The sequence below is a fragment of the Trichomycterus rosablanca genome, chromosome 1 (genome assembly GCF_030014385.1).
Source record: "Trichomycterus rosablanca isolate fTriRos1 chromosome 1, fTriRos1.hap1, whole genome shotgun sequence".
In the NCBI taxonomy this organism is placed as follows: Eukaryota; Metazoa; Chordata; class Actinopteri; order Siluriformes; family Trichomycteridae; genus Trichomycterus; species Trichomycterus rosablanca.
Window position 1 is genome coordinate 28,905,266 of NC_085988.1, and position 144,179 is coordinate 29,049,444.

Sequence of the window (144,179 nt, forward strand, 5' to 3'; positions counted from 1 at the left end):
CGTTTCTGTCATGAATGTAACCAAAGTGTGTAAAACATGACATTAAAATCCTAATAAACTAACTAACAAACATAATTACTTATGCTAGTGTTCGTCTAGTGTCTCAGTGCTGTCTTATTACAAATGTTTTGGAAATACAGCCTATCTCTTTACTCTTTTAGACCATGTAAAATGCAGTACTGATTCTACATAAAGCATTTAACTTTTTTACATAAACATGAACAGCATCATTCTCTGGACAGAAACCAATTACCCTTATGGAGAAACAGCTATGTTTCTCTGTTTGGATAGCATTAAGAGGAGGGATGTTTAGCCTCTATGAGTCATGCCAGACTATCAGAAATTAAAGACAATCCTGTGACTTCTTTAGCCTGGGCAAACATGGCAGACAGAGGCCTTAGTTGTGCAAGCCTTCAGAGCAAAGGTTAGACAAGTTAAACAGCCTCTGTGGCTGGCTCCAGAACAGCATAAACATAAATCTGTGTTTGGGTCAGTAATTCCTACACCACTGCACTGCTCATGTCCTCTTCACTATTGTCATAAGTGTAATCCACTGGTAATGTAATCCATAGCTGAGCCTGTCCAAAGCACAGAGCTTGGCTTGTATTCACAATAGTGTGCCATGGAGGGTCACCATCTTTACAACCCAAAGCAGGTGTGAGGCTTTCACCATCACTCATAGCCACAGTAAAACACTGAGTACGCTGGACAGAGCTGAAGTTATTTTGGGTTCTTGAACCAATTAGCTTACTAATGCCTAAAGCCAGCTTAATATTGTCTTATCTAGAATGGTGCAGTGTGTCACTACCTTAAAAAATAGGTGTGTGTATATACTTTATTTATGTTCTGGCAACAAAATGCTACTTAACTCCAATCATTTTTACCAGTCACCTATGTCAGTAAAATGTAAACCTTTAAATTTTGCTTGTGGAGAGATTATGTATATACTGGCAGCAATAATGCACACTGCCGAATCAAGTTATTATTAGTATACACCCAATGCTTTTGGTTATTATTTTTGACTTGTTATTATTTATTATAAACACTATACTTATTCTGGGTAGGACCCTTATTTACTCTTAGAACATCCTCAGTTCTTTATGGCATATATTCCTCAATTTGTATTCAAAATATATTCCTCATTTTTTTAAATATTTTTAGCTTGAGTTTACATGATTGCATGGCTGGACATATCGCTTTAAATGCTTTAGCTGTTATTCATGCTGCCAATCTCCTGTTCTAACACATTTCAAAGTGCTTTATTAAATTTGGATCTAGTGATCATAATGTGCTTAATATACAGTACATTCACTTTTTAGACTACTTTTCTTTTGTTACCTGGTACATTCCCATGCTGGGGGTAACCTTTATAAGATGGATACATTGTGACCAGAAGGGAATGCAAATGGCAGGACCAATTATCAAATGCTGTGGCATTGGTAATACCATTCCCTACACCAGTACATACCACCACAAGCCTGAACTATTGATGCAAGGAAGGTCCAAAAGTATGAGGTTTACTCTGAATTAATACCCTACCATCTGTTTTTCACAGCAGAATTTCCAGATTGATCAGACCAGGCAACAATTCTCCAACCCTCATGTGTCCAGTGTGAACATATACCCACTGTAGCTTTAATTTTTTGTTCTTGGCTGATGGCAGTGTAACCTGATGAGGTATTTTGCTGTTGACCATTCACCTCAAGGATTGATGTGTTGCTTTTCTGCTTACTATGATTGTAAAAAGTGGTTATTAACATGACTGTAGCCACCCTGTCCACTGACTTATTAGAAGTTTTTTTGTTTGTCCCCATTCTGATCTTTGATGTAAACAATACTTAAAGTGACACATCTGTATAAGTGCATGCACTGAGATATTCTAAGGTTAGAATATCTTATGTTGATATTGCCTTTGATTAAATAAAAGTATAAGCAAATCATTGTGGTCTGTTTTTACTACTGTGCCAATTTTTTAGAACAAGGTTTGTACATTACACTAATTGATAGTGTATTAATAATTCTACATACTAATCAAAAAGAAATATGCAGTTTATGACAATCAAAATGATAAATGTTCTGTTTTCAAGCACCTCTTTACACTCATCAGGTAAATACAAATGTATCTGCATTTTGGCCACAGTAGGTTAATAATTGTGAGTTTGGGTAATGTTAACTAAATAATTGAGAAAGTTAAATAATATAAAGTATAAAATAATATTATAAAAACTAAGAATGCTCAGGTGATGAAGCTGTAAATTACACTAGTGATCTGGCAAAACCAGAGCCACTGCATCCCTTAAAAGTAGAGATTTAGAGTAACATCCTATATATTATGATATACTGTCCATAATTGTAGGCTGTGTTAGATCTTTATCTACATTTCCTCATATATGACATCATTTAGAAAATATGCCAGAAAGTGCAGACATGAAACACACTGCTGTTCAAAAACTCTAAAATGACTGTAAAGGAGACTGGTTAAAATGCTAGAAATCTTTAGACAGCTGCACCCAGAGACACACTCCAGCTCAGCCAAAGACAAAACATGGACAAAAGGCAGGTGGTGGTCTATAGGGAGGTCTATGGCAAGCCTCCCAAATGTACTACAAACTTTGTCACTCTGTTCTCTAGGAAAACACAATTGTGCATACCACAACACACAAACAAATATGGACACACACATTCAAAAACATTTTGTATAACAGTTCTTCTAGTTTATTCAAGTTGAACGATGTAACCTAAATTTACTGAAAACAAGTAATCAAAGCTGATTTTAGTGGACTGTGCATGCAATTTGTTACACTTACATAAATCCGAACAAGGTGATTATAAACGTGTCCAAAGGAGCAAAGGTCAAGTCAAGGGTGCAGGTCCCGGTGACCTGGGGCTGACCATAAGCTGGGTGTTCTCCTTTCTTCCCTCCCAGCCCAACGGGCCCCTGGGGGCTTACCAGTCCTTCGTGTCCATCATCCAGCCCAAAAAGAGTGAGGAGACATGGGCCATGTCTGAAACAAGAGAGGGTTTGGCTGGGTAATGGTTGAAGAAACTGCAGCATCTGAAAAACATGTGATACAGAAAAACATGCTTTTTTTTCGGAGTGGAGTGTGGGGTGACAATTTGATGCTTTAAAGAGTCACTGGGTTATAATACCCATCACTTCATAAGCAGTGATAACAAGGTAAAGGCTAAGAAACAAAGCTGTCTGAATGAACAGCATATTTACAATGCTCTGCAACTCAAAGTTATGACCTAAGTACACTTTTTGTTGCATATGAAATTTTTGCCAATTATAGCTTGGAAGACTTTAGCTGCTTTAACAGCTAGTCACAGTTGTCTGATTATCCTCTTTATAAAGCATAATTTATTTTAATAAGATACATTTCTGGACTGCAATCAGTTGAAATTGCAGTAAGAAGCAGTGACAAACTGTGTTAAGTGACAAAGTTTTTCTCCGGATTTTCTGAATCTTTTCACAATATTATTTACGTGACGTAGATTCAATCAAATAAAGAAAAGTTGTTTATACTAACAAAACATAATTAGGTTGGTCAGCCAAAACATCTTTTCTCTGGAAAGATTCAAGAGAAGAATTTAAATATTGCTTGTTTTTTCATGTTACAAAATGTCCCATTTTTCCTAGTAATAAAGTTTGTATAACATCTAGTAAAATGTTTATGCTTTTTTTCCCATTATTTAAATTCAAAAATTGTAAATTTTTATACACCTGATAGTAAAATACATTATCAAAAGGCTTTCTCATGAAATAAGATAGGGGCATGTTATGGAGAAATGTTTTCATTTTATTTTCATTTTTTACCACTGTTTTATCCTGGTCAGAGTTGCTGTGGGTCTGGAAAGAACAAAAAAAAAACCCTTCAAAACAATTACAACAGGGCAGTTGTAGCTTAGTGGTTAAGGTATTGAACTAGTAATCTGAAGGTTGCTGGTTTAAGCCGCACCACTGGCAGGTTGCCACTGTTGGGCCCTTGAGCAAGGCATTTAACCCTCAATTGCATAGATTGTATATTGTCACAACTGTGAGTCGCTTTGGATAAAATGACTGCTAAATGCCGAAAAGGTAAATGTAAAACAATTTCAATTTGCATGATTCATCTGTGTCTAACTGAAGATTCTTACTGAAGACTCCTCTTCAACAAGTACAATACTAAAGGGTCAAGTTAGAATTTGCCAAAAAGCACGTTAATAAACTACAGTCTTTCTGGGAGAACGTGCAAAATTGTAGCTGTTTGGTAAGCTTTAAAACATGGAGGAGGTTCAGTAGTGTTTTGGGGTTGCTTTGCTGCCTCAGATATTAAGTGAGTTTAACCTGTGCAGGGCACAATTAAGACAGAAGGCATTTTGGCATTTTTGGAACTGAACCTTGAGTCAGAAATCTGTGCCTTAGATTAGATTAGATTAGATTCAACTTTATTGTCATTACACATGTACAAGTACAAGGCAACGAAATGCAGTTTAGCATCTAACCAGAAGTGCAATAAGCAGCAAGTGCAGGATAAACGGTATCTACGATATACTTTATTTACAGGATATGGGCAGTGGTATGAACAAGATATACAGGTGAATATATTATTGAATGTACTATAAACCAGATATATAGCTAAAGACAAAATATGCAGATTAAGGTGCAGATTAAGGTGCTATGCAGATTAAATTGATACAGATTTAAGGTGCTATGGACATAATAGAGGAATGTACAGTGTATCACAAAAGTGAGTACACCCCTCACATTTCTGCAGATATTTAAGAATATCTTTTCATGGGACAACACTGACAAAATGACACTTTGACACAATGAAAAGTAGTCTGTGTGCAGCTTATATAACAGTGTAAATTTATTCATCCCTCAAAATAACTCAATATACAGCCATTAATGTCTAAACCACCGGCAACAAAAGTGAGTACACCCCTTGGTGAAAGTTCCTGAAGTGTCAATATTTTGTGTGGCCACCATTATTTCCCAGAACTGCCTTAACTCTCCTGGGCATGGAGTTTACCAGAGCTTCACAGGTTCCCACTGGAATGCTTTTCCACTCCTCCATGACGACATCACGGAGCTGGCGGATATTCGAGACTTTGCGCTTCTCCACCTTCCGCTTGAGGATGCCCCAAAGATGTTCGATTGGGTTTAGGTCTGGAGACATGCTTGGCCAGTCCATCACCTTTACCCTCAGCCTCTTCAATAAAGCAGTGGTCGTCTTAGAGGTGTGTTTGGGGTCATTATCATGCTGGAACACTGCCCTGCGACCCAGTTTCTGGAGGGAGGGGATCATGCTCTGCTTCAGTATTTCACAGTACATATTGGAGTTCATGTGTCCCTCAATGAAATGTAACTCCCCAACACCTGCTGCACTCATGCAGCCCCAGACCATGGCATTCCCACCACCATGCTTGACTGTAGGCATGACACACTTATCTTTGTACTCCTCACCTGATTGCCGCCACACATGCTTGAGACCATCTGAACCAAACAAATTAATCTTGGTCTCATCAGACCATAGAACATGGTTCCAGTAATCCATGTCCTTTGTTGACATGTCTTCAGCAAACTGTTTGTGGGCTTTCTTGTGTAGAGACTTCAGAAGAGGCTTCCTTCTGGGGTGACAGCCATGCAGACCAATTTGATGTAGTGTGCGGCGTATGGTCTGAGCACTGACAGGCTGACCCCCCACCTTTTCAATCTCTGCAGCAATGCTGACAGCACTCCTGCGCCTATCTTTCAAAGACAGCAGTTGGATGTGACGCTGAGCACGTGCACTCAGCTTCTTTGGACGACCAACGCGAGGTCTGTTCTGAGTGGACCCTGCTCTTTTAAAACGCTGGATGATCTTGACCACTGTGCTGCAGCTCAGTTTCAGGGTGTTGGCAATGTTCTTGTAGCCTTGGCCATCTTCATGTAGCGCAACAATTCGTCTTTTAAGATCCTCAGAGAGTTCTTTGCCATGAGGTGCCATGTTGGAACTTTCAGTGACCAGTATGAGAGAGTGTGAGAGCTGTACTACTAAATTGAACACACCTGCTCCCTATGCACACCTGAGACCTAGTAACACTAACAAATCACATGAAATTTTGGAGGGAAAATGACAAGCAGTGCTCAATTTGGACATTTAGGGGTGTAGTCTCTTAGGGGTGTACTCACTTTTGTTGCCGGTGGTTTAGACATTAATGGCTGTATATTGAGTTATTTTGAGGGAAGAATAAATTTACACTGTTATATAAGCTGCACACAGACTACTTTTCATTGTGTCAAAGTGTCATTTTGTCAGTGTTGTCCCATGAATAGATATACTTAAATATCTGCAGAAATGTGAGGGGTGTACTCACTTTTGTGATACACTGTATATATAAAACATAGTAAACAGATGTATGGTGTATATGGTATATATGTGTATGGTGTATACGGTGTATACTTACATGTATACTTAGTTATAGGTTATGGGTCTACTACTAGGATAATTATCTGAAACACATATCAAAAAGCACCCAAGAATGGATAAGTTAAAAATAGCAGACTATTCTGAAGTAAACTGGTATGACTCTTGATACAAATCATATAGAACACGTCTGAAAAGACCTAAAACTTGCAAGTGGAAGCAAAGTAATGCAGAAATCTTATTCAGCGTTACAAAAAAATGCTTAATGGCAATCAAATGTTGTGCTAAAAAAATATTAAGTTAGTTGCACCAATATGTTTGTCCATGCCATTTTGTGTTTACTAAAGTAACTTTAATTTAGACACATTTTGGCCACATCTGTATCTTTTAATATTTTGACGTACGTTACAAATATTTTAAGCAATTAAAAGTAAATATATTTGTATCCACGCCATTATAAAATATATTTTATGCACTTGGTTACAATGTGTTTTACAAGCACATTTTGAGAACATCTTCGGTATAACGTGTGTGAGGAACACATAGGAAATGCATCACTCTTGCGGCGGCCCGTAGCACCGGATGAACTTGAGCGGTTGAACTGGAAATAATTTCACACTTGTGTGCAGACAGTTGGATATTGTTTTATTTAAATTTTTTATTATTATTATTTTTGTATACTTTACATATTTCTGCCACTGTGCGCATAACAGTAAATACGGCTAGCGGTACGGTAAGACAGCTCCATTAATAAAGTAACGGTTCGATCTGGTCTGTTCTGGCTTCAGACATGTCTGAACCACGTAACAAGAAATTAAAAACCATTGTTCCAGTCTGTAAAACCCATTGTTCTTTAATGGGTAGTAAAGTGAAGCAAAATCTGCCTGGCATCGTGGAGGAAGGTTTATGTGGAGTTTCTACTGCGATTATGGAGTTCTCGTACCGTCTGCAAGCGCTGGTAAGAGTGCACACAGTAACCATAAACAACAAACCAGATACTCGTAGTACACATGTAGCATCCCTCTGCTCTATAGATAGTTTAACCTATATGTACTAGGTTACAAATAATCAGATGCTTTTGTTGTGAGTTTACTTTCAAGCAAGTATCGGTTTACCTGGATCTGCTGTGTTGGACAGCTTGAAGCGATCAGATGAGTGTCATTGTGATGACAGTGATTTAAATCAACAACTAATCCAAGTCCAGCCATGTGGCCCATTTTAATAGTTGCAAACCATGTCCACACATTCACATTCTATACAAAAGCAAATATACGTAATATTAAACTATACATAAATATTTAATTACATTTTTTAACAAACTAATTGACCATTTAAAATAGCATTTATCAAATGACTTTAAATGTCATCCCCATGAAAACATCTTTAACAAAAATATCAAATGATTTTAATATAAACACTAAATGTAATAATCTAAGAGCTGTATTTTTTCATAAAAACAATCCTTTTACTCATATTACCTTAAAATAATGTTTCTAATACAATATACACCAATCAGCCATAACATTAAAACCAACCCCTTGTTTCTACACACATTGTCCATTTTATCGGCTTCACTGACCATATAGAAGCACTTTTTCAATTACTGACTGTAGTCTATCTGTTTCTCTGCATGCTTTGTTAGCCTCCTTTCACTCTGTTCTTCAATGGTCAGGACTCTCCCAGGACCACTACAGAGTAGGTATTATTTGGGTGGTGGGTCATTCTTAGCACTGCAGTGACACTGACATGGTGGTGGTGTGTTAGTGTGTGTTGTGCTGGTATGAGTGGATCAGACACAGCAGCGCTGATGGAGTTTTTAAACACCTCACTCAGAATAGTCCACCAACCAAAAATATATCAAGCCAACAGTGCACCGTGGGCAGCGTCCTGTGACCACTGATAAAGGTCTAGAAGATGACCAACTCAAACAGCAGCAATAGATGAGCGATCGTCTGCAACTTTACATCTACAAGGTGGACCAACTAGGTAGGAGTGTCTAATAGAGTGGACAGTGAGTGGACACGGTTTTTAAAAACTCCAGCAGCGCTGCAGTACAACACACACTAACACACCACCACCATGTCATTGTCACTGCTATGCTAAGAATGATCCACCACCTAAATAATACCTGCTCAGTGGTGGTCCTCTGGTGGTCCTGACCATTGAAGTAAAGGGTGAAAGCAGGCAAAAAAAAGTATGCAGAGAAACAGATGGACTACAGTCAGTAATTGTAGAACTACATAGTGTTTCTATATGGTAAGGAAGTGAAGCTGATGAAATGGACAGTGAGTGTAGAAACAAGGAGGTGGTTTTAATGTTATGGCTGATTATTGTATGGACAAACACATTGTGACACACCTCCTAATCACTGAATTCAGGTGTGTAATTCAGTCCCATTGCCACAGGTGTATAAAATCAAGCACCTAGTTATGCAGACTGCCTTTACACACATTTGTGAAGAAAATGATTGTTTTAAAGAGGAAGGTTGCGAGTGCTGAGGCGCATAGTACTCTGTTAACTCAATAACTGCAGAGTTCCAAACCTTATCTGGCATTAACGTCAGCACAAAAAACTGTCTGCTGGGGGCTTTATGGTAGGGCTGGGCGATTTTCACGATTAATTCGGTTAATTCGAATGAACGTTTTCATCCGATGTTAGAATGTGACAATCGCGATTGTTTACATACTTTATATTTTAATTGAAATACCAACATGTCACGAAGCAGAAACTGACCAGACGCTCGCGGAATATATATCAGGGAAAGTTTAATATAAAAAGGGCGAAAACAGTGTACAATATCAGGTAGAGTCCAAAACCAGCGAAAACCAAAACAGTAAACGGAAGACAACAAGGATTATACACGGTAACGGTTAGATTCAGTAATAAGGACGCAAACACGATCGGCAAAACGAGACACAAACAGAAGAGTTTAATTAAGATTCACTGAATCAAACACCGCTGAACTGAATTAAAATACGGAGCCAATGAGCGCGTTGTGTACTTGTACTTTTTAGATTTTACAGCCTGTAATTTTACTTTTACTTAAGTAAGTTTTGTACTAAGAATTGTAATCCGCTACATTTTAAATCACATCCGTTACTGAGTAAAAAAATCGCGTCTGGAAAACTGCTGCAGTGAATTCTGCGAAAGGGAGTCGGATCTTTTGTCTCGGTTCCTTTTAAAGAGCCGTATGTATGTAACGACTCCCAAATGCGCGAATCGGTTCCCTTATTTTGGCTTAAAGGGCCGTTCAATAGAATCGAATCATTCTACGACACATAATAGTGGTTAATACAGTTTGAAAGTTTTATGGGACTAAAATTACACGTTACACATCCTTAAATGTTTAAAATGTTGTATCCACCCCCCAAATCACAAGAGGACAAAATCAAAGCTGAGCTGAGTGATCACTTGATGCCCCCCCAGTGTAGATACTGATACAGACTCACTCAGTGGTGGAAACAGCACAGTACAGGCTCGTGTTCCTTTTAAGAAACCTGTAAAGAACTTTGTGTAGTTTTTTTCCTAATGTAAGGAGGTTCTGCTGAACATTATTTAAAATAAAAGTTGTTTGTGAGCTATTCTTAGATATAGATAGATAAGGAAATAGATAATTTAGATCTAATTGGTTTTAATTATTGTTAATTATTGTGATATCGTTATTGTTATAAAGTTTGAGTCCCTTAAAAGGATAATTATATGTGGTGCTGTTACTATTTGTGCACTTCTGCAGCCTTTAATTACAATGCAAAAAAAGAAATTTGAGTCTTATTTTAATTGCATTATACAAGAACAAAAAAAAATCAAAATCGTAATCGACAATCGGGTATAATTTTAAAATAATCGAGATTTTTTTTTTTTTTGCAAAATCGCCCAGCCCTACTTTATGGTGTGGGTTTCCATGGCCTTATCTCACCAAGCACAATTGCAAGCATTGGATGTGTAAAGCACACCGCCACTGGACCCTGGAGCAGTGGAAATGTGTTCTGTGGAGTGTAAATCATGCTTCTATATCAGGCAGTCTGATATACAAGACTGGGTTTGGCGAATGCCAGGAGAACATTACCTGCCTGAGTGCATTGTGCCAACTGTAAAGCTTGGTGGAGGAGGGATAATGGTATGGCCCCTTAGTTACAGTGAGGGGAAATGCTGAAGCATACCATAATTTTGGGCAATTGAATGCTTTTAACATTGTGGGATATAAGATCTCTTGTTTAAACAGTTCAAATTTAAATATTATTAGCTGTATAATTTACATTTATTGTTAAACCTTTTATTAAAGGATAATGGTAAAAAATGTCTAATTAGTCATCAAATCATGTTAGTTAAAGCATAGACACTGCAAGATTTTTTTAAAGAATTTTTGAAAGTAAGTAATTTACTTACATAGAAATTGGGCCTACAATTTAATTACAATTAAGACTGAGTATGTTTTAAATGATTTGAACTACTGATTAACTGCAGGTATAATTAGTGCCAATATAAGGCCCCAATAAAGGATTGGTGGCCTAATCGCCATGGACCCTTCTTGCTATGTTTGTTTGTGCAGTTGCCCTCTTTGCACTGAGGGCATATAAACAGACATTGAGACTGTAGAGCATTTTTATGAACTAACAATCAAACAACAAAGACAATATCCATCCAACACACTAATTGTGGTAAATATTCTTTAATATTTTTCTGTTTCATATCAAGTAATACAAAATATGTATTTCACAGTCTTGGAAACAGCAACAGTAAAAAGCAAGCTTCATCGGATTTCGTTGAAAGCCTCCTGTAAGACAAATGGCATTTTCTGTTAAAAAAAACTTTTAATGGGCTTTTACATGTCAATGTGCCAAACATGGAGCTATGAAATAACCAAAGGTCATGGCTGAAACTCTTCCTGACTCCTAAAAAAGTGTAAATATCAATGCATGTTACATTATAAGAAACAAATCTCCTTAATGTGTATACTTGTGTATTTCAGGCTAAGATCTTTGATCAGGATGACCTAGCTTTGCCCCGTGTGGCAGCGTATTTACATCATGAGTCTGAGAGGGAGCAGGAACGGGCTGAAGCCATGCTTCACTACCTGTCTGAACGTGGGGGACGATACTGCAACAAAGTTATTGGGGTAACATTTCTCAGATCTCAAAAACCTCATTACAGCATGACCCGTGTTAATGCTGCTCAATTCTTTATAATGTCTTAGTTAAACACGTATTGCATAGTTGCCAAAATGGTTTCATTGTGTATTACTTAGAAACAGTTTTGCTTTTCTTAATTAACAGGGGTAGGGAAGTGTGTTTTGATAGTTATTCGGGGCTATTTTAGTGCCTACAGTTATTTCAAGAAAGACATCCTCATCATATTACCTAGGCATCCATGTCCCCCTCTCTACCTTTAAAATTTTTAGAGGGGCTCTTGGCAGGGAAGGGCAGTGGTTTTGGGGGAAGGGGTCAGTTAGAGAGTGGGCTAAAACCCCCATGGGCTTTGCAGGGATCTCTTCTGTAATGCCTGTCAGGGTATACATTTTCCCTGAGTTCCGGAAAATTGGGGAGATTAATGTGAAAGCGGAAGGACAGTGCATTAATTGTAGTTCCAGATGTATGCTATGGCACTGGTTCTGCTGCCACTTTAGCCTGGACCTTTTTTTCAACCTCCTCCTCTTCCTTAGTTTTATGACTCATGTAAAATTGAACCGGAGTAAGGCTGGTGAGGGTCCATCAGCAGCAATTTGGAACACCTTGTTATCCACTGATGCATGGAGACTGTGAGACGTGACTGTCTAAAAGAGACGGGCTATATAAATTTATTGTAAATTCTCAGTTAGTATTCTCAATTATATAGCATTACTTGATGCGGGACACCATGTAACCATGCATATGCAGCTCTGGTTGGAGCAGGACTTCACATCTGTTGAAGTTGTATCCTCTCGAGCAGTTTTTAACGTTTTTGTACAACTTTAAGATAATGTTAATTGAAACTTAAATATCAAATAGAATACATTTCCTAGCATGTTATTTCATATTTTATTTAAATAATTATTAAATCATTTTCTTATTTTTATTATGACAAAGCTATTGAGCAAGTACAAGAAAATGCGTTGCTGCTCATAGTGCTAAAATGAATGATAATCACATTGCATTTTACTTACAAGGTCACAACAAAGTGTTTTATTTCTGTTTGTAACTATATTTTTTCATAGCATTTGCATCATCTCTCTCCTGGACTTCTAGTAATGCCCTTAGTAACCCCTGGTTAGGAAACCCTGCTCTGTGGTACAAATATTAAAATATTAAAATATTTTGTTGTGGTGACAGCATGCAACCAAGTTGGCATGAACTCAAATCTGATCATCCATGCTATACCACCATGATTTTGGTGATCGCTTAGTGGTTAAGTTATTGGTCCAGTGTTCAAAAGTTTGCTGAGTCAAGCTCCACCATTGTCAAGCTGCCATTGTTGACAATTGTTATTGTTTACAAATGGTCTTCAAGTAATTGCTAAGTCTTAGACGTTTACCCACACTCTGTACATCAAATTATAGAAAGTGTTTATTTGTCATTATATTGTTTATGTTGTCATTCAGTCTTAAACATCAGTAACAGAAGAAATCAAAAATATGACATTCACTTTTCCACACAACTGTGCAAGCATGCAGTTTGAGTCACAGTATACTTTGTTGACAGCTCACTATCACCACTGAAAATGCAGCATGCTGATGTGACCATTTTTATGTTGTTATTTTTGTTGACTATACAGCAATACCAGCCTGGCCAAAAGTACATGTACAAATGTTGCTAATGCCATTCCTAAACAAGATCCAAAGAGTAATAAACAGTGGTTGTATTTTAATATATGTATATGTGTGTGTGTGTGTGTGTGTGTATGCATGCAGCGCCCAGGCACAGAGCAGGTGTGTGCTCTGCTTCCCGCTCTAGTGTTGTTGCTGGGTCAGTGGAAGGAGGAGATGAACATCATAGTGGAACTGTGTGAGTTAGCACGTGAGCATGGGGACGCTCACTCTGCAAGTGTCCTTAAGAGCCATTTCCTTCAGCCACTCGTCCCAAAAATCAAACTGCTAGGTGATCTGTTGACCAATGCTCGGAGAGTGGGCTGCACCAATAAAGGCAGTGGAGGTTATGGAGAGTATCTCATTGATCAGTTGTATGGGGAACTGACCAGTGCTTGAACTTTCAATAAGTCAAATAAATTGTTCAAATAATCCAATAAAGATCCTGACCAGCTGTACTTTTTAGAATTTGCCTTGGTAAACAGAATGCAAAACTTTCATGCAAACACTTTTTTTTGGAATTGCTTGGGAAGCACTTTTTGTGTATTTAAAATTTTCTGCACTTCTTGTTAAAATTTATTTTTAAAACAACTAAATTATTTTTTATAGTAAGTTTTTATAGTAATCGAAATATATTTTTGAATCACCACCTCTTTTCTATTTACAATTTTCACAAGACATTATTTTCCTTATCAGCTTGAGTGATTGTGCTGTAAGAATTTGCATACATTTTTAAATGTAAAGCCTGACCTTTTTAGGGACACATATACTCATAGAAGTGGTTGGGCTCATTTTCGAGCTGTTTGGGTGACCACAGTTCAATAAATTGTCATGTGTGTTGTCTTTGTGTTTTGTAGTTTTAACTGTGTACATATATTTATTTAATAAAGTGTATATAAAGTAAACATTTACTCTGTAGTTGTCTTTTATTTAAACTGTAAGCTCTAAGTTTTGCCTTAAATTAATTAAATGTGTACATCAAATGAATGTTAGTCAGTATAAATACGAAAAACTACACAATACAAAAGAAAAACTGATCATAACTTTGGCTTTTGACAGAGAAATGTAAGGAAGGCTTTCTTTTTCAGCGTGTTTAGTGTACAAACCCAGAGCCTCTTCTACAGGTTATTTGGCTCATCTTCGCCCTCTGTTGGTTAATCCCTATTAACGGCAGGGGTTATTTTTGTTAGAAACTAAATAAAGAACCTTGAGCGTTCTGTGTAAACTCAGTGAACTCCTAAATTTAGTTGATTAATGTATTACTATGAGTGAACTCCTAAATTTAGTTGATTAATGTATTACTAAACAAAGTACATGTTAAAAGTAGCCTGTATGACCTGAATGCCCTCTTAGAACGTACCCCAAAGATAGATAGATAGATAAATAAATAAATAAAATGTATGAGTATGATATACAATTTAATAAATTTAGACTACCTGGGTTTTTATAAGTGCATGTTTAACCACCAACTCAGAAGAAGAATATAATTTTTGGTTTTCCTGACAAAAGTTAAGTATCCTTCGTTGACGTTTAAATATTATACTTTTTTGTTTTTGAATTTAATGCTTTTCAAAGCTTCACAAAGAAGCAAAAACCGTAAAAGCACTAAGATTATCAAGACAAAGTGATACATTACATGTACTTGATGCAAATGTGTACATTAGTTCCACGAGTATTGATGTTAAATCAGTTAAATTACTGTGACAAGAAGGCAAACGAAATTGTGTTTATGTAATATATGGCATTTATGTGGCACATAAAAAATCTATTCTCTTCACGAAAAAAAAACCTGACGTTAAAATAAAAAAAATCATACTCTTGCTTCAGTTTTAGTTCATTGTTTATCACTTCTGTAAGAGACAATTTCAGGTTTAACATACAGAAAAAGGCAAAATGTTAAATGTTTTAGTATTTTGGTAATCAGTGCGTTTTGTAAATACAAAAAAGAGTTTGTTCTGTCCTTGGTTGAGCATTTTTCCCTCAATTGTTTGTTTAGTATTTTTTTTTTTACGTTTAATGTATTCGTACGAAAGCTTTTGTTTCATAACCTTTTTGGTTAATGTGGGGAAAATGCATTAAAATGCCTATTTCAGAGGATTGGTAACTTTTGATTGGGCACATTTATTTTAAAAACAAAGATGACCGAGGAAGACCAACAAAACTTATGTAATTTATTTAAATAATTAATGTAATTTAAAGATATGTCACTTGTAAAATAAATATGGCTAGAGAAGACCGGTAACAGCAGTTTATTTTTCTTGAGATTTGATTAACTGTAACGCAAAAAAAATAAATAAATAATGATAAAGTTATTTACAAGTAATAATAAAGTAAACTTAAAATTTAAATTCAATTTAGCATTTTTATTATAAAATAAATAAATAAATGACATCAGTTTTTTATCTTAAGATTTGGTATCTACAAAACAAGAAAAAATGTCAAAATCAAAAGATGATTTCCTCAGAAATCAGAGAGAGGTTTTAAATAAGCTTTACTCTTTTTATATAAGAAGACAATATAGTTAGGCAATTTTGGGTGCAAACATTCATAGTTTGGTTAAAATAAAACATTTCTAATGTACAACAAGTATATAACGAATTATACGTAAAGAATTAAACGTTTTAAAATTCACTGTCATCTTTGTGTTAAATTGGTGACAAATTTGGTTTTTAACTCTTAAATGAATTTATGACAGTTGTAAAATTCATTGTTTTTACAGTCATTAGCTCTTGTCCTGCAAAAATAAAAACCCGCCCATACAACCTAACACAGCGTTACTATTGGTCAAACAGTCTAATAGAAAACGCCCCTCCATGGCGAACTAGGATATAAGGTGTCCGTCACCCCTCTCAGCAACAAGTGCCTGGTAGGGTGCTCGCATTTCAGTGCGTACAAGCAACCCCAATTCTTGTCTTTAGCATTCATTTGTTTGATAAGAATATTATCAACCTGCAGAGACATTACTTCAACGGCTAAAACATTTACAGGGGCCTTAAAAATCACATAGGGCGGCACTTTTTAACGCACATATTTGAATTACATTTTGACATAGAGATGGAGCTTTCGGATATTCCCTTCCCCATCCCCACGGCCGATGATTTCTACGACGATCCCTGCTTTAACACCAACGACATGCACTTCTTTGAAGACCTGGATCCAAGGCTTGTCCACGTCGGCTTGCTTAAACAGGACGAACACAGCCACATGGAGGACGAACACATCAGGGCACCCAGTGGCCACCACCAAGCGGGCAGGTGTCTCCTGTGGGCATGCAAAGCATGCAAGAGGAAAACCACCAACGCAGACCGGCGCAAAGCTGCCACCATGAGAGAACGAAGGCGTCTGAGCAAGGTCAATGATGCTTTCGAGAACTTGAAGAGGTGCACGTCTACCAACCCGAACCAGAGGCTGCCCAAAGTGGAGATCCTGAGAAATGCCATCAGTTACATTGAGTCTCTCCAAGCCTTGCTCAGAGGTCAGGAGGACAATTACTACCCAGTTCTGGAGCAATACAGTGGTGATTCTGATGCCTCCAGTCCTAGATCCAACTGCTCAGATGGCATGGTAAGAAAATCAATCTCAATCCTTATAGCGCCTTGACCTTAGCAAAACTGGTTTTAGATTTCCTTAGCAATATGTTAATATTTTAGACTTATAGTATATTAGGTTACGCTTAGACCTTTTTAAAATAGTGACACAATTTATAGTTGCATTTAAAGGATTGTGATTATGTCGATTAACCATTAATCAAAATAGAAATTGTGTATTTTTACAGATGGATTGTAATGGTCCCCCGCGCTCATCAAACAGACGAAACAGCTATGACAGCTCGTACTTTAACGAAACTCCAAACGGTAAGTCTTGTTATAATTACGATTTTCACTTACAGTTAAAATAAAAAAGGAAACGCTTAAATGTAAAATATTCACAAAAATATAAAGGAAACACTATAAGGGGAATATTAACAATTTTCTCATTTATGCTTATTTCCAGGAGGGGACGTTCGGAGTAATAAGAACCCAGTGGTGTCCAGTTTAGACTGTCTGTCCAGTATCGTGGAGCGGATCTCTACCGAGTCACCCGCTGCCCCCTCGCTCTCAGTGCCCGAACTGTGTGAGGGAGGTGCGGCCTCTCCGCATGACACAAGCGTGCCATCTCCTATTAATCCCTGCAACCAGACCGGCCCAGCCCACGACCCCATCTACCAAGTGCTCTAAAATACAGACGAACTAAATACACATCCGCAACATTTCTGAGAATGCGAGGGACTACTTAAACCAAGCAGCATTCACGAGGACTACTTTTGCTGTCATGAAGCAAGAAAACACTAAGCTGTTGAAGTTGGAGAACGAGCTTTTTCTTTCTTTCTTTCTTTCTTTCTTTCTTTCTTTCTTTCTTTCTTTCTTTCTTTCTTTCTTTCTTTCTTTCTTTCTTTCTTTCTTTCTTTCTTTGTATGAATGTGGAAATTTTTTAATTCCATTATAACTGTGGCTTTGCAGAAGTCAGTTTCTTAACTCCGCTCATTTATATTTCAGTGTCAGCGTTAACGTGTGACCATATTTTGCCCTTTTGAAACTACTTTTTGTCACTTTTATTTTTCCTAATTATTTTCGACGAAATAACCACTTCAATTATTAAATTCAGAGGACCATTTTTTGTATATGTGTATATAAGAGTTTTGTTAAAAGCAAAAGAAACGAACAAACCTAAATGTATATTTAATACTGCCTGTTTGAAATGTTTGTTGTGTCCAGCCGTTAACTTTATATTTATACATTTTCAATGAGTGAATGTCGAATAAATAAAGATATGACTTATTTATACACGAAAATCTGTCTTGTAATTTTTTTCTCGTTATATGTGGGATTTAATAATTTAGTCAAGTTATGAGAACAAAAAATATGATTACTCGCGATTAAACCTTTTTTTAGTAAAATAAATACATTTCTTTTTATTTAAAACCGCATCTTTAAAAATATTATAGATTTTTATTAATAGGTTTTTATTATAGATTTTTTTTTCATTTGGAACACATCCATTCAAATAGGGATATCAGGATTTACGTTTCTTTTTGAGCATTTTCCAAATAGTTTCGCGTTTATTAGCGGCTTATTTGCTTTAAAATAATTCGTATGAATGCCTCATTTCGCCGTCTAAAGTGCGACAGAATGCAGTTCAAATCTACCTTAGAATTTGGTAACAAATATTTTAATGGACGTGGCAATTGATTTTTTTCTATGAAATAACGAATAAAATATCTTTTAACGAAAATGCATTCGGCTTTAAATTAGAACCTGCTTGCAGCTTTTTATTCAAATGCAGCAATTATTTCCCCACAAAAGCCTTATGTGTTGTTCTGGACTTTGTGTCTAACAGATACAGTACGTGTATACTGTATAATTATATACATTCAATCAAATATGTAAACACAGTTGAAAGTTTTTAAGCGTATTTTAACATTGGTTACCTCATTTTTATTTTTTGTTTATTTTACTTTGTCACATATTCAATTGTTTTTGCACGTCATACTTACAATACTTACAATACACGTAGCTTACATTATATCATGAATGTTATATATCCTAGTAATACTAAATAATTTTAAATAAAGTATAAAGTAACCTTCACGCATAAATTAAAAAGCCTATAATAATTAATACAAATGCAAAATGTATACAATACATGTATGACTTCAAGTAAAACTATATTATTTAAGAATATAATAAACGTATGAATGATTAAAATGTCATTTATAATTTAACATATATAAATTTTATTCTGAAATGTGAAACATCTCATATGCTTTTAACCATATTTGAACATATTTCAGGATTCTTAACTTCATCAGTATACTTCACTTATGTTCATATACTATTCTGCTAAAAAAAAAGTATTTTATTATAACATTTTATTCCTTCTTGCAATCACCTCCCACTTGTTTTTGCTCAGCTGCTGAAAACCTTAACAGTGCTTGTTCTTTTGACCGCTGTATAGATTTGATCATTTATTTTTGTATAAAGCGTAAATGCAATCCAAACACTGGAAATATGCCTTACTATCATCTATAAAAGTATTAAATATGCGAATTTATAAGTAGCATGAGTGTCCAAACATTTCTTGTTGGGGCCAGATGTAGAAAACATATGTAACGACGGGACTGTGTAATAAACAAGTACTGTATGGTTACTTGATTATTAAGTGACTAATGGTATCTTTGACAGTTGTATAAACTAAGATTTTGCTTACCAGAGACTTATTCTAATCGATAATCCATTTTTTTACGGTCATTAACTGCTTCCTAACAAACATACACACTTCCCTCTAAATCGTGGATATTCATTTTCCCAACGTGCCTGAAATCTTTCTTTGGAGATGCCATATCTATCCAGAACATTCAGAAACATTAATGTAGGTGAAAGTCTCAACTTATGGGGGGATATAGTGGTAAGCGTTTTAAACTGGTTTCATGTGATAGTGACACCCAGTGTTCAAACTAGAAGTTTCTCTTGTTTAAACCTGCTTAAAGCGGACCAACTTGCAATTTATTTTTTTAAATAGTGGTATGCAAACACCAGCGCCACCTTGTGTTAAAAAGTGCACACTGTTTACCAAAACTCGATTATATTTCGCGAGTTGTCGCAGTTAGATTAACAGTTGTATTATAATTGATTTTATTCACATGAATGTTAAAAAATTCCGTATAGTCTGTGTGTATGTTTTAAAACGCTGCAGTCAAGGAGGTTGTATGCAAGTTTTCTTTGTGTAATAAAAACATATTAGAAACATAATAACATGATAAACAAGTTCACATTTTAATAACGTGTTAAGCCATTTATATTATTTAAAATAAATGTAAACAATTTAGAAAAATCACCGTGATTAATCTATCTGAAAAAAGTAAAAAATCACACCAAATTAGGATGTTTTACACAACCAAAGACTTGAGGTTATTATGCAAATATATATTTTATGGTAAATCAATAGGAACTTAGTAATACAGAGTAACATCACAGTTTTCCTGTTAGTACAAATCGGTGGATTTGTTTTATGCAACTGAAAATAATTTTATTGACTGGAGTAAAACTCCATGTATAAATAAAAAAGCCTGTAATCATTAATCCTGCGAAATGTTTACAATAAATGTATGACCTCAAATAAAATTATATTATTCAAGAATAGAATTAGTTAAACGTATAAATGACTAAAATGTTAATTTAATTAAAACACAAATCGATCATCGAACTTGTTTTAACTCATCATCAAACTTGTCATTTATTTTATTGACCTAGATTTTGTTTAATGCAATATTCTAAAACACAAACCAGCTATGCAGGTAGCAAGATAAATCAAATGGCTGTTGAAGTTAATGTTGTTAATGTTTAATAATAAAGCTATTCTGAAAAAGTTTAATCTAGAAATGCGAAATGGAATAATTAGCTAGAAACCAAAAGTTGATTTATACTAGCCTATCTTTTTCTGAGAACTTTACTTTTCACCAATCTGTTTTTATCCTATTGTTGCATCCCACATAAAATGAAAGGTTTTTTTTCCCCCCTCTTTTTTCCACAATTTTGATCCCTCAGTCTAGTCGTGTCCAATTACCCTGATTGCGTCCTCTATACTGATTCGACCCTTCACCGCTGACTGAGGACGCCTCTCAACTGACATGCGCCCCCTCTGGTACGCACAGTCAGTACAGATTGTGCATTTTTCACCTGCACGAGTCGAGTTCATACACTTGACGGGCACTGTGCACGGAGGGCCACACCCCCATCAGCATTATTCCTCAGCCCTGTGCAGGCGTCATCAGTCAGCCAGCAGGGGCCGCAGTCGCACCAGTTATGAGGACCTATGATCCGACTTTCTTACCCCTAACAACCCTGAACAACAGCCAATCATTGTTCATACTGCCGCCCAGCCTAGTCGGAAAGGCAAAGCTGAGGTTCGATACGATGTATTCGAAACCCCAACTCTGGTGAGCTAGCGTACTTTACCGCTGCTCCACCTGAGCGGCCATAAAATGAAAGTTAAATTAATATAAATATTATGCACACACTCCCAACACTTCATACAAGATTAACGACAGTAGTCAATTTTTGTGTATTGAAGTTTAAGCTGCTAGTAGGATTTCTACATTTCCAAAGAAAATAACTGATATATTTTGTATGATGAACATGAAAAAACAACTCTTTTGACAAATGTTGAGTAACACTTTATTTACATGAAAAAATTTGAACCAAACAGCAGACCAAAACAAAAAAAGTGTGAACATGGATCTTTGGCAAACCGCAATTATTGCAGAGTCCTGCAGAGTAGCTACTTAGCAGGTCCGCGGCAAGTAAAACTACAGATAGCACTGTCACTGTAGATGATGCATGGTCAATATTTTGAGGACTCCGCTGTTTTCTTCCTCTAGCCATCACCCATGGGCTTGCTAAGTATGTTGTAAAGGGTGGCTTACTTTCTGCGACGAGCGGCAGCTCCCTTCTTGCTGCTGCAATGTGACAATTACCAGGGACAAAGTGAGACAATTTTGTTTAACAGCACATTGTCATATTGCTTTAATAACTGTGTTGTTTATTCACCTATTAATACAAACTGTTTAGATTTATGTTGCATGCACAACCACAGCAAGCATTACTTACCATTGTACATATAGTAATGCATGGAAGAGAGGTTTAACTACTAATATTATGCAAAGACATTGGCAGACACTGGCTTATCCCATTAGAGAACACACACACACACACACACACACACACAGTCGTCCAAATAAACCTGTACAACTTACAATTTGCTCAGCTCCTCCACTCTCTTGCGCAGTGTTGTAACCTGGAGGAGATTAAAGTTATGTTTACAAGTAGCTCAGTTATCTCAGAGAAAATGCTACTAAAACAGACATTTTTAAATGAACTTTTAACTTCCAGACTGATCTTTATTAACATTTGAGTTTCATTTTGGGCACTAAAATATAAAAGGCAATTGCTTGACCATGAAAGTTAAGCAATATTTGAATAACATACCTCATACTTCTGTTTCTTCAGCCTTTCCATGTGATCAAACTTCTCAGCCTCCAGAGTCTTCAGCCATTCGTACATCTCCTTGGCCTTCTCCCTAAGGCAAGAGTAATCAAATTCAAATTCTACTGTGGCAAAAGAGCGCCATCTGCTGGAGCAGACTCATATTAAAAGATGTCATTTACTTGAGCTTGTCGTCATTGAGATGGTCAATGTTGAGTGGCTTACGCCTCTCAGCCAAGATCTTTTTCTTCTTTTCTCTTTCTGTCTGTTTCTTGCCACCTCTCTTGGAGTCAGCCTAGAATATACACAAAGTTAAAATTATATTCCTCTTTAACTATCTGACTTCAAATTTATAGAGACAAATATCTGGTTGTCTTTTACGTGAAATGAGAGACAAAATCACCTTCTGCATGTAGCTGCTAAACTGGGAACCCATGCTGGTCAGGGCAGACTTTTTCTTGGCATCGTCATCAGCTTTCTTCTTAACGTCAGCTTCTTCCCTTCTCTGCCTTTCTTCCTATTCAAGTTAACAGAACTTTAGGTAGTATACTAGGCTGGAGCAATAATGCTGCATAGCGATCTATCTGCAAGTGACAAAATCAGGATTCTGGATGATACAGAAGCTTACCAGCTCTAAAGTATATTATGGAGTGAACAATTAGATTGATATATACTTTACCCCTGCAATCTGATGGGGTAATGTGCTACAGTAATGAAGGCAGGTAATTTAGTGGTTAAGGTACTGGACTGGTGATCAGAAGGTTGCTGGTTTAAGTCCCATCACTGCCAAGTTTCCACTGTTGGGCTCCTGAGCAAGGCCCATAACTCTCAACTGGTTTGTATTTGTATTTGGTCACATATATTGTATGTGAGTCATTTTGGATTTGTGTCTGCTAAATGCTGTAAATGTAATTGCTAAACATGATTTTGTTGCTGTGTCTGCATTATTTTTTATCTTTATTTGCTTTCATTAAAAGCAAAAAATATAAATATTTTGTAAACAACTGTGTTTTCCTCTGTGTTTGTGGGAGTATTTTCTGACAAGCATCCAAACTGAGTAAAGTTGTAGGTACTAGTTACCCACCTGGTAACTAATGCATAAGCTTCAACTTCAGATAAGCAAACACACAGCATATGTAATAAAAGTATTATTGTATTATTTATATATGTAATTGTGTATGTGTGAGGAAATCAGAAAAAACTGGTGGATCATACCTCACGCCTTGCCTGGCGCTCCTTCTCCCTTTCAGCCATGATCCTCTGCTGCTCTGCCCTCTCAGACCTACGCTTTTCCTGTTGAAAATATCACAATCAACCATCTTTAGACATTTAGGCTCATTGACCATTTTTCTGCACTAAAATTTGCTCCTCAGTGGCATTCACTCACAATTCTGTCCTTAAGAGCAATGAGCTCCTCCTCCTCCTTCTTTCTATGCTCAAAGTGGGCATCGATCAGTCCCTGCAGCTCCATAAGATCCTTGTTCTGACGCTTCTTCTGGATGTCCTATTAAATACACACAATAAGCTTTACCATTTGTTCAAAATCTCAATTAATGTAAATATTTAAATAATGACTTATGTTTTCTTAGTTCTTAGTTCAGTGAAATGAAAGATACTTACATCAAAGTCCACTTTGTCACCCTCAGGGATCTTGGGAGCAGAGGGCCTTTGGTGAAAGCATAAACAATATAATAACTGAAATTTAGCCAATTAATTTATATCTCTGAACAAATAGTTTTGGTTTGGTTTTTGTTTTGTTTATGACATTCTTAGTGATGGTAAATGGAAAATTAGCCACTTACTTGAATTTGGGCTTCTCCTCTGTAGATTAAAAATGAAGAGGGGACAAGTACACATTAGTGAGTTAGAAATGTGCTTATGGTAGTATATGAAGTAAACTGGTATTTTAAAACAAAACTCAAACATTGGTAGTAAACTATTTAATGTATGAGTAACTATTTCACAGAATGAGTAATTTATAAGTAATATATGTCAAAAGATTAGGATGCAAAATCCCATTTGAAACAAGCACACTTAAAGACACAAAAATTACACTAAAGACAAGAAAATATTTAAGAATTAGACCAAAACATGTTATTTTGTGTTATTTTTTTAAACATGAAATAGTCCACCCCCCCCCCCCCCCCAACATACCTTTTCAGAAGTACTGTCATAGGTTTTACAAACTTGCAATTAAAATAAAATGTGCAAAAATGCTATCTAAGAGCCAGACATTAACTTGAACCTCTCAGCTAAAACCATTACCAGCCTATGTGTGTCCATTTTGGACTAGTCCAAAATGATTTCTAGGCCTAGATTGTGGTTTCCTTCTTGAATTGAATTGCATGCCATGCAAATAAGTGGTATAGCAGGGTTAGATCACTGCGCAGTGGCTGATGGTTGTTAGCATTTTATATTCTTTCACCCTTTTCAAGTATTTCAAGTATATTATTTTACTTATGGACACACAAGTTTTAATTTACCTGTGTTTTTCAATTTTCTTTTAAATGGTGGCCAATTATAGCAGTGCGTCTTGCTCCAAAACAATATGTTTGACTGGACGGAACCTCAGTGCACAAATTCTCCAATAGAAGGAGAGTACAGGCAGTTGAAACAAGGGACAAAGACGTCCTTCCAACATTTATAGGTAGAGTACATCTGTAATCAACATACCTTCCTCTTCATAGACCTCTGCATGCAGCAAGCAATGAAAGCAAAAGCAGAATAGACACAATTAGCAAATGCAATACTGCTTTATAGCCAACAAGTTACATTTAATTTGTAAGTTGATAAAATAAAAAAGGGCTATTCAATTAGTTAGGAGCAAGGGTCAAATTACAAAAATGAGAAGATGGGCTGAAAACATCCCGCCTCAGTATTTTCTGACCCAGTGTTTTGAAGCCTTTTATCTTAATAAAGGTTATAGTAAAAGTTTAAATTAAAATGTATTTTTGGAAGCAGCATGAGTACATAAGAACAGCTAATAGGGCATGCTAGGCATTTGAGAGTGGTTGCTTCAGCTTGTGTAATTTTATATGGCTACATGCATTTTAATAATAGGCTTAACACTTGTTAATTTGCTCTATGCATATTATGCATATGATAATCTGTATTTTTTAATTATTTGGCAAAAACTAGTCCAAGAGTGGGGTCTGATTTGTCAGTTGCTAATTGAATAGCCCTGCAATAAATCATAATATGCCGTACACTGAAAAACAACACATTATCAGCCAAACATTTCTGTTACCACATTAAATCCTACATTAAATACATTTTAATGGACTAATTTTAAAAGACAGTATAAAAATAATCAGAACTACAATAAGAACTATTTTGCTGGACATTGAAAGATTTTGGCTGTAATTTGATGGCAGGTTTTAACAACATACATTTTTGTCAGTATAGGCATATACCTGCAAGGAAACAAAATGTATGCTTTAATAGGAGATCTAAATGAAAGATAAAATAAGTTTATGTTGTTTAAATTCAGCATTCTGTATTGTCTAGCTTGTCGTTTTCCATTAGCTTTTGCTTTGCAATGGACCTTAAATGAGTAATAATTTAAAAGCATAAAAAATGCTATGAAGTAAACAGCTTTTCTAATCACCCTAAGTAAGGATGAGATAAAGGGCAAAGTAAACAAAGTAACAACTACATTTGGTGATTGCTATAAAAAAATCCAAGGTCTTAGGTTTGTTATTTGCAGGTATCACTGCTAATGGAAATTTATGATGGGTGGGGATACTCCATAAAAGCTAAGCATGTGGTTACACAATAACTGGTAATGGCTTTAAATGTTGCGCGGTGTTAGCATAGATGGGGCAGCAGAACTTGATATAACACTTATAAATGAATTTAGCTCTAACTGACCAGGTAAGAAGAGGAGGTAATGCATGATTACTCAAATGTGTAAGCAGTGGGGAACAGATTGATTAGTGCACTGTGACTGGCTTGTGATGAAATGGAGCACACTGCCACTTCATGGTAAAGGGTGAGAGAATATTTCATGCCACATACCTTCTACCACAGCCTCAGATTCTAGCTCAGGTTCAGGTTCTGGCTCTGGGGCTTCTGGCTCAGGCTCAGGCTCTGGTTCATGTTCAGCCTCTGGCTCTGGTTCTGGAGCTGCCTCAGGAGCCACCTCTACATCTACTACCTCCTCAGTTAGCTCTATATATGTGCAAGGGGGTGGGGTTGGGGAAAGGACGGTTATGGTGAGAGAGGTTAGTGGAAGCAGGACAGGGTAAGCGATTATTGGGTATTACAGGAAGAGTGTGGTTAATGGTCAACTGACTGGCAGATGGGGTAGATGGGGAATGATAAGGCCACCCTAAGGTGCTATTACTGGAAATGAAGAGCATGGTGCAGAGGTAAAAACTAATGATATTGGTTGCAAAAACAGTAGAACAAAGATTATTTAGGTAAATTAATGTAGTGGAATACAGTGAAATTGTAATGATTTAATTAAATAGATAATAAATTATCTAAATAGATAATTTGGCCTGCCGGGCCTTGTGGTATGTTTGTTTTATTTTTCTTTGCAAATTATTCAGCAAAGCTTGATGAAAATAAAACACAAACATAGTTAGGCACATGAAATGTTGAAGAGAATTAGAGATGATGTTTATGAAAATAATAGTAAACGATAATAAAAGCTTTTAGTGGTTTATGAGTTCTTGAACAAAATGGATGATTCTGATGATAATAAGGTTAAATCGTGCAAGGAAATGTATACATCATTACTGGTAGCAAAATAATGTGGGCAAGTTTTGGTAAAAATAACAATATTAGAAAATTAGCAACATTTAAGAATTAGTACTGATTACAATAAAATGTCTATTTAATATATGAATTTTACCTTCATCGCCGACTTCATTTTTAATTTGGAAAAAGAAAGCAGTAGATCAGCAAAGTTATTAATAGTTCCAAACTGTGCCCAGATCAGCGATATGTGCACAGTTTGGAGTCATGCCAAGCATACACTTTCCATTCCTTTGTAGCTGAATATTTTATGATGCCCAAAGGATCATAATCAAATTCTTTATTTGTTGCCTTATCCAGCTATAAAGTATGCAAAGTGTATTCTTTTATAAAAGCTATTGCAAACATTTATTAATGTTTTAACTTTATTGGTGTGAAGTGAAATGGTTTACAGTTTAAAGATTCTTAAACTCACTTGAATTGCATCCCAATGACGGAATAGCTGCATTCTATCCACATCCATTATATTATCACAAACTAAATATATAATAGCATCTATAACATTTTATTTTGAACTTTGGAACTTAGATGAAGGGGGTCATATACTCACCCTGTTGCTCTCTGAAAAAAAAAAAAAAAAAAAATGATCAGGTCCAGTGGTATTTAGCCCAATATGTTGAATACTATTTATAGTATTAATGCATGTGTAAGAGTGACTGGTGTAATATAAAAAAGACTTACACTTCCTCTGTGTCAGACATGATGACAGTGGACTTTGTGACTACACGAGGAAAAAAGATCAGATGATTATGGCAATTCATCCTGAGGCTTTATTCAACAAAGCTCAGAAAAAAGACTTCTACTCTTACAAAGTAGCCATCACTCCTTATTGCTAACTGTTCTGCTAAGCTTGACACCGCAAGATTTTTTCACATTGGCTTGTTTAATTATTTTGTTTGCTATAGAAAGTGCTAGATTATTATTATTATTGCTATTGTTGTAATTTTACAGCCATTGCAGTAAATAATATTGTAAAACAAAATTCCAAAATTCTAATATGTTATGGATTTTAATCTAAATGAATAATACATATTCTTTTTTGGTATTAAGTAGGCAGTAATTTAACTATGGGACATTTCCTGTGTATCAGCAACTCTTTTAAACAGCTGCAAGTGCCCTCCGGACATCTTTCAGGATCTAGTTTCCCTCTTCAAGATCAAATTCTTCTGCTTGGAATAGCATCCATAAGACATACTGCATTTCCTTTTCTGGTTATGGCATACAGAGATGGTTTTGGAAGTTTCACACAACTTAAAGCTTATTCTTATATTCAGGTTTTAATAACAGGTATTTTAGGTAAAGAAACCTGAGTAAAGTCAGGTAAATTGGACCAATATGTCATACATTTTAATGCCACAGATAACCTAATTTAACAAAATTTACTTTATTAATAAAGAAATATAGGTTACGGGTGCTAAAATGATCAATTGTGCCAATGTGTATGCCATTGTTTTTGTAATTATTTAATTTTTAATATGCAAATATGCAGATTTTAAGGTACAGTGTACATAAGGTATGATGCCCCTTTCTAATATACACACACTATTAACATTTATATATTACTGACACAAATTCTTATTTATAAAGTTGTAAACACACAGACCATGTGCAGAGTCATATAGTTAAATCTGAGAAAACCACCAGTGCCTTCACAAAACATAGACCAATGCAATGTAATTGAATGAACAACAGAAGCTGATACACCAAATACATTCAGCTGCTGCATTGTACTGACATACTCCCTTAGGCATAGTGACCATAGGTCAACAGAAAACCTATTTTGTTTGTATTTCAATCACAGTAAAACATTATAGAACATAACATGCATAACAAAAACTCCTTTATTGTGTCTGACTTGCACGATGCAGTCAAAAGGAAACTTTATGCTCTATTGATGAAAATCTGCTGTAGATCCATTTGTTCTGAATTGTATTCATCAACTGAGCAATAACTCTACTTCAAAATACATGTGTTCCTGCACAGTGGCAATGCTTTTTGCACATGTATTTTCCACTGTTATACAGGTGGAGTTGGGTGCCCTGTTGTCCACTACATGCTTTCTCTCAGTCACAATCATGCACCCTGTCATCTTCTTTCTTTTCATTTAACATGATATGTGTCTGTTCTATGTCTTACCTCAGAAAAGCTGAAAAGAAGTGAGCTCCCTGGTGGCGGAGACTGGCTGTAAAGCTCTGCAAACATCCAGGGCTGATTAAGTCCTTCTGTTATAGTGATACTTGATCTGTGTAGGTCTCTCATTGGCTGAGAGGACCTAGTGGGCATGGCTAAGGAGGCCAAGTTCAGGACTTGGCCTGGGCACTGAATAAGGAGATGAAAGATTAAGGGAATGTGAAGTAGGCACAAGTTTGGAATGGGGTGCTCATCGCTATATTTGTTGTTGCATTAGGCAAGCAAAATGCAGTTCTATGTCTGAAACCGAGTAGAAGAAGCATTTAAAACATATACTGTAGGCATGATCAGGATCGCTATAGGGTTTAGCACCTGGTGTTTCCTTAAGAAGAGGGTTTACACATTGACACATGGGATCTATGCACTCACAACGGATCAAAATGAATTAGTCTTACATAACTTATTGAACAGCATACACTCTGGGATGATTTGACAGCTGCTTTACGTCATTGGTAAATAACAACACAATGTTTTTAGAATAACACATATGTGATATCAACTATATCAACTTAATCAGACAAGCTCCTTATAATCTCTAAGTTAGCAAGTTGTGTTTACAAAATTAATAACTGGACGTCATTACAACATTTTTGCTCAACACAAATAAAGCAGGTTAGTTAAACCTTAAACTCTGAATTATTACAAACAAATAGTCTAAGCAATGTTGAATACAGTTATGTCATGAACTAAAACTATTTTTACTAACTTAACCCACATCAGGAATATGTTTAGATACTCTTTTCATCTATCAAGACACAGAGCTTTAAGTAATACATCTCTTTTAGAAGTGTACATTAAGTCCTCTTATTATAACCTCTAAATTGGATTACTATAAGGCAAGTCTAGGTGGCTGAGGCATATTTTTAACAAGTTTTTAGTATATGCAACATCACAGTTTTAAATCATTCTTCCATCACACGTCATAGTTTTTATAAGAATAGTGGAACACCCAAGTTGCCTTTTGCAAACTTGACCCATGCAGCAATCGTCTTTTAAATGGCCTTTTTTTTTTTTTTGCATATGATCAGCGTGCACATAAACAAAGAATTTTGCAAGGTCTGAAGATTTTTGCTGGTCATTTGCTGTTATTCTTGGGGCCTTCAGGACTGCACATTGTGTCTTTGGTGTATTATTTGCTGGACGTCCACTCTTAGGAAGAGTGGTAACAGTACTAAATGTCCTGCACTGAAACAGGTTGTGTCTTGTTGTGAATTATCATAAAACCTAAAGCCTTAGAAATGTTTTATAGCCTACTTCAGTTGTATGCGTCCCCACAATTTTCTCTTAATGTCCGCTAAACCCTTTTGTTTGTTTTAATTGAGCATGTTATACATAACCATATATTTCTTTAGAAGAACTAAGCATAGGTTATAAACATAGTACTCATGGGGCATTATACTTACCCACAAATTCTCCCAAGGGATGTTTCACTTTGACTTGATAGTTGACTTGATAGGTTTCTTGTCAAAGGGAATGTATCATACCCATGATCATACCTCTGCAATACCAAAGCATACAAACTAATGTTTTCATTATCCTGATCATCCAGCCCTTTCGAGGCCTACAAGCATCTGCTCCTCCAATTCTGATCATACCCATGCCCACCTCAGGCCTACAAGCTTCTGTACCTGATTTTACTTTTGCTATTCTGAAGCATACATGCTCTTTCTTCCATCATCCTCATCCCAGTCCTGCCATTTAAAAGTCCCATTTCTGTCATTCTGATGATGACACTTGCCATGCTGATCACCCTTGTTCTCATGGGGTCTACAAGCTTTTTCTGCTTTTTTGTTATTCTTCTGAGGCATACAAACTCTTGCTTCTATCCTCTTTTTCTTACTACTGAATTTTCCCAAACTCAAATCTTTACTCAGGCTATTATCTTTTCCCTAGCATGATAAGTCTACAAGCTTCTTTTTCTGTCATGGCAATCATACTTTAATCCATATACAACCTTTTACCTTCTGCCACCCTGATCTATCTTTTGGCCTGAAAGCTTCTCTTCCCCACCTTCTTTAATAATCTTGAGGCCAATGTGCCTGCCATCTTCATCCAGCTCATCCTGAGATCTACAAGCTCCTGTCTTGCCATATAATTGCACTCCTGTCATCCCGAGGAACTACATGCTACAACTTATATCCTATCCTACAACTTATATCCTGTGCTACTATTTCTGAACTTGTGTTTCTGCCATCCTGATGCCCAGAAGTCACTTCTTCTGTTGTTGTTGTCTTACACCCTTTATCCTGGCTATTGCTATATGTGTCCTTCTTGCCCAGAAAGCTCCTGTTTCTGTCCTGGGACCTACTTATGTTTTTTGTAGAGTTCTTGCCAATTATAACCAAACTGTTTCATTTTACTATATTTTACTAATTATAAAAATTTATTTCAGATTGTGACTTATTTTCGTTATTGAGAATTAATATTAAATATAGAATGTAGAGTAATTAGTGTTTCTTAATGTACACTTATTAACGAGGCCTTTTCAATTATATCACTTTTTTACACTCTGTCTATGCCATCAAGTTTGCCACTTCAGGATGCAACTTGTATCACTGGCCTGCAGAGGGCCTGCAATGTTCATTTAGTCCCTGTGCCTTCTCTAGAGTTTAGTGAATTAAAAATGTAGGGGTAGTGGGGGATGTATGTAAGGTGGTCTGGCCACCTACTGCCTCGCTGACGGGCCCTCTGCACCATTACCACTCCATGCACATTCTAAGTTAAGGGCTCAGGTTTTATTTTTGGACTGCTATGGAGTCTGAGCCTTCCATTTGAAGGAAGGGATGATAGTTGAGCCTAACATGAGCTTCCAGGTCTGATACTTTAGGCTGGGAGAAGCAGGCAGCAGCCAGTCACCCCTAACTAGCAGAAATACAGGTAAAATAAATACAAACCTGATTCAGCTTTTGCTCTTTGAAAAATTGCATGCCAGTGTGCCAATGTCATTGCCACAGATGTGTTGTGATTTTGAAACCGGTACTATGGGTAATGTGTTTAGTCCCTCAAGCACATTGTGTTGTATTACAGCATGTTGCTTTAACACATTGTTGGAAGAAGGTGCATTTTTTGTGTCAACAGCTTTAAGTGCTGTATTATAATACATGCTAGAGCTTGATTAAAAGAGTAAAGTTTGAACCACTGTAGAAGTTATACTTAATGCCATTCCCAATATTTTTATGTTGTACTGTGACTATTTATTTGAGCTGCATATTGTGTTTGCATGTTTTATCTAAATAAATGATTTCTTTGTATGGATTAAAGGGGACTGTGTCTGAAGTGAGCAATCTGTTAAAACCACCTCTTGGTAAGTTATTTTGTACATTTATGATTTGTTTTTAGGTGCATTTTTGCTCAAAGGTTTTTGCTATGAACGTGTCATTGTGCAGGACCTGAATGTACTGCCTGTCTATTCTTACACTTTCCACTTTTGAACATGTGTTGGACTTTAAAATGGCTAACCTTTCAGGGCCTTAAAAGGATCACCCCTTCTCATATGTCAGGCGTCAAGCGTAGTTTCTTTGGGAGGATGGCTCTGAGGTCCTTTCAATCATTTTCGACCACCCTGTTTTTAAACTATGATTTTGGGAGTGTTTATCTTGGCTTATATTTCCTACTAAAATGCACAAGAAGACAAGAAGAGGAAAAAGCAATGACTCTATTTTGTCTTTGAATACCAACTATAAATCTGCTTAACTGTAGTCAGAGAACACATTAAAGTCAAATTTATGTGGCTTTGTTTGGGACCCTAATAACTCAATAAACTTAATAAACTCTTAATTAATTTAATCTAGTTGTATTTGCATCAGTTTAAACATGAATGAATTGGATTGAGACCTTTTAATAGAATAAGTAGTAAACGTACGGTAAGTTCTCATACATTTATAATAATAATATATGTAATAATATATACGTCTTAATAATAAGTTATTACACCCAGGTTGTAATTAATCTGAGTGCTACTAAACTCTATGACGGGACATTAAGATATGTCTCGTCTTTGCTTATGGCCTAAAATTAGGTTAACATTAGGTGGGGGTGGCTCTGTGCAGTGAGTGAAATGATTCTACCAGCCAGCAGTAAGAGAGTTCATAAAAAAGTCGAATTTATTTAAGAGAAGATCAGTACAATAGAAAAACATTACCACACACACTGTCACACACACATATACATACATACATATAAATGGCCCGAATGAAATATTGGCTTAAAGGCTAATCCTTGAAACAATATTTTTTATAAATATACAATGGTGGACTAAGTCCAGTGTTCAGCAAAAGACAGTTGAACATAACATACATGGTAAGTTAGTATAAACAAAAGAAATGTACTGTGCTAAAAAATGTATTTGCCCACTTCTTGATTGAACTACTGCATTTCTTTTATAGCAACTGGGATGTGCAACAAAATAAAAACCCTGTGTGATACTCAGGATTAATTCCACCTATGAATGCCTCAAAAGAGCTTAGAGTGGACTAGTCAAAGACTTAAATCATATTGAGATGCTAGGTTTAAGACCTGAACTGGAAAGTTCATACTCGAAGAGTGAGCCAAAATTCCACCACAGCCTGAAAGATTGATCTCCAGTTAAGTGTTTGGTTGCAGTTGGTGCTGTTAAAGGTAGCACAACCATTTAATTAAGTTTAGGCAATCATGTTTTCAATTCAGGAATTCAGGGGTAGCTGGTATTGTTTCTTCAGTTAATGAAAATATCCTTTAAAAGTGATATACATACAGTATCCAGTATGCAAAAACAGACATCAGAAAGGGGCACATACTTTTTATGGCACTGTATCAAAAATGATTTAACATAATGATGAGAGTTAAGTATATATACTATGCTATATGTTGTGAACTAAAATGGGATTGTCCATGAAATGTGCAGACAGATTAAACTCCAAAGTAAAACTAGCATAGTATTTACATAAACACAATCACATCAATGAAATAAACATATTTGCAATTTGATAGAGCTAAAATGGGTGTATCATTTTTAGTGAAACAAAGTGATGTGAACATTTGCTTCCTGACATCAGTTCATTTATACTGCATATGTGGTACAAACGATAAACAATCATACCTTATCTAAACCAACATTTGTTGTCAGAACATGTATGTAGTTACCAATTACTGAATGGCATCCATGACAGAATGTATGTTTATTTAATACAAAACCATTCTTTAACTTTGATTTTCAATAGATCCTTAGAAATCATTGTACAGGTCCCCTGAAAAAAAAAAAACAATAAAAAACATTATTAATAGTGTCTTCATTCACAGTTGTTTTAATAATGCATTTTTAAATGTTAACATTTTATTTCTGAATTAAAAACATTTCATTATTTGTTTTAAGGGGCTGACATTTTCATGGCTGTAAATATCCGCAATGTAGCCCAAGCGGGCCTGCTTTCCCAGCAGTACCCACCACCTCTACTTCCTAAACCAGGAAAGGAAAATGTCAGACTCCAGAAGTTACTTAAGAAAGCTGCCAAGAAAAAAGCTGCCTCACAAGCTTCCCAGACGCAAGTCCCGTTCCGCTCATGTCTCTCTCCAGTAACCGAAGCTAGTCCTGACCTGGAACACAGTGACCACTCAACTCCACCCAAAACACCAGAGACACCCATCTACGGAGGGACACTGCACCCACGCTTCAATGTCAGACCACTGTATCAGCATGCATCATCACCATACCCTCATCACAGAGGCATCCCAGCAATTCCACAGCCCTATGGTGCACCACACCTTGTGGCCCCACAATTCTCATACACAACTCCACCCTTTTCTGCTGGAGTATCACCAGTTCCATCTTTTTCTGCAACATCAATTAGTGAGACATCCATACCTGTTGAGATAATCAGACCTGCTGCTTTAAAACCATCAGCACAGCTCTCTCTGTCAGTTCAGAACTTAAGTAAAGTGCTGGAAACAAAAATGGAGGCAGGTCTTTTACCCACTTTTATCATCTCTAAGGCTGCAAGTCCTCAACCAACAAAACCTATGTTTGATGTGCCAAAAATGAAAAACTATACTTCTAAGACAGCAACATTAGGACCTTCTTATACATCAACAACAAGTCAAAGAAGTAGAACCCCAGTTGCTGAGATTATGAGAAGTCCAACACCAACATTTGAAGTAAGGAAGATTGTGACATCAACCACAGAAATCAGGAGGGATAAAACACCAACCAGAGAAATCAAAAGGGCCATAACACCAACATCTGAGATAAAAAGAACGGTGACACTTCTATCTGAAATCACAAGTGAAACATCCTCAGTCTCCGAAATGACAAGAGATAAAACACCCACTAGGGAAATCAAAAGAGTCATAACACCAACATCAGAAAGGGGTCTAACACCTACCTCTGAAATCAAAATAGAAACAACTCCAACCTTAGAAATAAAGACTGAAACCAGTCCAGTTGTTGAAATCAGAGGTACTACCCCAACATCTGAAATGAAAGGTCCTTCAACAGTTGAAACCGAGTCTAAAAGAGGAAGAACCCTGACAAGGGCAACATTTGAGGTATCTTCAAAAACTCATTCAGGAAGACCAAAAACTCCATCACATCATGTTTCACCAGCTAGGACACCTGTCATAGAAATTTCAAAACCTAATCCACTTTTGTTTGCTGTCTGTACAGTCTATATAGAGGGAAGAAGATCCAAAACACCAACCTCAAGTTTAGTTGGGCCTAGTGATGAAATGTCTAAAGAAGATAAAAGTATAAATCTTTATGAAGCCACACAAAATAGGGAGATTTATGTGGAATCATCTGAAACCTCAGAAGCTACACTGCCATCTGAAAAGCTCAGACAAAATGAGTTGTCAAAACCAAAGACCCCTGAGAAAGATGCTTTAATAAATACAGAAACTATTAAAATCCAAAGCCCAAAGACTCATGTACTGGAATCTCCCAAACCTGTAACTCCCAAACCTGAATATCAAGGACCCAAAACATCAAGCTCTGAGTTTTCTGAACCTACAAGTCCTATATTAGGGTATCAAAGACCAACTGTGCCTGCATTTGCAGGTCAAAGGCCTAGAACACCAACAAAAAAGACCAAATTAAAATATTATGGATTAACCCCTGCTGAATATGTTGCTTATGGGGGCATACAGAGTTACGTACCTGCTTTCGGCATCTCTAGAGCTATATCACCATCTATTGGGGAACCTACATCTGAACAAGTGTCAGAAGGATCTACTCAAAGTGTTGATGGTAAAAAAGAAGAAACAACTACTTTAAAAGAGCAGCCAGAAAGTACCAAGGCAATTCCAGGTAAAGTATCACAATTCAGCATTGCTGATACTAAAAATGGAGCTTCTGTGTCTTTGCCATCTGCTGAAGTCTCAAAGACAACAGTGTTAGCAGTTGAGGCAACACTAACATCTGTGCAAGAGATATCTCTATTAGAGGTAAAGCAAACAAAAGAAAATGATACTGTCATCCCTAAAGTTAAAATTCCAACTATTGTGGTATCTCAAGTTGACACACCACCATCAGAAGCACCAAAGACAGTAACCACAAAGTCTTTGACACAAAATGTTAGTGCTCCAACAAATGGCATGCCAAAACCAAAGACACCACCTCCTGACTCTCCAAAGGAAACCACTAAAACTGAAATTACAATAAAACCAAGATCTGTAAAAGCTATAACCCCTGACCAAAATGCAAACAATATTCCAGCAGAAACTGCAAGTACCACCAAAATAAGCAAAGTGTTAAAATCCTTAGCAGCTCCTATGACTTCAACAAAGGCAGCTGAAATTACCACAACCAAAAAGACAGAAGATATGTCTCTGGTCAAGACAAAGGTTGACAAAGTGAAAAATAGAACAGATAGTTTGGAAAATGGATCAAAGCTTATTTCACAGGAAGCTAAACCTGCAGAGGAAAAGAAGGAGGACAGCTCCCTCTCAACTTTAGAGCCTCCGCTGAAGGTGATTCAGAAAGCAAAAGGGCTAAAGTCCAAACTTAGTGGCTGGTCTCGTCTTAAGAAACACCTGGTGGTGGAGCTTGAGGAGCCCAAATTTCCAGAGACTGAAGCAGAGCTAAATAAAGATTCTGTTGACAGCACTGCTCAAAAACCCAATCAGCAGGAAGACCAAGACAAAGACAAAGACAACACTGGTGAAAATGAGGGACGTGATGCTCCTAGGGCTGCAAAAATGTGGGATGCAGTATTATTTCAAATGTTCTCAACCAAAGAGAGTATCATGCAACAGATTGAAGCCAACAAAAGTGAAGAGCAAAAGAAAGAGGAGGCTAAACAAATTGAACAAAAAGATATTCCAGCTTTTGCTCATCGCCTTCCAGTTCTCCTTTATAGTCCTCGGTTTGATGCCAGAAAACTGAGAGAGGCGGCCTCACGCCCAGTAACAAAGATTGCAACAGTTTTCGAGATGGGTCTTATAGGACGCAAAAATAAGGATGAAGAACCAAAAGACTTTAACAGGACAGCAAAAGGGTTTAGTACTTAATAATCTGAAGTGAATCTAAAGAGAGATATTGGATATTGTATTTTTCCAGTAATTCTGTATAGATCTGTTTACCACCACTGAGTAATCTTAAGGTTTTAACTAAATAGCACCTTCTAACATGCCAACTTTCCAGTTTTGTATTCATTTTTTATTATAGTTTCTGCTTTTTAAGATAAAGCTAGTGAGAGGTATTGAGGGACAGAGGTCGGATTGTATGTTCAGTAAGGGAACAGGATCAACAAGGTCAATGAAAGTTGTAGGTAGCTGGATTAGTCGGGTGGCTAAGAAGCATGGAAAGAGTAAAAAAGGTGTGTAAAAGAAAGAGTAAGAAGTGCACGCCTCTAAATCTACCACAAATCTCACATGAAACCACACAATGAGGTTTATGATGTATCCTGGTGACCAGAGCATGCTGAAAGCATGACAGGCAGCTTACATTGATTTAAAAGGGCTATGTTTAATTAAAAAAAAAAAGTTTAAATTGTTAGATAATGCTCAAGTGAATACTGACGGTCAGCCCTATGCATGGCTTATATAGTCAATCATCTTGTTATGTTAATTAATTGTCCATGTTCTAGTGTTTGTCCTTTTTGTGCATGTCTTCTAAAATCTGTCTGGGTACACATTCTTCTCTGTAGAGCTAATGAGAAGTGTAATACCCTGGATTCTAAGGTGCATTAAATGAAACATTTTATATATTTTTTGTAATAAAACATGTCATTTGGGGAAAGGGAAAGATGATTAAACCTAGCATTTTTTAACGGTGCTCTCAAAATCCGCACATTAGTGATTTTCATTCAGTCAGCACATAGATGCTTTGTACTTTTATGTTGAACAGGTTTGATTGCAAAAATACCTGCGTTTTTGGGGCATGTGGCTTAGATTTAACATCACCATCAAGGGGGTTGAATCCTGTCACTGTCTAATTTTACAATCACAGACTGTAAGCTTCCTTATCCATTTGTGTAATGATAAAAATGCTTAAAATGCTTAAAAATGCTTTAAATCTTTTAAAAACAGCTATAGGACAAATCTAGGTATAAAAAACAAAGTGTGTAAAATAAAGTAATGTTAATGTTTACAATGTGTTTAGGTCAGATATGAAATGTAAAACTAAATAACAATGAATCATAAAACAACTACATTGTTACATCTATGTTAATACTGTAATTTATATTTACTATTTTATTTATGATAATATAATTGCATATTGTTACAGACATTTTAAAGGAAAATCTATAAATCTTGCTATTAAATGTTATTAATTATAACTTATTGTCCCTAACTAAAATCCTAAATTGTATAATACATGTGTGAACATTTCCAGCATTATTTATTTAAGTCACTTAAGACTTGTCTGTGAATGTATGAAGAGTAGTTTCAACACATGAAACAATAATCTACTTTTAGAGCTTTTATGGTTTTAGAAAAGCTTGGTTTAAAATGTGTGAAGCAGTATGTGATTTGGGACGCATTTATAACTTCAATGACAGCAGTGCATTTATATTTTTAGCCACCATTGACAATCTCACCTGATTTTCCATTTGGGTAGTCGCTATATTGGTCATCATCAATGGAAACCTTTTCATATTTACCATGGCCAGTCACAACAAACTTGTAACATTTTCCAGAAGTGTTGCCCTAAAAGGAAGATTAGGTTGTAAATATAAATTAATAAAAACAGTTAAACTGTAGTAAAGATAGAGAAAACATTATGTGCTTCATGCAGTAATTAAAATATTTACCTTTCCTCCTGACCCTGAACGTCCTGTTGCTGATCCTTCTCCAATAATTTCCCACATATTCTTTTTCTGGAGCACATCTCCTGCCTTAACATCCTGGGAATAAGCAGACATATCAGTCTTAAAAACTCTTCTCTTTCACATATGCTTCCATAACTCCATGTTTGTACACAACACAGGTAGGGTGTGGGTTCTCCACCAGAGGGCAATATATACAGAAACTACTACTGGTGCCATGTCTAATCTAATCACACTTATGCCAAGTTCACACTACACGACTTTCCAAGTCGTCAGGTCGCTGTACAGTTCACACTACGCAACTGGATCTATTGTAATCAGGAGTCTTTCAAGTCAGTGTGGCTTTCACACTACACGACTGATCGGCGATAGGGGGTTTCACACGACCTATCACCAACTGGAATCACAGGCAAGCTTCTCTGGTCTCCCAAACTATGTTTTGTCACGAAAACAAACGCGAGAAGTGATGAAAGGTTTAATGATACCACGTCCAAAAATGCATGTCAACAAGTAGCAAGTGATCGAAGTTTGCGCTGATGTGCAGCTTAAAATCAAGTAGGAAAATAGGAACAGCATGGATTGTTCTATAGTGAGTTGGAGGTTAATAAATATTTTTTGCAATGCAACGTCGGTGTTATGTTTTGTAGAGAATGATAAGGTGAGAAATACTGTAATACCTGTGTGTATGCCGATGTATTCTGATATAAACTATATTATGCCCCAGTCCCACCTTTTTACAACCCCTCCCCTGCTTTTCCCCTCACCCCTTATCTTACGTTCTCAGTGGCTGTTCAACATAGCACTCATTGCCAGTTGGGCAACTCAGATGAAAATATTTGACAAGCTAGATATCTCTCTTTGAGCCGCTCATATCTAGTTGTTAAGTAGTTCACACATATCGATTGAGAGCCGAGTTTTGATCGCCGAGCAAACGCTGAGTTGTTGGCGAGCGAAAATCAGGGCAAAAATCGTGTAGTGTGAACTAGGCATTACTGTGCTAGGATTACATTTGAAAATGATTTAAACACTAGCCCTAAATCTACTAATTCTGATGAGTGAAAAGAAGAGAAAGGCTGAAACTTTTAACTATTTTACCTTGGAAAGGAAAAATAAGGAGACAGATGTAAGAAGCAGAGAATAGAAACTGGAAGCAGAAAGTATAAAATAATTTTTTTGTTTATTATTAAAGGGACACAGATACTAAAGGTATATATTTTGTATTCATTATGTATTCAAATTAAAGGTTCTGTGGGGAAATATTCATGAGCATTGTTTTATACACCTATACTTACAGATGGTCTAGAAGGCGAGTGTCTGCTGCTACCATCTGAGCTTCCTTTCACCCACTGGGTGATCAGATCTGCCACACCGACTTTTATCCCCTCAGTGTCCTAGAATATATGGAAGGTTACGATGACATTTTAATTTCAAACTGAAAACAGTAGGCGACACAGTAGTAATAAGTGGTAGCAACATGGTTCATGTCTGCAAACGTTTAGAATGTTCTTTTGATGACGACATTAATTTCTCTGGTTCTAATCAGGTTATTTGTCACCATTAAAACATTTAACAGATGGATTGGTTGCTTTAAATTACCCCTAGATTCAAATGAGTGGTTGAGATTTAAAATAAAATGGCCTGGCACCCAAATCCCACCAAAGATTTTTTTGTAGGATTCAAGGTTCTCTTCTGAGAAGTCTTGGTGGACTTAAAACATATGGAAGTATGGAATATGGAGGTATGGAATCATTGTTCTGTTTCAGCTTCAGCTTCCCCACAGAAGGCATGATGTTTTGTCCTAGGATTTCCTTATACTTGATTGAATCCATTTTGCCCACTGAAGGTTTCCAGTGCCAGAGGAAGCAAAGCAGCCCCAGAACATCACCAAGCCACTGTTATGCTTCGCTGTAGGTAAGGTTCTTTTAGTATATGCTTCATTTTTCCTCCTCCAGATATACTGCTGTTCTCACAAGAACTCAAATAAATGCCCATCAGATATCAAAATACTTTTGGGGGGAATTGATGACAGAGAGGGTAATTTTTATTTTTAAATATTGATGAATGTAGAAAAAAATTGGGCTCCAGCAGAAAGGGCACTTTTCTCATCCAGGGCAAAAGGGCAGGTGCTTGAGCACCACTAGGGGTCTATCTGTGCACGTGCCTGCTGCTGTTCCATTGGCCCAAAAGTTTTGGTTTTGTTTCATTACTCCTTATAACGGAATCCAAAAACTTTGGTGCCTTATTTATAAATATTTTAGCATTTTGGAGCCATCTTTAGGGTCAGTAGAGGTGGGCGCCTTGGAGTAAGTTCATGTAAATGTTCAGCCTTACTGTGCAAACTGAAACCTCAGTGCCTGCTGCCACCAAATCTTGCTGCAGGTTTTGACCACATGCCTTCTAAGGAATCTGATGGCAGCCAGTGATAGCCTCCTCTTTCTGCCACGTTCAGGTAGTACAGCCAGTGTTTCTTTAACTCTAAACTTGTGAACTATGCTTCCAGCTGTATATCTAGGAAGATTCAGTGCCTTTGCTTTGAATCATTTTTCTTGTTTGTGCAAAGGCAACGATCTCTTTTCTTAACTTTTTGGACAACTCTCTTGACAATTGAGTTTCAATTCAGGGTGTTGAATAATTCTAAGACTGATGTAGTCATTAAAAGTGCAATTTTGTGTTGGATTTAAATAAAACAAATGTTATATTAGTTGTGTTGAGCTATTTCAATTGTTCTTTTTTGATTAGGTTGTTGCAAACAGCTAAAAGTTGTAAATGCTGCGAATAAACCAAATTTGCAAAGATGTTTGATTGTGGAACATGCCAAACCTTGCTGCTGCACCATGCCACCATGGAAATGTGATGTCATTATTAGCCAATCATTTTTTTCCCTTTTTTAAGGAAAAGGTTACCCTGTCCAGTTACCCCAGAATCACTGAGCGCAATGCAGTAACACACCCAGGACAGTATTCCAATCCAGCTGGGTATTAGCCAATCAAACTTGAAATATATTTATGTCAAATGTGTATATTACATCATTATTTTTATATTGTATATTATATCATTTATTTTTTTGCTGATCAGATACATTCTGTTCAGATTAGGTAACTTGATGTGAGCACGACAGGGTCAAACATCCTTTGTTTAAAGCAGTGTTTGATGAAATTTAGTCACAGTATTGCTCAGTTCAGCTGAAACATGGTCCCTGGCCTTAGCTTGTGACTCATACTGCCTAAGAAGAACTGGCATTGATGAAGGACCCTTCCTGTTATGGACTGGCAGGGTAAAACTGTTCATTAGCAAAATATTAATGGAATTCCCTGTCATTAATTTTTTTTATTGTTATTAAAATTTGCATATCTTTTCTAAAACCATGAAAGTATTTGGTTTAACCATAACTTCATTACAGAATTCTGTAAGGCTAAATTGGTAGGAGAAGGTTAACACTGTTCCCCTGAGAAAGTTCAACACTGTTCCAAGTAAATGATGGCTCTCACTTTAATGGTTTCACATCTGTATTTGAATTTTTTAGAATGTGGCAACATGTGTTGCTTTTTGAGAATGACTAGCCTGCTTCACATTGTTTCACAGATTCTATTTTTAATGTTTAGATTCAACAGGTCTGGCAGTAATCATGCCTGGGTGTGGCTAGTGAAATTAAACCCAATTGTCAATGGAATTTAGATAAGTGGTTAATTTAGTAGCTAAAGGGGGCAATTGCTTTTTCACATAGGCCCAGGTAGGGCTAAAAAGCATTTTTCCATTAATTAATAAATTAAAATGAAAAAAACATATAATATAAAAAAGACAAATAAACAAAATAGAAGACATTGGGAAGGGGCAAATACTGTAGAATATTAAAATATGTAGGTTGGTGTGTGGTTGTTTTCCGACCTTTGTTGGAGTTCCTTTAGATGCGTTTTGGTTCCAGGCCTCTCCTGCCTCGAACAGATTCTTTTTGGCAACCACAGGTTCAGGAACACTAGGAATATCTACCACAGCTGGTTTGGTTGTCTTTGGTTCCTTTGAGGAGCTCTATAGAACATAATGTTTATTTAACATTAACAACACTAGATAAGCTTAGTTCTTTGTTAGATATAGTGCATGTATGCAAGGTTTAAAAATGAGGATTGGTCATTCAGTCAGCCACTAAGTGGACGTGTATCTTTTAAAAAAAACGTTCATGGATTCATGTTGTGTAAAAAACCTTTGTCGTTATATGAACACAGAGTGAAATGTAACCACCAAACAAATTCTTTAAAATGGCATGTAATAAGAACACCAGTTATTTCAATAGATTTAATGACATACACTTTTCTTATTTGCTAAGGTGCTAATGGCAAGGTGTCTTTTATGTACATTAATCATTAATCACCAACAGGCATCCATGAATAATTTCTTATAGGCTGTACTGTCAGTGCATCTTCATAGGCACTGTCAAACTGGGATCAGACTTCTTAATAAACCATTTTTATTTTTTTAAGTTAGACTGTATGGTCTTGGCATAAGTGAATGAGAACTCACTTCTATAGCATGAGTGTATTGCTCCAGTTTGTCATCAATCTTGGACAGCAGAAGTGGTGGCAGAGTCTTCTTAAAACTGTTGCTGTTTGCAAAACAAAGGTAGGGCATGTTAAAAACTGCACAGCATGTTGAAACCTTAAACCTCTCCATGTGGCTCAAAGCCCAGATCAGAATAACAGATTATATTGTCCCTTGTGGAGTTTTTTTCCCTTTGTGTTTGTGAAATGTTCCCACAACAAAATTAAATTAGCTGCAATTTTTCATTTCAAAGCAATATATCTGAGCTAATGTTAATGTTGAGCTGCACATTTGCAAAAATAAATGTTTAAAAATGCATTGTATGATATTTTTCATTTCATATGTGAAGGATATTATTAAGCGTGAGACATCTGTTTGTCATTAGTCCAACAGGCGGGTGATTACTAACTCTTGTACAGATGATGCAATGCTTTCCCACGATAAACAGCCCATTAATCTTAACACCAAGTTGTCCCACAGAGATAAGGCTACACATGGGAAGTGATGTCATCCTGCCTTTAGACATACATTACAGGGTACGACCAGACATATTTTAGTCATCTTTTGCTTAGGTGTTCAACCAATCACAGTTGTACAGACAAAAGACAGAATGACATTACCATGCCATTAAATGACATTTCCAACCAACACCACTGACTGGTGAAATCTTAATAGTAAAGTCTTTTACCTCAGCTACTGTCTTTGCAACAACTGAGAAGATTTTGTCTTAAAACTCATTATGAAAATTGGGTATTCAAAAAGTACACAGTACAGTACTGTAAAACTGGATTTTAGGGTTTTTCTCAGCTGCTTCCACTCCCACTGTTTTTTACAGGTTTTCATGGAAAATAACCCCAAGGCTGGTCGGATCCCAAATGTTTACAATGGCCTTTACAACCCTAGTAGTGCACCAAGTAGCCAATATCTTGTCATTGTTAATTCACCTTGACAGCTAGTTTTGCTAGTTCTCAAAAGGGCTAAGGGTAAAGCTGTAAATGCTACAAAACTACCTCCGGGGTTTTACTAATACTTGAAAAATAGCTGTACCATCAGATCTTGAGGACTTTTGTACTGCTGTAAAAACTATTTGAAAAGTCAGACAGACAGCAATCAGTGTAAGGATGTGATAGGACTGTCATTTTGCTGCATTTAAACCATATAACAACCATGGAAAAACTTGAATGGTGACGGTATTTAAACAAGTTTTTGTTATTATATATATTATATATAACTTCAGTGCATATCCATTCCAGGGACAGTGTAGCCTATTAGGTAGAGCTTTGGGCTATTAACTGAAAGGTTAAGAGTTTGAATCCTAGCTCTGCCATGCAGCCACTGTTGGGTCATTGAGCAAGACTCTGTTCCAGGGGTGCCGTACAATGGCTGACCCCGCTTTTAAACAAGTTTGGATATGCGAATAAAGAATTTCTTTACAGGTACACCTGTATATGTATATTTGACAAGTAAAGGCGTTCTATTTCCAAATTTACACACAGTGTTATTTTCACTTTGTAATAATAAATATACACAGACTAGTGATCACTTTTAAGCATAACCACATATGTGTTTAAAAAGTAAACTTGAAAAATGAAGAAATTACTTGGTCACTATATTGAAATTTATTTAGGTCTTTATGCAAATTGCACCAGGTTTCAGTATAGAAGATGTTACTATTGATAGTACTTATATTACTCAATGACTAACAATCATGAAGAACTTTCCAGGAATGATATTATTAAACAACACCAAAATGGAAAAAGCTACAGAACCACAGCAAACACTGTTAGTACATTGTGTTTGATAATCCACAGATGAACGGTTTATGAAACCATAAATCACTGCCAGATCGTGGGCAGGACAAAATGTGCAATTGCCTGGGGTGACAAAGCACTGGGGTCACCAGTCTCCAAATCAGAAGAATGAGTGGGATAAAGTATTTAGCAAGAGTACATTGTAACATATGTGGGGTAAGGTGGATTTAAGTTGCAACTATTTCTGAGAGGATTTACTATGATTACAGACTGTTCACTCAACAGAAGTTATACAAAACATATGTCAATCCCAGTTAATCAAAGCATAAATTACACTCTGACATCTGCATACAACATCAAAAGAAACTGCGTCTTACTGACTGCAGAGGAGAAAGTTATGACAACCACACTGAGAAAACATAACATACTAGTTATATAACCACATTTCATCACTAGTTTTCAGTTATTGGTAATGGTTCCAATGACAGTTGTCTTTGGAAAACAGGAGTTTTTCCCCCCAGCTGTAATGGGTTAAGATTTTAAATTAACTGTGTCACGTGACTATCTGAATGGTTTTGGATACAGGAGCATATTTGTTTGTAAAACAAGATCAGACAATCAAGATAAGACTTTACTCAGGTGTACATGAGAAGAGTTCACTTCTAAGATTACACCTATTTTTTGCTGTACATTCGGTTCTAGGTTACTTTTTATATTTGCTATCATTTATTTTTTGTTAAACAGTTAAAAAAGGGGTAGGGAAATAAAAAACATTGTATGAATGGGTGGCAGGCCTGATTAGAATAAGTATCTACTAAGACTAATGATTAGAATGGTAAGAAAGATGTCGAAAATGTAAAGAGGCCAGCATTCACTCAAAGGACTTTGCAGGATGACCTGTCAGTCATCTTTATTGCACCTGAATAATGTGAAGTATGTGCTAGTTAATTATTTAGTTTAAGCTTTCCATGTGCACAAATGTACCGGATTATGGGCATATTAAGCAGTATATGCTATCTTATTTATAATTTAATGATTTAACTGTACTACTTGGTAGAGTGTTTGATAAAATACTTCCATATTCTTTAAAAACAAGTATGCTCTAATGCTGACATTAACCACATGTATAGTGATACCATGCCCAATAGATATCATTGCTTTGCTTTCACTTTGCTTATATATGTTTTCATTCCACATATCATCTGTTTCTCTTATTAGGTCACATTTTTGCAGAAAACTGGTTCTAACCCTAATAGCTATGCATGCTGATAAAAAGCCTCAGACTGTTAGGAGCCTGGTCTGAATCCACCACAATATCTAACAAGCCTCCCAAGGAAACATGCACATTGTCCACATCTGGATCAGCCAACTTATAAATCACTGCTAAAAAGGTGATAAACTAACAGTATATGAAGGTGACCTAAGGCCCACAGGCATGAATGTTAATGTTTACTCCTAGACATTAGTCATTCGGATAGAATGTCTGTAGTAAATAGACAATGTTCTAATAGTCAAGCTAATTTTAGACACCCAATAAAATTCAGTAGTGTGCAAATTGCTGGCTGGTTTGCTTTGTTGGAAATGACTGGGTTAAATAAACTCACCTTTTTTTTAAAGATCGATTCAGGGACTCTGTTCTCTCTGTGATCTAAAATAGAAAAAAACAAGAGCATTTAGAGCACAAAATGCCAAGGATATGAAAAAACAAGTCAGTTACCACCATCACCAAGCTATGATTTATAAAAGCCTTGGTCTGGCCAGTAGCTAGATATGGTGTGAAATCTGGACACTGAAGAAGGCATTCAGGCTTTTGAGAACTAGTGCATCAGAAAACTGCTAAAAATCCAATGGATAAAGATAATGAACACTAAGCAAGTTCACACGATAGCCAGAACAGATGTACTAAACCAAGTTCTGCGAGTTTAATTACTTTGGGCATGTGATGAGGCACACACATGACAACATTGATGGCAGTGTTATAACAGGACTTGTGGAGGGACTCAGAAGACAAGGAAGATCAAGAATAGGCTAGATTGACAACATAACGTTATGGACTGCATTAACAAGGGCTAGTCTGCGCAAAGCAATGGCGGCATAGTGACATGACATGACGTGTGAGCAAATAAATCAACCTTGTAAAAACACCTTTTGTCAATACACAAGTGTAATATATTTAGGGATTTAACCATCTACAGTCCATTATATTATTAAAAGTTAGATAATCCAAAGAAACATCTGTGTCTAAGAGGCATTTTTGAAAACCAATATTAAATATATTAATGCTACAACTATATACACTAGTGAGGCCTGACCCTCTGTTAGCACATGCTTCAATGGAAAGTATAAGACTCAAGGAAATATATTGTACAAAGAAACTGACATGATAAATTTCACAAATGCCATTATTTGCCTTTTATAATGCCAATAACCAAGAACTTGTAAAATAAATGTATTTGTAAAGGATTCAACATATGTCCCTAAATGCTATGCTGATTACATGATGTGTAATAAATAGATTTGAGAAAATTCAAAACTAAAGCATATGTAGAGTATACAAGTGAGGAATGCATACCCAAACACACCAGTAGGAGTTTAAAGGAGTTCAATGATTATTTTGGCATTTTTGATAATGTATGCTTAATCTTAATCATAGCACAGATGTTTGTAATGTAGAAACACAATAAAGCCACATTTACACAAACACACAAACAAAGGCTAATGTTAATCACACATGATGAACGCTAATCCTAGAAAGTACTGCAATATGTTGTTGGTAGGACAAAACAAACTGCAGAAAGACCACACAGCATGAGGTTAACCGTGACTTATGCAGGCAGTATTAGACCATCATGTAAAATGAATCAGACAGAGAACACAAAGTGAACACAAGCAGTCACTCACACATCAAAGCATATCAACCTTCTACTTCACATGCATGTTATGTGTATTCAATAATGTCTACAAAGGCAGTGTAAACACTCAAAAAGTCAAATGACACACATCAACCCACAAACATGCAACTTACAAGTTTAATTAGAATATCTGGAAAAACAAATGTGCAAATTAATTCAATTTAACTATACTTAAACTTTTATACAGGTTATACTTATATGCACTTATATGCAAATATACAGTTAATACTTACTGTATATATACTGGAAGTGTGTGTGGACAAAAATATGGGACACAATTTTTTAAAATGTTGGCATACATATTTAACAGTTTAGGGAAGCTCTTTACAGATCCAGCATCGTCTATAAAACCATGAAGAAAAGCTTGATTTAAAGAAACTCCAGTGGCCTACACACAGCCCTGATCTCATCCCTACTGAAATGCTTTGGAATGAACTGGAACATCAGCAGAGGCTTTCTTGACCAACATTGGTCCCCAATCATACAAATGCTCTTTTCCGCACAAAGATTCTCACATACATACTTTAAAGTCTGGTGAGAAGCCTTCTCAGAAGAATGACTGTTATTATGTTGTCTAGCTGTTGTTTAATACCATTTGTTTTTGAAATGGGTTGTCCAACAAGCTCATGGTCAGGTGTCCAAATACTTTTGGCCATGTAGTATATACTCTCACTGAGCACTTAAACCCATGGAACACTAAGAACTCATGTATTTTATGTGCAGTTGTTAGTCATTATATTACCTACATCTACCATAATGCACTTTGTTGGTATACAATAACTGTTGGTATACTGACTGTAGTCTATATGTTGCTCTGTACACTTGAAATGAAAAGGGATGACTATAATACCCTCATTGGCCAGATGCATTTTGAGTGATGGGCCATTCTCAGCACTGCACTGACACTAACATAGTAATAAGATGGAAGTGTGTTGTTCTGGAATGAGTGTAATGTAATGTTTACACTAACTCACCTCTTTATTAGAAACCCATACCCTGTTATGTACTGTTAGATACTAGAGCTATCCTTCTCCACTCTTTTATCACTGTACACTTTGTGGTCAAAGGATTTATATTTTTGGTTGGAGCATTGCTCCATCCATTTCCAGGACTAACATGAAAATGTTTAAAAATGTCAACAACAATGCTGCATGTAATGCACTTATACCAGAACAACACACACTACCATCACATTGCATTTTTAGTGTCATTTCAGTGCTGAGAATGATCTAAAAATCATCCAAATCTCATCTTTTCTGTGGGGGTCTTGTGGTGGTCTTTTTTATTGATGGATGGGGTAGAGGAGAATGACAAATTTACATATAAACAATAGTAGCAAAGTGCTCATTGAGTGTATAATGTATAATGACAGTGTACAATAGTATATTTTAGATGAAAAGTACTATAATATACCTTGTATGTGGGACTCTTTGGACTCAGTGGGTTAAATGATTCATCTTCATCCATGGAAGACATATTCATGTTCTTAATTCTCCTTTCAGCTGCCTCCATCCTCCTCCTCTCAATATCCTCCTTCATCTGCCTCTTTTCTTCCTGCAATTCATTTCATACACCAAACCTTAAGCATGCACATAATCAGAATCAGAATCAGAATCAGAATACTTTATTGATCCCCGAGGGGAAATTTCAGATGTTACAGTTGCTCAGATTGTATATATGTATTAAGAATATTAAAAGGTAAGAATATATTAAAAAGTAAAGTAAAGTAAAAATGCTCTTAAAATAAAGTGGCAAAACGCTCTTAAAATACACTTAAAACGCTCTTAAAATAAAGTGGCAGATGCAGTGGTGACATATATTGCACTATTTATGATACAACTATCATATTGCACGTATTGTAAGGTCTATTACTTAAGTGAGGAGTTGTAAAGTTTGATGGCCACAGGTAGGAATGACCTCCTGTGGCGCTCCGTGGTGCTTTTGGGTGGAATGAGTCTTTGACTGAACGTGCTTCTGCGTCTTTCCAGTGTGTTGTACAGCGGGTGAGAGGTATTGTCCATAATGGACTTCAGCTTAGACAGCATCCTCCTCTCTGACACTGTCGTCAGCGAGTCCAGCTCCACACCCACCACATCACTGGCCTTACGGATCAGTTTGTTCAGTCTGTTGGCATCTGCCACCTTCAGCCTGCTGCCCCAGCATGCAACTGCATAAAGGATAGCACTCGCCACCACAGACTCATAAAAGATCTTTAGCATAGTCCTGCAGATGTTGAAAGACCTTAGCCGTCTTAAAAAGTAGAGACGACTTTGGCCCTTCCTGTAGAGGGTTTCCGTGTTTTTACTCCAGTCCAGTTTATTGTCTATGTACACTCCCAGGTATTTGTAGTCCTCAACAGTGTCCACACTGACCCCATTGATGGACACAGGGGTCACCGGTGCCTTTTTTCTTCTCATGTCCACAACCAGCTCTTTTGTCTTTGTCACATTAAGCTGTAGATGGTTCAGCTCGCACCATGTGACAAAGTCCTTCACCGTAGCCCTGTACTCGTCCTCATCACCCTTGCTGATACATCCAACTATCGCTGAGTCATCAGAAAATTTCTGAAGGTGGCAGGTCTCAGTCCGATAGCTGAAGTCCGTGGTGTAGAGGGTGAAGAGGAAGGGAGAGAGAACAGTTCCCTGTGGTGTTCCGGTGTTGCTGATCACTCTGTCCGACACACCGTGCTGCAGGCGCACGTACTGAGGTCTGCCGGTCAGGTAGTCTGTAATCCAGGACACGAGGGGGGTGTCCACCTGCATCGCTGTCAGCTTCTCACCCAGAAGAGCCGGATGAATTGTGTTGAATGCACTGGAGAAGTCAAAAAACATGATCCTCACCGTGCTGGCTGGCTTGTCCAGGTGAGTATAGACTCGGTCAAGCAGGTAGATGATGGCGTCCTCAACTCCCAGACGTGGCAGGTAGGCGAACTGGAGTGTGTCTAGAAGTGGCTGGACTATGGGTCGGAGCTGGTCCAGGACTAGCCTCTCCATGGTCTTCATGATGTGGGACGTCAGTGCTACTGGTCTGTAGTCCTTGACGTCACTAGGGCGCGGCGTCTTCGGAATAGGAACGATGCAGGACGTTTTCCACAACACGGGGACACGCTGGAGACTCAGGCTCATGTTGAAGACATACTGCAGGACTCCACACAGCTGGGTGGCGCAGGCTTTAAGGACCCTGGGGGGGACCCCATCGGGGCCAGCAGCCTTGTTTGTGTGGAGTCTATTAAGCTGTCTCCTCACCTGGTCAGCAGTGATGTACACAGTAGGGGAGATTTGTGATAGGGGGTTGGAGGTGTGAGCTGGGCTATCACAGGAGGGGGGTAGACAATCAAGGATTGGAGGGAGGGTGAGTGGGGTGGGCTGCAGGGGACAGATAGCAGTGGAGTCGGGACGGGGGAGGGCAGGGCCTGCAGTGTCAAACCTGTTAAAGAACAGATTTAGTTCGTTGGCCCTTTCTTCACTGCCCTCTACTTCTCTGCTGTCGTTGGACCTGAAACCAGTGATGGTCCTCATTCCACTCCAAACCTCTCTCATGTTGTTCTGCTGTAGTTTACACTCCAGCTTTCTCTTGTAATTGTCTTTACCCTCTCTGATTGTGGTCTTTAGCTTCCCCTGGATCGTTCTCACCTCCTCTTTGTCTCCAGTTCTAAATGCCCTCTTCTTGTCGTTAAGGAGGGATTTAATGTCCTTCGTTACCCATGGTTTGTTGTTTGGGTAACACTTTACAGTCCTGGTTGGGACAATGGAGTCCACACAGAAATGTATGTAGTCTGTTATGCACTCATTGAGCCCGTCGATGTCCTCTCCGTGCGGCTCACAGAGTGCCTGCCAGTCTGTGGTCTCAAAACAGTCCTGCAGTACCTCATGAGTCCCCTCTGACCATCTCCTCACTGTCCGTGTGGTCACAGGTCGGCTCTTAACAATGGGCACATAACAGGGGCTGAGATGTACACTGGAGACCAAAACATTTTGTCATGCATTTATGGACACTGTTAATTTTAAAAGTTATTTAAAACTTTTATACAGTTGCAGTATAGTGATATGTTCTGTAAAATTACCTGATAATTTGGAATTTATTGTTTCCTTAATGTTTGTGAAATTTACAGCTCAAATTAGCTCTCAAACTTGATGCTCCCTCCACCGTGCCATACATTAGGTAAAGGGCAACAGGGCAACACTACAACCCACAGCTCCAATCTTATCTTATTGAGTCAAAAAATGTACTTTTAGAAAAGCAGTTAGCCAAGCCGCTCAGGTGGCGCAGCGGTAAAAAGAAACGCGCTGCAACCAGGGCTAGATTCTGAGAGCGTGGTATCGAATCCAGCCTTGCTTTACCGGTTCGAAGCTGAGTGGCTATATGAGCAACGATTGGCCGGTTGCTCATGTGGGGGGTAGGACAAAGAACCGGATGTGGGTCTCTCTCTGTCAGAATGCGATTGCGTTCTCTGCCGGCTGATTGGAGGCGCTTACACAGAGATGGGAGAGGGTGCCCTTAGGGTGTGTCTCTCCGCATGCAACGCTAGGTGGCGCCAAACTCGTCAATGTGTGGGTGGCAAAGATGCATCTGGCTGCTGCTCGTGTTTCGGAGGGGATACGGGTTAGCTTCAATCACCTCTGTCAGGGCAGGGTTCGGCATAGACAGAGAGGAAGCACGATGCTAATTGAACAATTGGATGCGCTAAAAGGGGAGAAAAAGGGGTAAAAAAAAAAAAAAATAAAAAAATAAAAACAGTTAGCCCAATGGTTCACCAATTCTTTTGTTGAGCTTGGACTGTTTAGTGATTTAGTGCGTTTAATTGAGAAATTAATAGTACAATCAATTGTGTTTTATTAGCAGGCTGGTTATACTGGTCTGTTATAATGCTTGAATAAAGATCAGGCCAGGTACCTTATGCACAAATCTAGGTAATGTCAGAGGGTTCACAAAATTGTATTTTAATAGTATACAGTAAGGGTGGCATGATGGCTCGGTGGGTAGCACTTTCCCCTCACAGCAAGAAGGTCCTGGGTTCGATTCCCAGGCGGGGCGGTCCGGGTCCTTTCTGTCCAGAGTTTGCATGTTCTCCCCGTGCCTGTGTGGGTTTCCTCCGGGAGCTCCGGTTTCCTCCCCCAGTCCAAAAACATGCAGTCAGGTTAACTGGAGACACTGAACTGCCCTATAGGTGAATGGGTGTGTGTATGTGTGGGTGTGTGTGTGTGTGTGTGTGTGTCTGCCCTGCGATAAACTGGCACCCCATCCAGGGTGTTACTGTGTGCCTTGCACCCATTGAAAAGCCCCACGACCCTAATTGGATAAGCAGTTAAGAAAGTGAGTGAAGGAGTATACAGTAAAATGGTTGTGTTTAACTAGCCATGAAAGTATATGTATTTGTGTTGAATATATTTCTTTTACCTCCTCCTTTGCTAGGCGCTGTTGCTCCTCCTCTTCCTTCCTGTGCTCCTCTTCCTCACGGACTCTTCGACGCTCCTCCCTCTTTTTCTTCAACTCCTCCAGCTCCAACTCGGCCTCGGCCTGCCGTTGACGTAGCTGCTCCAACTCCTGACTCTCTTTCTCCTGGTGGCTCCGCCGGATCTTCTCTAGCTTCTGCTCTGTTTCTACATTGCTCACGGCCTGTTCCCTCGGCTCTGAGCTCTGCCCCATGATCCTGCTGGAAAAAAGCATGAGGAAGAGGGTTCATGAAATATCGGTCACAGCATGCTGTCATGGAAGTTCCCTGGAAGGAGTCCATGTATAATAACATGACATCAGCCTCTTTATTTAGGTGCTTTCAGGAAATAGACACAGATTTCTGTAAACTTTTTAAGGCCCTGAAGGCCTTGTATGGTTAATCATTAATTTTTTATTTCATTTTGCCCCTTTTTCTCATGATCTAGTTGTTTCTGATTCCCTATTATTTTTCCTCTGCCTCCGTTCTGGCTGAGGGAGCCACAGACTTCTAGCTAACATGTGTGCAGGCGCTTGGCGCTTCCTTTTACCAATCAGAGACAAGTTTTCACACAGAGCCAGACCGAAAGTTATGCTATGCTCTGTTTAATCCACCCCCACTTCTGTTGGCACCTTTCACATATCACAGTGGCAACAAAAATTAACCCAATATGATCTTTCCTCTCTCAGGCCAGTTGTGTCTGTAGGATGCCAAATTTTTATGCTTTTAAATGATTTTATACATTATGTTATATATTTCTTTTTGTTTTAACATTTATTTTAGGTGATTTTGTGCTTTTTTATTGTTTTTAGGGATTTTTGCCGCTCAGGTGGTGCAGCGGTAAAATACGCTAGCACACCAGAGCTGGGATTTCGAATACATGTGTTGTTCACAGGGTAGGATAAAGCCGGAGAGGGACCTAATAACTGTTGCAATAACGACCTCTGCTGGCTGGTTGATGGCATCTGCACAGAGTCGAGGAATAATGCGTTGATCAGGGTGTGGCTCTCCGTACACAAAGCTGATCAGCATATGAACACGTGCAGGTGAAAAGATGCAGTCAGCTACTGCACACGTGTCGGAGGGGGCGTGTGACAGTCTCGCTCTTCTCAATCGGTCAGCTCCAGTAGAGAGGAAGCATAATGCAATTGGGACGCGCTAAAATCAGGTCCACAGATACTCTGTTTTATTTTTCTCTGACCTCTCAAAAATGTAGTGGATACTTCAAATTTCAACTGTGAGTATCTTTAAGTGTGTGGTGCTCTGTTGTGGACCGGCACTTTGTCCAGGCCTTACAATGAAGCAGTGAGTAAATAAATAAACAAACATTTCTCCTGTAATAACTCAAAAGTCACCTTGAAGTCTTTCTCATTTTAAGCAGATGTGATGTCACTTCCTCACTAGCAGTATCCTCATTGTTGGCAGCGGGCATTTTTTCTTGCTGCAAAAAAACTTTGGATGTATACGAGACCTTCACTTCTTTTTTAATTTCTTTTACCTAGAAATGAAAACCATAAAAAACACAATAGAATTATATTGTTACATATCCAGGTTTTACAACAGATTTAAAAAACATAATTTTTGTTTTTTACCTTTTCCTCTGTGTGTGGTTTTTGCTGTTCCGTCTGCCTCTTGTTAACTGACAATACATCTTCCTTCCATTCTGTCTCTCTGTCCCTGAGATTGCTTGGCTTTTCTCCAAACACCATGTATTTCTCACTGCTCTTCTGTACTGGCCTGTATTCCTTCTCTTTTCCCACATCTCCCTTATGGTGTTGATTTAGCACAGTGGAACTAATTTTCACTCTTCGGCTTGCCCCGTTCATGGTTCTCTCCACCTCCATGTCCTCCTCTTTAGGATCATTCTCCTCCTGACGGGCCCGCCTGTCCCTCTCCACTCTTTGAGTCCAGTCACTGAATCCTTCATCTTCCTCCAGAGCACCAGAGCTTCTGGGTTTCAGCTCACTCTCATAGCTGTACACATACACATTAGCCAAAAGTGTCAGTTAAATCGAACCGTTTCAGATGTGTTGCACATTGTGAAATTTCAGTAGGGAGTAAGTATAATTTTTCAACTGTTAGAAAATCTGTCAGATTTCACAGAGGAGACTTAAGGTCTGTTATTCAAAGGCAGCAAAACAGGAGACTTTGCCAACTTTTTGTGTTGCCAAAACAAAATAGATCTCAGTGTCTCAAAGGTGTGAGTTAATAAATCTTGTGAGAATCAGACTGAGATGAAAGGAGAAAAAAGAAATCAAAGGGATCAGTAAAGAGAATGGAAAATAGAGATACTTCTGTGGGGATCATGGGGTTAGGTGGAAGATGGGGAGATGTGATTTTTTTTTTAGATTCAGATATTATATGTTTGCAGAAAAAACTCAGTCAACCAGCCTGCAAAATAGCCTAACAATAGCCCAACAGAATTTAACCTCTTTAAATTCACACATGCAAACTATTGCTATCTTTTGGTATCCTTTCCTTGTTTGTGCAGAGTATCTCTAAACGTTTTGAACAACTCCTTTGACTCTTTTGCCATATTTTTATGTAGGTAGGTATCGTAGGTAGTATTTGATGTGTTTTATCTCAAGCACACCTGATACAACTAATGAAGTCCTTGATTTACAACACCTGATTTGCAAACATGTGGTCTTATGAGCGATTCTTTTCAGGGGGTTAAATAATTCTGGGATTAAAGGTGACATTTTGTGTTGTTATACTACAACCCCAAATCAGAAAAAGTTGGGACAGTATGGACAATGCAAATAAAATAAATGCAGTGTTCCTTACATTTACTTTGACTTTTATTTGATTGCAGACAGTTTGAACCCAAGATATTTTATGTTTTATCTGCTCAACCTAATTTTATTTATTAATAAACATCCATTCCTGCATTTCAGGCCAGCAACACATTCCAAAAAAAGTTGGCTTTCATAACAAAAGTAGCATCCAGGAAGGACTCCTCCAGGAAGTCTCTGATAAGCAAAGATGGCCAAAGGATCTCCAGTTTGTCAACAAATGTGTGAGAAAATTATTGAAATATTTTAAAACAATGTACCTCAAAGAAAGATTGAAGGGGATTTGCATATTTCTCCCTCTACAGTGCATAATATCATTAAATCATTTAAGGAATAGGGAGGAATTTCAGTGCGTAAAGGCCAAGGGTGCAAGCTCAAGCCTGTGATCTTCGATCATTCAGACGGCACTGCATCAAGAACCACCACGCAACAATAACTGATATAACCACATGGGCAAGAGACTATTTTAGTAAACCGTTGTCAAGCACTACAATAGAAACTTACATGTACAAATGCCACTTTACTGTGCAAAAAAGAAGCCTTATGTTAACCATGTCCAGACTTGACTTTTGTGGGCTTGGAGGTTCATAATGTCTGCAATTAAATAAAAGTCAAAGTGAATGTAATTTTTTATTATATGCATTTTCCATGCTGTCCCACCTTTTTCTGATTTGGGGTTGTATTTGTGTTGAGCTGTTTAAATTGTTCTTGCTTGATTGGATCATTACAAATAGCTTTAGACAGTAGTTGTTTGTTAAAGTTTAGTAGATGGGGTTTCTCATCAACATAACATTAGGTGAATATAAAAAAGATCAAATTCTTCACTAAGAATAGACCCCTGTCAACAGATTTCTAATGCCAAAATGTTTCCTAACACTGTAAAAAACATGTATGTAATTCAAATAGTTTAAGATTTGGTTCTGCAATTTTAGGTGGAAAATGTTAAAATCATGCAGAGTGTAAAGGGTTAAATAGTTATTAGCCTGCTATGGGCCTTATTATACTTGCTGGGAGTCACAGTCGGTTCACAGGCATGCACATTGCACTTTTTAAACATGGTTTTACAGTGCCTTGCAAAAGTATTCAGCCCCCTTGAACTTTTCAACCTTTTGCCACATTTCAGGCTTCAAACATAACGATATGAAATTGTAATTTTTTGTGAAGAATCAACAACAAGTGGGACACAATCGTGAAGTAGAACGAAATGTATTGGATATTTTAAACTTTTTTTAGAAATAAAAAACTGAAAAGTGGGGCGTGCAATATTATTCAGCCCCTTTACTTTCAGTGCAGCAAACTCACTCCAGAAGTTCAGTGAGGATCTCTGAATGATCCAATGTTTACCTAAATGACTGATGGTGATAAATAGAATCCACCTGTGTGTAATCAAGTCTCCGTATAAATGCACCTGCTCTGTGACAGTCTCAGAGTTCTGTTTAAAGCGCAGAGAGCATCATGAAGACCAAGGAACACACCAGGCAGGTCCGAGATACTGTTGTGGAGAAGTTTAAAGCCGGATTTGGATACAAAAAGATTTCCCAAGCTTTAAACATCTCAAGGAGCACTGTGCAAGCGATCATATTGAAATGGAAGGAGTATCAGACCACTGCAAATCTACCAAGACCCGGCCGTCCCTCTAAACTTTCAGCTCAAACAAGGAGAAGACTGATCAGAGATGCAGCCAAGAGGCCCATGATCACTCTGAATGAACTGCAGAGATCTACAGCTGAGGTGGGAGACTCTGTCCATAGGACACAATCAGTCGTACACTGCACAAATCTGGCCTTTATGGAAGAGTGGCAAGAAGAAAGCCATTTCTCAAAGATATCTATAAAAAGTCACCTGGGAGACACACCAAACATGTGGAAGAAGGTGCTCTGGTCAGATGAAACCAAAATCGAACTTTTTGGCCACAATGCAAAACGTTATGTTTGGCGTAAAAGCAACACAGCTCATCACCCTGAACACACCATCCCCACTGTCAAACATGGTGGTGGCAGCATCATGGTTTGGGCCTGCTTTTCTTCAGCAGGGACAGGGAAGATGGTTAAAATTGATGGGAAGATGGATGGAGCCAAATACAGGACCATTCTGGAAGAAAACCTGTTGCAGTCTGCAAAAGACCTGAGACTGGGACGGAGATTTATCTTCCAACAAGACAATGATCCAAAACATAAAGCAAAATCTACAATGGAATGGTTCACAAATAAACGTATCCAGGTGTTAGAATGGCCAAGTCAAAGTCCAGACCTGAATCCCATCGAGAATCTGTGGAAAGAGCTGAAAACTGCTGTTCACAAACGCTCTCCATCCAACCTCACTGAGCTCGAGCTGTTTTGCAAGGAAGAATGGGCAAAAATTACTGTCTCTCGATGTGCAAAACTGATAGAGACATACCCCAAGCGACTTGCAGCTGTAATCGCAGCAAAAGGTGGCGCTACAAAGTATTAACGCAAGGGGGCTGAATAATATTGCACGCCCCACTTTTCAGTTTTTTATTTCTAAAAAAAGTTTAAAATATCCAATACATTTCGTTCCACTTCACGATTGTGTCCCACTTGTTGTTGATTCTTCACAAAAAATTACAATTTCATATCGTTATGTTTGAAGCCTGAAATGTGGCAAAAGGTTGAAAAGTTCAAGGGGGCTGAATACTTTTGCAAGGCACTGTATGTTGCAGGATTGCATAATTACTGTATGTATTAAGGTGGAAGAAGTCATGCTCGGCTTGCCTAATTGCAAGTAAATGTAAAGTTAAATGTAAAGTGAATACAGAAATATAATCACACCATAGTCACTTACTCTTTTCACTTTTTTCAATAGGAGACAGAACTAACATTTCATTTCCTTTTTTTCGGTCATGGTTAATTATGCTGTCTTAGACTTTTGGCCATGGCTGGCTATGGCACATTTAGATGCTTTGTGGCATGTAACTTTAAAGTCAAAAGTAAATTACCAGTTTCAACACTGTGTATACCTAGACAGTTAGGTAAGAGTTTTTATTTTGTAGCATGCCAAGGTACTTTTGTTCCACCACTTAGAAGCCCTAGGAGGTATTCATTAAAAAAGATTGATAAGATGGACAGCACTGCTGCTACATATAACCACTTTACAAGAGTTTAGGTCCAGTTAATGGGCAGTGAAGCATGAACAGACTCCATGGAGGGAAAAAAGTTCATAGAGCCCACATACCTTTAGTCATATGAATACAAATAATGAGTAATAAAATCATGAAGTGACGTAATTCAGTCTATAAATTAATGCCAGCCTTCAAAGGCAACCTGAAAAGCAGATGTGTTTTTGAGGTGTTGCAGTGGTTATGTCTCTTGCCACATAGCAACTAGACCTCAATAACAGACAATGCAGACAACATCTGATATGGCTTAAGATGTGATATGATACTGTCTGATATATTAAAAAAGCAAAGCACATAGTACACTGTTTATTAAGGCGTGTTAAATAAATTTATTCTATAAGTCTTGGCACATGTGGCTTTTGAAAAAAAGTAGTTTTCTGGCAAGGCTTTCTAAAAGATTTTGAAGCATTTGTGAGGTTAGACCCAGATGTTGGACAATAACTATTTCGTCCAAAGGTGTTCTGCTGGGATGGGCTCGGGGTTCTGTGCTTGAATGCTGTTACTATTATTATTAGTAGTAGTAGCAGTAGTAGTAGTGGTAGTAGAACTAGTAGTAGTGGTGGTGGTAAAGTAAAACAGCAACTTTATTATAGTTCCTTAAGGACTCAAAGCCAAGATTTCTCTATGATCAAATAATCATTAAAGGGTGCTCCTGCACAATGTGTTCTCCAATTTGAATGCTAATCTTAAAAAGCTGTCTTTTCTACTTTCGAAATCTAAGGAGTATGAGACAGGCAGACCATAATTATTTTGTTTTGGTACAGAATGAACTGTGTTGAGTGCTAGCACAGCCATGCACCTCTTTCCCAAGATGGGCCATGCTACAAATTCTTCACTGCTTTGGTAATAGTAAATAGTCTCTGGTTTCATGTCATAAAAGATTTAGTGGAAGGGATCAAAAAAAAGATGAGTACAGCAACTAAGACCATTTATAATAATGGTTTAAAACTTACAGAGACTCCTCAGTTGGTCCTGAACAATCCTGAGGAGATCCAACAGATCCAGATAGACTGTGTTCCCTCCTGAAAGACTCTCGAGCCCGGCGGCGTCGCTCCCTCTCAATTTCCTCTGCATCCTCAATGCTGCGCTGAGCCGTCACTCTGAAGGAAGAGATCATAAAACTCTTTACTTACTAAATATGCAAATCCTATATCAAGCTGACCCCAGAAACACATTGTTAATGCCAAATTCTGCTCGGATTGCAATTGAGGTCATACGTGCACCTCCTAGTCCCATTCTTATATATAGCTATGTGCATTGTACATTTTATAACTGCATGTTATTAAGAACATAATGTATGGTGTTTAAACTGTATATAGACTCAAAAGCCGTAGCCTAGTGGTTAAGGTACTGGACTAGTAATAAAAAGGTTGCTGGTTCAAGCCCCACCACTGCCTGGTTGTTGCTGTTGGGGCCTTGAGCAAGGCCCTTAACCCTCAATTGCTCAGACTGTATATTGTAACTGTAATGTAAGTCGCTTTGGATAAAGGTGTCTGCTAAATGCTGAAAATGTAAATGTAAAAGTTTATAGACATTACTTCTTATTTGTCCTTTCAACCTCACCAACTACCGAATTCCAGATGGTGAAGTATAATTCTTCACTCTAAAACAAACCTTTACTGCTCCATAGACCAATAGTGATGCACTGTATTTCACTCCCACTTTGTGGATAATAAAATCCATAAAAAAAGATAGTTGGGCTTAAACCAGCAACCTTTTACTTAGTAGTCCAGTACTCTAACCACTGGCTTACCACAAAGTCTAGCATGACGTTGTGAGAAAAAATAAGTCATGGCAACTAGTAAGCTATAAAATGGAAATACTAGGTTTGCATTTTATAAAGCAAAGTTTTCAAAAAGACCAAAAGTTCAACTGCCCTAAATTTGTATATTGAGATGACTTTATGCTTTATATTTTGCATCCGTTAAACATTCTTCGTCTTTGGTTATTATATGAGATGTTTTGAATGTTGCATGTCTGCGTGGTTTTGATTAGACATTTTGTCATAAAGTTCTTGCAACTTCCAAGTGTGAGTCACCCACAGCATCTTGTAGAGATTCTAAACTATGGTCTGTTAAGTCTGCAGGATAAGAAAATAAGCAAATGGAACTTCTGCTCCAGGGTGAAACAACACATTCACACACACACACATACATATATACACTGACCAGCCATAACATTTAAACCACCTCCTTGTTTCTACACTCACTTTCCATTTTATCAGCTCCACTTACCATATAGAAGCACTTTGTAGTCCTACAATTACTGACTGTAGTCCATCAGTTTCTAGGGTTCAATGGTCAGGACCCCCACAGGACCACCACAGAGCAGGTATTATTTAGATGGTGGATGATTCCCAGCACCACAGTGACAATGACATGGTGGTGGTGTGTTAGTGTGTATTGTGCTGCTATGAGTGGATCAGACACAGCAGCGCTGCTGGAGTTTTTAAATACCGTGTCCACTCACTGTCCACTCTATTAGACACTACTACCTAGTTGGTCCACCTTGTAGGTGTAAAGCCAGAGACGATCACTCATCTATTGCTGCTGTTTGAGTTGGTCATCTTCTAGACCTTCATCAGTGGTCACAGGACGCTGCCCATGGGGCGCTGTTGGCTGGATGTTTTTGGTTGGTGGACTATTCTCAGTCCAGCAGTGACAGTGAGGTGTTTAAAAACTCACTCAGCTCTGCTGTGTCTTATCCACTCATACCAGCACAACACACACTAACACACCACCACCATGTCAGTGTCACTGCAGTGCTGAGAATGACCCACCCCCCAAATAATATCTGTTCTGTAGTGGTCCGGGGAGAGTCCTGACCATTGACGAACAGTATGAAAGGGGGCTAACAAAGCATGCAGAGAAACAGATGAACTACAGTCAGTGGTAAGTGGAGCTGATAAAATGGACAGTAAGTGTAGAAACAAGGAGGTGGTTTTAATGTTATGGCTGATTGGTGTATATATATATATATATATATATATATATATATATATATATATATATACATATTTATATATATATATATATATATATATATACATTATTCAACATTTTCTGAAGGTAGGTTTTTGCTAGGTTTCTTCAGGGAGAGTTTTGCCATCCAATGTTGAGTCACTGCTAAGGGATTTGTCAATAGCTACCATCTGGGAACCTAGGTGTCGCATTACAATACACACTAATCTGGCTTCTGGATCACTTAGGAATGTATATAGGTCACTAATGGGCCCTTAATGCGTACCAGACCATCTTTCTACCAGAGTCACAATCTGCTTCAGTGATTTTATTGCATGCCCTATGAACATGTATTGCACAGGAGGTCTTTAAAATATTACATAAGGCTCTGAGCCAAGCCCTTATTGCATTCTTAAATGAGCTATTTTGCTGTTAAAACATGGATTGTTGCCTGCTAAACAGTTTGGCTGGCCTTGGCACTATGCTATGTCTGACCAAGGCAAAACAAGGCCTGGGGGCATTCTCACAGGAAGAGAAAGTAGTCTGGGAACTGAGGGGAAGGGGTTAAAGGGTTACAAACCAGCTGGAGTGGCACAGCAGAAACCTATTTTTCTTCTCTTTTTTCCTTCAGTCAGTTATATTTCATATAACCCAATTTGTAAGTCATAGCATGGACATGGTTAAGCAGATTTAGATTTTTTTAAAAGATACACTAGATAAATAACAGTGTGTGGATATCTGTCCATGAGCTTATTGGACATACCATCCATTTTGGAATTTCTGCCCATACATTCAAAAGAACAGTTGTAAGGTCAGGCACTTATTGGCAAAGCAAAAGTAAAAGCATTTATTGGCAATGAGTCTGGTTGAAGCAACTCAACTCAAACAAATCTGACCATATTGTATATAATTTATTTACATTCCACAAACATACAACTTAGAACCAAGTAGTTCTCTAGACAGCTTAAAAAAGATCAGCCAGATAACAGCTTGTCCTTATTTACATTGACCACATGATGTATTTATTTGCTTTATGTTGATACTCATTTATCCATAGCAACACCAATTACTATAGAATTTTACAAACTTGTTTGTTTGTTTATTAGGATTTTATTAGGATTTGGTTACATTCATGACAGGAACGGTAGTTATTCACTACACAAGGTTTATCACTTCTCAAGGTTATATCAAACAAAGTCATGGACAATTTAGTGTCTCCAATTCACCTCACTTGCATGTCTTTGGACTGTGGGAGGAAACCGGAGCACCCAGAGTAAACCCACACAGACACTGGGAGAACATGCAAACTCCACACAGAAAGGACCCACCTGGGGATCGAACTCAGGACCTTCTTGCTGTGAGGCGACAGTGCTACCCACTTAGCCACCGTGCCGCCATTTTACAGATTAGAGCACAGAATTGTGGCATTAGACATTCATAGAACTAGGCTATTTATTATCTAGGTCATCATCCACAATTTCAACCCAAAGTTTACTAGACAAAACCTTGTAATCAGTAGGTTGTGATTATTTCCCTTCTGGCACAGGCCATGTAAGTGACATCATTTATTGAGATGAGGTCATTTATCCTGCCATAATTTGTCTAGCAGCCGCAAGCTCACAAATGGCGCTTTCATTTTATACCTGTCTGCAGAACCCTTTTCATTGAACCTCACTTTGTCATTTACAAAGCAGACTCAAAGCTGAGTTTGTAGAATCAAAAACGTTTTATTCTTATGCATTTCCTTCTACTCATGAACAAAGAAAAAAAGACAAGAAGCTGATTTCCGTTCAGTATGCATCACCTTTCTCGACACTGTTGACACAGCTTTATAAGCATAATGTATCTAAGCCCAGGGGCAGAATGGAGTGGAGGAGGCTTATCATTTGCTTTCACTCTAGGGGTAGGCTTATGACTATTGCTGCATTTGCTAATTCACAGCAAAACAAGTCTGAACCTGCAGAAGAAAACAATGATTCAATAGCTGCAAAGCCAGATTGGTTGGTAGAGGTGGAAATATCAAACTGAGCTAATTCCGGTGTTGATTTAATGTGTATATGTTTTTAACCCTTTGATGCACAACCTGGGTCAAAAGTGACCCAACTGAGTTTTTATTTTCTATATCTTTGCAATAAATTAATTTCGTAATTCAAGCTTCCATGAATTTTTCAATTAACTTGTTTTTGATCATCACAAATCCTTATTTCAGTTTTATATTTTTTGCTTTTTTAATAAAAATCATTTTTGTATCACTACCCTTCTAATGCACAACATGGGTCAAAAATGACCCTTATGTATTTACTAAGGAATTTGACAGGAACTCCTGACATTTGTAAGTGTTTGTAGTCAAAAACATATCTACTGATCTTTTGAAAGACAACCAAAGATTAGGTTCTTGAATCTTGAATATGTCCAATACTATTTGCTTGCTAGCTGTTTACATATTCTAGTATATATAGCTTTTATTAGCTAAGACAGCAAATACATGAATAACTGACAAATGTGCATATGAAAATATTCTTGAATGGATGAATATGGGTCATTTTTGACCCATGTTGTGCATTAGAAGGGGTTTGCTTAGCTTGTGCATCAAAGGGTTAACAGAGCTGGGTACTGACAAAGACATCTTAATAAAACATCCTTTAAATATGCACATACATTTTGTAAATGCATTTTGCATGGATCAATCAGTGTTTTCTGATGGAACTGGGCCTGCCACAACCCTGACCAGAAAAAAAGTGTTTTAAAAATGAAATGAAATAAAATGAAAAGAAATCAGATCATCTTAAGGGAAAGCCATGCAGATAAAAGTTTATGTGAAACTCTTTACACAGAGACACTGAAGACAAGAATCAAAATCAGGATCCCAGGACCCATGTTGCTTTGTAGCACTCACTAGTGTACTATCTTAAAGTAACACTGATATTTAAATCACTGTAATAAATATTAACCCTGTTAAAAACGACATTTAAATTTGTTAACAAAGTCTATTAAATGGCAAACAGGTAAGGGTAGCTATATTTTCCAGCAAGCAGGACAGGCTTTCACAAACAGAAATACATGTTGTATAAGCACATAAGTCATCAGATAAAAACGTAAAGACATTTAAGTTAACAAAGCATAAATATTGACTGTAAATGTATGTACAACTAAGATTTACTTTGGCTTTAAGTACAACTGAATTGCTGGCATTGCACTGGGAACTGACTAAAATGAATTCCAGATCCAGGAATCTACCTTGCTTTAAGAAAAGAAAAATAAATGACAAAATGAAGGATTTATTCACTTGCTCATCATTAGTATGGTGCCGGTACATTTCTAGAGGCTCTGAGTTTAGGTTGAAGATTTAACGTATTCAGTATTTACTGCATGTAAAGTCCCATGTGGCATTTAGAAACCATGTACACTTATTTAAATGATACCCAGGATTAAGCATGACAATGATTAACTTTTCAGATTTTTTACCTGTTCAAGCTGCCTAAAGGCATAGCAATGACCCTACTTCCTGAAAAACAGATTACTAAAACACAATGTTTTCAGTAAGTTAAGCCAACCATTTTTTGGCAACTAAAAACCAGTTGTACCATCCTGTTCCTGCAGCCTTTTTTCCCCCTAAGAAACCCATGATACACACCCTCTAGAGAGAATATCTTAATACCTTCTTTATTTCCGACCTTTGATTAAACAAAAAAAGAAAAATGTTCCCTTTTCAATAGCTGAGCACACACACATCCTCTGTCTAATATGCAGAGGCGTCTAAGGTTTTGAAGGCATTAAGTGTGTAAGTAGCTGAGACAGATTATGTCATCGTACTGAGACACATTTAAGACTGAAAGAGAGTTATTGAGCAACTGAACATCTCCCTGCTGACAGTGGAAAGCATAAACTCAACAAACTCTACACACAAAAGCAGAGCGGCTTATGGAAACTCAGAGCACCACGTTCAGCATATGGGAAATCCCACTCCAATAACTCTTAATTATTGCTACAAGCTTATAATTTAACAGTTAAAAAGAGATCTTTATGACAGAGCATAAATGGTATCTTTGAGTCTGCAGCTTTTTATTACACCATTTATTTTTTCTTCAAAGACATTTCGCATGCAAAATCCTTTTAATAGAATTTGTAGCAATCACTGGTTTAGCGATGTAGACATCTGGTGTGAACATATTTTCGGGGAAAAACGTGAACTTTAACCTAAACACAGAGTGATTAAAACACTCACCTTATGCTGCAACACTGACATTGTGGTGAAACACTAACTTTACAGCACAATGTTACTCTATTACTTTAATATTTCACCAAAAATTTTGTAATATTGTAGTGTACTGTAAAAAAAAAAAAAAGAAAGAAAAAAAGTGTGATTCACTCATTTACACGTATGGGAAGTTTGGAGTGCTGGATGTGAAATGGATGTTTTACCAAGTGTAAACCCACATAGACAAAACATGCCATGCGGAAATGTACAGAAAATGTAAAAATTTCACATCCCCTGAACACTGTATTTCCATTTGTCTTAAAACACTGCACGCTGCTTTTTTTTTTTTTTAGAAATAAAACATTACATCTTATGACACAGAATATCACTTAGTATGTAATTTAATTGCAAATCACCCCAAAACAAAGGGTTGTTAGGTGTATTTTGGTGTATCATAATGTCTTTTCTTGTATATCTGTCAGTATATTTGTTGACTGCACAACACTGAAGTTCTTTTAATCTTCTTATTCTTTAACTAGGTTACACATATTTTTGAGTGCAGTCATAAATAAGTTCCTTTTGTAACTGTGGCATAATAATATGTATACATTCTAAAACATAAACTGTGTATGCCTTTATGTATTTAGCAAGACTATTTATTAATCTAAACTAGCAACAATGACTCAAACCTCAGGAGGTAGTGTAAATAGTTAAGGCTGAGTACAGAGTGAGGGCTCTGTCCTTTAAACACCAGTCACCGTATTACGTCTGAGTGTCCAGACTCCCACAGAGCACAAAAGTGCACAGCCTATTTTTTTCAGCTTTAGCCTGAAACCACACAGATTCACTTGTCTAGCTGTGCGAGGGGTTTACTGAAAGACTTTACCAGCCAGCACAGTAGTAACCTAGTGAATTCCACTAGGTAAAGTCCACTAGTGTCTTAGTGCAGTGAATCATTTTAATTCATTTTCAGCATTTAGCGGACACTTTTATCTGAGACAGTATAAGGTCTAAGCAGTTACAGGTTAAGGGCCTTGCTCAAGGGCCCAAAAGTAGCAACCTGGCAGGGGTGGGGCTTGAACCAGTGATCTTTCAATTACTAGTCCAGTACCTTTACCACTATGCTACAAGGGCGGCACGGTGGCTAAGTGGGTAGCACTGTCGCCTCACAGCAAGAAGGTCCATGGTTCGATCCCCAGGTTTGGCGGTCCGGGTCCTTTCTGTGTGGAGTTTGCATGTTCTCCCCGTGTCTGCGTGGGTTTACTCCGGGTGCTCCGGTTTCCTCCCACAGTCCAAAGACATGCAAGTGAGGTGAATTGGAGACACTAAATTGTCCAAGACTGTGTTCGATATACCTTGAGAAGTGATGAATCTTGTGTAATGAGTAACTACCGTTCCTGTCATAAATATAACCAAAGTGTAAAACATGACGTTAAAAATCCTAATAAACAAACAAACAAACCACTATGCTACAACTGCCCTAATCAACACTGAATGGAACCAACAAGATCTTATAAGAGATTGACTTAACTAAAAGTGTTGTGATTTTCATGGTATGATAACCTTGTCAAATAAAGTAGCTTTGTGGTGTCACTGTATAAAGCAACAATTTATAATACACCTGCAAATGATGAATATGTACTAAATGCATTATCAAAATGAACATGCTGACTTGATTTTTATTTTAATATATTGTTTATGTTGAGCCTGTAATCTTGTAATGGATTTGTGCTTTGTCCTTTGTTTGGGGTGGTTTTCGCTATACCTATACCCTATACCCTGTCTTTATGGGACAGGCTTTGGGCCAAACAAACCTTAATCAGGAGGAAGCATTTACTGTAGATGAAAAAATAACAATTAACAGTAACAGACAAAAATCAGATCAGCATTTTTTCCAACCTCTCCTTGTTTACCTTCAGCTTTTAAAAAAGCTCAGTTTTATTAGAATGGCAGTTTATTCTCCCTTTAACACAAACACCACTGCCCCCACCTCCTGCATTCCTGCAGGTCTTATCACAGTATCGTAAACAGAAGAGAGGTCAGTGTAAGAGCCAAGGATGGATCAGGTCATGGCTCATTCCACAATGAAAGTGTTTGTTCATGTGAGCTGGAGCAGATTGATCTGGTTCTTGGTTTCCTCATTATTTAAAACCATTTTAATAAAAACTATTACCACAGCAGCTTAAACCTGTTCCGAATTCAGCAATTTTTATGCACATTTCACTAGGCAAACATTAAACACAGCTGTCATCTAAGGATGTCAATCTTTAAAATGACCACATAATCAAAGCTTGTGCAGACCACGGAGTCCTCTGACTAAGCCTATTCAATCCAGATCACTGTAATACATCATATGACCCTTCTGGCAAATTCTTGAGCGACATATTAATGAGGGGCCTTGAGCTCAGGAACAGATATTGTCTGCCTTTTAGTCCTGGTTTTACTCTGTTTCTTATCTGGTTTCTTTTATGACTAACTTCCCTATTTCCAATGTGTCGTAGTAAACACAACAGAACCCACACATTTTAGGTGGCATTTTCTTTCTGCAATTGGTTTTTCTTCAAGCAAAAGAAATGTTATCCTATGCACATATGTCAAAATTTTAGCCGAAAAGGGAACATGGCCAGACATTCCTGTGTTTAACCAATACATCATCCAAATCTCATTTTATCTTGTGCCATTTATTTTCATGGCATGTGAGTAACATAATGAAAAAATACATAGAAGTTCATATAGCATGTAAAGATTTATGGCCTTCATGTCTGGGCTATTAGGAATCATTCTGTGTCCAGTGTGCTTATTTACACACTGCATGCACGGAAATGGTTCTCAAAATGCTGTGAAGTGTTTGCACAACATCTAAAGGAATGAATGCATGCATCATTAGTAATGTGTCTTTTTTGCTGGTCCAAGTAATAAAAACGATGAATTTCGGCTATTTGACTGCAAGCCACATTGTTAACTGCAAGAAAGGACTGTTTTGGCAGCTCTAAAAAGCTCTGAAGAATGAATACACTCTCTGCAATGTAACCTGTGTATATTTCTACATTTGTCTTTGACAAAATCCACCTGGTCCACCTGAATTTAAAGCTTTCTGATATTTTTCTAACTGCAACTTGTTTCCATCATCCATCATCAATGCATACTGTTCAAATTTGGACAGTTATGTAATGTTTGTTCTACCTGTGATTCATGATTCATATGATTCATTTGTTCAATCTTGAGTAAGCACTTTATTCAAATCAGGTTTGCAACAGAGCCAATCCCGGAAGGACTAGACAGGCACCAGTTCATTGCAGAGCAACTTATGGCAGGAGAGGCAGTTTAATCCAACTCAATTATTCATTTATTTCCAGTCACTTTGTCAGGGTCAAACTGGGTCCAGAGCCTATCCCATGAACTCTGGGCAATGGTTCAATAGCAGGACATCATGTATTCATTCATAACATGTAGCCAATGCCACTTATGGCATGGTTTTAAAAATGAAAAAGTAAAAAAAACTGGAGATCCTTAAATGAAATGGATATGGACATGGTCAAATGTGCCATTTATACATAAACTATATTCAGAGGCAAGTAATGAATTTGTGTCCCTGAAGCTGATCAATACACATCCTCTGTTGACCATATTGACCATAGTGCTATTGTTATGTACTTTATGTTCCCCTTCCTAGGTATCTAAAGGAAAAAAACATGTCCTCTTAAGGTAAAAAAACATTGGTAACCTAAAAGACTAGTACCATTTAAGCATGATTTATGAGTGGTTGGAATTTAAAAGTGTAAGACTATTTGCTGAGAGACAGTTTTGTGACTATCACCCCAGGCAAAGGTCAATTGGTCAGTTTTCCCAAGTTGTAATAAATGAACTTTTAGACCCACTCAATTTTCACCTCACCCTCCCATGCCCACAACATTGCACAACCTCATAAAGAAACAATGCAAGTTTTTACAAGTGTTTACTAATGTTGAGAGAAAAGATAAGATAAGCAAGATAAGCATGTGGAAGCCGCTGGTGAACAATCAGATGTTTAAGCAATGTAAGGACCAACTAGAAAATACAATAAAACTAGCTTTCTCAAGATGTTTAAAGCATTTATTCATTTAGCCATTTTTATCAACCACTTTATTTTACTCAGAGTTGCGGTGGACCCACCACCATCCAGAAACACTGGGTGCCAATTTATTGCAGGACAACCAACACTCACACATCTACTCACAACACCTAGGAGCTATTAAGAGCAGCCAGATCACCATCTGAATTTTATGAGGTAGGAAAAAAAAACCACAAGAAAACATATCAGACTCTTGACAGATAGTAAATGTTGGTGAGGATTACTCCCAGGAACCCATTTGCTGTGCATCAGCCACTTTTCCAGCTATGCCTCCATGCCACTCATTGTTGCATTATACAGTATGAATCATTGCAAATACAGTGTAATGTTTAAATGTATTTAAATAGGTATAAAATGCTAAATGAAATGAAGCAAAATCATTATCCACATGGATAACAGAGAGTCATTACTATCTCAAATTACTTCTTTAAAAATTGAATGAATACTGTCCAACTCTCTTTGCCTCTTAAACTTTTCTAGGCTTCATTGTAAACAGTACTTTCAACTAAATTGTTAAATTACCCTGCATTTGAAATGATCTCTTTGCTCACCTCAGGAGATTCTGCAAGCCCTGCTTGCTAGAGTTTCGTCTCAGGATGGCACTTGACATCTTTCTTGCCTCTGCCGCTGGAGCACAGTACTTTTGTCTTCTGTTCACCAGAACTGTTTTCTTACTAGATTAGTAGAGCTGAAACAGTGGTTCTTTGTACTGAGGAATTTGTGTATTTGTATATTCCTTTGTGTCCTTATCAGGTTTGCAGAACTCCAAACAATAGCACCCTTCCTATTACTACTTCCTCTCAGGTCCTCTTCCTGCCGCTGCCTGGTGAAAATATCAAGCGAGGCTCACACTGTACCAGGTCTTTAGCTCTCTGAATGGCAGGATTTGGTCACAGCCTTTCTCCTCCCTCCCTCATCTCCCCTCCTCTCCTCCCTCTCTCCCTAGTTTCTACATGTGGTTTTCATTGAGGGAGCTCAGGCTGTACTTCAACATCTTTTCCCCTCCCTTCTTCAGTGCCGTGAGGTCATGTGGCTGTTCCTGAGAGAATTGTAAGATGATATCCTCCACCCTATGCCACTAATTCACCTCCTCAGCCCTAGGTCCCCTCAGCAGAACTCACACAGTCTTTTTCTCATCTTCTTTTTACAAAGGCATGCATGAAACAAAAGTTTTAAAACAAAACACAGCATGAATTATAGTGACAATTAATCTGCTAACATGGACACAGGTCATTGTATGCAGCCAGTGATGCATTAGTGCGTAAGTACTGTAAAGTGTTTTGGGAAATGTGATTATTTGATTAATCTGACTTGAAATGAAAGAAAGCAGTAAACATAAATTTATTAGCTTGTAAAATACAGATACACATATCTTTCACATTTGTAGTACGTCATTGTCAAACCAATTGCTGATAATAAGTACTTTTTTAAATATACCAAATTGTTGTATAATTACTCATACTCCACTGTGAATGGTTCAGTAAGGGGGAGTGTTCTGAAAGTGTGTGTAGTTCAGCAACTTTCACAAGACAGTAGACTGCACAGAAAGTCTGACCTCAGCCACTCTCTGCACAAAGGAGCATATGCAGGCAGTAGGAATTAATACTGATGATAAACAATAATGAAATGCAAAATGTTCAATTGATTTTTAAAGTTATGTAAATCTCCAGGAAAGAGTGCTGATTTGTATGTTTGTTGTGAAAGGCTTTGGATAGGTGCATCTGTAAATGTTTTACTTATTTCTGCAGTAGTAGAGACGAGTGCAATGACTGCTGCACAGCCATGACCACACAGGCTAGCTTAAGTAAACACAGCCATAATAACCCAGGACATGTTTTTAAAGCCCTTTTTGGCCAGTTTCATGTTAAATAAAAAAATATCTTTGTAACCTTGGTGATTTAAAGATGATTTGTCAAAATAAAGATCTAAAATTAGCGCCCAGGTGGTGCAGCAGGATATTCCGCTAGCACACCAGCGCCGAGATTCTGAACTCCTCGGTTCGAAACTCGGCATTGACACCGGTTGGCTGGGTGCCATCTAGCGGGCATAATTGGCAGTGCCTGCAGGGAGGGATGACCGGTCTATGTGGGCAGGGTCTTCAAACGCTGTGTAAGGACCCTGATTAGTGGATAGAAGTGCCTGTGCCAAGTGCACGGGTGGAAAAGGGGTCCGTTAAAGGCTGTGTGCGGGTCGGAGGAGGCGTGAACAGCAATGTCGCAGTAGCACTGCCGCCTTAAAACAAGAAGGTCCAGGGTTCGTTTCCTAGGTGGGGCAGTCTGGGTCATTTCTGTGTGGAGTTTATATGTTCTCCCTGTGTCTGCATGGGTTTTCTCCAGGTTCTCCGGTTTCTTTTACTAGTCCAAAGACATGTAGTCAGGTCAACTGGAGATACTAAAGTCCCCCTAGATATGTGTGTGTGTGTGTGTGTGTGTGTGTGTGTGTTTGTTTGTTTGTTTGCCCTGAGATAAAGTGGCAACCTGTCTGGGGTATTTCCTGCCTTTCGCCCAGTAAATCAGACCCATTGTGATCCTGAATACAAAAAAAGCAGTGGTAAAACAGACAATAAATGAATGAAGGAATTAATTAAATAATAAATAAGTACATAGTTAAAAGAAATTGTGCGTAAATGTGAAGTGAATTTGGGCAGTGATTTAAGTTTAATTTAGGTATTGCAAATTGTGACAAAAGCCAAAAGATTTAAAATGTGTCTCTTTATAATGCTTCCTGTTTGTAAACTTACTGCTGTTTATAAAATTTTTGCTGGGTTTATTGCAAAAATCCAAGACAAAATATTGCATCTGAGAATGTCTTGTATTTATCTTCAGGTAAACATCTACACAACTGTTTGTAACATTCTATCCTTCAAATTGTTTCCTACAGTTTTACTGGAACTGTTCCTTCAAACACTTCACAGTTTAGGTTTTGTGAAGCTGTGTTGACACAGCGCTTTACGTCACAAACCTCAACAACACCTACTTAGCCATTTCCCCAGTGTTTCAATCATGGATAATAGAGTACTGTTAAAACTTATAAACTCTTTTCCCAGCGCTCGTCTCTTTGTGTACAACATTTCCCATTATGCTTTACTGCACACATTCAGGAGCACACATTTACCACTAACTCAATTCCTTTGACCGGCCACACTATTAAGGTTGTTACCATGGCAAAAAACACACAATTCAGGCCTGAAGTGCTGCTACATTCTTTAAGATGATGTTGTTTAAAAGAAACATGCTGTCCTCAGTGTCCAACACAGCTTGTACACAGTAAGAGACAAACTTGCGGACATTACAAATGACAAGAGTGTAAATTGCAAATGTTTTTGCTTTAAAAGCTTTTACTAGTGTAAGGGTTCTATTCTGAATCTACTGTATTCTCAGTGGTTTAATGGTATGATCCTGAAATGGAAAGGAAGGCATTGTGAGGCAAAATGTATTCTTACACAGGATACTGTTGATAATGAAAGCAATAGTGTCACTAAGTAAATGAATAGGTACTTTTTCTCCAACAGAGATACAAACTATAAAAATGGCAAGTGTAAATTCTTCAGACACTTAATCCTAGCCAGTGCTAGAGTAGGGGGCATTATTAGGACCGGAGGCATCTGGCACTTCTTTTTAGTGTTTAAGAGCTGAAAATGAGAGTGAGTCACAGGTCCAGGAATAGCAAAACAAGTACTAGTCTAGATTTACATGTTTCTTGTAGAAACATGAATAATTATCATCAAAATCTGCTGTGCTGTGTGAACATAAACAGGAAGAGTTACCTCATCTCCAGTTGAACTCACACTTCAGGGGGAATAACGACACTTCAAATACACATTCAAGGGCAATTAGTGTGTGAGTAGATATTAGATATAACTAAAATTATCATTATTTTAGTTAATTTTGCAATCCTTTTTATTATTAAGCATATAAAGGAAAACAATTGGATACAAATAAAAAAATCAACACAGCCACAGATAGAACACGCTAAGCTCCTCACATGCAGCTGCATTCAAACAGTTAACCACCTCACCTTTAAAAAATCTATGGTGATGTGTATACAACTAAATGAAAATATACAGCAGTCTTAGTAAACCGAGAAATAATATTGACTGATACATACAAGAAATTTTAATAAGTGTGGCATTAGTTTCAGTTTATTAAAACATCTAGTTGTCTTGACAAATGTCCATGTGCACTGTTATTAAACCCCAGTGTAAGTATTTGTTGGAACATCCTTTTGCCTTTATAATCTCTTAAACGTGATTATTAACAGTAAGTGCTAAGAACCTTCTGATACTTTTCTTTTAGAATCTTCAGCCATGTCAAATATTTTCTATAGGATTTAAACTTGGAGACTAAAAAGCCATTTTAACTTTGATTGACTTAGAAGTGTATTTGGGATCCCATTGGTGCAATGAAATGATCTCTACTCGCAGCTTTTGTTACAGCTCCTTTGTTTTCACCATGTTTGCAACACACCTTAAACACTCCAATCTCTGGGTGGTGTTTATATAATTTGCTAATTAAGGGTCTGTATTGAGTCCCCATGGTTTAATCATGTTGCAGCTTAACTTTATGTGATACAGACTAGCAGTAGGTTTTAAGATCAGCAATATTATGCAGGGGTTGAATAATTATGCTGCAACAGAAAAATGATCATTAAGATTTTGCTTAATTTAAGGTCAAATTGAGTGTGTGTGTGCATTTTCCCCCAATTTTCCTCCCAATCTAGTCGTATCCAATTACCCAATTGCATCACGCTTCCTTCTTACTGATGTTGATCTCCACCCTGACCGAGGAGAGCCGAGACTAACACACACACCCCCGACACATGTACAGTAGCCGACTGCATCTTTTCACCTGCACAAGGAGATGTCATATGCGAATCAGCTTTGTGTTTAGAGAGCCCCACCCTGATCAACACATTATCCCTCGTCTCTGTGTAGGCGCCACCAATCAGCAGAGCATAATTGCATTAGGTATTAAGTTGTTAAATAAGTTGTTCATGTAGCTTCGAACCAACGAGTACTAAATGTCTGCTCTGGTGTGCTACCGTGTTTTATCGCTGTGCCACCTGAGCGCCCTTGAGTTGTATTTCTGACTACAACTATTTTTTGTATATATATATTGTTATATATTTAAGCAATAGAACACGAGAGGGAGTGTGTTATCGGTCTCAAGTGTTCTATTGCTTTTATACAACAGCTTTTACAAAATAAAGAAAGAAAATAAATCAAAGAAGCCCTGAATTTCATAATAAATATGCTTCTGCCAAAAAGTAGTTCCACAACGAAAATAAAGTTTAACACTACAAAGCAGACATCCCAAGTTGCAAAAACTCATTTCAGGGAGGTAAGAACAACAAGAAGAAAAAGTCAAGAACCTCCGAAGAAAAAAAAAAGAAACAAAAAACATCTTGCACACACCAAAGGATATAGGTGAGAACAGAACTTTTAGGAGCTGCTAACTGGGCTATTAAGCTAACTGTTCGCGTTACAAACACATTAATGTTCCCTACATAGTGCACTAGATTGTGTATCGGATAATGCATTCATGTTCACTACATAGTGCACTAGACAATATATTAGACAATTGATTTATGTTCCCTACACAGTGTGCTAGATTGTGTATCAGATAACGCATTTAAAACGCGATCGGGGAAAAAAAGGCTGTGTCGCCTGCATGCGTGTTTGTGTGCATGAAGCTTGTCATTACTGACAACGCGTCAGCGGAGTAATACAGTTGTGGAGTGAAAAGACCGTGCTGTTATCACGAATATCAGCACAGTTAGAACGCTTCTCAACCAATCAGATTGTAAGGTCGGAACTAACTGTTGTATAATTGTTGATTACAACCCAGAAAGACTAAAAACATGCTCCACCAGCAGCTATTAGTAGTAGTAGTAGTAGTAGTATTAGTATTATTATTATTATTAATGATTAAGTGTTATTATATCATGTCATGGAGGCACAAGAATTAGTGTCAGTGCTGCACGTACAGTGGGTTCAAAGTTTAACAACTTTTCCCAAGTACATGGTCCTTTACCATGGGTACTGTGGACTCTCTACTCTACATGGTCCCTAGACTTTAGAGAGTAACTGTGTGTGAGAGTAGCTGTATAGATCTGCATATGTAGTTGGCATATAACATCAACAATAAAGTTAAAAAAAAATACAGTTTACAGTTATTATTTCTTAAGCATGTATATCTTACATCACCATTAAAACATTTTGTACATAACTTGTATGAATTGAATGTAGTAAGGTTTTCATTTCACTTTTTTGTTTTCTATTTTGGTGGTCTAATATGTTTGATGAGTTTTATTGCTTTTGGCAGACTTCTAAGTCTAAAGCACAGTTTGTGAAGCAGTGGTTCCTCATTATTAATACTTTCCCTAATTCCCAAATAAATCCAAACAACAGACAGTTATCCGCTCATTGTGTATTATGATTTGCTTGTCTAACCTAATTCAATAATCACTAGTTTAGGTGACTAGTTTGACAGGGAACGGGGATGTCCGCAGACTTTGGGAAGCAGGGAATGAAATACTGTCAGTGTGCACTGCAATCAGACAATTTAAAAGTTGGGCTTATGATTAAATGCTTCACTGAATTTAAACAGAAGCTGTTGCATGCATATAATAACAGTGATTATTTTTAAATAACTGAGGAAGCCACAAATTGTGGTCACAATTAATTTTGCAGTCCTAGTATGTAAATACTGCATAAATTAAAGAAAACTGCAACAAATGTGCATCAGACTGATGAACCCAATGGGCATCAATGACGCTGTCATTGTTTGTGAATCAGCTCTCAACAGCACAGCTGCAGTGAATCCACCCCATCAGCCAAAAGTATCAGACATGAAGTATGTGCAGCCTGTAATTAAGCTCTGACTGAGGTTGATATACAGCCAGTAAAAACAGAGGAATGAATCAGTACACTTACTATCATAAACTCAACTGAAGAGGTACACACTAGTGATAAAAGAGTGCAGCTACATCACAAGCTTGGCATAACACAGCAAGTGTATGTTTAATCACTTGCTGTCTGGTTGGAATTACAGTACATAAAATATGAAAGCATCTAGGTCTCGACTACCTGACTCAGAGTTTCTACCTTCAGGCCATCAAGCTGAAGATCCCATCCTACACTGACACATTTTGTGAATTATGAGTTTCCACCATATGTCAGTCTAGACCATGTAATGTACTCATATCTCATGACTCAGGTCAACTTCATTTAAATTTGATTCTGAATGATGCTGTTACCAATCGATTGTGTCATAATGCAGTAGTGCAGAGAGCCAAGTTAACAGCTGAAGCTAAAACCTTTTGTTTGAGACATAAATGCCATGTCAGTTAATGATTTTTCAACTTTACTTTTTCTGTGACAAATTATTGGAAATCATACTTTTGTTCATTAATTTGAGTAAAAATAGGGAATTGGATTATTAAAAATTATATAATTACATTTCATTATGAGGCATTCTATCATAATTTCTTTTTGGTGACTATATAATTTATGTGTCCTTATAAAGAGGTATAGTTTGAAATTAAAGGTACAAACTCCATTTCCAAAAACTTTGGGACATTTTTTTAATGCAATGAAAGCATGAATCTGTCATTTTGTCAAGTTCTTTAACATTTTTCTTGACTGACAGTACAAAGAATTGACTTTTAAGGATTAGGCTGACCGACTTGATTGTATTTTCTAATATAAACACATTCTGAATTTGCTTTCAAGACACTCAAAAAAAGTTGCTACAGCAGCATAATAACAGTGAAAAGTTTATAGAATAGTTAAATTATTAAATTATTTTCAGAAATTAAATATAAATCCAGAATAAGCAGGTGAATTTGTGTAAATCAAGGATCCATCAAAGGTGCAGTCTTTGCAAGCAACAATGTGTAGTTGTTAACCACGTTGTGCCTAACTTAGTGAGAGAATAGTCAGTCATTTCGAAAAGAACATTTTCCTATGCATGGCTGCACATAGTTTAAAGCAATAAGCCACGAGAGGCCGTGCATTACTGTGATTTTAGCACGGGGATGACGTTTTTGGCACGACGCGAAGCGGAGTGCCTAAAACTTCTTTCCCCGTGCTAAAATCATAACAGTAATGCACGGTCTCGAGTGGCTTATTGCTTTTATAAAACGGCGGTCAACATAAAATATAATAAATACAACAATGTTCAATTTATAAATGTATTTATTGTGTATAAACTTACAATAAAGCATTCTTCCGCGACGCAAAATAGTTCGATTAACAGTGTTGCTAGGCAACATGAGGGCGAAAATAACATTAACTTTTCTATTTAGTGGCGTATTAATATGGAATGATGTGAGGTGGTCCTAGGTGTGCGTTTATCGGGGATTTTACAACGGCTTCGAACGCGGCTCAGCCAATCAGATTTTAGGACCGGAACTATCCGTTTTATAATAGGCGTTTTACCATCCATGATAAATAATTGTAATGGGGTGGAGAAGATTACGCACTAAGCCGATGTGTTGCCCTGTAGTTATTATATTAATAATAATTTATAATTAATTAATAATAATTTATTTCATTTGCATTTTGACAAACAAACATGCAATGGCTAGCATAAACATAGTACAAACAATAATTAATAATTTGTATCTAATGCAAGAAAAAATTTGATCTCCATTCTGCTGCCTGATGCGATTAGAAAGATTAGAAAGCCCATGCCATTTATGTTAGGTAAATTGGCTAAATAAAATGTGGTTAAAATGTGAAGACATCTTGAAATTAATTCTTTTCTTAACAGCAAGACAATTTTTTCAGCTGCTGCTGTATTTAGGGGTCACCCAGGCATACCAGACTTGTCACAGTTTTTACACCGAACGCCTTTCGAGAAGTGCAAAACAAATTAACATTTTAGAAAACAAAATTACAAAAAAACAAAAACAAAATTACAAAATACAAAAACAAAATTACAAAATACAAAAACAAAATTACAAAAAAACAAAAACAAATGTACAAGAGCTGAAACACTTTTACCAATGCCGAAACAAATTTACAAGAGCTGAAACACTTTTACCAATGCCGAAACAAATTTACAAGAGCTGAAACACTTTTACCAATGCCGAAACAAATTTACAAGAGCTGAAACACTTTTACCAATGCCGAAACAAATTTACAAGAGCTGAAACACTTTTACCAATGCCGAAACAAATTTACAAGAGCTGAAACACTTTTACCAATGCCGAAACAAATTTACAAGAGCTGAAACACTTTTACCAATGCCGAAACAAATTTACAAACGGCGGATCTGACGTAAAGGGTAGGCACTATTTACAGGAAGTGCTTGTTGCTTACATGCTGTCAATCAAACTGTTTCTCTGGGGTGAAGTGAACAGAGTTTGTGATGGTAACGATAAACAATGCTTTGTCTAGTTTGTGGAAATCATTTTATCCAGTTGACCCGCTTTTGTTTTTCTTGTGGGAAGTTCTTAGATTGTTTGTGCAGACGTTTAGACGTCGCCTGTGCATCTCTATTTACCGTCCACTCTTCTAAACATCTAAGGAATTCCCACAATAAAAACAAAGCGGCCAACTGGCTGAAATAATTAATTCAAAATGGACAAAACATTGTTTATTAGGGACGGAACATTTAATACCGAGGCTTTGAAGCTTGTTTGACTTTTGTAACACTGGACTCAGTGTATCGTAGCTTGTATTAAACCAGCAGGAATGTGCGGGACTGATTCAAAGCTTTGGTGCTGTGTTTTATCTCACTCACTATATAAGAGACAGTTGAACTAGAGTTACCAACTGTCCCGTAAAATACACAATTGTTCTTTATCTGGAGACTAAACACCGTGTTCTGTATTGAACTGATACAGGACGCTTTGTTCCGTATTTTTATCAATGGGAGACACGGCGATATGAAACAGAAAGAAACTGCTGCTACCGTGGGAATTAGAAAGCGTTTGGTTATTATATTAAGTAGTGTTCACTTTTATTCTTAGTAACTGTGTGTGTGCGCAGGTTATATCAGGAATACAACCTGTTTAATACACCGCTGTAGCGCAGTGGGCAGAGTGTGTTTTGCCTAAAATATGGTTCTGACTTATTATTATAAAAAATGAAAATAATAAATGTTAAACACCCTAAATAAAACATTTTGATAATGTTCTCATGACGGTGTAAGACCCGTTATATTTTTTTTATAGGTGCAACCCTAACCACCCCCCCCTCCTCCCCCACTCCGGTATTTTCAGCACAATCAGGAAAAAAGCTTCAAAAGCTTTAATGAGGTTTCATCTGCCCATCACTATTGTTTAGCGTTACCATCACAAACTCCGTTCACTTTACCCCCGAGAAACAGTTTGATTGACAGCATGTAAGCAACAAGCACTTCCTGTGTATGGTACCTACCCTTTCCGTCAGATTTGTTTCGGCATTGGTAAAAGTGTTTCAGCTCTTGTAAATTTGTTTCGGCATTGGTAAAAGTGTTTCACCTCTTGTAATTTTGTTTTTGTTTTGTTGTAAATTTGTTTTTGTTTTGTTGTAAATTTGTTTTTGTTTTTTTGTAATTTTGTTTTTGTTTTTTGTAATTTTGTTTTTGTTTTTTTGTAATTTTGTTTTCTAAAATGTTAATTTGTTTTGCACTTCTCGGCCACCGTACAAACCCTCTTATTTTTTTTATTTTTTTTTGACTTGGGGCTGGCCCTGAGAGCACACTGACAAGTGCGCCTTCCAATGGCTAGGCCCTCACAAACACAGGGAGAACATGCATAATCTACACAGAAAGGACCCTGGTAGCCTGGCTGGGGAAATGAACCCAGGCCCTTCTTGCTGTAAGGCAACATTGCTACCTATTGCATCACCAAGCCATCCCATTGTAGATACAGTAAACAGGAAAAGTAGTAGACTGAGAACAAAGCCTTGAGGGACACCTTATTTTCCTAGAGTTGGATTGGACTTGACTTGCCTGAAGAAAACTCCTGCCAGCAGAAACATAGAAAGTATAAAAATCATACTTTATTGAAAGACTGAAATTAAATTGAATAGACAATAAGTAATACACTTCATTAACTGTTATTGTTTACAAATTGTTCAAAAGTAATTGATTCAAACTGTTCTAAAGTAATGTACATTATTAACTGTTATTGGTTTTTAAACTGTTCTAAAATGCAACTGAAAAACTACAAACAGCTTTTTTATGTGAAGTAAAAAGCATAAGCAGTCTCCAACCTATAAAGCTATAAAAAACAATAGATCTTTAGTCCAGTCCTTGAGGCCCCAGTGGCTGCAGCTGTTTGGCTCAGTTATAGCAGCAGCCTTTAGTCGTGATTAACAAGTATACTTGTTTCAGATGTCATAGAACATTCAAAACATTTTCTTTAATGGTTTAGTGGGTGGTGTCAGTTATCTCCACTGAGCATAACTGGGGATTTTAACAGTGGGCCATATTAATACACATCTGCAAGGAAAAAAACAATTTGTGCACCTCTTAGAATTAAAAGGATTTCTGCACTTACTTTTAATTAATGCAAGAATATGGATAATTCTAATGGAATAGCAAACTTTTTTGTTTCTTTAACAAAACTTCTTTTTAGTTTATTTGGTGACATTTTTAATGATCAAGAACTAAGAATGATGTAAAACTTCTTTGTAAACTGTTTAATGCAAAACATTAACAATTTGAGGCTAAGCTGCAACACAGCTGCAGCACTTATTAAATCCTTGTCACATTTGCTCCACATTCCTTTCTTACTGAAATCCCTGGTCATACTTCAATGATTTGTGGTGTTTTTATAGCTGTGGTGCTCAGACATAAATAAAGTCCCGCATCTAGTATTTACTAGCATTCCCACCTCTTTCCCTGATGGAAAGGTCATTGCTCATCATGCTTCGAATCTGCAACGGGAGACGAATCAGGAGGTCCACTGCAGAGCATAAAAACTCTCTGTCTCCGGGAGGGCTCCCAGACTTCCAGGCCTGCTTTCTGTAGCTGAGATGAATGATAATGCTAAACCTAGAAGACTTCTGGGTTTAAATCTCCAGTCTGGGTGTGGATTATGTCTGAGAATTAGCTTGTAACAACAGTGAAATTTATATCTGCTGTGTAATTTAGGTTAGCAGGTCAATCTTTTACTGTTGTTTGTTTACCTGCTCTAAATAGGATAGTGACACAATTTTAACCAAACAAGAGGTACATGCAGACCAGCAATTTTCAACCCTCTTGGGACCTTTCATAGGGTCATCTGAGATGCAAATTGGGTGCCAGGAGATTTAACAGTTAATGTGGAGTTCTGATCTGATAAATCCAACTAATAACGAATTACATACTTTTTAAATAGTTAAGTTTTTAGCAAGCCATAATTTTACTACTTTGATGTCCAGCTCCATCACTGTGACACATTACAGTTTTCATTATACAGTATATCACCAGTAATTTAACTTTGGTGCAGTGAAGTTTGGATTCAGGTCATGGATTGTCTAAAGGCTCAAAATATGACAAAGCTGGATTGGTTACTTTAAATTATTCCAAGTGTGAGTAAGGGTGAAGAGAATGGGTGGGGGTTTGATGCACTGTAGTATAATCATTGCGCAACTTCAACCAGATGAAGGAATTAATGTAGAGGTCTTTTATTTATTTACTGTTGTTTTTAGCTTTAGTATTAAACCACATGGGTAATATGAGGTGTATTTCGTGTGTGTGTGTGTTTTAATGGTTAAACATAAGGCAAATAAGTCTATTAATAAGTTACCAAATACCAAGCGTATGACTTAATATGAAAGATTTTTTCAGGGACCTTTTCATGTTGCCATGGTTTAGTGTTGGTTTCTATGGCCGCGTAGGTAACTCCTGACCATACAGTTCTCCCTCCTCCTTTAGCTTGGCTCGGCCCGTCTCCGCTTAGAGATGAAAGCAGAGATGAAACTTCTGATGATTACAGGAATTAAATCCAGTCATCTCTCAGAGCTAAGGGCTGACCCAAAAGTCAATGTGAAGAATGCACAAGCCTGCACTCCCTCACACACACACACACACACACACACACAGTTACTTATCTTTATACAAAATGTTCAACTTTCATTCCACCTCCACTTAAATGTATCAAATACATTTAAAGACAAGGATACATACAGCATCTGTGATTCACCTCAACATGCCACAACTAGAGTGAAATAAGATCTTATTTTCCATCTAGAAGATACTACAAACAGGTCTTTGTGAAAAATCTGACACCAATAATGATCTTTGTTTAAAGTTCAAGGCTGTAGGCAAGAATGGAAACAGGACAAGAACATCACACAACAAAACAGTATCATTATTGTACAATGTTTCAAAATTAATCATGAAACTGAAATGAATCACAGCTTCAAAAAGTGTCATCTGATCAGCACTTGGTATTAGTGAATGAACTGGAATATGAACTGAGGCTTTCCTGGTCAACATCAGTGCCCAGCCATGCAAATGCTCTTTTGACTGAATTGACACAAATTCCCACAGACCTACCTACCTAAGTCTTGTGAAAATCTTTCTCTGAAGATTAGCTGTTGTGGACCAAATGGACTAAATAAAGGGAAGTACTATAACTTGTGAATAATGCCTGTACAGTACCTGTAACCAAAATATTATATATTGATTATATATTATATATAATATTATATATAAGCCTCAGTTGATGCAGGGCAGTTGTAGCTTAGCGGTTAAGGTACTGGACTAGTAATTAAAAGGTCACTGGTTCAAGCCCCACCACTGCCAGGTTGCCACTGTTAAGCCCTTAAGCAAGGCCCTTAACCCTTAATTGCATAGACAGTATACTGTCACAGTACTGTACGTCGCTTTGGATAAACGCATATGCTACATGCGGAAAATAAAATGAAATGAAAATAATAGTAAAAAAAAAGTACTCAGATTTGTTGGAAACATACCTGTAGAAAAAGTTGGCACACAAAGTAAGGAGAAAAAATACTAAAACCTTTAAAAGTTTTCAATCATTCAATCATACATTCTTTGTCTGTTTTACCATCACTTTATTCTAGTCAGGTTAGGTATGTCTGATTCTCTGGGCAAAACGCAGGAAACATACTGAACAGGTCGCCAGTCCATGACAGGGCAGAAATACACACACACTCAATATCTAGTAGCTCCAGTTGGCCTGTCTTTGGACTTGTGGGAGAAAACTGGAGCACTCAGAGGGAGAACATGGTTTCAAACTCCATACAGAATGGACCCTGGCTGCCTGGCTAAAAAATCTAACCCAGGCCCTTCTTGCTGTGAGGCGACAGTGCTACCCACTGTGCCAATGAACTATTTAAGAACAGAAAAAACAAGAAGAATATCTGTGGAGGAAACCAACGATATATAAAAGCAGATGAAGTATTGCAAACTGTTTCCATATGAAGGAAAAGAAACCTAGAACCTGTGAGAACAGCGGCTTTGAATAAAATCAGTATTTATAATTAAAGCCAGTACTACAGCGAGTGCGCGCCGTGCTAATGCACTATATAAAGAAGCAGTGTGTTGATTAGAGAAATATCCCAGCTGCAATTAAAGGAGCCCTAATTTTTTTTACTTGTTCTTAATTTCTTGTTCTAGATTTATCCCAGACTTATTTACCTTGTGAATAAATCTACAAATAAATCTGGCTTTATCTTATTTAACGCTCAACACAGTAGGCAAGAAAACCCAACGTGGTTTTAATTTTTTTAAAGGATCTTATACAATATGTAAATTGTTTAATTGATGTACATATTTTTTCTTGGACACATGACTGCTTCTCACGTTGTGCTTGTTATCTGATCTAAAAACTAACAATATGTAATGTTTTCCTTCTCTCCCTGCTGTTCAGCATCTGCTGTTGCTGCCTTGTTGGTTTAGGTATTTTTACAACGTTGAACTGTTTTTTACAGCCCCCATCTAAAGCTTTACAGCATGAAAGAGATATGTCATGCACAGCTTCAGCATTCTTCCGAGGTGCCTAAACCTCCTGGGATTTTGGAATAAAAACAGTTTGCAGGCGCATTCCAACCAGCTGAGTTAATATCACAGAGGTACTGTCGATTCCTAGCACAATAATCACTAGTCATGTGCTGCTTTTTGGAGAGTGGGTGCAAACAGCGCTGACGTAACTAAAGGTCTGCAACAAGTTTACATGTGTTTGCTTTTGGCACAGCATTGTCAAATAATGTTTAGCACAGCATTCAGAGTTTAGTTTGTCCAATAAACCATATTTGTTTGGTCTGAAACATTCCAAATATATCATATAAATCATTATTTGTATAGTTGTCAGGATCCTATGTTTAGTTCCTGACCTGGGAGTCAGGCATCTGTTTACAAGATAAACTGAATAATAAACAGTCCAGTTTATACAGTTGCCAATCTCAGCAAAACAGTATACATATGATGATGATGATAATGATGATTGGTTTTCTTTTTGGTTTATAATTGCAAATGAGTCTTTCAACAGTAATAAATAAAACGTAAAACCGTGAAAACTGGCTCATTGTTTTAATTGCAAAAAATAGTCCCTGTATCTGTACCAAATCTTTATTTACATATATGCCAGGCTGTACTTTTCTGGGGTGCTTAAGTGGCACAGGCAGTTGTAGCCTAGTGGTTAAGGGACTGGATTATCAATCAGAAGGTTGCCAGGTTGCCACTGTTTGGCCCTTGAGCAAGGCCCTTTACCCCCAATTGCTTAGACTGTATACTGTAAGTCGCTTTGGATAAAAGCTTCTGCTAAATGCTGAAAATGTAAATTCACCTAGCTTACTACGGCTGGGAATCCTCAGCGAGGCAATCAACCGGTTGTGCATCTACATCCAGACATGGTTGGTTATGTCTGGATAGGTGAGTAGCCAAGGACCCATAATGGTTTGGTGTTCTGTCCAGGGTCTGTTTCTGCATTAGGCACTGTCACCTGGGAAACTGGACTAGCCACAACCTTGACTAGAGTGAAGTGGTGGTAAAACGTGGAAATGACATCTTTCTTGGGGAAAGAATGGTTGTGTGTTTAACATCACTCTAGTAAGTACTTAAAATTGAAATTGATTTTAGGCTTGTGTGCAGCTGCTTAGTAATAATAGAAACTTCATGCATGAAGCTTCCATCAAACAATTCTTGGGCTAATGTTGCTTCTTTTTCTATGCATTTTCTCCTCTTTTTCTCCCGATTTTAGCATACACAATTACCTAATTTCATTATGATTCCTCTCTATTGATGCCAATCCCCACACTGATTGAGAAGAGCGATACAGACACACGCCTTTCTGACACATGTATCAGCCTTGTGTCCGGAGAGCCTCACCCTTATCAACGCATTATTCCTCGACTCTGTGCTGGCGCCATCAATCAGCCAGCAAAGGTTGTAATTGCATCAGTTATGAGGAGTCCCTATCTGGCTCCCACCATGTATAAACAACAGCCAATCATTGTTCATGTAGGTGCCCAGTCCAGCCGGATGACAGAGCTGAGTTTACAACTGAAGAGTTTAAAATGTCAGCTCTGGTGTGCTAGCGTGTTTTACCGCTGCGCCGCCTGAGCGCCCTGGACTAATGTTGCTTCTAATGGATGTTTAGCACTCAGTAATAGATGTTGCAATAAAGAACAGACCAATGTATCACTGGACATTTCTGTTCTGAAAAATGGTGTGGCCTACAGCTTTGTGGCTGGTAATTCTCCTGTATGTGTCATGAGTTACAGTTGACTTCAGCAGCTATAAACAGCCGAAAATGTGATAAACTGTCAGTGTTTCTCTATAGAGTTTTCCAGGCTGTATGCTTCAAAGTTTGCTCTTGTTGGGAGTAGGTGGGGTTGTACCAGCTCCACTGTTATTATACTAGATGCAAGAGGTATCTACTTACCTCTTTTTCCTGTAGTGTACATTAAGGCTAACAAAATAATGAAGAGTTAACATGAAAACATGTCCCTACTGACTGCATTTTAAAGTTTGACCCTTCTCAAAACCCTCTTCACATTCTCTCCAGCAATTATTTTCCTTCAGTGCCTCAGCATGAACCTCGACACATATTTATGGCTTAGATATTTGCTTTGAGGTGCCAGAGCCTTTTTTTTTCCACCATAGTCACAGTTTTGTTTGAGTATTTCTGAGAGCTCTTCTTACTTTCTTACACCCAGTTTGGACAAATGGTGATTTGCTTGTTATAAAGAAAAGATGCCAGCGTACAATGCTTGAGATCTGAGTTATCTATAGTGCTGGTAAAAGCAAACCAGATACAATGAACAACCTGGCAGCTTAAAACTTACTTATAATAATATTATGCTTTGACCGCCTTTCTGGCCTGATTTATTATTAGTTGTTTGAAAATCATGTAATACATCATTGCCCTGGAACATCAACACCTGGAACAAAATGCTGAAAGAACCCATAAAACAATGCCCATGAAACTACCATTTGACATGAACAGGTAGACAGCTAACTTCTTATAAACATGGTTTTGGCTCTCATCAATAATAACTTTAGTGCTGTAAAAATGCCGCCCTTTCTGATTCACTTCTGTGATATTTGTTGTTTATTTGTTGCACAGAATAATTTCAGATATGATATTGCAGAACCAGAACTGCAATAAATGAAAATAAACACACAATGCATTTCATATAACATATTTTCATTTGATTTGACAATGAGGGCGGAAAATGTGATAAACTGTCAGTGTTTCTCTATAGAGTTTTCCAGGCTGTATGCTTCAAAGTTTGCTCTTGTTGGGAGTAGGTGGGGTTGTACCAGCTCCACTGTTATTATACTAGATGCAAGAGGTATCTACTTACCTCTTTTTCCTGTAGTGTACATTAAGGCTAACAAAATAATGAAGAGTTAACATGAAAACATGTCCCTACTGACTGCATTTTAAAGTTTGACCCTTCTCAAAACCCTCTTCACATTCTCTCCAGCAATTATTTTCCTTCAGTGCCTCAGCATGAACCTCGACACATATTTATGGCTTAGATATTTGCTTTGAGGTGCCAGAGCCTTTTTTTTTCCGGCACAGTGGCTCAGTGGGTAGCACTGTCACCTCACAGCAAAAAGGTCCTGGGTTCGGTCCAGGTCCTTTCTGTATGGAGTTTGCATGTTCTCCCCATGTCTGCGTGGGTTTCCTCCCACAGTCCAAAAGACATGCAAGTGAGGTAAATTGGAGATACTAAATTGTCCATGACTGTGTTCGATATAACCTTGTGTGTGAACTGATGAATCTTGTGTAATGAGTAACTACTGTTTCCTGTCATGAATGTAACCAGTGTGTAAAACATGACTTTAAAATCTTAATAAACAAGCAATAAACAAACAATTTGACAATGAAGTTATTCTACACCCTTATCCCTCTTGTTAAAAAGAAATTGACACAATAACTGGTTAAATCACCTTTGTAATGACCGCAAATAAAACATTTTAGAATATTAGTCTTTAACAGTGCTCTGGAGGATCCTAGCCTAGTTGACAAAACTGTTTTAAATGAGACACACTGCTAGGTTTATGTTTAACCAGGTGTTTTTTGTAAATGTCAGACAACACTGATGTTTCACTTGGATGGAATCCTCTTTTTCCTAGTCTCATTTGTAATGTGGAATCATAAACATTCACCTTAGCAGAAGCTAAAGATTCTTCTAGACTATTCTTAGAAATGCTTTATTACTTTACCTCACTGATATATTTTAACAGATTTATTTTTTTCAGTTTCTCTGGAATTTAATTAGATCATGATATTGTTCCTGTACAACATCTAAGGTGATAGATAGATTTTAATAGTAAGGTTACAAATTAGAAAGATTTTTACATGTATGGCTAAAATTCTGCCTTGCTGTGTTCAGGTCCTGTGTTTGATTCCCAGGTGGAGCAATCTGGGCCCTTTCTGTATGAAGTTTGCATGTTCTCCCAGTGTCTGCGTGGGTTTGCTCCGGGTGCACCAGTTTCATCCCACAAGTCCAAACACATGCAGTCAGTTTAATTGGAATTATTTGAAGGTGTGTGTGTGTGTGTTTGTGTGTGTCTGTGTGTTTGTGTGTTTGCCCTGTGATAGACTGGTGACCTGTCTGAGGTGTTTTCTTACCTTTCATCCAGTAAATTGGACCCACTATGACCCTGGGTAGTACAAAATGTGACAGTGAATCAATGAATGCTTATTTGAATGAACTACATTGCATTTGTGATACTTACAATAGGATTTAGTATCAAAGTATGTTTTGAGCAGTTCATTTCATAATAGACAAACCTCTTTAATATACATTTTAAATGGAAACTATATTTAATTCCAATCTTCAATATTCAGTATTTTTATTTTAACAGCAAATTGTGCATTGGTAACACGTTTGTATTTTGTACATTTGAACAAAATACTATTTTGTATAATTGAAATATGCACCAAAAAGGAGTTAACCCATTTATTAGGACACAAAGGGTCTGTTCGAAAACCTAGTGAGCTGCCTTGCTGTCTACTGCCTACCTAAATAGCTGCCTAAGTAGAGAGGATTTTAATAATACATCAGACTTATTAAAGACAGATTATTCAGACACACTACATAGACATCGATTACCGTGATTACGTCACCGCAGTTTTTGCTTACTAAGCCAACACAGTTAGCCTCAGGCTATTTAAACCAATGGACTGAGGCAGCACAACCCACTAGCTACCAGATAACATCTCCCTCCGTTTACAGAAAACGGTTAAATTGTCACTGACAAGCCCTGACAAACACTTGTGCAAATGTATTTACCTTTAAAAAATTTTCGTTGCTCTGCATTCGTCCACCATATTTGTCATTTTTTGTAAGAAAAGTTGTGCTGCACTGAATACTGGGATTGCCTTCACCGGTAAGGAAGCATTGGATGCTCCTTGGTTATTCTTGGTTTATTGCTTAAAATATGGCACCTCATAATGCAGCATTTTAAGGTATCCAAGAATTCGAACAACCTTCTTCTCTGGAGAGCGTGTAGGATTATGTAAAATGCTGTCTATGTAGAGAGCTCACTAGGTTTTTGAACAGACCCAAAGTGTCACTAATGTAAAGCACCAGTGTGACCTCAGTGCCAATAACTCATTATTGTGAGGAATATTTTTCTGCTAAAAATGCATTACAGGCCAGGTCCTTTTTCAGGCAGGTTAAGTGCAGATATTTTTTTGAGCTTCTTTTTTATTGCCTTTTAACTAAATATGGGTATTTATGCTATGTATGCCTATGTCATCTCGCAAAGATTTATAACTCTAGACTTTACTTTAGAGCTAAACTTTATCATTGAATGCCACAGCAAATGAAGAAAGAAAATGACTGACGTAGTATTTTAGAGTGGCAGAATTTGTTAATACTGCCATTTTACAATTAATCAACCCCTTCATAAAACTGCTGATCTTAAAACCTACAGTGAGTTCGTATGATTTAAAGCTGGTTTACCACAGGGATCTCAATGATGACTCCTTAACTTACTTAAGCTGTGATGTGTTAAATTAACACCACCCAGAGATGTGTTCAAGATGTGTTGCAACAATGGAGAAATCTAAGGAGCTGTCACAAAAGCTGAGAGAGGAGATCATTTCATTGCAACAAAGGGTAATGGGTCGATTTCCTTACAATGAAAAAAATTATAGTGTTACTGCAGATGACTTACAGGATGACCTAATGAAGGCTGAAAGGTGTCAGTGGCAACTATAAGAAGATCAATTAACAACCACAAAGCAAACAAGAAGCACCAAGAAGCACAGGAACGGTTAAATGGAATATGCAGGAATAAAATTGGACAGGACTGCTGAGTTCCAGGACACCATTCTTTAAAGTTACAAATCAAATCCAGAACTGTTTGGTCACATGGATCAGCAGTTTGTCTTGTGCAAGAAAGATGAGGTTTATGACAAGAAGACTACTATCACCATGGTCAAGCATGGAGGTGGATCACTGATGATGTGGGGATGTTTTCACACCCTGATGTAGGAACTGGCCATCTTGACTGTATGGCTGGCATAATGGATTCACAGAAATACCAAGACATTCTGAGGATGAATGTTAATTCTTCTGTGGTAAAATTGAACCTTGGTGATAATTGGATGTTCCAGCAGCCCAATGATCCCAAACACACCTTTAAATCAACCAAAGCTTGGTTAAGGAATCTAATCTAATAGAAAATCTTTGGCGGGAGTCCTTTGCCTGAGAAGAATGGGTGAAGATTTCACATGCGAGTTGTTCAAAGGTTGTTAGCACTTGCTGAAATTTTTTTAGTGGAATATTGAGCTAATCACAAAAGCATTTATAAATAACGTATAACTGAAATTGTTAAAAAGGTAAATATGGAGTCAAGTCTGGGCCACGATTAAATTACCTAAGTCATTACACCCTCTAGTGGTTACATTAGAATACATTAGGGTCGACCCATTATGATACATAAAGGTCGATATTGCTAAACCAATAAAATTACAAATTATTTTGCTAAGATTAAAAAAAGGAAGAATCAGAGACCTGTTTCTGCTTTGACTGCTTGATGTAATCTTTTTCTGTGGGAAAAAAAACAAACAAAATCCCGCAAACCCACCATGACTAAAACCACACCAGCACACACACTCTAAAACAGGTTTTTTTTTTTTTTTTTAAGAAAAAAAGAAAGCCTAGGGCAGACTGATACTACTGACACATGTTATGATCTCATGCAGTGTGGGAAATGAGGCCTGTATTACGTTTAAGAGTATAGGTTAATGCAGGTCATTTCCACACATCCTGTGTAGCCAGCTCTGTGTTTGATGATAGGATCTGTGTGCATGCTAAAACAGGAATTAGACACAGGCCTTGTGTTCCATGAGTCAGCACATTATGATTATGGATAAACATATCTAAAATGTTTTGCTAAGGCTGGAATATCTTGCTTGAAATGTCTTGTTAGAAAAGACTGGCTTTATGTTGTGTGATAATAGGAGTCAGTGACTATGTATATTTACAGTAAATCTAAATGAACAATAGTAATTGTTGCAATTTTGCAAGTGTAATTTCTGCCCAGTCTTGCCTTATACAAGACTTCTGGTGCTTAGCAGTACATGGTCGACATTGTCTGATTGTCCTTTTCATGACATGCCATACATTTTCAATAGGAAAGAGATCTACAAAGTCTAGCACTTGCAGAATGAGGTATTGTATTGCTGAAATAAAAGAGATCGCCGTGATGGCAGCATATGTCTTTCTAAAATCCTGTTAAATGCTACTTGACATATGGAAGTGATCTGTGCCATTGGTACTGGTGCACAAACACTTCATACGATCACAGTTGTTGGCTTTTGCAGCATTGCTTGTAAAAGTCTGGATGGTCCCTTTCATCTCTGGTGCAGAGAACTCGTAAACAAGCTGAAATCAGGACTTTTTTGACCACAGCAAATATTTCCATGTGACATGTCTTTAGGTCCATCTGGGAAGATTTTGCGCCCCAAAAACTTGGTTGTGTTTTTGCATAGAATTAATGTATGGCTTTCAGTTTGCATTTCTTGATGTAGTGATAGACTGGGCACATTCAACAGTGATTTCTGACCGTGCCCTACACAGACAAAGATTTCTCCTGATACTCTGAGTCTTTTTACAGTATTATGTATGGTAGATGGTAAAATACCTAAATTATTTGCAACCTTGCATTAAGAAGTTCAATTTTTGAAGTGATTGACAGGTTTTTCAAAAGACTTGACCATGACCCATCTCTGATTGTAAAGGCAGAGTCTTTGATGGATCTCCCTTTTATACCCAATCATGATACACTCACCTGTTAACAATTTACCTGCTTATCGCGGAAAATTTTAAAATGAAGTAACCTAAATATTTTATAAACTTTTGACTCCTACTTTGCCCCATCCAAAGTGATGAAGTTACGAAATACAGCCAAGTTGATCAGCCAAAACAGCTCAAACAAGTCATTTTGTTGTACAACCCCAAATCAGAAAAAGTTGGGACAGCATGGAAAATGCAAATAAAGATCTTAGAGCAACATATGCTGCCTTCAAGACGTCATCTTTTTCAGGGATGTCCATGCATTTTTCAACAAGACAATGCAAAACCACATGCTGCAAACATTACAAAGGCATGACCGCTGAAGAAGATGGTACAGGTACTGGACTGAACTGCCTGCGGTCTTGTTCTGTCCCCAAAAGAGAATGTGTGGAGAATTTTGAAACGAAAAAATGCGACAACGACGACCCCGTATGACGACTCGTATCTTAAGACGTGTTTGCAGAAAGAATGGCACAAAATAAAAGCTGAAACACTTAATTACTTGGTCTCCTCTGTGCCAAACATCTTTTAAGTGTGGTGAAAAGAAATGGCAACATTACAAAGTGGTAAATGCTTTACTGTCCCAACGTTTTTTGGAATGTGTTGCAGGCCTGAAATGCAGGAATGGATGTTTATTAATAAATGAAACAAAGTTGAGCAGATAAAACATTAAATATCTCAGGTTCATCCTGTCTGCAATCAAATAAAAGTCAAAGTAAATGTAAGAAACTCTGTGCTTTTTTATTATTTGCATTTTCCATTTTGTCCCAGCTTTTTCTGATTTGGGGTTGTTCTTTTGTCAGTTAAATAAAGGTTCAAGATTTCTAACAAACCACATATTTTTGTTTTTATTTCATTTTACAAAATGTTCCAACATTTGTGGAAATTGGGTTTTTAAGTCTATGCTTGATGTCATGTGGATGAATCAGCTCTGCTAGAACATTGTGCAACAGTGAAAGTATTACCAGTGATGTGTTTAACACTAATTGTGGCATTAGCAGAACTCTTTTTTGGTGATTAGTTCCATGTGTTTTTAAAGTGATGAAATGCATGGTCTCCCAGAAAAAAGGAATAAAAATAACTTGGACCAGCATGCCTTTAAAAGCAAAACATGCTATTATGCCAATGATGTCATGAACCACTGTTGATTCTCTTTGATGCATGTGAAGTGTGAAAAAGCAGCCCTCACAAAAATAAACCATCTTCTTTCACTCATTACTGAAAAGCACGCAATGCAACGAGACTCACACAGTTTATAAAAGTACAAAGTAATCTTTATAATTTGCCCACAATATACTACATCTGAGCATTCATTTATATTTTTCAGTGCAAAGTATCACACTTTACCTATTTAAAATGGATCATGTTACATACATAATTTATGAGGGTTTATGGCAGTAATACAATCTGAGCTGAGTTGGGTGTAGTGGCTTAGGGTGTTTAATGGGAAGACACTGGTCTAATAAATAACTATCTAATCTCATTGTTGGTGCACAAGCCAGACAGTGGCAATTGCTGTCTGTTTTACCTATACAAAACTTAATTCTATTTACATATTTACACAATAAACATAATACTAATAGTAATTACAATACTGCTACAAAATACTAATATCATTAATATTACTCTTACTCAAAATACTACAATTGTATGACTACTTATTAATAATACAATATTTTTACTTAATTGACTGAAGGTCCTGGGTTTGATCCCCAGGTGGGGTGGTCCGGGTCCTTTCTGTGTGGAGTTTGCATGTTCTTCCCGTGTCTGTGTGGGTTTCCCCCGGGTGCTCCGGTTTCCTCCCACAGTCCAAAGACATGCAAGTAAGGTGAATTGGAGATACTAAATTGTCCATGACTGTGTTCGTTATAATCTTGTGAACTGATAAATCTTGTGCAATGAGTAACTACCGTTTCTGTCATTAATGTAACCGAAGTGTGTAAAACATGACGTTAAAATTCTAATAAACAAACAAACTTAATTGACTCATATTACTGCTAGTGGGACTACCACTACTAATGTACTTAATGTACATAATATCACTTCTACATTTACATCTAGGCATTTAGGAGATCCTTTAATTTAAAGTGACTTATAATAAAGCTAACCAGTTGACAATTAAGGGCCTTGTGTTACGTACTTTTCCTACCATGACTACTACCACCTACTGCTATTAGCAATATTACTACTTGTTAATACTGGTACTTCATGCTGGTATAACGTGATACTTTAACTACTATTTCAACTATTACTACAACCTAAAACTGCTAATATAACTACTACTAATGCCAATTCTACAAATTAATAGTAGCATTCTTTTACTGTTAGTAATATACGTGCCAAAAGCAACATGGGTCCTGGGGACTTTGGTTTAATCTTGCTTCTTCTGGCCACTGTCTTCTTTGATTTATACCCTTCTTACTATTATTGAATCAATTTCATACTACTTTTATTATGCTATGCTACTATTACTAGTGCTACTTAAAACTACTAAATAAATATTTTTGGAAACATGTCTAACCCCATATATAATCCATATGTATATTGGGCATATACGGTGTTAGACAGGCTCCAACAAATTTTTGTCAAATATATTGAAATTATAACTCAAACTTTCACTTACTTTATATAGTTCTTTGAGAAGAGATAAAATGACACCACATTTAAAACCACATTTTATGGTTTAGGGTGTCTCGGTGCACGTCTTGTGTTCCTAACATAGCTTGGTATCCTTTTGCAGTTGACACTAAGGGTTCAGTGGATATTCTTAGCAAGCCAACATGTCTTGAGCTTCTGAAGGTAACCTAAGATCGGCAGACACTAAACAAGTGGGCACTCCATACAACCCTCACCAAACATGGAGTCACCAGGTGTCTGGGCCCAGTCGGGGGAAAGTGAATAACATTATGGAGACTGAAAAAGTGCCTGGAATGAAAGTCAGTGAGTTTTCTGCTGTGAGACTGTTCCCCAGCACATGGATCATATGACAAAAACGTCAAGGTTTAGAATTATAGATTATAGTTTCCTTTGCTGTCTGGGATATCTTTGTATGCTGATATGAATTGTATGCACTGTTTTTTAGTGGTTATGTCAGATATTACTTCTCATTATTTCAAAAAGTAAATAAAGGTTGACAGTCCTGCTATTTAAACGATCTGTTACGATAAACCAGCGCAAACATGGCAGTTGGGTCAAGGCACATTAGGTTTACTCATGTTACTAATAATGACAGTGAGGTACATATTAAAAGGCAATGATGATTTGACACTCACACTGATCATAAATGCAAGTTACTGCATGTTACATATTTTAATCACAGATTAATGGTTTTCAGTACACAGTTTATTATGTCATTGAATCTTTACATTAGATCTGACATATGAAAACAAGATATACAGTATAATTAATAAGTGCAGAGGCTTTAGACATTATTTGGACCCCTTGACATTCTGCACACTTTACTGTGATGTGGTTTTAATTTTGACCAAATATTATTGCCATTTTACCGTCAATCTGCATGTCATCACCCATAATGAGAAAGTAAAAACATGTTTAAGGGTTATTATTTAAAATGAAAAACTAAAAATGAGATGTGTCCAGTTGCATTTGAACTTATAAGACCAAATTTATAAAGTTCATACATTTGCACACTACAAAACATTTTTAATTTGATATTGCGTATAGTTTTATGAGGTTTGGGTAATCAAAACAATGCTTTTATAACTGTTTTATGTTTTCTTTACTTTTTTCATCCCAGCACAGTTCTGGTGCATTTCACAAAATAGAGGTCATTATGAGGTAGGACAGTTAGGTTAAGATTTTGATGGAACATCTTAGGTCATGAGCCCAGACATTAGCAAATAGGTCTTCCAAATGGACAATGACCCAGAGTATGCTTCCAAATCTGTGGCAAAACGATACAGCAAACTAAAGGTAATGCAGTGGGCATCACAAAACCCTGACCTCAATCCTTTAAAATATTTCTGAGAAGAACTGGAAAAGCATGTGTGAGCAAGGAGGCCTACAAACCTGACATCAGTTCTGTTTAGAGAAAATGGCCAAAATTCCAGCAACTTATTGTGAAAAGCTCAGGGAAGGCTAAACAAAACAACTGAACCAAGTTGAACCATTTAGGGTGATGATACCAAATATTAACCATATTGTACATTTTTGCATCACTGGGAAATAATAATTGTCTAACATTATTATTCTGACATTTCACATTCTCAAAATATAGTAGTGATCTAAGAGAGGGAATGTGAACTTTTATTAAATGTCCTGATTTGTGAAAACTGTGTTTACATATATGTGGCTTAGTTGTGTGTAAATGTATGACATCAACTGTAGTTGTTTATTCTCTTAAAGCAGTACTTTCTCTGTAGAGGGTTGTTTGGCTTTGTCTCTAGCTGCATACATGGTATGTCGAATTAGAACACTGCCAGTTTTTTTGTACTAACTGTTAAGTAACTTTTTGACCATAATCTTTTTGGACATCTCATTTCAAAAACAAACAGTGTGCTTTTGGTTTTGGTCTTGGTTTTCTGTTGGCTAAGATAGTGGATTGGAGCTTTTTTTTTATGCATTTAGCAAACGCTCTTGTCCAGAACAACTAACAGAAGTGCTTGCACAGTAAACATTTGTTTACTCTAGTACAAGCAGACACCTGTTTAAGAACATGAATAAATCTGCTGAAACCATTTTTGAACAATGGTATGATGCCTGTCTTCCTCAAGTTCTGGGTGGAAGATCAAGATGAGGATTAAATTGAATGTGGGCAGCTACATGAAGCCAATAAGGAAATTGCAGCAGTGGGGTAATGTGCCAGTGGTTGGGTTGGTTGAAAACCAGGCGTGAGTGGCTGCACTTTGAATCAGTTGCAGGGGTTTAATAGTGGACATGGGAGCACCTGCCATGAGGTAGTTGCAGTAGTCCAGTCTTGAGGTGACAAGTGACTGGACAAGAATCTGAGTGGCTGAATTTCTAATGTTGTAGAGGAGGAACCGGCATCATCTTGTCATGTTAGCTACATGAGCAGAAAAGGATGGCTGGTGATCCAGGAAAACATGACTAGGTCTTGTGATGGAGACTGATCTACAGGAATATATATCAGCTCTATCGTACTTGAGTTTAGTTTTAGATGATGTGCCGATATCCATAATGAGATATCTGCCAGACATGCTAAGATGCGAACTGAGACTTGTGTGTCTGAAGGAGGGAATGACGGAATGAGTTGAGTAATATCAGCATTGGAGTGGTGAGAGAAGCCATGGGTGGACGAGGCTTTATCAAGAGAATGGGTGTCAGATTACAGAGCCTTGTGGGACACTAGTTAAAAGAGTGCATAGAGGGGATATACTGTACATCCCATCCATTATACCTGGTAGGAATACCCTTCCAGGTAGGAGGCCATCCATTACCATGCTGTACCAGTTATTCAAAGGTTGGAGAGAGTGGACAAGAGAATGCTGTGATTTACTGTATCAAATGCTGCAGAGAGGTCAAGAGGGGGTCAGAACTGACGACAATTTGGCAGCTTTGGCTGCATGAAGCTTCTCAGTGACAGTCACAAGTGCTGTCTGTAGAGTTCACTGCCTTGAAGCCAGACTGAAATTTTAGAAGAGTGTATGGAGATGATATAGATCTTAAAGACCTGACCTGTTACAGATAGCATACTGACTATAGAAGGGTTATTTTTGTTTTTTAGTTTTGAATTAAAACTTGAATTAAAACAATGTAAAAACGTGGACAAAAAATTATATTTAAATATAGTCATATGATTCACATTAAAGCTGTCAGCCTAATTTAAATATAATTTCTCAGCAAATGTCTTAGCTAATTTGTCATTGTACATGAACATTGTGGCATTAACTCTTAGAAATGTGCATATCTCAAAAAGATGTGAAGAAATGACATTTGTTTATATATAACAAAAATTAAAGGACACACTATTTTAGGGTATATTATATACACTATGCATTTAATACATGACATAGAATGTGATAAACATGTGAAAATATGTCCACATTTATTGAAACAAGACTGGGGTGTTACAGATCAACTGTCAGAGAAAAATTAAGACTTATCAGAAAACAATCTACATCCTTCTTAAGCCTCGGATTCAAACATCTTCTTCCTGCCGTCCATACCAGCCTTATCCTCAATGTTCTTACGCCAGTCATTAACTTGATCTGTAGGCTGTGGAAAGCAACAGAAAATGTCAGAAAATGAAAACCCATCAATATCTAATACACAGGTATATTTGTCATGTATTATGTTAAGGATTGGCTTTGTACTCACCTCCTCTTTGACATCCTTCTTGACTTGCTTCAGGTTGGCTCTCAGATCCAGGTTCACCTTGTGTTTGGAGCCCAGCAGAGCTTGAAGCATCTGATCAGCTGACATGCGCACTTTCTTAAGCACAGGCTTCTTAAACTTGCCCTTCAGGTCAATCACCTTAATCTTCAGTTCATCAATCTGAAAAGAGTAATTCAGAAACCATGAGTTGAAACCTATAGAGTGTGTAGGTAGAACACTATTCATAAGTTTTTATCTAGCTTTACCTCCTTGTCTGACTTTGCCACCTTGGCCTCTGTGTCATATCTTTCCTCATCAACCTTTTCAATGCTCTGATGGAGTTTCTTGCAGAACTCCTATGGAATGACAAAACAAGTTCATGTTATTTTTATGTCATAAAAAACCTATAGCATATCACACCTTTTCTTTGTTGCATTTAATAATCTAATACTTGACAGTTTAAAAAATTGAAATGTTCCAAATTCTTTTTTTGCCTCACTAGCAAGTCTTGTGAAAAACACATCCAATCAAAAACACTTTACACCTACTATTATTTCGATATTTAACTAATTCTTTATTACTGTTATCTTAATTCACTACTTTATTTTCGGAAAGAATTCAGACCCCTTGACTTTTTGCTCACTTCAATTGTGTAGTGGAGTTGGATATAATTGCCATTTTAGTCATTACTACAACAGAATGAAATAAAACATTTAGATTTATCTAATTACCTGGAAAATACGCTTTTTTTATTTAGGATTTAATGTAAGAGTGTTATACGTTAGGCTGGATTTATAGTAATACTATTACTAGTAGTAGCTTTGTTTTAAGATGCATTTAAAATCTTTTGTGCTTTGGTTTGGACTTGGTTTGATTTATACCTGCAGTTCCTGTGTAGATCCAGGAAGGTCTAGGGATGGGCAGTGCTCATGAATGTAAGCCTCCTTGTCATCCACAAGCTGCTTGGCTTCAGCTTCCAGTAAGCCAGCAGCAATGGAGAGTAGCAGGCTCTAAACAAGAGAGAGAGACAGAAAAATTAAGGAAATGTATTTGATTGTGTAGTGGTGTTGTACTACAGTGTTCTGTAAATAATATGGTCACAGTATCCACTTTTAGGAAATAAACAGTACCCTTACATTAAAATAGAATGGAATAGAATATAAACTAATGAAAATTATAGAGCTGATTTTGGTGCTTTATTATTCTAATTTAAGATTTTTTAACTTTTTTAATTATAGCTACATTGAAATATATTTTGGAAAAATAATAATAATAATAATAATATATTCTTCTCTTCAAAGTCATTTTCCTTTAAGGACCCATTGTACTACATAAGTATCCATAAGAGTATATCTACACCTATATGAAAAACACATTTATTATAAAAGTTCAGGTTTACCTTCAAGTGATACCTGCGGCTGGATGTCAACTTTTTCCTGTTAGCAAAACAAATTGTAAGATTACTTAAATTACTACAGCCATGACACATAATTGACTTTTTATTCATAGCGACCTTACAAGTATTGCAAGTATGTATAATCTTGAGTGAATTTACACTTATTGTGTATATAGTATGGTTTATACAACTAATTTTATGGATGAACAGAACTGTGACAGAAAGTTATAATGAATTAATGATAAATGTTAAAGATTGCCAAAAGAGCACTTACTCCGACATCTTGGTGGATTGTCCTGCTCACCCTAAAAAAAAGGGAAAATAAAATAGACTTAAATATTTGTTTGCTGTGTCTGCTGCCAAAATACATTAGATGTATATGTGTATGAAGTTCTTTTTCTTAAACCATTCCTGGTCTCTTGGGTTTTTTCCCTGGCAAATCCCCACACCATGAGCTGGTAATGTAGAAGTCATAACATATGTCTGAGAATGCTAAATTTAGTCAGGCAGTGTCAGATATCTTCTTTAATGTGCAGCCTGTTTGGTGTAAAGAATAATTTACACTATTATAAAACCATTAATTAATACATTATTGAATAAAAAATAGTTATATAGTTTTGAAATGAATAAATATATTCCATATTTTTTTTAAAGTGTTATCAAAGTGGTATCAAAGCAGGCAATAAGTGATGAGAAGTTATGTACTGTTCTGTACAGGCTACTATATTCCAACATATTTCTCAAACCATACTTCTCAAAACTGCATATACAGTCATAAATCCATATTCATTTATTCAGCCGTGCAGGCAGGCAGGCATAAAGATTAAACATCACAATTCAAATTACTTAATTAGCCAAGACTATTGCTTGTATGTTCAAATTTTATATAAGCATTTAGAGCCACTAGTGCACACAATCAACCAATCCAGTTAAAACCATAAATGAAAAACACAAATTGGCTTTGGATTAGTGCCCAGAATATGCTAATTAAGACTGAAGCGCCATAGTGCATGTCAATTAAAATCGCCTATTAACTTTGTCACTGGAACTTTACATGCAAAGCTATGAACAATAGCAAAGACACCTACCATGTGTGCAACATTCCTTATATGTCATTCATTTAACATACATATTTATTGTACTATAAACCTCACACTTTAGCAATAACAACATATTGTGTCCTTTTCTCTATTACATAGAATTTACTTAAAAGATGCTTACCTATAGACGAGAGTGAGGGCAGACCACACTTGGCAAAAGGACAGGAAAGACTGGTAGACTCCAGGGAGAAGGAAAATTTAAAGAGGATATATATGGATTCCTGTGATGGCTCAGCAGATCCTAGAGTCCTGTTTATGGAAGTGGATTTCTCCTCAGACCAATAGGCCATTGAGTTCCTGAAATACATCTAGCTCAACCTTAAGTGAGCTCATAAATTTTCTTTCCTTCAGGAGGTAAATGAGAGCTGGGACCTCCCTGACCTGTACTTTCACTGTAAAGAAATCTTAAAATTCTTTAATATGTTTACAACCATTACATTTGGTTAAAAAAATGATTGTGTAAGAAAGTTCAAATAATTATTTAAGACTCTATCAGCTAAGAATTCTAATAAGTTATTATAAGTTGCTTGTCCATTAAAAGACAAATATAGTGGCCACTATACAAGGCTCAGTAATGTGTACTTTAACAAACATTTACAGTTTTAATGATAATTAAAATTGAAAATTATTCGGCGTATGAGCTAAAAGAGAGAAAGATTAAAAGTAAAATAGTAAATTATTAGTAGTGGCCAAAATCTTGTAACGTAATTTTATATCATTGTACTGTATCAGAAGGGCCATATATATATAAACAAACAATATTTACAAAATCTCGGTAGAACCTGAGATCATCTTTTTTACTGCAATTTCCTTCGGGATCAATAAAGTGTTATCTTATCTTATCTTACCTTATCTTAAAACAGATCTGGTGTGTCTTTTAAATGCAAATTCAGATTACTGAGTAAAGTCTTGTTCGATTGGGATAACCAGTTTTGATAGTTTACAGCTCTAATGATCAATCTTTCTCATGGAATAAATAGTACAGCCAAATGTGTTATCATACCACCAAGCTCAAAAGGTAAAAAACCTATATAGGTTTGACCTATTGAGCGCCAGTGGCCACGAGAAAGCCAATAAATGTAGAGGCTGTTCTGTTCAAAGGAAGTTTATACCTACAAATAATCAGGGCTAAAATAAATTTAAAAAATCAATACACACCAATGGTTATGGTTTTCCTTAAAACAATACATTTAATTGTGTATGTGATAATATAAGTTGTTCTTCAGAAAATGCACTGCATAAAGAAATGCAACAATAAGGTACTGGCATAGCATTAACAATCCAACTACAGTACTGCCAAATGTGTGTATTTATACTGTGAAGCACTGCACAGCCCTGGTGAGGGTCAAAAGCAAGTCAACAAATAATGTCCAAAAACTTAGGCCTCGCCCTCAAACATCTTCTTTCTGCCATCCATGCCAGCCTTCTCATCAATGTTCTTACGCCAGTCACCAACAGTTTCCTTCTCCTTTAAGGAAGAAATCATAGGAATAAATGAATGAAAGTCCAACAGTGAAATCTTTGTTTCTACTAATGGCAGCTTACTACAACAAAACTTACATACAGACATTTACCTTTTTTAAACCCAATTATGTTTGGGGACAGAAGTAAAACAATGCTTTAATTTTAAATGCAAGCATTAATGATTTTAGTAGAAACCTAAAAAAAAACCTCAAATAATAGCTTTATAAAATTGAAATACTCTGTTAATATCCACTATGCAATAATATTTATCATGTGTTAAATTAAGAACGGGCTTTGTACTCACCTCTTCCTTGACCTCCTTCTTGACTTGTTTTAGGTTGGCTCTCAGATCCATGTTCACCTTGTGTTTGGAGCCCAGCAGAGCCTGAAGCATCTGATCGGCTGACATGCGCACTTTCCTCAGAGCTGGCTTCTTAAACTTGCCCTTCAGGTCAATCACCTTAATCTTCAGATCTTCAATCTATAATACACACACACACACACACACACACACACACACACACACGTACATACACATATAGACACATATAGACACACATGTTAAACTGGGATACCCAAAGTTTATACATATTTTTAAATATCATAATATACACTGTGTTAACACAATTATCTAACATATAAACATACTGTAGTAGATTACCTCTTTGTCTGCCTTGCCAACTTTGGCCTCCAAGTCATATCTCTCCTCATCAATCGAGTCGACCTGGTGATGCAGCTTTTTGCAAAATTCCTAATGGCATGATGAATTACACAACAGCAAGTTTATATACTTACTTATACACTTACTTATATTAAATAAAATTATATAGTTTATTTATAGAGTGAAAACTACAATGCATTACAAAAACATATTTAACAAATATTAATCAAAGACTAATTTAAATTAGGTGGAATTACATTTATGCCTACTTCACACTACACAATTTTTGCCCTGATTTTCGCTCGGCGACTGGTCAGCACTAGATTTGCCGGCTCGGGAGCAACTCGGCGTTCGCTTGGTGATCAAAACTCGGCTTTTAATCACTATGTGTGAACTACTCAACAACTCGATCCGAGCGGCTCCAACTGAAGACAGATATCTAGCATGTCAAATATCTGAATCTGAAATGCCCGACTGGCAATGAGTGCTATGTCGAACAGCCAATGAGAACGCAAGATACGATGTGAGGGAAAACGCAGGGAAGAAGTTGTAAACAGGTGGGACAGGGGCATAATATAGTTTATATCAGAATACATCGGCACACACACAGTTTTTACAGTATTTCTGACCTTATCGTTCTCTACAAAACACCAACGTTGCATTGCAAAAAAATATTTATTAACCTCCAACTCACTATAGAACAATCCATGCTGCTCGCACAGCCCAATCCACTCAGATACATTTATTTTTTTCTTCTTGATTTTACGCTGCACATTAGTGCACAAACTTTCATCGCTCGCTACTTGTTGCCGTGCATTTTTGGATGTGGTATCATTAAACCGATCACTGTCACTTCTCGCATATGTTTTCGTGACAGAACGTAGTTTGGGAAACTAGAGAAGCTCGCCTGTGATTCCAGTTGGTGATAGATCATGTAGTGTGAAATACACAACGACTTGAAAGACTCCCGATTACAAGAGATCCAGTTGTGTAGTGTGAACTGTACAGCGACCTGACGACTTGGAAAGTCGTGTAGTGTGAATTTGGCATTAGTTACAAATAACGTAAAAGGCCAGACCATACAAATAGGGTGCATTTTTAATCTAGGTTTTAAAATATGTATAAATGGTTTTACAACTTTAAATAGCACAATATTTGATTAAAACATTGATCAAATTTTATTGAAATAATTACTTTGAAACTCATGAAACTCATTACAGCAAAAATATGTTCAAGGTTACAGTTATGTTTTTTTTTTAAACAAATTGTATGAACTTTCTGTAAAATTCTCTAGAATTCTGTAAACGTTTACAGAAAATGTAACAATCTCTATTCCATTTACATACATTCTAGTCTTATGAGCTGTTCTAAGCTCTTTTTCAGCAGAGCTCAATTTGCGCTTTCTCCCTGTAGTTGTCTTATGCCCCACAAGGGGGAGCCAAACCGAAGTTTTAATGCCAATTATATAAAATCTGCCACTAAATAACTTTCTAAGCCTTTTTCTTTCTTGTTATTCCTTTTTATTACAGCTTTTACAGCTTTACAGCTTTATGAGTTTAGTAATAAATGGAATAGAGTGAACTGGGATATTTGAGCCTTTATCTAAAAAGTTTATATGCCTAATGGTTAAGCTTTACATTTTTTTTTTTAAATCTATAAAATACTGTACTGCAGACAACTTACAGAAGAATGGTTTGTTAACATGTGTTCTAAAACACAATTAGCCCTTCCCTACCACAGATTCCTGAAATATTTACAATATTAATTCAACAAATACCACCTATAATTGTGTAAATGTTAATAATTGAGAATGTATAAAAGTATAAAAGTTGGATTAACAGTTGTGGTGTATCTTAAACCCTCAAGGGTACCTAGACATTTCATTTTTTTAGTATTTTGTTTTCCAATAAACATATTGTACCTGAAGCTCCTGTGTTGAGCTGGGTAAGGAAAGATCAGGGCAATTCTGTGACATGTGTGCAGCCTTGCTAGCTATAATCTGGGCAGCCTCCTTCTCTAGCAAATCCTTAGCTATGCCAAGCATCAAGCTCTGTGAAGGAGAAATTGCCATTTATCATAATTTTTTTGCATTTGTAGAAATTATGTGCCACTAAAGGGCAAGTTTTATACAGCTTTTTTTTTACCTTGAGATGATGCCTGCGGCTCGAAGTCATCTTTTTTCTACATGAAAAAGAAAGGGGATTGTATCCAGATTAACAATATGTCGATGTACATACTGTATAACAGGTTGGTACATGTAAATATAAAATCAGAATAAAGATATTCAATGCAGTTTTTCTCTAGTGCCACTGTAAGAACCACAGGATGAAGGGTTTGCTGTGAATTTTGCATTTGGCATTGACAGTACATAGTTTTAAAATATGAGGGGAGCTTTCTTTCATAGTCATTGGTCTTGATTGGACTGGAATGGATTTGTTTGGGATTGCTATCTAGATGCTAAATTCGCTCAAAAAACAAGACATTTAGGTGTTTTGTACAACCCCAAATCAGAAAAAGTTGGGACAGTATGGAAAATGCAAAAGAAATAAGAATGCAGTGTTCATTACATTTACTTTGACTTTTATTTGATTGCAGACAGTTTGAACCCAAGATATTTCATGTTGTGTCTGCTCAGCTTCATTTCATTTATTAATATACATCCATTCCTGCATTTCAGGCCTGCAACACATTCCAAAAAAAGTTGGGACAGGGGCAATTTAGGGCTAGTAATGAGGTGAAAAAACTAAATAATGATGTGATTCCAAACAGGTGATGTCAACAGGTGATTGTAATCATGGTTTGGTACAAAAGTAGCATCCAGGAAAGGCTGAGTCTTCAATGAGCAAAGATGATCAGAGGATCTCCAGTTTGTCAACAAATGTGTGAGAAAATGATTGAAATGTTTCAAAAACAATGTACCTCAAAGAAAGATTGGAAGGGATTTGCATATTTCTCCCTCTACAGTGCATAATATCATTAAACCATTCAAGGAATCAGAGGAATTCAGAGGAATTTCAGTGCGTAAAGGCCAAGGGGGCAAGCTTAAGCTGAACGCCTGTGATCTTCGATCCCTCAGAAGGCACTGCATCAAGAACCGCCACTCAACAATAACTGATATAACCACATGGGCAAGGGATTACTTTATCCAATCTTTGTCAAGCACTACAATACAGAGTTACATGCACAAATGCCACTTAAAACTTTACTGTGTAAAAAAAGAAGCCTTATGTTAACCATGTCCAGAAGCGGCGTCGACTTCTCTGGGCTCTGAGGCATCTAGGATGGACCATCACACAGTGGAAACGTGTATTGTGGTCAGATGAATCAGCATTCCAGGTCTTTTTTGGAAAAAATGGATGTCGTGTGCTCCGGACCAAAGATGAAAAGGACCATCCAGACTGTTATCAGCTACAAGTCCAAATACCAGGGTCTGTCATGGTATGGGGCTGTGTCAGTGCACTTGGCATCTGACAAAGGTCATTTACACTTCTGTGATGGTAGCATTAATGCAGAAGAGTACATTGAGACCTTAGAGCAACATATGCTGCTTTCAAGACGTCATCTTTTCCAGGGACGTCCATGCATTTTTCAACAAGACAATGCAAAACCACATGCTGCACACATTACAAAGGCATGTCTGCGGAAGAAGAGGGTACGGGTACTGGAGTCCTGCCTGCAGTCCTGACCTGTCCCCAATAGAGAATGTGTGGAGAATTTTAAAATGAAAAATGAGACAGTGACGACCTCGTACTGTTGCACATCTAAGACGTGTTTGTAGGAAGAATGGGACAAAATAAAAGCTGAAACACTAAATCACTTGGTCTCCTCGGTGCCAAAACATCTTTTAAGTGTGGTGAAAAGAAATGGCAACATTACAAAGTGGTAAATGCTTTACTGTCCCAACTTTTTTTGGAATGTGTTGCAGGCCTGAAATGCAGGAATGGCTGTTTATTAATAAGTGAAATGAAGTTGAGCAGATAAAACATGAAATATCTCAGGTTCATCCTGTCTGCAATCAAATAAAAGTCAAAGTAAATGTAAGAAACTCTGTGTTTTTTTATTATTTCCATTTTTCATGCTGTCCCAACTTATTCTGATTTGGGGTTGTAATATAAACTGCAGTCTATATGTTTTAGTTCAATATGTAAAGGGAAACAAATTACATTAAATCCTAAGGGGTAATGAGAAAATATTGTAAGTGAAATATAATACTCACTCAGACATCTTGGCAGCGTTTTGTTACCCCCCACCTGTGTACAAACAAAAAGAGCAGCAATTTAGTCATTTAATATTTTTAATTTAGTCTGATTCTGTCTATGTTTTAGTATATAGGTAAGTTTAGCTTTGCAAAGTACATGACTAACTATTACAACAACTGGAAAATCATATATGTTTTGAATTCTCGAAAGGATTTCTCTTGTTTTATTAAACCTACCCAGATAAAATTGTGCAGTGCACAAGAAATAAATTTGCTTAATTAGTTTAGGTAATTATGATTTATCTTGTATCCACCCCACAAGCATACCCAACTCCAAGCCAAAGATATCAGATTCTAATATCTCATTTCAACCCAGCTTCTGGAATAATCTCTGAGAAAAGCTACTCCCTTTTCCACCAGCAGCAACATCACTAGCATCAATACCAGGCTAATATTAATCAGGGCGGGGCCTATCATATTCCAGCAACTTTTTCTGGAACGTTTAAACAGGCAGATACCTGCATGTTATCCACATGTGTTTATCTACTTAACTTGATGAATCAGAGCCAAAGACATTAATTGCTGTGCTCAAATGACACTGTTGCATATCATTTTACTTATATTACTGAATGCCCTGCATTTTGTAAGGACTGAACTACTTAAAACTGCATACACAGCAGAGACCATATCGTCCAGCTTGAAGCATAGTGGTCAGGTTAAAAAAAACGATTGAAACCCATTTCATAGCACTTCATTTTCAGCCAAAAAGACTTAATCATTACAAGATATTTTATGAATAATGTTGCTAACATTTTCTGCAGGTTATAACAATCATTCAACATGCTGTGCATTATTATCCAATAAAACCATGAATATAACTCTACTGCCCAAAACTAATATGATGTTCAAACACAATTATCTACATCCTCAACTTTTCCTGTGGCCACTAATTCATTTTACATGCATTTAATAAAATATAAAAATAGAAATAGACCCATAAAAACATAAAGCATAGACAACATATAAACAGCATATGACATTTCTGCTCAGTATTCAATCATCAACAACAAAGCCAGCAATCACTAAAAGCTGTGAAGTACAAGCTTTCTCACCTAAATGAAAAGCTGTGGCAGGGTGACTGGCTTGTTTGAGAAATGGCGTAGGAAAGCAAGCCACTGTCACCACAATCACAGGTTGCTTACAGTATATAAAGCTGGCATGGACCAGTAACGTCAAATACCTCCCACCCTGTTTATGGTAATGAAGAAACAGCTATTAATCTGCCAGGCTCCAGAAATATACACAGCACCCAATCTTACTTAATCATTAAGCTTTAAATAGTCAAGACAGGAAAGAACCCATGGGTTTATATAAAAAAAATTGAGAATGATGATGATAATAATATAATGACTTGAATGTGTACATAATGCTGGCTGACCAAAAAAGATCATAGAAAGTTGCAATAGACCAATATGTATTATAATACATTAAATATGTATACTTGACTGCCAGTACACTAATTTCTACTTTTTTAGTGATAATGCATTCACTGTGTATGTGCTATCACTGAAAGCTTAATTTACAAATGCTTACTAAACAGAGCCTGGAATTTGATTATCAGTGCAGTATGTATTTTTTGTGATTTAGAAATGTAAAGGCAGTCAATGCCAGTGAACGTTCTAGTCAAAAAAGGGCTGAGAACTGAGTGTAGAGAGTTATTTTTACCAACCTAGATTTCCTGTCCCAGAATTGGACAGCAGTTTATGGTCACATGCAGTCTTCTGATTGGACAGTACTAACCAATTCTAGGGCAGGAGGCTGGATTTCTTTTTAAAAGAAAACAATAAATACAGCAAGGATCAGAGAGAAAGTACTAAGTACTGACTGAGGTTTATTCCTATTAAAACGAGAAAGCTGCATGCAAATGGATGCCAGTAGGATCTACGGTGCCAGTAGGATCTGTGGACCCTCTGACAGGTTAACGGTGCATGGGGTAGAATTACAACAGCAAATTTTGTTTTCTCTGCAGCTATAGTATTATAAGACTCCAGCCATTTAGTAAACATGACTCTGTTATTTTTAAGCAGTAAAGATAATGGTGCAATAAAGGGTTCTTGGGTGCATGTTTACACTATTACTAACATCTAGCATGCATAACATAACCAGCCTGGCTTTGATTACATTCCAATGTTTGTTTGATGCCGTTTATCAGGTCTATGGTATTAACAGATATTTTACTTGCGATAGAAACAACAATAAATTATTTACCATATTTTTCATTTTTGAAAGACCTCTCAAGGCTGACAGAGATAATTTTATGGAGCCTTTGTGCCTAAACTGCGATCAGATGTCTTAATGCCTTAATTCCAATAAGTTTTGTCTAGACTGGGATCTTATGTACAAACATCCAGAGTGGCTGTACTAAATTAAAATGTTTAATCAATAAGCCTAGGTCTTTAAAGGACTGAGACCAACATCAACTGATTAAACAAATTGAAACATGAGGCTCAAGCATGGCTGAAATGAACCTGTAGCCACTGCGGCTCTCCTGAAAACAGCTTTGGAAATTACCAGAGGTGCATTCAGGGACCACAGGTAGATAATGTACGTCTTTTAAAAAGAAAGAAATGTGTTTTAAGTGCATTAACCTATCAGGTTTAAGACCTAAATTGTTCAGTTTTTAATTATTGTGACTGTATGGAACACCAGTGCTGTTAACAGGTATCCACAGCATGGAATAATCCTTACCACACAGAGACTATATATTTTTGTTAATGATCTGCACATAAATAACATAACATGAAATAATAACACACACCCCTAGGGGGTAGATGATGCTCGGAGCAGTGTGCAGAATACTGTGATCTTACATTATAATACGTTTCTGATACGTTTCAAAGCCATTTTTCTACATTCTATATAAACAAATATTACATGTTTTTTTATCAGATCAATGTGTTCTGGTGGACATGTATACGCCACACTCACTGCACTGCTATAACATATAACTCTGGAATATAGTACCATTGTTTTTAATTCATTTCAACAAAATAAATGGTTCTGAATGTAATTTTAATCTTTATTTAAAATAGGAAGTATGAGAGCATGTTTTCCGTTCACCACTGCGCATATCGACAATTCGAATGAGTTTCTCTGGACACATGAATTGCATTTTTAAGCACTAATTAGAATGTACCTATACTAACACCCTGCTCATGATTGGTCAATAACAGGAACATCCACATCCAAATGTTCTTTTGATTTTTTTTTACAAATGTTATATTTTACTTTGAATGTAAATATTGAATTTGTTTAGTAGGCCTATTGAACATTGTCTAATTATGACATAATGAGAGGGATGCCTTTTTGGCTTGAGCACCTCCACTCCCTTAAAAAAAAAATATATATAAATATACAATTATATGCTATATATTATTTATATTTACAGTGGCGGAAATATCCAAATATATATCCAGGTTGGTCATAACACAACATTGCGCCTATTTCAATATATATATATATATATATATATATATATATATATATATATATATATATATATATATATATATATATATATATATATATAAAGTAAGATAAAATTATTTTGCTCAACCAAAAATAAATAAAGACCAAAGGTAGCAGTGAAATGTAAATTTACCCACACTGGGTGTTACTGGAAATGGTAACCCATTGGCTCTGGACTAATACTTAAAAGTTTGCTGGTTCCAGCCCAACCACTAGCAGGTTGCCACTATCAGGTCCTCGAGCAAGGCCCTTAAATCTCAATGTCTTGAAGTGCATATGGTAACAATTGTCTTTGGATAAAAGTGCCGGTTGCCGCAACCAACTGCACTTGTAATCGTGATTGTAATCATGGAAATTATGAAAAATAATAAACAAATACAATAAACAAATACAAATTGCAGTCAAATTGATTTTGTTATATGCTGAGAAAATCAAATTTGCTTAATTACAAATTTATTCGTCTTTTTTTTTTTTTTACTGAATAATCAGTGCGTTTTCGTAAAAATAATGTGTGTTGTCTCTTTTAAAAAGTTAAATATCGTCACCTTCCTAAAATAATGGCCTAAGTCATTTTTGGACCAAAATGATATTTTTGCCTAAATCACCTCCTCACCATGCTGTCCACCTCTGGTAAAATCGCCTATGTCCTTAGTTTAACAGATCATGTGATTCTACCCCTGTAATAAAATGGCCTATGTCAAGAGTGTGACTTGGGCAATTTTATTTTGCCTAAGTCAAAAGACAATATGACTTAGGCAATTTTAGATGCTTTTTTAAAATGGCAGCTGCTCTAAACAGAACAAAACTCTACCCAGCCCATGAAGTTATTTCCATTGTGTTCAGTTTTTTGTGTTTCCTGAAAAACCTGAAAAAATGACTTAGGCCATTATTTTAGGAAGGTGACGATATGTTTGTGTAGAAAAATATTTTCTAATCGTTATTACAATGTACTTTTTACAGGCCAAATATTAACACACAAACGTGTAAATTCTGTCAATTAAATGAATAAGTCAAAGAAAATATTTGAATTTGTTTTCCCCTGCAAGTGGATGTTTTGCTAGTCATGATTTTCTAGTAATCAGTCTTAACTGGTGAGGAGTTAAGTTCTGCCTGTAGTTCCAGACTTGACCAGTAGATGTCAGGACTTCTCTGCATATCGTCTATATGGCATCTCTACCAGATGTCTTCTTCAGTTTCTCTTCAGCACTATAAAATAGAATCAGGACTCAGAATAAATGCTATACATTTTAATATATATTAAACATACAATAAATATCAATGCAATATAGAGTATCTAGGCCTACCATTTCCAAAGAAAAATTTGTGTCCAGATTTGTGTTCTTCGACTGTTGTTTACTAAAACTAGAGTAAGGTAATGTTTACTATGAAAGCACTTCTGTAAGTCGCTCTGGATAAGAGCATCTGCTAAATGCACTAAACTTTGGTTTAATATTGCGTAGTTTTAAAGCGTGATTGCTTTCAAGTAAAATTATATTATGAATTTTATTATTTTACAATGACATTTACATTCACATTTATCACACCACAATATTTAAAGTAAATTTACCTGACAGCCCGATGAAATCCTCGTTAAGTCTTAATTAACTGCAACATCCTCTTGAGCTGTCCCCTGCATATTGTGCATCATAAATTACCCGTCATTATCGGGTTGTAAAGGGTTCAGGAGACTGAATTTATGGCTGGTCACTTAAGCAGCAACAGAAATAGATCAATGTATTCCTTAAAAATGCATTTTTAAAGTGTTTTAGAGATTTTGGGAAAAAAAATATTAGTAAATAATCACCATCAATTAATTGTTTTTGCTTATTCTAAGAGAATGGTACCGAGTGCACCACATCTTCCTGCCATTCTAAAATATTTAAAAATTTACTTCGACGAGAATAACTTTTTTATTTATTTTTAATAGTTTTTACATTTTATTAGTATAGCTAATATATAAGAGATAAGACATTAATAGAGTGCAACCACACCAATAATCATATAAACAAAAATCTATGCATTGTTATAAGAAGCCAAGTGCAGTTGTTGTAATCAAGGATTTAAGAAATGTTTGTTCTTTATTTTACATAAAGACACGTTAGTTGAACACGCCTGTGACTATTGTTGGTTGCTGTGTAAATGTGTGGCTAACTATTGTTCCAGATCACTTAGCTATGATAGCTAACGTTAAGAATAGTTGATTGATTAGCACTAGCAAATTGGCCTGTTTTTACCAAAAATGTTTGTTCCTACTTTATACAAATACGAACACTTAGCAACATGTCATTTATTTCCACAATTACAGTTGCAGCACGAAATGACATATTAATGTTAATGAGACTATTTTATGCAAGTCAGCCTATTGTAAAGTTTGTTTGTTTATTAGGATTTTAACGTCATGTTTTACACTTTGGCCACATTCATGACAGGAACGGTAGTTACTCATTACACAAGATTCATCAGTTCACAAGTTTATATCGAACACAGTCATGGACAATTTAGTGTCTCCAATTCACCTCACTTGCATGTCTTTGGACTGTGGGAGGAAACCGGAGCACCCGGAGGAAACCCACGCGGACACGGGGAGAACATGCAAACTCCACACAGAAAGGACCTGGACCACCCCACCTGGGGATCGAACCCAGGACCTTCTTGCTGTGAGGTGACAGTGCTACCCACTTAGCCACCGTTCTACCCGCCTATTGTAAAGACTTAGCTGAGGTGAAGTGCTGGTGGTATGGAGTTACATTAATAAGTGTCTAATCAACAACTGATGGGAACACTGACAGATTATAACATTACGTATTACGTACATTACGTTACGTTAGTGAGTTAAATATGTTTTGTTTTTGTTTTTTGTATATTGGGGGGGGCGCGTTTTAAGCAAACCTTAATATTGGGGGGTTGGCTGTATCACAATATATATTAGCTTGCAGTAATAGTACACTGTCTAATTTAAAAGAACTACAGTAACTACAAAAATCATTTATATACTTTAATATTTATTTGGTAAACTTGAATAGTGCTTGTACAATAATTGCTGTTCAGCAGACAGAAATAAAACAAATGACTTATTGCTTGGAAAATTCAGAGCTTTTCTAAGCTTTAGGTCATATACAAAAAGACTAACTTGTTGAAGAAAAAAAGTCTACTGCCTGCTTGCTACTTAAAACAACCATCTGTGCTGTTTGGTAATTTAGGAGGTCTCAAACATCTTCTTTCTGCCATCCATACCAGCCTTATCCTCAATATTTTTACGCCAGTCACCAACTTGTTCCACAGACTTCAGAAAATAAAAAACGAGCGTTAGTGCTTTAGTAATTAAAGAAGAAATCACTAATAGTTACTTTGAAACTTCTATTTAAACCCACCTCCTCCTTGACCTCCTTCTTGACTTGTTTCAGGTTGGCTCTCAGGTCCAAGTTCACCTTGTGTTTGGAGCCCAGCAGAGCCTGAAGCATAGAGTCTGCAGACATGCGTACTTTCTTCAGAGCTGGCTTCTTAAACTTGCCCTGCAGGTCCTGAACTTTAATCTTGAGATCATCAATCTGTTCCAGGCAAATAGTTAACATGATACATTTATTTCCTAGATAACAGTAACAGCACATAAGAGAAAAAATAAAACAATAAAATAAAATAACTGTTAGCACAGGCCAGGGTATTACCATACCTCTTTGTCAGATTTGCTCACTTTGCTGAATAAGTCATATCGATCCTCATCAACCTTGTCTATCTTTGAGTTAATCTTCTTGCACAGCTCCTGTAATTCATTATTTAAAAACATATATTTGTCAGTGGAATACACATCATTCACAAAGATTTTACAAATTTCAGATGTGCCCTGCACAAAAACAGATGGTTTGTTCAGGAACAGAATGGTGACAAATTATAGGAAAAACTAATATAAAAATCTTAACAAGGCATTGGGCCACCACAATCTGGATTCTGTAGAATATTCAATCAGGATAAAAGTGTGTCAAATGATATATTAGCTGCTTAATCAGCCAATAAGTTAAAACTGATTTGCAATGACCCTCTAGGTGTAAGTGTACCCCATCCATGCCAGCAACATCCCTCCTCAGCATGTAAACTTATATGCTTTTCACTCATTGTCTTTTTATTGGTTTTTATTTACTCTTTGGTTTTTATTTGTTACTTATAAATACTCTGTATATTTATAAAAATGCTAAAGCACCTGAAGGTCAGCTGCAGATCCTCCAAGGTCTAGTGGTGGACAAGTTTCATCCATATACGTCTGCCTTGATTCCTGTGCTGCAACTGCCTCAGCTTCCAGCATACCTTTAGCAATGGACAGCATCAAGCTCTGCAAACCAATGCAAAACATTATGATTTATTACAGACATGCATATTAGTAAGCTATAGTATGAGGGTGTAATGCAGCTATGTAAATATTGGTAGTTTACCTTCAGATGATGCTTCCGACTCGACGACATCTTTTTCCTTTTTAGTGAATAAAGTAAAAGGTATTAGAAAAATACACTTGTACTAAAATACATATAGAATAATGTCACCAAAGTTGCAGGTTGTGGTAAAATGTCATGCTGCAGTAAAACCTAATGGCAGAAAGTATTGATCTTATTAATGTAGTTACTGTTTATTTATTTGTGGACTTATATGTAGGAATATTTAATAATTACAGATATTTATGCACCTTTTAGACAATGGAATAACCTCTAAAAATATCATTAATTATGTGACACTAGAAGGTAGGCCAGCCATTATTAAGAAATTTCAACTAAATATTAACTGTCATAAAAATAATAAAAATTGGTTTTCCTGCTGACCTTGACATTTTTATGGCATACATACAATGTAGAGTTAAAATCCACATACAATTAACATGCAAGTAGATAAAAATTCTAAATATGTCCAAACGTGACAATAATGATAAAGATATAATACAGCAGCTGTTTAGAGGAACAAACTTACATGTTATATTTATATAAAACATGATTGTAAAATTTAATAAAATAAATCATCTCAAATCTCAAATATATGTTCAGTATATACAAACATATAAAGGACTTACTCAGACATCTTGACTTGGTGGTGATTTCAGACCCTGCATGTAAAAAGTATGTTACAACTTGTGAGTGAAATTGTCCTGTCTTATATTGCTTTTATTTGAATTATTCTTCATAGAACTGTAAGAAAATTAGTATTAAGTATCAACAGTTATTCAGCCAGATCACACATTAGCAACTATATTTAATGACATTCATTTGGCTATAGTCTAGACATCAAGTACCTATATAACAATAGTAATATTAATAATATGCCTTAAGAAAAAAAAAACATAAACATTAAGTTTCAGTGTTGAAAATGATAATTATTTGTATCATATATTTAGTCAGTTGGATACCAGTACTGGCTCTTCAAAATTCAAAAGAGAAAAATTCTCCCGCTACAGAAAAAAGAAAAAAAAATTCTCCCTCCACAGACAGAATAAAAAGCCTTTTTTAATTTAGTATGTTAAAGATCAACTGTCCACTTCATATCCCTCCTATGGAATTTGCTTGGCTCCAATTATACATTAATAGCCCACCCCACTTTTGAGATGTGCTTTCATTTGTGAAATTTGAGCTTTATCACGCACATGACCACAAGTGACAAACATGAAAAAGAATCCCAAGCAATCTAAACAAGGCATGATAGAATCATATTTCTAAAATAGGCGAACGTATTAATTCAACTACATATAGAAAATGTGTGTCTAATAAATAGATTTATAAATTTGGATCAGGGATTGACAACCCCAATGTACATCTATGTCAGACTGCTCTTTGAAATGATATACAAGATGATTTCACTATGTACCCAATGAAGACATATTTTGTACATACTATTTTAGCATCTGACATACACACTGATAACTGATAGGTTACAGCGCACACACACACACTAAGTAAGAACATCTGCCATTGACCTTGTTGTACTAGAATAAGGTCACAGAATGTTATATACTTACTTTATAAATCATAAAGAAAAGTATTGTGACAAATACTGTATCCTAATCTATATCAAAAAGTGAATCATATTTTTTGTTGCAATTAATACTTTGTGTTCATTAATTATTTTTTTGCAAAACAAAGTACTCTACAGTCTTGCATAGACATGATCCATCAAACATTGTCCATCTCATGAACTTTTTTTAATTTAACTTTTACAACACTCATGTTTTTTTTTTAGGAAAAACAGGGGTTAGTAAGAATTAATTGACTTTATTCTTACAGAGATAAAATGTAAGTACACAGGAATGTAAGTACACAGGAATTTACAAGAATTACTCTGTTAATGTATTTAGACATAAACTTTAAATAAAAGCAATAATAAAGTATTTATATATCTTTATTATTGCAATGGCCACTTTATAGTTACCACATCACCAGATACTGATAAACAAATAATCTGGTTTTAGCAGATCACACTAAAATCTGCTATTGCTTTCAGGAAGATTCTGGATACGCCTGATGCTGATAAGGTCCGATGCAAGGGGAAAAAAAACATTTAAATCCTTAAAATCCATCAATTGTTAAAGCAAAGACAAGCAGGATTCAGGAGAGGCAGCGAAGAGGTTCTCACCTAGGAGACAGCAAGGCAGTAAGTAGGTTCCAGTGAGACTGTCACAGGCTTCTGAAAGGCCAAGAGGGTTTTAATGACATTGTCTGATGGCTCAGCAAAACAGTGCATTTCTCTTTATGGACTTGGTGTGTCGCTCAGACCAAATGATCAGCGTGCATCTGAAACTCTAGCCTTATCCCCCTCCCTCCAACCTCTGTAAAAATAACCCACCTTTAAGATGTTTCTCTTATTTTATTGGTTATATACCTAGTGAACGTTGGAGATGATTTACAGCCTTGGTCACCTTTACATGGTACAAAAGTGCTTGAAGTACAGCCCTTAATCAGAAAAAAACAAGTTGGGACAGTATAGAGAAAATGCAATTTTTCCTACATTTACTTTGACTTTTATTTCATTGTAGACAGTATGAACCCAAAGTATTTCATGTTATGTCTGGCCAGCTTAATTTAATTTCTTAATATACATCCATTCCTGCATTTCAGACTGGCAACACATTCCAAAAGTTGGGACGGTAAAGCATTTGCCACTTTGTAATGTTGCTATACATAACCCTTAAAAGATGTTTCAGCACTGATGATACCAAGCATTGAAGTGTTTCAGGTTTTATTTTGACCCGTTCTCATGCAAACACATCTTAAGGTATGCAACAATGGGGTTGACATTGCCACATTTTTTATTTCAAAATTCTCCACACATTCTCTAATGGTGACAGGTCAGGACTGAAGGCAGGCTAGTCCAGTACCTGTAGCCTCTTCTTCCGCAGCCATGCCTTTGTGGAAAATGCATGGATGATTCTTTAAAAATATCTTGTCTTTAAGACAGCATATGTTGCTCTAAAATCTCAATGTTTTAGAGCAAAAAAATCTAAAATCTGCATTAATGATGCAATCACAGAAGCGTAAATTACCTTTGCCAAGGCAGCTGACTCAATCCCACACCATGACAGACCCTGGCTTTTGGACTTGTTGCTAATAACAGTCTGAATGATTCGTTTCGTCTTTGATCCAGAGCACACGGCACCCATTTCTTCCAAAAGAAGTTTTGAAATACTGATTTGTCTGACCACAATATGTTTCCACTGTGTGATGGTCCATGACCAGAGTACCACTTCTGGACATGGTTAATATAAAGCTTCTATTTTGCACAGTTAAGGTTTAAGTGGCATTTGTGATTGTAACTCCGTATTATAGTGCTTGACAAAGGTTTGCCAAAGTAATCCCTTGTCTATGTGGTTATATTAGCTATTGATGACTGACAGTCTTTGATGCAGTGATATTATGCACTGTAGAGGGAGAAATATGCAAATTCATTCAAATTTTTCTTTGAGGAACATTTAAACATTTCAATATTTTTTTCATGCTTTTGTTGACAAAATGGAAATCCTCTGCCCTTTGCTCCTCAAAGGCTCATCCTTTTATGAATACTCCTTTTGTACTAAATCATGATTGCAGTCACCTGTTTATATAACCTCTTCATTAGATCACATCAGTATTTAGTTATTTTTACATTGTTACTTTTCCTAAATTGACCCTACCTCAACTTTTTTGGAATGTGTTGCAGGCCTAAAATGCAAGGATGGATGTTTAATAAACAAATTAAGTGAAGTTGATCAGACAAAATATGAAATATATTGGGTTCATGCTGTCTGCAATGAAATAAAAGTCAATGTAAACACTGTGTTTTTTTATTTGCATTTTTCATACTGTCCCAACATGATTTGGGGTTGTAAACTAAAATGTATCTTCACATAATTAAACCACTTAGTACACATTAATCTAAATGACACATTTCATACTTATTCTAAGGTTTAGACATGTTCTGTTAGAAAGATAGCTAAAATATCTTTCTAGCTAAGACAATTGGTTGAGAGCTTGTCTTTTACCCAAGCTCCTCTAGTTTAATTAAGTAGGTCTACATGCTTAAAGCATAGTGCAGGCTAGCGTTACTTTAAATGAGAGTTGTATGCGAATCCTCTTGCCCATGACTTTTTTTTATTCACATGGCAGCATGGCAGCATCTGGAGTCAAACTTATAATTTTCCAACAATAGGTCTAAACGCCTGCCAAAATTTTTTTTTAATTTGTTGCTTATGTATATACAACCCCCCCCCCCCCCCCCCCCCCCCCCCCATTAAATACATCACTAATGCATTTTATCAATATATAATAGTGCATTTATTTATGTATTGTTTTAAGAAACACAAAATTTAAAAAGAAGCATGGTGAAAAAAATCACTGGGTATGGATAAAAGTAAGTATATGCTTTAAGTAAACAACTCATTATTATATTCATTGGAAACTAGATGGTGTTACTAATGGGCAATTCCCCATAAGCTCTGTTCTGTTTACTCAGGCCTCAGATTCAAACATCTTCTTTCTTCCACCCATGCCAGCCTTGTCTTCAATGCTCTTACGCCAGTCACCAACATCACGCAGTTCCTTATCCTGTAAAATTGAGGAGAAAAACATTTTGTCTGGGTAATGGTACAAAATACAACAATGAAAGCTTAGCAACAAATGTGCATTGCTTTAAACAAGCTATGATTTGGCTAAGTAACAAGCTCATTTTGGCTGTGTTGTAGAATAAATGGTGGATTGTTTTTGTTTTATTTTTGGGTTGGTTAGCTGATAGATGGTTGAATGGATGAGTGGTTGGTTTGTTTGATGGTCACTTGGCTGAGTTGTTGTTTGATTGGATTGATAATCATTTGAATAGCTGGTGGGTTTGTTTTGGTTGTATTATTGGATGGTTGATTGTTTATTTGTTGTGTGGGTAGATGATAGGTTTTTACTTGATGGTGTGTTGTGTATGGCTTACAAAGTTAGCTAATCCATGTCTAAAAGTGCTGTGTTTAAGGTTTAAAAATAGGTTACTGATTAATTTGGCAAAAAATCATTAAATAACATGAAATAAAGCACCCACCTCCTCCTTGACCTCCTTCTTTACTTGCTTCAGGTTGGCTCTCAGGTCAAGGTTCACGTTGTGTTTGGAGCCTAACAGAGCCTGAAGCATGGCATCAGCCGACATACGCACTTTCTTCAGAGGAGGTTTCTTGAACTTGCCTTTAAGGTCTACAATTTTTATATTCATGTCCTTGACCTGGAGACACAGACAATAAAGTAAGTAAGAGAAGACATGGCAGTGGAACATAGGGAAAAGCGACCAGTTAAAGAAAACATACCTCTTCCACAACCAAGTTGGCCTTGTAATGAAGATTGTACCTCTCCTCATCAATAATATCAATCTTTTCATGTAATTCTTTGCATAGTGCCTGAGGACATATATAGAAATGGTCATGTATGGAAACGTGAGTTTAAGTGGGTGTATATATATATATATATATATATATATATATATATATATATATATATATATATATCCATTCTCAGAAGAGTTGGTACTTTGTAAAATGCGAGATGTAAAAAAAGATTTGTTAATTCTTAGATCTTTATTTAACAAACAAAGGTACAAAGATAAGATTTTCAATGTTTTTATTTATCAACGTTAATGAATTTGATGTCTGCAACACACTCCAAAAAAGGTGTGACAGAAGCATGTTTAGCACTATGCCCCACTGTTGTAGCACATGCAGAAAGAGGGGTGGCATTTTTCTTGCTAAAAAAACCATGAATTTCTTAGGAAAAGATGCCACCTTGATGTCAGCTTGTGTCGCTCTAAAATCCCACTATATGTCTTTACGTCTATAGTACCTTTAAACATACAGTCCTCCAGTGCATTTCTTGATGCAGTGGCGGACTATGGTAAGTGACAATGGTTTTCTGAAGCACTCCTGAGCCCATGTGGCTATATTTATCAGATGAAAAGGACCATCCAGACTGTTATCGGTGAAAGGTGCAAAAGCCAACATCTTTCATGGTATGGGGTGCATCACTGCCTAAGGCATAGGTGATTTGCATATGTGTAAAGGTACCATTGACATAGAGACATATTTTGGGACTTTAGACAGATACATGCTGCCATCAAGGTGATGAATTTTGCTGGGAAGTTCATGGTTATTTCAGCAAGACAATGTCAGGCCTTATTTTGTGGCTTCATAGGCACAAAAGTGTATGCTTGACTGCCCTGCCTGTAGTCCAGATCTGTCTCCTATTGATAATGTATGGAGCAGATTTAAAAACTTCAACAATTTGTGTCCTCGGTTCCCAAACCATTAAAAAGTCTCATTAATAGAAAAGGCGATGGAGCACATGGGTTAACATGCCTCTGTCCCAACGTTTTTGGAGTATGTTGCAGGCATCAAATTCTACATTTCTTTATATTACAAAATACAATAAAGTTGATTAATAAAAACATAAAAAATGTTTTCTTTCTACTTTAATGAGTTACATAAAGAGTCAAGAATTAACTAATTACAGATTCTTTTTTTATTGCATTTTACAAAACGTCCAAACTTGTCTGAATATGGGGTTTGTAAGTAAAAAGTTAATAGAATATTGAAGATACACCATTTTGAAACATTTCACAATGATAAGGCAAATTGGTTACGGTAACGGTATCATAATTGGATATAAAAGGAGAATTAACCAAGGGCTAAGTCGGCGAGCGAAGATATGTCCTGACTCCACACTGTGTGTAGAGCAAGGTCAGAAACTACTGCTAAATGTGCATCACCTTGGAGCCCTCAAACACTACTGTAAATTTATATTTTGATATATTTATAAACATTGGGTACAAACAGTTATTGAACTGAGAATTTATATATGTTCATTCTTAGAAAGGTTAATCGATTTTAGCCCCATCCTGCTAATTGCAACTAGCTGGCAGCCTCTTTCAGTGTTTTATTTTTTGTTTGTTTGTTGATAGTTAAATTGCACTTAACTTTAGCTAGCTGATATGCTAAGTTGCTAAAGCTAACTGACAGTGTCTGCATACTTTATTTTAGCACATTTTTAGTAGTACTAACAACACCATGATTAGTTTCCAGTTCAGATGTGTACGCTGTAGGACATAGCAAGGACATAGGTTGTGATTTGCAGCACTCCGACCACTCTGGCCTAAGGAAATGGGGCTTTTTAATATGTTTTGTGTATTTAATGAGGGTACACATGAAGACAGGTTCAAATATCTGTGGTGTTCTTTCGTTAGGTATCAAAAACAAACTAATTAGCTAGATATTTTACTGATATTGTTTTAATGGCGTACAATGTTACATTTTGTAACAAATTGACCTACAGCTCCCTCTACCTTCAAACCGTAGTGTTTAAAAAATCATTAACCGTTAATTCAGGCGTTATTTAAGCAAAGCTCAAGTTAATGCTGAGTCTTTGCCTTGCATTAGACCCAGCTACTAGGATAAAGGGCCTGTGTTGCCTTAACTCAGTTGCATGATGAAGTGATTTATTTAAAACTTTAATAAGTACACTTCTGTTAAATTCGGATCGGTGATCCGCATTTGTCTAAGCGACTCCCAGCGTCGGTTTACTGAACCGACTCTGCGACCAATTCCGTTTATTCTAGCTGGGGTTAAGAGAGAGGTATGGGGCTGTGATCGTGTGTCTGGGTGATGGTGGACCGAGCAGCTAAATTACTGATCATAGTCGCAGTTTCATCTAGCACCACTGCCTCATACTTTCCCACAGTCTAACCTAAGGCGAACCGAGTCGACTCAGTCTGCTTTTGATTTGCCTGAACGTTCTGTTTGCTGAATTGTTGGCTGGTTTGCTCTGTATAGACTATTTTGGAGTCCTGAATTTTTAATCGCTGCTTTTAGTGCACACATTGTATTGTATTGAATTCTTTCCCTTTAATAAATAAACATAATTTTAAAGAAAATATATTTTGTGTGCGATTCGTCTTTTGTTTTGATTCTGTCTCGTCATTGCACTTGTGAACTACATTTAGCCTGGTGGTTAAGTTTTACTGTTGTCCTTAACCAGCCCATTTCACGTTTAGAGACTTAGCAACTGACTATCTTAAAGAATCTTGTTTGTATTAAATTAAAGACGACTGATAAAACAACAGAGATTTGATCCATCATAATCCCAGAATTAATTGGTGAATTTGAGTGTTCTGATAAATGGTAAACTCTTTCTGACCCACTAAAAAGTTACCATATGTTTTTTACCTCTAATTCCTCTTTGGAGCTGGGCAAGGATAGAGGTGGGCAGTGCTCCTCCATATAATTTTCCCTCTCCTCTGCTTTCTCCTTTTCTTCAACTTCCAACCAATTCTTTGCTACCACAAGCATTAAGCTCTGTTGACAGACATAAATTCTCATTTATTTGATGTGATTGCCAGAAATTATATATAAATATATATTTGTTGTTTTACCTTCAAGGAGTGTTTCCGACTCATGGACATTCTTTTGTTACTATCAGATGTCAGACAAGAAACAGAGAGCTAATACGTAAGACTACTTTAAAACATAATACATTACATTTTCTACATTTAGTAGTTTCTAAATTTTAGCTTATTAGAATTTTCACATAAGTGACTGGCTCAAAATACTACTTACTCAGCCATGGTGCTTGTGTCTTTATCCCTGATGAAAAATGAAGACTGCAATAATCAGAAGAATATCGATGCACCTTTCCTCTGTGGTACACAAAAAATAAGGCTTTTACAACAGTTCCAAAAAAGCAAATACAATGACAAGCAGTAACTTGTAAATAGTCTGTTACAACACTAACAAGAACTATATCATTTGACCTAATCACACTGATTTATATAAATATATGCTAATGCTTAATTAGCTGTTTAAAAAAATCTATAAAAGCTAGATAACTGGTCCTATGTACGCCTTTCTGGTTCCAAAATCAAGTTTTTTATGAGTAGTAGTATTTTTAGCTAGAATTACCCATAGCTAAATAAACCATCTGAACCTTTAACAAATGTGTAAAATTATCTCAGTATCTTTAACACTACCACAAAATGTTCTTTTTCTAAACATTAATGGTGATTGATCACAAGATTGTTTCCCTACATGGCCATTCTTTTTGAATAGGTACTAGGGCTGTGTTATATAGTAACACACAATTTGTATTGTTTACCATGTCTTTTTTGCTAGTAATTAAGACAAAGAAACTTGACTTTTGCAGCAACATTTATAGACTAGTAAAATGTCAAGCATATTTTTAAAACTGACTTTCTTAACTTGAAATCTCTGTAAAAATTTACATTCAAACCAAATGAAGACCAAATTAGTTGTGTCTTTTACATGACACATGCAAATACCCAGGACACTTTTCTAAATCTGAGCAGGCCATCTGCCCCCAAATCCCTCCTTGAGTGTTATTTTCTTAGCAAGGACTATGCAATGTGATACCACAACTGTAGACAAGCCCAAGAGACAAGCCAACCTCATGGAACATCCCTAAGATAGCCAAGACATTAGCACATAGCTTAAAAAAAATCATGTCCTTTATTTCCTTCACAACCAACTTCATTCTTAGTCTTTATTTATCCTGCAAGGAGAAACTGAGAAGGGCAACTGTCTATCTGATGACTGAGTTAACTGCATTAGTCCCCTCAGATGTTCAACCCGCTCCTTAACCACATGCTTAGAAAGCTGCAAAGACAGTTGTTGGGTCATGTAAAACCTTCGTTCTCAACACAGAAGAATGGAAAGACTATTCTTAGACCCTATAAATAAGGCAGAGGAGGATCTGGAGACAGCTATTAAATGGAATTATAATTAGATCAGGTTTTTAAATTGTTTAACCATCAGCTTTTCATATATTTTACACTTCACACCCTATCTTTATATCGTTGTCATTTGGTTCAAACCAGAAGAAAAAGTAAAAAGCTTAGTATTGTAATTGGCTGTTAAACATGGTGGCATGTTAGTGTTGACACTTAGTAAAACACTGGAGTATCATTTTCAAAATTTACTGCTAAAGCTGGTGTTGTCTTTCATAGTACCACATCATCAGACCGTATATCAGACAACTGACTCTTTCTGACCACTCTTCTCTATAACCCATAAAATCTAATGAAATATAATGAATCTAATAAAACAATTACTATTATCTTAGATATGAATTAGTCAAAAAAGGTAAAATGGCAATAAAAAATAATAAAATTTTCCCAATAAAGAGACTTTATTGAAAAAATATATATTTGTAATAATTACTAATGGATCAGTCTTAAACATTTTGCAATATTAAAGACACAATTAGTAGCATCAGCAACAATCAAACATAAGCCAGTAAAAAGATAAAGTTTGTAAAAGCACAACAATATATAACAAAGAGGAGCTCTCACCTTACAGACAGAGGGGAAGATCAAGGCTGATGATGGGTAACTGGAAGGCTGGTACAAGCAGCTGAAGTGTAAAGAAGGTATATATTGCATTCTCTGATCGGACTGCAAATCCTGCAGTTCTTATTATGGAAATGGATTACCAACCAAACCAATCGGCTGACAAGGTCATGAAATACAGTACTTTTGTCTTTAAGCCTGTTGCTTAAAAATAAATAACCAACCCTCAAGATTTTCCAGTAATATTTTTTTTTTTCATTTTGCTGTTTTTTTGGTTCTGCTTGGTGACTTTTAAGACAAAGGTCTTAAAACATATGCCTAACTCTTAACAAAGAAGTTACACTTTTGATGGTGGGATAAAATGTCCAGAAATGCCATCCATCCTTTAAATAATAATTAATACCCATATTGACTGTGACTACATAATATGAAGAGCACTGCTCCAGGACCATTGCTGAAAAACTAAAATTTTTACCTAGAAATCATGTATAGATATGTCTGTAATAACACAGACACTATTAAACACAGAAGCTTAATCATTAAACATTGCATACATAGATATTCTATTACAAAATGTTCATAATCTTCCATGTTTAGTGCATTAATTGTGATTTTATAGCTTTACCTGCATTTGTAATTAATGGGGTTTATACCTAATTGACTTCATCCAAATGATGCCTTTCTATTGCCACTAGGAGGGCTAAGGTAGCATGTTTCATAAAAAATAGACAAGAAAATAATGTTTTTTAAACCATTGATTTATTCACACGTTTGGAAATTTTGTTTACCCAATACAAAGTGAAGTCTTTGACAACCAGAAAAATACAACTGCGTTCCAAACCTTTCGAAGATAATGATTCTTTACTTTACTGTACTATATCCCTTATTAATTACATTATCCACCTGACATTTTCATTCCAAGTAAACAGCCCCAAGAAACAATATTAAATTCATGAACTCCATAGAGAAAAGTAAGATAAATATGAAAATTTAAGCCTCAGACTCAAACATCTTCTTCCTGCCATCCATGCCAGACTTGTCTTCAATATTTTTGCGCCAGTCACCAACATCACGCAGTTCTTTATCCTGTGATACAGACATAAAAATATGCATATTAAGCCTGATAGACTAAATACTAGAAGCAAAATATATTTTAAGGACAACCTGGGGAGTTTTGATATTTGTATATTATGCATATAGAAAGTTCTGTGTAAGCTATCAACACAAACCTTTTGTGCTTGTACCTCTGAGGAAGCCTTAGAACAGCATCATTTTTTTGGGTGCAGGTTTTATACATCAGTTATAAGCTACACCTGAATTTGTGTAATCTGTAAACTTGGTCATGGAATAATTAAGTTGCCTGGGTGGTATGAAAATCTGCAGACACACTAGTGTGTGGATAAGAATGGACACCTCTACCTTTAAGGTTCTTATATAAATTGTTATAATAAATGGTTCTGTAAATCACAATTTAGAAAATGTTTTACAACAATAATTTCCTTCGGGATAAAAAAAGTATCTATCTATCTATCTATCTATCTATCTATCTATCTATCTATCTATCTATCTATCTATCTATCTAAAGGTTTTCTAATAAATAAATTACAAACAGTTTTCAGAAATGTATCTTTAGGCATACAAGTCTGCCTAAACAAATACATTATTTTCCACAATATTTACAGGCAAATAAAATTTGTTTTCTTTTAGACTACTCTTTGGCAACAGTTCTATACATTCAATGTAACACTGTTTCAATGTTGTCAATTTTTAAATTGTGGGTTGCCAACAGCAATCATGTAGAATTTTTAACCACTCCTTAATAACATCAAGGAACTGCAATATAAAGTATAATTGGTACTAACGTGGAATTTCCGATTACCAGTTAAATTTTTTTATTTTTTTTTTATTTTTTACATTTTTCAGCATTTAGCAGACGCTTTTATCCAAAGCGACTTACACAATGAGCAATTGAGGGTTAAGGGCCTTGCTCAGAGACCCAACAGTGGCAACTTGGTGGTGGCGGGGCTTGAACCGGCAACCTTCTGTTTACTAGTCCAGTACCTTAACCACTGAGCTATCAACTTAACCTCTGAGCTTCCTCTACCATTTAGACCACGTGTCAAACTCAAGGCCCGCGGGCCAAATCCGAGAGCTTAAAAAACGTATGATTGTCTTAAAATACACTGTAAAATCGTACATAAACTGCATCTCCTACAATGCATGCTGATTTTGTGACCCACAAAGTGACTGCATCCTGCCACTAGATGGCAGTGTTTCCACATCAGTGTTTAACTGAGGCGGTTTTCCAACAAGTGACGGTGAGAAATAATGCTGACCTGGCCCTCGGTGAAAATGAGTTTGACACCCCTGATTTAGACCAAGGCAGATTACAAAGAGTTTTTCAGAAAAAAAAAAACCCTGTTTAAAAGATATAGTAAAGATTAAACAGCTCACCTCTTCTTTCACCTCCTTCTTGACTTGTTTCAGGTTGGCTCTCAGATCCAGAGACACCTTGTGTTTGGAGCCCAGCAGAGCCTGCAGCATCTGATCAGCAGACATTCGCACTTTTCTCAAAGCCGGCTTCTTAAATTTGCCCTTCAGATCCTGAACTTTAATTTTTAAATCCTCAATCTAGTGTCAGAGAAAAGCAGCCAGATGTAAATTAAATAAATATATAAACAGTATATAGTAATACAGCCAGTTTATTAAGCTAAAAAGACTAAACTGAGAACCAACCTCCTTTCCGCTTTTGTTAACTTTGCTTTCCAGATCATATCTATCCTCATCAATCCTGTCGATCTTATGGTGAAGTTCTTTGCACAGCTCCTACAGACAGACAGGAAAAACAGTGTTGCACGTGCCATAGTTGTGAAATTTTATAGAAAAGAGGCCATATTTTTTGGATATGTGACTGGATTAAAGCAAGACACTACAGGTAGAGAGGACAATTTTAGTCATGTTACCATATTTTGATTTTTTTTTTAATATATTTTGTTTATGCATTTTCTCCCCTTTTTCTCCCTTTTTAGCTCGTCCAAATGCCCAATTGCATTATGCTTCCACTCCACCAGTGGCGATTTCTCTAAGACTGCAAGGGAAGCTCAGCTTCCCCTAAAATGTCAAAAATTAAATGGTCAAATATATACATTAATATACAATAATATATTTCATTGACTACAAATGCGTTAGAACACGTTCATCTCGAAGACGAGTTCGTTCAGAATCAGCTACTTATCACAAATCGACTGACTCGAACTTCTCATACATTCCCGTAGCGTCAATGCATTTGCCTGTAGAAGCTGAGCGTCTATATTCACTTCAACGGGACTGCATGGAAAGGTTTTTTCATTGCTTCGAAACTCACCGGTCATTGGATAAATGCCATGATTTTTTCCCGCCCCCGGACGCTGAGCGTCTCTGGGGATAAATGGAGCTGTGGGCGGGTCTGGACGCGGAGCTTCTGCAAGATGATTGGAGGATCAGTCGAAAGGCTGAATCCCTCTTTGATTGACAGCTATTTGCTGGTCATTGAGAGGACACTGGTCAAGTCCCTGGAAAAGATGCCTACTTGGTACGATAGGATCACAGGCCATTTTCTTGAAAAGGAACGGAGGGCAGAATTTATGTATAAATAAATTGACAAATTTTATGATGTAAGCCGACAGTGAGCTTCCCCTCTTTGAAAGACCAGCAGCCGCCATTGCTCTCCACCAATGCCGATCCCTGCTCTGATTGAGGAGAACGAAGCTAACCGACACGTGGGCAGCATGCCGTATGCATTTTATCACCTGCACTTTGACGAGTGCAGTGAAGCTCAGAGTTGTGAGCACTCTTTTTCTCATCTCTGTGCAGGCGCCATCAATCAGCCAGCAGAGGTCGTAATTGCACCAGTCATGGAAGAGAGACGCCATCCGGCTTAGGGCCGCCCATATCTGAACAACAGGCCAATCGTTGTTCATGTGGCCATTACTTTGATTTTTTTTAACCTGAAATCCTATTTTTTTATAATCAAACCTTGACTTTATGATCAGAAATATATGGACCACTCACCTAATTTTTGAGTTTAGCCAAACATTTTGCTAACAGTTGTGTGAGATCAATTATATGAAATATATTAAATACTTTTAACTTTGTAGCAACAGTAAGTTTAGATTCAGTTTACATTATTTCTATTACTTTATTTGCATTTTGTGATTGTTAGCAAGTTAAAAAAACAACCATATGTTGCTAAATAGCTTATTTGCTATTTTTGTAATGCTCTCAACACTCCCATATATGATGCATGCTTTTTTTAAAACATCTTAAGGCAGATAAGAAACCATATTTAAAAAAATATATATATTTAAAAAAAAGTATTTTATTTCTTTAAAAATCTAAACATTTTGTGAAAAATCTAGTATATCAAATATCAAATATAGTAGAAATAATATAATTAATAACAGTTACATTTATGCATTTAGCAGACTCCGTTATCTAAAGCAACTTACAATTGTGTATTGTATACAATTCAAACACTTAAGGGTTAAGGGCATTGCTGAAGGGTTTATTAAGGACAACCTGGGAGTGGTGGGGTTTAAACTAGGGACCAAAAATGTTGGACTAAAGATGTGTAGATTTAATATTCTAAATCCCTGTAACCAACAAAAGTAAAAATATAGCACATTTCTTAAACTCTATGTTCTGTATGTTTGGATTATTACCTGAAGAGCTTGCACACCACTTGGCAAAGACAGAGGAGGACACAGCTCTGCCATGCAACTTTCCCTCTCTTCCTCTCTCTCCTTTGCTTCTACCTCCAGTAAACCTTTAGCAATGGAGAGCATCAAGCTCTGCAGGAAGACAAGCAACAATGCTGTTAAATACTGCACAATAAAAAAAACATATGCCAACACTAGCACTCACGCATCAAACTGTTTTTATGAAACAGTAATAACCAATAAATAAGGGAAATTTAACATACCTTTAGATGATGCTTGCGACTCGAGGACATCTTTTTCCTTTAGGGTTTAGATAAGAATTAGGTTGTCCATAAAAAATATATCAAACAAATAATAATTTATACATGCATGATCACAACACATGTATTATTTGTAATATCATATATTATTAGATATTGTGTGCATTTTTGTGTATTATAGTGTATTGTTTAACTATGCAGCCATTGTTTTACAAATTAATAGTTAAAACTGCATGTACAGAATCATGATTGCTGGGTACTTACTCCGACATCTTGGCTGGATTTTGTTTTCACACCCTGAAAAATAAAATTATGCCATAAGTTCTAAAATGTAGCCAATATATAGCAAAATTAGAATTTTGTAATGTAGTAACAACTTAATTATGTATTACAATGCAACATGACAAAACAAAGGGATATAGCTGTATTAGAGATGCATAGATGCTTTTATTGCCATTTTTTATACAATTTCTTTTTTTTTAATGCATTTTCTCCAATTTTCTCCCCAATTTAGTGTAGTCAATCTGTCTTCTGCGGAACCCTTTTTCACCCATGCATTCTACACAGGCATCTCTCTATCTGCTAATCAGGGTCCAAACACAGCGTTTGAAGACCCCATCCACATAGTCCGGTCATCCCGCCCTAGCAGAGAGACGTGTCTGCTGCATGCACTGCCAATTATGCCCGCTAGATGGTGTCCAACCAAACGGTGGCAACACCAAGTTTTAAACCGAGGAGTTCAGAATCTCGGCACTGGTGTGCTAGCGGAATATCCTGCTGTGCCACCTGGGTGCCTGTTATACAATTTCTTAAGCATAATGCTTAATTAATATTAATAATATTAAAGCTATAAGACTTTGTGAATATTGATGTTCATCTTATATCTGCAGCATTGTGCTGTTAAGTTATGCAAAACATTGTAGGCTTTATTAAGACTTGTGAAAAATTCATATTGTGTCAGCACAAACCATATAAATACAGCAGTGAAACAGGCTAAAACACTTGAAATCTATTCTGTTACTGATCCAGCTCTGATACAGATACCTGTATTGATTTGATTCATCCCTAAACTTACTTAAAATCAGTCCAAGTCTGTCATCGGTTCTGATATGTTTTTAGTTCAATACCACACTGAGGTTAAAAAGTTAAATCTAGTACTGTTCTTATGCGCATAACCATGCAAAATAAATGAAACATTGTGTACATAGTACATAGTAATTATCAGAAATAGAAATGCTGTTTTACATTTTCTAACAACATATCAATTTAATATCAAGGATAGGGGGCAGTTATATAACACCTCTCACTTTTATACTGTACAGAATATCATGTACTTTAATATTGTATAATTTATAACATTGTACAGTGTGTTATTTTTTTACTCAAGGTCTATGTTCTATCTGTAATTGGATAGTACTGTTGCTTGGAGCATAGTTGTGTCAAATGGCATATTCTCATGGCTTATCCAGAATTACATTGAAATATATTCCTGTAATTTAATTTCCCAAATAGAAAAAACTTTATTCATGAAATCATTAGTCATTATAATGTCTACCTGACTCCAACACACTTAGTCCCTTAGTCTTGGATATGTAACTTTATCTTTCAAATGTACAGTGATTAAATCCCTGTTAAAGAAACATAATTTTGAGAAACTTCCTTTTGTGTCCAACATTAGACAGTATTCATGAAACGTTTCAGTCAGGATTTTGACCCAACCATAGTACTAAAACTGCAATAATTAGGGCAGTAGTAGTAAATGGTAGTAAATGAGCTTTTTTGTCAATGGTCTCACAACTTTAGCTTTGGAATAATCTTGCCACCTCTGTTCGGGTTTCAGACACAGTCTTAATATTAAAGACATACTTATTTACTCAGGCTTTTGATTAGTCTTTGTAAACCAGAGATGTGTGACTCTGGTCCTGGAGTAATGGGGTCTCTAACAGTATGTTCCTATTGATGTCTGGTCTTTCTACATAATAGTTTACTTATAATCACTCAGTTTTGCTAATGTGAGAGGTGGGTGCTGATGTCTTGTGAAAAGAAAACCCTCATGACTGTGTTAGCTCCTAGTTCTCCCTTTTAGTAACACTGTAGTAATTAGGGATGCCAGAGTCTCTAATACTTTTCTCTGCTAAAGTGACTTGTTATTATTAATGATTTTAGTTATATTTTAACTACAGCTTCTGTTTTCTTTTCTTTATTTCAGATTGATTCTATCACTGCCATGTTAACAGTGCTGTTCCCGCTGTTCTTGCTGGATGTGATGGCAGTCTGCAGTGACTGCCCTTGTCAGGAACTCACTATAATACCACAGACTGAATACATAAGTATGATGGACTCTACTATTATTATTATTACTATTTGATTTTTTATCAATTTTATTATAATTATTTTATTTATACCAATCTAGTATCAGTTTATTTAATCTAATTATAATTCATCCACATTTTCTGTAAGGCACTAAAGGAGGCTAGGTCCCTATTCTAGTTCCCCTTAAGCAAGGACAGATTAAGGATAGTCTGGGCCCCTGGGTCAAAGTCCCTAATAGTCAGAGGATCCTTAAAATGGAGGGCCCTCGGAAATAAAAATATATTGTATCATAAATGTTGATAGGCATCGCAAAATGTTTTGGGCCAGGGCCCTCCCGGGGCCCCCTGACCTCAAGGGCCCCTGGGCGCTGGCCCCACTGGCCCGGTCAGTAATTCAGCCATGCCCTTAAGGTGTCTGGGGAGTAATATTTGGGGAGTTTTTCCTTGCAGCTGTTGCCCTCGGCTTGCACTTTAGGGGTTTTTGGTTCTGGAATCTGTAAAGCTGCTTTTACAATGCATATTGTAAAAAAAGCACACTATACAAATAAATTTAGCTTGACTTAGATTTACATTGCCTTACATTGTTATAGACATCAAATTACATTTTCACAGATTCCTAATTTTGGCATTAGGTTTGGAAAAAATCTTGAGATAATCAGTGGTTATTTTTATATTAGGGTGAAGATTATCAGTTAATTGACTTAAGAGGCTCTATTTCTGGCTGTTTGTTGAAAATGTGATACCACTTCAGAGCCTGCCATGCAAAAGTCTTAAAATGACTAAGAAGTTTGAGCCTGTAAGATATTGGAGATTGAATTAAAGGTTATTTAATATATAGTACATATGATGCATAGTTTTTAGACAATTCAGGTAAACTGTGACAGTTCTCAAATTATTCATTCTATTTTAGTTAAAAATGGTCACAGGGCATTCCAACAATTTAACTAACAAATTATTACTTTTTTTTTTTCAAAGCAAAAGGTGAACAAAATATGTTTAACTTCTCCAATATTAAACATACACACAGAAGGTGTAGAAATACTGGATTGTACAGAGAACCACAATAAGTTCTTCTTAATGGCAAGGTCAGGAAGCATTATAATTTTTATCTGAACTTGTAGGCATCACTAATTGACTTATATTACATGCTATAATTTTATTAATTTAGCAACATTAGCAACAGTTCTATAATACTATTTGCTAATTGCAAATAATTGTCATTATTCATAAATAACAGTAAAATAATTAGGAATAAGAAAAATAAGATTGAGGAATATAAATCAGGATCCACCAATCCAGTTAAGAAACTTAATATAACTGATCCAAGCTATTAAACAAAATTACAGGATGTAAAAAGAACCAGTGATTCTTTAAATATCCTGTTTATCTTCTTTAAGCTTTCGGCATGCAGAGAAGGAATCATCACCTCTCTTACAATGTAGCACCATGAAGGATCCAACACTGGTGATCATAATAATGTGATCAATACTAATCATTAATTATATCCACACAGAACTCTTTACCTACATTTTCTTTTCGTTTTGTATCTTTGTCTTCACATCTATTTCATTTCATAGAAATCAGAAATGCCATCTGATGCCTAATATCTTTATTGAGTAAACCCACATATCACTTTGGTGATAAGAATTACAGCTCAATACCACATCACATAACAGATCAACCAGCAGGTGTGGACATTTATAGCACTTTTAGGCACAATTACGCACAATGCATTGAACAATAAAGCATTCCATTAACAATTAAAAAAAATAATACATTCAACTAATTTAAAACATTTTCTCTCATGTACAAAAACAATTTAGCATTTTACTTAATAAGATAAACCAGAACAATCCTAATAGCATGAAAGGTGCTAATCCAAAAGATTAAATGCATCACAATGTAGAACAGCTGCAACATAGCAGAGTTAAGAGAGAATGAAAGAACGCGGACTCACCTATAAGTGGATGTGGAAAGTGTGCTGCAGAGAAACTGTGGGGAAGACCGTGCCTTCTGCAGGACGATGGTATTATCTTACAGTATATATTGTATTCCCTGATGGTAAAGGAAATCTTGTCATTCTCTATATGGAAAAGAAGTTTCACCCAAAGGCCAATGGGCTACCAAGCACCTGAAACATTAGATCTTAAACTCCAACTCCTCCCTTCAGCCCATTAATAAAAATAACCCTTTCTAGATCAGATTATTTTTAATTATCCATACAACCTTATTATATAGAGGGAGGGGTAGCAGGGGTAGCAGGACTCACCAACTAGGGTACATTTTTTTATTACCACAAGGCCAACTCAGGCAGTAAACAAAAACTAAGTGCCCAGTTCAAAGCTGTCAGTGATGTGGCAGGGCACCTGGGACTTAGCACACCCTTATGGGACAATCTTAATGCAGAAATAGAGCAGGGGAAAGGAAAGCATGGATGTGACAAAGTGAAAAAGACTTTAGGGCATGCAGCAATCAAAATTATTCGGATTTAAGGATCCAAAAATATTTCTTATACAAGATTAATAGCAGACCTAAGTATTGGTTAATTTCAATACTAATCCAAGACCAACATTCATTCATTAATTCAAGGTCCGTTTTTCCTATCACTTTATTCTATTCTGGGTCGCAGTGGGTCCAATTCAGTGGGCAAAAGGTAAAAAAAATACCCTGGACAGGTAGACAACGCCAGCCGATCACAGGGCAAACATAATCACACACTCACACACTCATACCTAGGGACCTTAGTTTATTTTATTTATTAGGATTTTAACATCATTTTTTACACCTTGGTTACTTTCATGACAGAAACAGTAGTTACTTGTAACACAAGATTCATCAGTTCACACGTTTAATGTCAATAATGGACAATTTAGTGTCTCCAATTCACCTCACTTGCATGTCTTTGGACTGTGGGAGGGAAACCGAAGCTCCCGGAGGAAACCCACGCAGACACAGGGAGAACATGCAAACTCCACACAGAAAGGACCCGGACCCAGGACCTTTTTGCTGTGAGGCAACAGTGCTACCCACTGAGCCACCGTGCCACTCCCTAGGGACCTTAGACTTAGATGTCCAAAATAATATAATATAGGGGTAACTTACTTTAAAAGCATGCATTACACATTTATCCTGAATTCTACACTCACAAACACTGACAATTTAATCATTATGTTGAGAGAACCAAAGGAGAACAGCAGAAGAGACACTGACTGATAAACCCAAATTTACACACCCATCCACACCCAAATGTACCTCTAATGTAATTGTTTTTGTTTGTTTTGCACATTGTTTTTTGCATGATTTCTTGGTAAAAGTTTCTTCTTTTCTGATCATACTAATAAAGCTCTTCAATTTTTATTTGAGTACACCTCTGACAAGAGTACCACACACTGCAATAAAGGTTAAAACCCAAGACCCGTGGACCCTGTTACCAATTAAATAGGATGTGCATTTATGCCAAGATAATAGTAAGTCAATAGTTAGTGGAATACTTACATGTCTAAATATCTTGTAGCGTGGTTTAGTGGTTTAGATTGTAAAATACAGTACATAAACCCCAGTCTGGTAGTGATCCAGTGCTTCAGTCTGGACAGTAATATTTAGTAACAGATGTGTGCATCTACAGATCTTTACAAGAAACTTTACATTGCAATCAAACATCTCAATTAACTTCTGAAGTTTCTTCTAAAGCTTTTAGTTCTAAAATAGGTGTGTCAACACCCCACTTGTGCCAAGTGTCTAGGCAAAAGAGACCTAGTAGCAGTTGCTAGCTCTCTGATTGGAATAACAGAGCCACAGGAGATTGTTTACTCAACAAGAATTCAGAACATTAAGGGAATGAAGCTCAAGAGTTACACACACACTGCACAGGTTACTGCAAGACGAAACGCTCTGGTTAATTGGGTGGAGATTGAACTGTTGAATGACAATTCTCAGCAGATTGTTAACTGTTTAAATAGGAGGGTTCTTCAAAACATTTCGGCACTTTGTTAAACTTTATTTATTAAGAATTTCAAAAATAAATTGCATCACTTTTCTACATAGTCACCCTCCGATACATTTTTCCCAGCATTGTACCAACTTTTTAATCCATCAGCAAAAAATTTTTTGGTTAAGCACGTAGCCACTGATGCACTGCTGCTTTCACCTCATCATCACATGAAAATCTTCTTCCCCTTAAAGCTTCTTTGAGCAGTCCAAAAAGGTGGAAATCAGATGGTGCTAAATCCAGACTATAAGCTCTCTCTCAGTCTCTCATTGTTATTGCCCCCACCAGATTTTCTCGCTTTTTTAAAAATTATCTCTGAACCTGTAACAGGGCGAGCGACTTCTGCCGCTACCATGGGAATTACAAAGCGTTTGGTTATTATTTTAAGTAGTGTTCACTTATAGTCTTAGTAACGCCGTGCGCAGGTTATATCAGCATTACAATGTGTTTAATACACCGCTGTTTGAGTAGTGCAGTGGGCAGAGAGCATATTTATCCACCCTAGGTTCGAATCTGGCTTAGGGCGAAACTAAAGTAAAACATGCAGGGCCGGTGCTATGGGGCGCTGGGGTGGACAAAATTAAATTTTAAGGACAATGTCAGTTGGATTTCAGTGCGGTAGGTGGCTCAGTGGGTAGCACTGTCGCCTCACAGTAATGTCCTGGGTTCGATTCCCAAGTGGAGTGGTCCAGGTCCTTTTTGTGTGTGTGAAGTTTGCATGTTCTAGGGCAACTGTAGCCTAGTGGGTAAGATACTAGACTAGTAATCAGAAGGTTGCCTGTTCAAGTCCCACCTCTGCCAGGTTGCAACTATTGGGCCCTTGAGCAAGGCCCTTAACCCTCAATTGCTTAGATTGTTTACTGTCACAACTGTAAATGTTCTCCCAGTGTCCTCGTGGGTTTTCTCCGGGTGACACAAACCAAAGGCTAATTAGAGATACTGAAACTGCCCCTAAGTATAAGTGTTTGTGAATGTGTGTGTTTGCCCTGTGATGGACTGGCGACCTGTCCAGGGTGTTTCCTACCTTTCGCCGTGTGAATTGTTCCCACCGTGACCCTGAATCAGATTAAGTGGTGGTAAATCAGACAGTGAATGAATTAATGAATGAATGTCAGTTGGACTTATCTGAAGTTCAATGGAAGCTGGATAATGCAGCAAGACAGTGACTCAAAAATTGTGCTTTGGAAGGGCCAAGTTACAGTGCAGGCTGTAGCCCAATTTTTGCTGCCAGTGGACCTGGTGTATTGCAGTAATCTAATGAAAACAGATTACTTTTGAATGCAATTGGATGCACATGACATACATATGCTCTATAACTGTATGATAATAAAAAAAAATAAGAATGCATTGAGTCAAACATGAATCAATAGTTTTTTTATATCTATATTTACAAATGCAATAGACTCTAAAAACATGATACAGAAAATACATATTTTCACATTGTTCTGTTTTTTTTTTTTTCTTTGAACAGAGAACATTATATTTTAGGTCAATAAATTTCACCTGAGATTAGATCACACATTAGAAATATACAGCAAGGGAAAGTTCTTGTTAGGCCAGGAGTTACGACTGTTGATAATATATTAGCAAAGAGCACAGAAGGAGATGTGCAGTTAGACAGAGAAGCACTAGCCACTTAACACAAGGGTTAAAATACTGCCACTGCTCACAGAATCTTCACATTACTGAACCAAACAGAACAAAGTCCTGTTGTACACCACAATGCAGCACTCACAGGACAAAGATTATCCATTATACAGAATATTCCAGAGTATAAAAACATCATTTATCAGTGCATACAGTGTGTGAATGTCACAATATATAGTCACACAGGACAAGTTCGAAAGGCACCAAAACATGAGCATCTCACCTCAGCACAAAGCTTACCAAATGGCAAAATATAAGAATTACTATACACAAGCATTAGCAATGGCACGGACATATGAGGGATTTGCTAAGTCTTCCTAAATAGCAAGGAAACGAACAGCAATCTATTAATAATCAGTACACATGAACCATATGCATCATATTTAGCAAACATAATAAAGTTCTACCTGTGCTGAGCAGTAAAGAACTGAAGAAATGAGATATCAGCTGTGCAGTTTCTTTACAACTTGTAGTTAGTGCAATACAATGTATGCAGTAGTAAACTGCTTCACAATTCTATCAAATCAATAATACAAATGCCAACAACCGAACAAAGATATACACTACTAACTTCATTTTACTACACCTTAATGTGTCTCACTTCCCAAGAACCAAAGCTGATATTCCCCCAAAGTTGTGGACTTTCATTTACAGTGGATTCAGAATGCTTTAGGACCCCTTTGACTTTCTGTACTCTTTTTACACTTACAACTTTGAATGAATATAACTGCTTATTTATTAATCAATCACCCATAATAAACTAAAGCATGTTTTAATAGTATTTTGCACTGCAGTATTTAGACCACTCCAAATTTAGGTCAGTCACATCCTGTTTGCTTTAATTATTTTTGATGAGTCTAGAACTCCACTTGTTGCAAAGTGAATTGATTGTATATGGTTCAGAAAGGCACACACCTGGGTCTACAAGAACCCAAAATACAAACTACATTGTCAGGACAAAAAAAACAAGCCCAAGTCCAAGGAACTGTCTATGCATCTTTGCAATCAAATTGTGTCTGTAAAAGATCAGAGCGATGATATAAAACAATGTATAAGGCTTAGTGTTCCCAGGAACCCTCCCTGTGGCCTCAGTAAATTTAAAATGGAAAATAACCTCAACCCTTCCTGAAGTTGCCTGTCTGGCTAAATTGGACATTGTTGCAAGAAGTTAAGGTTTTTGGTCAGGGAGGTAAGAAAGTACCCAACGATCCCTCTAAAAAGGCTCAGAGAGCTCATCACTAACGAAGCCTTGGAAAGAAATAAGCCTTGAAGATAATCTTGAAGATGAGATGAGAAATCAATAATTTGGGCAGAACAATAAGCACTATGTCTTGCAAAAAACAGGCGGTGCACATTACCTGGCTAATACCATCCTTATAGTGAAAAATGCTGGTGGCTGGATGGAATAAAGGGCCTGAATGCTTTTGTGAAAAAAGGATTTCAGTTTTTGATTATTTTTTAGAAAACTTAAATCCATATGGGTTATTAAGTGTATTCTGATGGGTAAAATGGCAATTATTTCAAACCCTCAATACAAAGTGTACAAAAAGTCAAGGGGTCTGAATACTTCCTGAATCCACTGTAACTGGGAAAAGACACAAAGTATGTGACCAAATTCCTCATGGAGGAAATTTCTTATTTACAGAACATTAAGATCAGAGATGTCAGACTCCATTCCTGAAGTGTCAAATCACTTAGTGCATCCACTAAATAAATGGATTTTTTTTTTCCAGTAAATGTATTATTTGGTTCAGTAATAATTCAGTAATCCGATAATTGGAAATGTGGGCATAGACAAGTCAATCAACAATTTTATTTATTTTAGTACTTTCTGTAAGGTGGCACGCTAAATTAGTGGACAGCAGTGTCTCCTCACAGCGAGAAGGTCCTGGGTTTGATTCCCCCTCTGAGAATTCTGGTTTCCTCCCACAGTCCAAAGGCATGTGACTTAGGTAAATTAAAGATAGAAAACTGCCTGCGATGGACAATAAATTTGAACTGATGAATCATATGTAACCTGTAACTACCTGTCATGAATGTAACCAAAGTGTAAATCAGTACTTTTTGTGGCAAAAATACATCTTGGACAGGGCATCTGTCCATCAGACAAAGTTACACAACACATATTCAAAGCAGCCATAACAGCATTATAGTTATGAGGAAACTAGATTACCTGCAAAACCCAAAGCAGATCTTTAGTACCTATGTTGTGTCTGGGACCCACTCAACCCACTCTGACTGGAGGCAAAGATCGTACTTTAGTTTCCCTGGTTCTGCACGGCACCTTGATTAACACCTACCAAGTTCTTACTAATTTGACATTTTCAGTATGCTTGTATAAGATCTGCAACAAATCCTGATCCATAAGGATCACAGCAGTGATTTGTTAATTAACTTTTTCATCTTAACTAACAACTTTAACCTAATCACACACTCTGTATAGGGTACAAATTAAACGCAGGGCACCACACACTCACCTATTCCTTCACTCTCAATCAAATGGCAGTTTATGGTGGAGAATTTGGAATGTGACAGTTAAACTAATTGATTGGAGGAAAGCCATACATACATTTGAAGTACTCCACTCCAAACTCCACAGTGCTATTACTGTGCATGTGAACACAGACATTAGAATGTATTGTTCTAACTAAACACATCTAATTCAACTCTTAGACAATTATCAAAGACCTTCATGTTTAAGTCTGACACCCCTGATTCAGAATGTCCATTAAATCGCAGGTAGTATGTTAATTGTTACACTGAATGCAATTAAATACACTATATGGCCAAAAATATGTGGACATCTCAGCATGTTATACATCCTATACCTAAAGAATTCCAATCTAAGAAAACCCATTCAGACAAAAAAAGCATTTGTGAGGTCAGGCACTGATGTTGAATAAAAAGATGAAGGTTAGAGCTTTGTGCAGGCTATAAACCATCAACATTAAACAGGATGGAACAGAATGTGCATTCTCCAAACCGTTAGCAGAAAATTTAAAGTATACAATTAACTGTAGATGATTGATTTTATACACCTGTTAGAAATAAGTGTAGCTGAAACGGGTGAACTGAATAACTAGAAGGCATGTCCATAAATCTTTGGCCATACAGTGCATCTCACATTGACACTTAATTTCCCCAAAGCAGAAATTAGAGAATAATAGACAATTCACATTTTTGCTCTCTACCAGCTCCCAACACTCATGTACCTGCTGTTCAATAGATTCAGCTCCCTTCCTATACAACAGTTCATGTCATGTCTTATCCACAAAGACCTGGTGTTTGCCCTTTAAGTTTTAGGTTTAAGTTAAATGTGAACGTTTAGCTTTGGCTATTTTTCAATATTAATATTGAATAATAATATTTTTTCTTCACAACCGTTTATGAGAAACAAGGCAGATTAAAGTAGACTCACTGTTTGTATCAAAAGAGTGATAACTCACCTCTGAGTCATTGGAAATTAAGTTAAAAGCAGCCAGTCCACAGTTTGGCTTTTTATATGAGGAAAAAAAAACCTTGAGGAAATTAAAGTATGAGGAATCTTTAAAAAGTTTCCACACTTTTATATTTTCATTGGAAACAGTGAGGGCGGGAGGTGCAGTAATTGGTCATGTCTGAAAGACTGAGAGAGAGCTTATAGTCCGGATTTATTGCCATCTGATTTTCACCTTTGGAAGCTTAATGAAGCTTTAAGGGGAAGAAGATTTTCATGTGATGATGACGTGGAAGCAGCAATGTGTCAGTGGCATTAAAACGTTGGTATGACGCTGGGAAAAATGCATTGGAAGGTAACTATGTAGAAGTGATGTCATTTGTTTTTGAAATTCTTAATAAATAGAGTTTTAAAAAGTGCGGAAACTTTTTGAAGAACCCTCGTACCAGAAAGGAAAC

The 144,179-nt window shown here is 36.7% G+C and overlaps 10 protein-coding genes across 17 annotated transcripts; 3 read left to right on the forward strand and 7 right to left on the reverse strand.

The window, feature by feature from the left end:
• Positions 1-7,110: 7,110 nt before the first annotated feature.
• Positions 7,111-14,075, forward strand: zgc:172145 (Ferritin light chain, oocyte isoform-like). The gene is made up of 3 exons (XM_063001479.1): positions 7,111-7,350; positions 11,362-11,508; positions 13,276-14,075. The coding sequence occupies exons 1-3, from the start codon at positions 7,183-7,185 to the stop codon at positions 13,567-13,569; spliced, it is 609 nt and encodes a 202-aa protein (XP_062857549.1). The 5' UTR covers positions 7,111-7,182; the 3' UTR covers positions 13,570-14,075.
• Positions 14,076-16,212: 2,137 nt separating this feature from the next.
• Positions 16,213-17,520, forward strand: myod1 (myogenic differentiation 1). Its single transcript, XM_063001467.1, has 3 exons — positions 16,213-16,734; positions 16,946-17,024; positions 17,164-17,520. Exons 1-3 carry the CDS (start codon positions 16,225-16,227, stop codon positions 17,385-17,387), a joined length of 813 nt encoding a protein of 270 aa, XP_062857537.1. The 5' UTR covers positions 16,213-16,224; the 3' UTR covers positions 17,388-17,520.
• Positions 17,521-21,369: 3,849 nt separating this feature from the next.
• On the reverse strand, positions 21,370-29,177 carry tnnt3a (troponin T type 3a (skeletal, fast)). 3 transcript variants are annotated; one of them, XM_062990996.1, is made up of 14 exons: positions 29,088-29,177; positions 27,633-27,672; positions 27,502-27,512; positions 26,208-26,360; positions 24,864-24,881; positions 23,993-24,011; positions 23,811-23,856; positions 23,578-23,694; positions 23,406-23,483; positions 22,594-22,707; positions 22,373-22,485; positions 22,194-22,284; positions 21,962-22,002; positions 21,370-21,664 (listed from the first exon to the last, which is right to left on the reverse strand). In XM_062990996.1, exons 2-14 carry the CDS (start codon positions 27,650-27,652, stop codon positions 21,628-21,630), a joined length of 858 nt encoding a protein of 285 aa, XP_062847066.1. In that variant the 5' UTR covers positions 27,653-27,672; positions 29,088-29,177; the 3' UTR covers positions 21,370-21,627. The 3 variants fall into 3 exon arrangements, with proteins under 3 accessions (XP_062847066.1, XP_062847075.1, XP_062847083.1); XM_062991005.1 differs by lacking the exon at positions 24,864-24,881; XM_062991013.1 differs by lacking the exons at positions 24,864-24,881; positions 26,208-26,360 and having other exon boundaries at positions 29,088-29,174.
• Positions 29,178-31,929: 2,752 nt separating this feature from the next.
• prr33 (proline rich 33) lies at positions 31,930-38,355 on the forward strand. The gene is made up of 3 exons (XM_062991026.1): positions 31,930-32,018; positions 32,403-32,445; positions 34,492-38,355. The coding sequence occupies exon 3, from the start codon at positions 34,506-34,508 to the stop codon at positions 37,617-37,619; it is 3,114 nt and encodes a 1,037-aa protein (XP_062847096.1). The 5' UTR covers positions 31,930-32,018; positions 32,403-32,445; positions 34,492-34,505; the 3' UTR covers positions 37,620-38,355.
• lsp1a (lymphocyte specific protein 1 a) lies at positions 33,222-72,050 on the reverse strand. 2 transcript variants are annotated; one of them, XM_062991047.1, is made up of 13 exons: positions 71,758-72,050; positions 60,891-61,037; positions 55,599-55,980; positions 55,362-55,504; positions 53,973-54,225; positions 49,989-50,129; positions 47,268-47,311; positions 43,895-43,976; positions 43,265-43,405; positions 40,672-40,770; positions 39,365-39,457; positions 39,152-39,260; positions 33,222-34,366 (listed from the first exon to the last, which is right to left on the reverse strand). In XM_062991047.1, exons 1-13 carry the CDS (start codon positions 71,814-71,816, stop codon positions 34,344-34,346), a joined length of 1,716 nt encoding a protein of 571 aa, XP_062847117.1. In that variant the 5' UTR covers positions 71,817-72,050; the 3' UTR covers positions 33,222-34,343. The 2 variants fall into 2 exon arrangements, with proteins under 2 accessions (XP_062847117.1, XP_062847107.1); XM_062991037.1 differs by having other exon boundaries at positions 53,973-54,228; positions 71,758-72,049.
• Positions 72,051-99,912: 27,862 nt separating this feature from the next.
• On the reverse strand, positions 99,913-102,211 carry LOC134309778 (troponin I, fast skeletal muscle-like). Its single transcript, XM_062991073.1, has 6 exons — positions 101,882-102,211; positions 101,611-101,647; positions 101,093-101,221; positions 100,478-100,567; positions 100,215-100,391; positions 99,913-100,112 (listed from the first exon to the last, which is right to left on the reverse strand). Exons 1-6 carry the CDS (start codon positions 101,887-101,889, stop codon positions 100,023-100,025), a joined length of 531 nt encoding a protein of 176 aa, XP_062847143.1. The 5' UTR covers positions 101,890-102,211; the 3' UTR covers positions 99,913-100,022.
• Positions 102,212-103,871: 1,660 nt separating this feature from the next.
• LOC134309772 (troponin I, fast skeletal muscle-like) lies at positions 103,872-110,215 on the reverse strand. Its single transcript, XM_062991059.1, has 7 exons — positions 110,143-110,215; positions 109,049-109,082; positions 106,977-107,013; positions 106,754-106,882; positions 104,833-104,922; positions 104,476-104,652; positions 103,872-104,175 (listed from the first exon to the last, which is right to left on the reverse strand). The coding sequence occupies exons 2-7, from the start codon at positions 109,054-109,056 to the stop codon at positions 104,086-104,088; spliced, it is 531 nt and encodes a 176-aa protein (XP_062847129.1). The 5' UTR covers positions 109,057-109,082; positions 110,143-110,215; the 3' UTR covers positions 103,872-104,085.
• A 5,324-nt stretch (positions 110,216-115,539) lies between these two features.
• On the reverse strand, positions 115,540-119,213 carry LOC134309780 (troponin I, fast skeletal muscle-like). 2 transcript variants are annotated; one of them, XM_062991088.1, is made up of 7 exons: positions 119,162-119,213; positions 117,609-117,641; positions 116,983-117,019; positions 116,754-116,882; positions 116,229-116,318; positions 115,930-116,106; positions 115,540-115,841 (listed from the first exon to the last, which is right to left on the reverse strand). In XM_062991088.1, exons 2-7 carry the CDS (start codon positions 117,614-117,616, stop codon positions 115,755-115,757), a joined length of 528 nt encoding a protein of 175 aa, XP_062847158.1. In that variant the 5' UTR covers positions 117,617-117,641; positions 119,162-119,213; the 3' UTR covers positions 115,540-115,754. The 2 variants fall into 2 exon arrangements, with proteins under 2 accessions (XP_062847158.1, XP_062847167.1); XM_062991097.1 differs by lacking the exon at positions 119,162-119,213 and adding an exon at positions 118,958-119,032.
• Positions 119,214-121,335: 2,122 nt separating this feature from the next.
• Positions 121,336-125,718, reverse strand: tnni2a.2 (troponin I type 2a (skeletal, fast), tandem duplicate 2). Of its 2 annotated transcripts, XM_063001491.1 has the most exons (6): positions 125,637-125,718; positions 125,453-125,492; positions 125,247-125,375; positions 122,343-122,432; positions 122,084-122,260; positions 121,336-121,605 (listed from the first exon to the last, which is right to left on the reverse strand). In XM_063001491.1, the coding sequence occupies exons 1-6, from the start codon at positions 125,642-125,644 to the stop codon at positions 121,510-121,512; spliced, it is 540 nt and encodes a 179-aa protein (XP_062857561.1). In that variant the 5' UTR covers positions 125,645-125,718; the 3' UTR covers positions 121,336-121,509. The 2 variants fall into 2 exon arrangements, with proteins under 2 accessions (XP_062857561.1, XP_062857570.1); XM_063001500.1 differs by lacking the exon at positions 122,343-122,432.
• A 2,653-nt stretch (positions 125,719-128,371) lies between these two features.
• Positions 128,372-134,060, reverse strand: LOC134320182 (troponin I, fast skeletal muscle-like). Of its 3 annotated transcripts, none has more exons than XM_063001514.1 (6): positions 134,053-134,060; positions 132,342-132,378; positions 132,082-132,210; positions 130,118-130,207; positions 129,836-130,012; positions 128,372-128,467 (listed from the first exon to the last, which is right to left on the reverse strand). In XM_063001514.1, the coding sequence occupies exons 1-6, from the start codon at positions 134,058-134,060 to the stop codon at positions 128,372-128,374; spliced, it is 537 nt and encodes a 178-aa protein (XP_062857584.1). The 3 variants fall into 3 exon arrangements, with proteins under 3 accessions (XP_062857584.1, XP_062857576.1, XP_062857592.1); XM_063001506.1 differs by lacking the exon at positions 134,053-134,060 and adding an exon at positions 132,603-132,610; XM_063001522.1 differs by lacking the exon at positions 134,053-134,060 and adding an exon at positions 132,603-132,610 and having other exon boundaries at positions 128,459-128,460; positions 129,829-130,012.
• Between the last annotated feature and the right edge of the window lie 10,119 nt (positions 134,061-144,179).

Coding starts and splice junctions, on each gene's coding strand:
- prr33 (XM_062991026.1), top strand. CDS start 34,506: ATGGCTGTAAATATCCGCAATGTAGCCCAAGCGGGCCTGCTTTCCCAG.
- zgc:172145 (XM_063001479.1), top strand. CDS start 7,183: ATGTCTGAACCACGTAACAAGAAATTAAAAACCATTGTTCCAGTCTGT. Junction 7,351..11,361: donor CGTACCGTCTGCAAGCGCTG/GTAAGAGTGCAC, acceptor TGTGTATTTCAG/GCTAAGATCTTTGATCAGGA. Junction 11,509..13,275: donor ACTGCAACAAAGTTATTGGG/GTAACATTTCTC, acceptor GTATGCATGCAG/CGCCCAGGCACAGAGCAGGT.
- LOC134309772 (XM_062991059.1), bottom strand. Junction 104,653..104,832: donor TTGGCAAGGCAGACAAAGAG/GTAATCTACTAC, acceptor TGTGTATTATAG/ATTGAAGATCTGAAGATTAA. Junction 104,176..104,475: donor AGAAGGAGGTCAAGGAAGAG/GTGAGTACAAAG, acceptor TCTTCCTTAAAG/GAGAAGGAAACTGTTGGTGA.
- lsp1a (XM_062991037.1), bottom strand. CDS start 71,816: ATGTCAAGTGCCATCCTGAGACGAAACTCTAGCAAGCAGGGCTTGCAG. Junction 55,505..55,598: donor AACCACACACAGAGGAAAAG/GTAAAAAACAAA, acceptor TTTCATTTCTAG/GTAAAAGAAATTAAAAAAGA. Junction 40,771..43,264: donor CTAAAGGAACTCCAACAAAG/GTCGGAAAACAA, acceptor CATATATTCTAG/GACACTGAGGGGATAAAAGT.
- LOC134320182 (XM_063001514.1), bottom strand. Junction 130,013..130,117: donor TTAACAAAAGCGGAAAGGAG/GTTGGTTCTCAG, acceptor CTCTGACACTAG/ATTGAGGATTTAAAAATTAA. Junction 128,468..129,835: donor AGAAGGAGGTGAAAGAAGAG/GTGAGCTGTTTA, acceptor TCTGTATCACAG/GATAAAGAACTGCGTGATGT.
- tnni2a.2 (XM_063001491.1), bottom strand. Junction 122,433..125,246: donor GCTCCAAAGAGGAATTAGAG/GTAAAAAACATA, acceptor ATATGTCCTCAG/GCACTATGCAAAGAATTACA. Junction 121,606..122,083: donor AGAAGGAGGTCAAGGAGGAG/GTGGGTGCTTTA, acceptor TCAATTTTACAG/GATAAGGAACTGCGTGATGT.
- LOC134309778 (XM_062991073.1), bottom strand. Junction 101,222..101,610: donor GCCGCAGGTATCACTTGAAG/GTAAACCTGAAC, acceptor TCTCTTGTTTAG/AGCCTGCTACTCTCCATTGC. Junction 100,568..101,092: donor GATCTACACAGGAACTGCAG/GTATAAATCAAA, acceptor GTCATTCCATAG/GAGTTCTGCAAGAAACTCCA.
- tnnt3a (XM_062990996.1), bottom strand. CDS start 27,652: ATGTCTGACACAGAGGAAGT. Junction 23,695..23,810: donor GTGACAAAGTGGACTTTGAT/GTAAGTATCTTT, acceptor TGTATTTAATAG/GACATCCAGAAGAAGCGTCA. Junction 22,285..22,372: donor CTCAATGACGACAAGCTCAA/GTAAATGACATC, acceptor CTCTTGCCTTAG/GGAGAAGGCCAAGGAGATGT.
- LOC134309780 (XM_062991088.1), bottom strand. Junction 116,883..116,982: donor GTCGGAAGCATCATCTGAAG/GTAAACTACCAA, acceptor ATTGGTTTGCAG/AGCTTGATGCTGTCCATTGC. Junction 115,842..115,929: donor AGAAGGAGGTCAAGGAGGAG/GTGGGTTTAAAT, acceptor TATTTTCTGAAG/TCTGTGGAACAAGTTGGTGA.
- myod1 (XM_063001467.1), top strand. CDS start 16,225: ATGGAGCTTTCGGATATTCCCTTCCCCATCCCCACGGCCGATGATTTC. Junction 16,735..16,945: donor CCAACTGCTCAGATGGCATG/GTAAGAAAATCA, acceptor GTATTTTTACAG/ATGGATTGTAATGGTCCCCC. Junction 17,025..17,163: donor CTTTAACGAAACTCCAAACG/GTAAGTCTTGTT, acceptor GCTTATTTCCAG/GAGGGGACGTTCGGAGTAAT.